The 144,179-nt window shown below is 37.6% G+C and overlaps 6 protein-coding genes across 7 annotated transcripts; 4 read left to right on the top strand and 2 right to left on the bottom strand.

Moving 5' to 3' along the window:
• Positions 1-1,112: 1,112 nt before the first annotated feature.
• Positions 1,113-4,061, top strand: LOC308698729 (heparan sulfate glucosamine 3-O-sulfotransferase 5-like; the record flags this gene model as incomplete). The annotated part of the gene is made up of 3 exons (XM_081378988.1): positions 1,113-1,148; positions 1,900-2,030; positions 3,125-4,061. 3 exons carry the CDS (start codon positions 1,113-1,115, stop codon positions 4,059-4,061), a joined length of 1,104 nt encoding a protein of 367 aa, XP_081235114.1.
• A 2,314-nt stretch (positions 4,062-6,375) lies between these two features.
• frk (fyn-related Src family tyrosine kinase) lies at positions 6,376-22,287 on the bottom strand (the record flags this gene model as incomplete). Its single annotated transcript, XM_081377905.1, has 8 exons — positions 6,376-6,584; positions 8,835-9,012; positions 9,481-9,662; positions 12,434-12,592; positions 12,688-12,856; positions 13,202-13,365; positions 17,907-18,028; positions 21,914-22,287. 8 exons carry the CDS (start codon positions 22,285-22,287, stop codon positions 6,376-6,378), a joined length of 1,557 nt encoding a protein of 518 aa, XP_081234031.1.
• A 5,772-nt stretch (positions 22,288-28,059) lies between these two features.
• Positions 28,060-88,297, top strand: nt5dc1 (5'-nucleotidase domain containing 1). The gene is made up of 12 exons (XM_081378921.1): positions 28,060-28,525; positions 28,898-28,989; positions 33,151-33,222; positions 33,388-33,497; positions 33,712-33,791; positions 33,977-34,058; positions 72,638-72,812; positions 79,013-79,110; positions 79,454-79,575; positions 80,116-80,295; positions 84,430-84,592; positions 86,373-88,297. Exons 1-12 carry the CDS (start codon positions 28,433-28,435, stop codon positions 86,483-86,485), a joined length of 1,380 nt encoding a protein of 459 aa, XP_081235047.1. The 5' UTR covers positions 28,060-28,432; the 3' UTR covers positions 86,486-88,297.
• col10a1b (collagen, type X, alpha 1b) lies at positions 34,814-38,759 on the bottom strand. The gene is made up of 3 exons (XM_081378920.1): positions 38,668-38,759; positions 38,194-38,317; positions 34,814-36,822 (listed from the first exon to the last, which is right to left on the bottom strand). Exons 2-3 carry the CDS (start codon positions 38,300-38,302, stop codon positions 34,952-34,954), a joined length of 1,980 nt encoding a protein of 659 aa, XP_081235046.1. The 5' UTR covers positions 38,303-38,317; positions 38,668-38,759; the 3' UTR covers positions 34,814-34,951.
• A 1,019-nt stretch (positions 88,298-89,316) lies between the features above and the next one.
• On the top strand, positions 89,317-115,186 carry dse (dermatan sulfate epimerase). The gene is made up of 6 exons (XM_081377864.1): positions 89,317-89,447; positions 92,299-92,766; positions 97,334-97,587; positions 106,916-107,155; positions 108,823-109,030; positions 110,840-115,186. The coding sequence occupies exons 2-6, from the start codon at positions 92,345-92,347 to the stop codon at positions 112,569-112,571; spliced, it is 2,856 nt and encodes a 951-aa protein (XP_081233990.1). The 5' UTR covers positions 89,317-89,447; positions 92,299-92,344; the 3' UTR covers positions 112,572-115,186.
• A 4,555-nt stretch (positions 115,187-119,741) lies between these two features.
• On the top strand, positions 119,742-142,634 carry ufl1 (UFM1-specific ligase 1). Of its 2 annotated transcripts, none has more exons than XR_014031079.1 (19): positions 119,742-119,962; positions 122,168-122,313; positions 122,406-122,434; positions 122,530-122,627; positions 123,998-124,112; positions 124,349-124,479; positions 125,618-125,676; positions 125,769-125,915; positions 127,900-128,075; positions 128,157-128,333; positions 131,098-131,221; positions 132,373-132,498; positions 134,857-134,977; positions 138,031-138,197; positions 138,784-138,911; positions 139,409-139,489; positions 139,766-139,851; positions 141,023-141,199; positions 142,164-142,634. XR_014031079.1 is itself a non-coding variant. In XM_081378750.1 (19 exons), exons 1-19 carry the CDS (start codon positions 119,886-119,888, stop codon positions 142,374-142,376), a joined length of 2,382 nt encoding a protein of 793 aa, XP_081234876.1. In that variant the 5' UTR covers positions 119,742-119,885; the 3' UTR covers positions 142,377-142,634. The 2 variants fall into 2 exon arrangements, 1 of the variants encoding a protein (XP_081234876.1); XM_081378750.1 differs by having other exon boundaries at positions 141,019-141,199.
• The last annotated feature ends 1,545 nt before the right edge of the window (positions 142,635-144,179 follow it).

The following is a 144,179-nucleotide window of genomic DNA, read 5'->3' as shown; positions in this document are numbered from 1 at the left end:
GTTTTTTTTTTCACCCAAAAATGAAAATGCATCATCATCGTTTACTCATCCTCATGTCATTCCAAGCCCATATGATTTTCTTTCTTTTTGAAGAAAAGCAGAAAAGTGATACAGCCTTAGATAAAACGAACTACTAAAGAAACTTCTAAAGAAGTGGGAGACTTACAATATAAAAAAATTAATAAAACCTCGTAGATATAAAACCACTGACTGGTTGGATAATGCTTAAGCTGCTCTTTGATCCAATCATACGATTGCCTATTTCAGCTTTTTTCGATTGCTAAACGAGAGTGGGCACAACTGGAGTCACATGTGCAAAACTCTAACTACAGTCTGCACAGCAGCAGTTCATGTGGACCAAACTCTAGTTCGTTTTTCATTGCTTGAACACAGTTTTCAAAACTCTACACACTTATCCCATGACTTTACTGTAACCACAACTTGCACAACATTGTGTATTTACAGCACTTTGTTCAAATGCTAACACACTGCTGATAGATAGATAGATAGATAGATAGATAGATAGATAGATAGATAGATAGATAGATAGATAGATAGATAGATAGATAGATAGATAGATAGATAGATAGATAGATAGATAGATAGATAGATAGATAGATAGATAGATAGATAGATAAATAGATAGAGCTCAGAAAGACTAATTTTGGAAATGGAACAAGGAAGACGGGTTTTGATGGGAACTGATGTTGATGAAAACCTGATGCTAGGGCGAGGCAGGATTAGCCCCTCAATTATTTGTTCGAATTACAGTATGCTATTTTAGTTTCTATCTTTTTTTTCTCATTACTGTAATTCTGTAAATTACTACAGACTATTGAAGCAAACTGCTAATTTTCATTTACCTTAAAGAATTGTTATGTTCTAAAAATGTATATAAATCATGTTGTCACTCTTTTCTTTGAAGAAAATATTACTTTGTATGATGTCACTGAAATTGTTCAAACTGTAAAGATGAAAAGTTTGTATTTTCTGTATTGGTGTTTGATGCTAGTGTTTTTCCTCTCAGTGTGTTCTGAGTGACAGTGTGTGTTATCTCAGTGAGGGTTGTGCATAGTGCTTGGCTGGATGTGTTAAGAGTTGTGTTGCTTGGAATGAGTTTTGCAGGTGATGGGAACTGTTTAGCTCAGGTGACTGTTGGTAGTGCAGACTGTAGTTAGAGTTTTGCACATGTAGCTCCAGTTGTGCTCACTGTTGTTTAGCAATCGGAAAAAACTGTAAGTCAGTAAAGAGAATCCCAATATGATGACATGATGGATTCACTGTTATAATGCAATTAGCCATCCAATTCTTTATTATTATAGATCAGTGGACAGTAGAAAACACCCATGATGGATTCACATTGTAGGAGCAATAGTGTCAGTGAACATGCTAGGCTGCATGTCATTCCTCCTTAAAATATGAAACCAAAGACTATTGTCATGATATGAGAACCTTGTAAGTGAAGCCATGGCAGGTCTTTGTGTTTAGTAGTGTGACTCATCTCTTGTGAACATCAGCTAAGTGCTCCATCAGACACAGAATACCCATTATTTATGAGGAGAGCAAGATAATTTTGTTTTTGTCTTTGTGTGCGTGTTTGCCTGTTTGCGTGTGTGTGTGTGTGTGTGTGTGTGTGTGTGTGTGTGTGTGTGTGTGTGTGTGTTGAGTGGGCATCCTCTGTAATGGCACTGCATTTTATGACTTGTAAGACATGATTTATTGTGTGTTAAAAACATTAAACTCTCTTCCAATGAAATGCTAAGTAGTGTGTGTGTGTTTGTAAGCTAATAAAGATGCAAACGTAGTTTGATGTAAGTGGGTTCTTAGTCAGTGCATAAGTGACAGGAAATGTCTACATGAATAATGTTCATGCATGTATGTGTGTGTGTCTCTGTGCAGGCTGAGGAAGGCTGTGTGATGGAGGGTGATGGTCTCTCACAGCAGCAGTGGCTGAGGCAGAGGCTTTTACTGGCTAGCCTGGCGCTCGGATGCCTACTCTTACTGGTGGCCAGAGTGGGCACTTTAGATAGGTAATGTAGCATTCATTCACAGAGAAACTCAAGTCCCATAAATGCATGTTTATTCAGTAATAGACCCCTTCCTCCTGTGTACTTTTAGAAATTAATCACTTTTCACATTTGTGGTTAATCCATTAACAACATGGCAAATTTATTTAATGTTTTTAAGTATTTAAGTATTTGGTGCTGTGATGAACACCATAGCGAATGCAAAAATTTGAATGTTTGTTTGAAACATTTTATAGTTCAGAAATTGCATTTCTGTTGTTCATTAAGTGCCATCTACTGTCAGAGTGAATGTGCATTTTTACTCAGCCCATCTCCTTGCCTCATTCATGCTTATCATCTGTCCTGGGCTTGTTTACATCAGAATTCACATTCCTCTTTGACACGTAGTGTTGTACAATTTAACTGGTTCATGGGGGAAAATCTAAATAATTCATAATAAGGAAATATCTTGTAGTGCCTACAATAGCAATACTGTACATCTTCATTATTGTGATGTATTGTATTACGTATATCGGCGCAACGGCACAACACTAAAATGATAATCAAAATTTCTATGCAAACTTGTGTTCTTCACGCCAACTTGAACACTTGCCACTGTCACCTTTGGCTTGCTTAGTTGGGGACACTTAATTTTCAACAATAATATTGATATGCTTGCATTGACACATTTATACAGTATGATAACTGAACTAAGCTGGACGATGACATCACTGTTTTCTCCAGAGCAGCTAAATTAATCACTTTTTTACAAAAAAAATGATCATTACTTAACTTTCTTAAGGTGAATTATGATGCTATTTTCTTCTAGATCTGCTGTACAGCAGAAACAAACAATTAGTATTGTAAAAAAACACTATATAAATAAAGGTGACTTGACTATTGAGCCAAATACAGGAAATACATCATGTAAATAGACAAGTGGTCGAGTGCAAAGACCACATATTGGTACAGGCCCTGTATAATGAGAGCCATTTGTAAATCAGGAAACATTAGAAGAAGTTACAGAACCAGAATTAATGTGACCTTTATGTAAAAGTAAATCTGTTTAATTGAAATTACCTCTTGGGACATAAAAATGTTTAATTCTCTCATTGCAGGCTGCAGTTGATCTGCCCCATTAAGGTCAGAATGCCTCCTGCTGGTGTGTCATGGGAGACTCCTTTACATACGTTCCAGCACAAACACACTCATCGTCTCAAGCTGCACAGGACCAGCAGCACAAGGCAGAAACTCCTCCTCATTAAACAGCTGCCCAGAGCCATCATCATTGGCGTGAGGAAAGGTGGAACACGTGCGTTGCTTGAGATGCTCAGTCTTCACCCTGATGTTGTCAAGGCCTCCCAGGAGGTCCACTTCTTCGACATTGACCAGAACTACGCTCGCGGCATTGACTGGTACCGCGAAAAGATGCCCTTCTCTTTTCCTCACCAAATAACTATTGAGAAGAGTCCTGCATATTTCATCACTGAGGAGGTGCCTGAGAGGATCTTTAAGATGAATTCCTCCATTAAACTTTTGGTGATTGTGCGTGAGCCCACCACCCGCGCTGTTTCTGACTACACACAGGTCCTGGAAGGGAAAGAGCGCAAGAACAAAATGTATGACAAGTTTGAGGAGCTTGTGATTGATACCAACACTTCTGAGGTGAACATAAAGTACAAGGCTGTACGGACAAGCATCTACACCAAGTACCTAGAACACTGGTTAAAGTTCTTCCCTGTGGAGCAATTTCATGTAGTTGATGGAGACCGCCTCATCATAGACCCACTGCCAGAACTTAAGCTTGTTGAGCATTTCTTAAACCTTCCCTCGTGGATCAGCCAGTACAATCTGTACTTTAATGCCACACGTGGGTTCTTCTGTCTGCGATATAACTTCATATTTAACAAGTGCCTTGCGGGCAGTAAGGGACGGATCCATCCGGGTGTAGACCCTTCCGTCAAGGAAAAACTGCAACGCTTTTTCCACCCATTTAACCAGAAGTTCTATCAGATCACTGGCAGGACATTCAACTGGCCCAGAGGATTCCAATAACATCTGACTTTAAGAGACTTAGCATCATTTTTTTCTAAAATATGTTTTTATTATTATTATTATGCTTTTCTTCCATGGAAATGTGACAAAATGAGACAGAAGCATTGCAGTAAAAAAATTAAAATAAGCATTATCATATCAAATATCAAATATTTCATTATTTAATGAGTTATCGCATATGGCATTTTTCTTCAATATCATGCAGCCCTGGTTATCGTCCAGCTTGTTGTTCTATGAAAGGAAATATGATACCTAGTTGAAAATAACACATTCAAGTGTTTTCACTATGAATGGGGGAGAGAGACGCCTTAAAATGTCGATAAAGGTTGAGCCAGGAAGAGACTGATGGATCTGAGCGGTGTTTTGATGGTGCCTGAGGGACTCAATGTTGTACACTTTTGGAGGAGATAAACCCATGAATGGCACACTAATAGTAGTCAATGAACAATAACTTGGGTTAAGAGAATGTATTTTACCCAAAAAATCTAACATACTTAACATTTAAACATCCTCAATACAAGTTTGCACGTCCTTCAAAAATCTTTAAATCTTTCCAAGGCATGCTTGACCTAAAACCAAAAAAATAGATTGTTTGACAATATGATCTGATGTTAAATAATAATAAAATGGCAAGCGTGTCAACTATTAACGAGAAGAAAGTGCTTGTGCAGTCAGTTGATGAAAGGTGAAAGAATAAGCAAGGCTTGATTTGAACCCAAACTGAAAATACGAGGTTATTAGTGCCCCCATGTGGTGGAGATATAAAACATAGTCCAGGAACAATATTAAGAATTAAAGTTTTATTTCACCAAGTGAATACACATTTGTAAACATTATTCATCTGTTGAATTACTAAAAATATATTAAATATATACCTTCAATTACAAATGCAGAATAAGAACTATTATGTATTTAACATACATAATAGTTGTAGGCCTACTTTTTTGGTCTGTATTTAAATAATTGTACACATACAATTCAAAGGTTTGAGGTTGGTTAGATGTTAATGTTTTTCACTCTCTTATGTCCGTCAAGGCTGTAAAACATTATTACAATTGAATTGTAAAACATTATTACAATTTAAATAACTGTTTTCTATTTTAATATCTTTTAAAATGGAATTTATTCATGATGGCAAAGCTGAATTTTCAGCATAATTTTTCCAGTCTTCAGTGTCACATGATCCTTCAGAAATCATTCTGATTTGCTGATCACCAAACATTATAAACAGTTTGTCTGATTATTATTTTTGTGGAAACTCTGAAAATGTAATAGTTACTGTCCCACACTTTTGAATGGTAGTGTATATTTTATCCTCTTACAAAAAATAAAAGATAAATAGAATCACAGTCTGTAAATTAACCTCAAAGAAACCATTTAGATCTAAACATATTTAAAAATCACTACAACTGTACAATACATCTAATAATTACAGTCATCACTAAGGCCTGAATGAGAGTCTAGACTCAATGTGCCTTTACTGTCACATAAAACGCTGTAAGCAAATGTACTGTATGTAGTGGATTCTGAGCATTCCTCCCTTTGAGCCAGTAATGCTGTAAGGCCGACAGGCAGTGACTCATTCGCTGTTCAATCCGGCTACGCTGCTACCTGATCCACATATGCGTCGCCCTGACTCTATAATGATTCCTCAATAGTTTAAACTTCACGGTGCCAGCATGAGTGCAAGTAAAGTGACACTAAACTACCATGATTTTGCTGGCATACAGTATACACACAGAAACAAATAAAGAAATGCCTACATAAACTGAATAGACACTACAACAAAAAAACACTATCAGAAGGCTCAGAGTATACATATGATTTAAAGCTGAATTGTGTTGTTGTTTGTGCAAAATTGGTTTCAATAGTTTCAAAAAACAGAACTGCATAAATTATGATTGTTTTCTAACAACATCCATCCCACTCCTTCGCCAGTTTGTCACTGGTCGACAGAGAAGATAGTACCGCCACATACTCATGCTATTGATCTGTCTGTTAAACCAACAGAACAGTTTCCAGGTAAATCAACCAATTAATGGGTTACCTACATTTGTCTCTGCACATTAATCTGGGATGGGAGAAAGTATTTAAACATCTAAATAGCTACACGAATCAGCTTAAACGAATGCCGTTTGTTTATAAAAACACTCAATGATAAGTACATTGAGCATATTAAATGTGTTTTTGCACTGAGAATGCATAAAGGCATTTTGTTCATTTTATACTACAATGGCATCTCAGGCTTGCTTGTCGAAACCCAGTATCATCTGCGGTTATATTAAGCTACTAAGTGTGGAAGTAGTAGTGTCTTTTAGTAGCGGTTTGCATCATCGTAAGAGCTGACATCAATATCAAAGAAGTCCTCGAGTTTCCACTGCAGAGTTTCAAAGGTAGGTCTGTCTGCAGGGACATCCTTCCAGCAATCGCACATGATTTCATACAAACATTTTGGGCAGTTTAGAGGGCATGACATCCTGTAGCCTTTGGGCAACTGTTGTACCACCTGATAGTTTGTCATGGCTGGAGAAAGAGAGAAAATCAACATCATTAATCTTCAATACTTTGACAAGGTCCAATATGATTATAGATTATAGTTCTCAGTGGGGTGGGGGGTGTTGATATTGTCAAGCTCAGAAGGGGAAAAGTTAGCAATGCTAAATGCAAATAATAAAATGAAACTAATCAAATAGAGAGACTTAGCAACTTTTTAAAAAGGAGGTGAAAACACTCCCCGTCTCTTGTTGTTGACGTCAACGGAAATGCAACTCCATAATCTAACTCCATAGCATATTTTGGTACAAATTCATCTGTCACATGCTACAGGGCCAGGCTAGCCAAATTAAGTACATGGACAGCATGATATGTCCTCGTTCTCAAAACACATGTACAAAATACTCTCAACATCCGATCACATTTTTTGTGATGCAAAAGTCTCAAGAGTGTTCACACCATGAGAGAGGCGGATGTGAATAGCTCAGCAGTGGCGGCGGTGTCTCAATCTTCACCGGACTAGAGTAAAATAATAATGTAATTCAAACTATTATATTAAATAACTCCCGACCAGGGCTTGACATTAACACCAAACGGCCAGGTGCGAGTGTATTTCAGCGGTGGAGTGTAACGCAGTCTCTCCTACTTGCCACTTTAGCGGGTTGAATTTTATATACATTTTTCAATTGTAATCTTTTAAAAAGGCATCTAAAATAATAAACTAAGTGCAATGTAGTGTTGTCAAAAATATAGATTTTTCTCTATATATCGATACTGAAATATCTGAAACTCTTCCACAGGATACACAATACCAGCTGCTCTTTCTCTCTCTCTCATCTCTCCGACAGTGAGTAACACGCGTCCCTTTACTCACTCGTTTCATTTGCTCCGGATTAATATTGTTGAAGTTAACTTACAGGGCTTGAATTTCAGCGAGGGATTGCACGTATTGAGCATAATTTTACTTATTCCCGCAGCTTTTGAGCTCACACCCAAAGTGTGCGCACATGAAGACAAGTTTATTGGCTATATAAAACAGTATAATGGTTCCGTGTATCAGGTATTAAAGTGACAGCAGCCTAATATACCAGCTGCCAAATTATGAGATGATTTTAAAAATATCTATATGGCAGTTTTTCCCCATGGTATCGATGTCAAAATTGTGGCCAGTGAAAATACTGAGTGGCTAGTAACTTTGGAAAACCAATGGTGAGCAAAAAAGTGAATGTCAAGCCCTGCTCCCGACCAATCGGCATTAACCTTAGCTACTCTTTAGTCTGCATGTTACTCTCATTAAAGTTCCAGGTGAACGTTATTGTGCTTTGGGCGGGAGATAGTATTCTTAAAATACGCCTTAAAAACGCAATATAATAAGCAGACATGGCACAACTGACCCAGGAGAACCAATGTAAGATATTACAATAAATAATATCACCAATATGCTACAAAAATGTTAAGCCAGGAAATGCAATTTACATGTATTATACAATAATTAATTATGAAATTTATGAAATCTAAAGAATAAAATGACATCAATTATTAGTTTATTTGGGCTTTAACTTTAATTATCCCTATGGGTTGTATAGTTTATAAATTTGATAACTGCAGGGGTGCTGGGGACCGTCCTCACGTTGATCGTACGGGCTGGTACATTGACTGCGATGCGTGCAGCTCATATTAAACATGCTCAAAACCATGGCTCCCATCCTGGACCTTCAAAAACACCTTTACTGATCAGCAGGTTCAACATGGTTAGGGTTAGGGGTCGGTGTAGGGGAGGGCTTTAGGGACAGGGACAAGTAATGTCAGAATATCACAAATCTAAGTAATGATGTTTTATAAACAAAGTTCGGGAGGAGCACGTTCAAATAAGCAATCCAATCTACTCGTCATCAAACAATTACGTCTACCCTAATCAGCATGACAAGAAGTATATATATATCCACACTGTCAACTCACCTAATATTCCTTGACAGTTTTTCAGCATCCCTCCACCACCCCGACTCCTCACTCTTGGCTTAATCTTTACAGCCAGGAATACGGGGGGAGTACTCTGGGTTCGGGCCGAATACCGAGCCCGGAGCCCTCTCCTCGGACAGCACGCCAAATACGCATTTATTCTATCTAACTTATTTGTAAGTGTGAACTAGTGAAGTCAAATAAAGATATCTACTGTAATTTCAGAGATGAATCAGACTCATGTTGTATTATTCCAACAAAACTTTGCCTCAGCATTATCAACATCCCCAAAAAGTGCAATAATATATCATAAAGACGTACTTGGGTAAGGCATATGTCCAAAAGTCATAATTTCATACAGTAGGATCCCAAAAGACCAGACGTCAGATTTGATGGTAAATTTGTTCTCGAGCATGGCCTCGGGTGCAGTCCATTTCACTGGAAACTTGGCTCCTTCTTTGGCCTCATAAACGTTCTCACCACTGTCCTCAGTGTCCATCTAAAGGGAACATGCAGTGGGGAAATTAAAAGTACAGTTTTTTGTATTCTTTATATAAAATCCGGGCATACGCTATTGCAGTGGTTCTCAACTGGTTTGCATCAGAACCCAGATTTCATATTGGACATCAATTGGTGGTTTGTTTATTATACAAAAGTAAACAAGAATGTCCTTCAAATGAATTGGATAGCGCCAACAGCATGCAAATTTATTGAAATGACAGAAGCTGAATAGGGAAATTAACCGTTTTGTAAATGAATAACAGCAGAATTGGATTAGCACTGGGCCAAATATTGAAATAAACAACATTTGATGTCACAGCAAAAGCAAAAGCTGTCCGCGACACTATCATGACAGACACTAGACTCGTGAGCCATTTTTGGGTTGCGACCCCCGTTTGAGAACCACTGCCCAACAGGCAAGCTAAGGAAGTCAAGACTTCTTATAAAAATTGAGACTATTTCTCACCTGAATAACTCGTGCCAGGCCAAAGTCGGCAACCTTGCACACATTGTTATCTCCCACCAGAACGTTTCGCGCTGCAAGATCTCTGTGAATGTAGTTCTGCAACTCTAAGTATGCCATGCCAGCAGCCACTTGTGCTGCCATTTCTATCAGATCAGACATTTGCAGAGAAGCACCTTTGTCTTCTGTATGAGAGAAAGATAGAGAGAGAATATGCAATAAATACAACTGATGTATTACCGAGGCATACAGTTAACACACATCAAATGAAGAGGTCTGCAGACCCTCCATCAACATGTTTGTCTGAAATGAATCCATGACTGTGATGTGGGTCATCATAACCTCAGCAGCACTGTCAGACAGAACAGCGTTTTGTTTTAGTCAGGTACTCTACTGAACCTGAAATATAAAAATGAAATATTTGACTGCACAAAAAATATGACATAAAAAGTAGGACATGTGGTGTGCGTTAAATTTATATCTTGTTTTATTCACAAATTAACTGCAGCTTCAAATTAAGCTAACCTCAAGAACCTACTGCTTATTAATAACCTTTATGAAATATGCTATAATTCAATATGGATAATTGATATGGATAAAGATTTTTAAAATAACAATAACAAAACACTCTGGGCCCTAAGAATCTTCTTCTTACCATACATTGCTGGGTACAAAAATATGACAAATAAACAAATCTACACAAAAACAACAAAAACATTTACACTTAACTGTAAACTCACATTATTTAACATCTTAAACGCCACTAAACATCTATTTTTTCCGCACCTTTGAATATATGCATTATTTCATGATTCATGATCATCTGTCTGATTCACAAAGGTATTGATATTAAGTTTACTTTTTATAGCTTCCTTTGATTGTATGTATTTGTAGCGAATGTTTTCTATCATATTTCATTTGTAATTGACTCATGTATGACTTCTGAACATTTTCAAAATTATCTTTTAAGTTTAATATTCCTTTCTCTTTCATTTTTGGGAAAAGAAAAGATTTTTTGTTGATAGTAAACAATGATGTTCCATAATGGTGTCAAACTGGTTAGAAGGCAAGATGAAAAAGACTGTTAGTTTTCCACCACACTAATAATGTCGTACTCATATTAAGATATTTGAAATGCTTATGTTTCTTAATGTTGATGTCAATAAAAGGGATATTATTTATTGGTATCTCTTGAATTAATGACTGTTCTATATCTTTCCAAGCTAAAACTAAATCACTAGACCCATATTTAATGTACTGTAACTGTATTGCTAAGAAATAGTAGTAAAAATGTAGTGCATTTAACTCTCCGAAAGGTTTGGGTTTTCTTTAAGGTTGTCAAGTCAAGTCGATTTTGATATTCTATTTCTAGGTATTATCAACTGGTTGGAATTTTGAGATCGCAATAAACGTGAAGGACTATAATGCATTAAGAGCTCGCTCAAGTACTGGGGAGCTAAACCATTTAGTGCTTTGTAAGTAATCAGCATTATTTTAAAATCTATATGATGTTTAATAGGGAGCCAATGCAGTGTTGAGAGAATGGGGCTAATGTGGTCATACTCCCTGGTTCTGGTAAGAACTCGTTTTGGACCAGCTGTAGTTTGTTTATTAAGCGTGCAGGGCAACCACCCATAATAGCATTACAATAATCTAGCCTTGTTGTAATGAACGCATGAACTACTTGTTCCGTATTTGTCATTGAAAGCATATGTCGTAATTTAGTTATATTTTTAAGATGGAAGAATGTGGTTTTACAGATACTAGAAACGTGGCTTTCAAATGAAAGATTGGTATCAAAGAGCACACCCAGGTTCCTAACCGACGACATAGAATTGACAGAGTAGCCATCAGTTGTTAGACAATTGTTAGACACATTACTGGACAAAAAACCTCTGTACGTAGTAACCTAGAATACGTTACTACGTACAGAGGTTTTTTGTCCAATAATTAGAAACACTGTTTTTTCAGAATTAAGTTGTAGGAAATTATTAGTCATCCAGTTTTTTATATCAGCTATGCATTGCATTAATTTTGGGAATTGGAAAGTTGCGTCAGGGCGTGAAGAAATATAGAGCTGAGTATCATCAGCGTAACAGTGAAAACTAATGCCATGTTTCCTAATGATATCTCCCAAGGGTAGCATGTACAGAGTGAACAGCAGCGGTCCTAGCACTGAGCCTTGTGGTACGCCATACTGAACTTGTGATCGATGAGACATCTCTTCATTAACTGCTACAAACTGATAACGGTCAGATATGTATGATTTAAACCATGCTAATGCAATTCCACTAATGCCAACATAATTTTTTAGTCTATTTCAAAGAATGTTGTGGTCAATGGTATCAAATGCAGGGGTCATAGAAGAAGGGTAATTCATTTTTGGTAAGATATTCATTTTAATGGAATATATTCTGATTTTTCTAGGTCTAGACTTTAACTCAAACACAACTAATACAAAAGCTGCAGACATCAACTGATGCTCAAGAAGGCAACATGATGCATTAAGAGCTGCGGCTGTAAACCAAGAATGTGTCCTTTTTCTTATTTTGCCAAGATCATATTTTTCAATTACTACAGTTACTACCCTTCAGAAGTTAAGCCATTTTATGGTCCCTCTTATTTTGATTAAAACATAAATACAATTTTGCAGATTCTGCAAGGTGACTGCAACTGTTTTATACCTGCTACTAACGCCATTCATGATTGACATTTAAAATATGGCAATAAGGAAGCATAATAGCCTGTGTAAACTGTGTTCCTCCCTCTCTCCAACACCGGATTGGATTTCATCCAAAAAACTTGTACTGTACAATAATATGGTATACAGTTACCCTACATAAAAGGTGGGGTATTTTAATCCAAAATGAATAATCATATTGAGGGAAATACCTGACAATTTTGTTTTTTGTCATTTTTGTCATGCAGACATGTAGCACATGCGAGTGTGTCTTACTTTTCAGATAATCTAGAAGGCTTCCGTGGCTCATGAGCTCTGTGATGATGTAGATGGGCTCTTCCCTAGTGCAGACGGCATATAGCTGGATTAGTTTGGGGTGACGGAGTCTCTTCATCATCTGAGCTTCTCGCAGGAAGTCTTTTGGATCCATAGTTCCTATAACACATACAGAAGCCCTATAATCAAGCCAAGTGCATGTATGTTTGGAGTTATGTCTATCATACATATGTGTATCTATCTTGTCTCTGTACCTGGTTTGAGTGTTTTGACTGCAACAGCTGTTGTGTCATTCCATCTGCCTTCAAAGACCTCCCCAAACTGTCCCGCTCCCAACTTCTTCAGGAGTTTTAAAGAGGAACGTGAGATCTCCCAATGATCCACAGTGTTATAAGACAGACCATGAGTTTCTGGAGCTATTGTCTAGTACACACAAACAAAAGTAAGGAAATATGTATTGGATTGAATATTCATTTGAAAACTGAATTGAATAGCTCCCCGACATACTATTCTAATAGGTCAGTTGCTGTATTCTGAGGTCAAATATTTTTTATATAATTTCATCATTGTATCACATTCTTCGAACAAATAATTATCTCGAATTAATATATCATGTCATTTTATTTATGTATGTATCAAGTAAGAGAAAGAACAGTATTTTACTCAATAATACACTTATTATACTCTAGATTATTTTTGCTAAAATAAAACCTTCCAACCTTTTCTTTGACAGAACAAATTATCGATGTAGTAAAGAAGGTTACACACCTTTTTGCAGGGTTCTGCCAAACGAAGACAGAGGCCATCTTCATATCTGGAGTAGTGGTCCACTAGATCTCTCAGTGTGATAAAATTCTGAGTCCTTGACACATAGTAGCCACCATTATCCAACTTTCTGATCTTATAATGCTTCACTTTTCCTTGGTGCAGCACTACAAAAGAGACAGAGAGCACATCAAGAAACCGAGTACAGAACTCATGATGAAAGATGGACTAATGAGAAAACATAAATAGCTTTTGCAAAGTAACCAGTGCAGGGAACAGCTACTCTTAAATGTAATGCACTACAATACTGCATTACTCCCTAAAAAGTAACTGATTGCATTACTTGGTTAATTTTTATGAAAAGTATTGCATTACTTTTGTATTACTTTTTCTCAGCTGGGCTGGGCTTGCTTGCTTGTTTTTTAATAACAAAAAACAAACAAATAAAAAAAAATATATATATATATACATTTTGGCAAATGTAAAGGCCCTTTCTCACCATAATGAATAAACATCAGGCTGAAGGAAATGCAACTTCATAGCCTGTACAGTAGAGGGCGTAGCTCAAACAAATAAAGTTTAGAACTCTTATTTTAGCAATACAAAATAAAACACAAATGTGATGTTTAACTAAAGTCATTCATTTTTGCTTATTAATATGGCTGAATTGGATCACATTGCTCACATACGTTCTAGTCCTGATTTTGCTGTACCACTTTAAAATGAACAAAAGTGTTCAGCCTTATATTAAAAAACACTTTTGGACTAGTAATAATTACCCTTAGTCTATAACAACAGTACTCCAATACTGAACTACACAGACTAGTATACTAGTAGGCCTAGTTCTCAAACTTTCAGATGGCAGACCACTTTAACAATAAAAATATTGTGATCTACCCAACTGATCTACTCTGGGGGAAACCAGGCATTCAATCCACTGTTAAAGCCCGTTCACACCAAGGACCATAGCTATAACGGTAACAAAAAAGAAAATAGTTTTTCTTAAGAATATTGTCTAAATTTAAAAGAATAGTCCACATCACAACTTTAATTATAATGGCACAGAGGAACAATATTGCTGGAATCAACTTCAAAACAGTTTTCTTCAGCTGATTAAAAAAATAAAAACATTGATAGCCAATCAGAACCCACCCTGCTTTAATGTGCTTACTCAATAATTTTCGCAAAATAATTTTCCTGTCAAATGTCTCTCAGTCATATAATATAATATTTAATTCAAATAATAATTTAGTTTTTATACAAACATAAAACAGATTGAAATCTCACAAAATACATACAATAAACAAACAAAGGGAAAAACATTTTGCAGCCTGCACTGTAAACTGTGCCGGAGATACACGTCAAGTCAGGAAATTTAAATAATTAAATAATTATAATTTGTCGTGATAATTATCGATATCGATTGATATGAACAATTTTAACATGAAAATATGTTTGACCATATTGCCCAGCCCTACTTTACAGTTATCTTTATAGTTATTGTTCTTGGTGTGAATGGCCCTTCAATCAATAAACATTATCTGAGAACAAAGTGCACACTGTTAAATCTAGAAATAAAGTGACACTATTTCATTGGTGGACTGAGGAATTAGGCTGTGCTCCTTGTGTAGTTTGAGATCGATCTGTGATACAGGGAGTGGCACTGAAAGCTCAGGATACATTCAAGTGTTAATAAGTTGGTGAGTAATCACTAATCAGTGACATTGGCTGTGCTATAAACAGGCACCTTGAGCAGAGTCTACATCACAAGTTTACCTCATGATCTTCAAATGTCAATTTTGTTGAAGATTATGAGCAATTAAAAAAACATGTGAAATGACGCTTAGAATCTGGAATGAGGAAACACTTGTATATATTTCTTGTCACTAATCAGGAAGCAGATATATCAGCCTTGGTTTGAAAAAAACATTTCAAATTCTTTACCTTAAGTTGTGCTTTTGATGACAGATACATCTTTTAACCCAACATCCACAGTTTAGCATGAAACAAATGCAAATTACTGACTGGAAAAATTCTCTTACTGGTAAGATGAGATGAAAATAATGATCACATCATGTTGATTGCTGCTGGTATATATATATTTAATTAAAAAACAAATGAAAATTAGTCGTTACAAGGGCAGTGTCCCGCGGTGGCTGTATAAAGCACACGATGATGGAGAATCCAAAGAAACACTTTATTATATAAGAAAACACGTAAGAAAACACGCAACCACTCTTCCGCAAACGATACTGGACAAAGAACTATAGTCCAGTCATTTTATGAAAAAAGGTTGAACAAATTGCAACAGAAGCAAACTCAACTGATTTTGTATACTCAATATGTCCTGAGTAAGGAAAACAAAGTCCCGAAGAATCCCATTAGGGGAAAGTTTCGAAAAAGACCCAAATATATCCTATTCATTCGCTTATTTATTCTTTTTCTTACGTGAATAGGGTAACCATTTTAACCTTTAGATATCACCATGAAAATTACTGAGCTGATTACTTGCATCAAGACAAAAAAAAAAAAATGTATTACAAGTTTTTTTAAATTGTTTGTTAACATGGACAAATGGTGCACTGCACAGAACACTGCACATGTAACACTGAAGCAGTGTTCTTTTTAAACGAATCTTTAATGTGACTCGTGTACAACGAGGTGTCTCAGAAAGTGAAAGTTGAGCGCTTTTTTATTTACACTGTCTGAATCGTTCCCTATTCCCTATATACTGCATCATGTGCCATTCTGGGGCGCTTTAGATTCTAGAAGACATTTGATTGAAAAATCTGAAAATCTGATGAGAAGCTGAGTGATGTCATCAAAATAATGTGTCCATATTGGCGTAAGTGAGAGACTAAACGTTTTGAATGCTTATATCTTCTAAATGTGAATTTTGTCATTGTTATGGAGCACACTAGCTTATTGATAACATTCACAAGAAAAGCCAAAAAACTTTCATTTTGATTTCATGGTGACAGTAAAGGGGTGGTTGATTATGATTTCACTTTTCTAACTTTAGTTAGTGTGTAATGTTGCTGTTTGAGCATAAACAACATCTGCAAAGTTACGACGCTCAAAGTTCAAAGCAAAGGGAGATATTTGCTTTTTAAGGACTACAACAAACGGCTGGTAAAGACTACACGAGCTTCCTCCCAGGTTAGTGACATCACTAACCCTAGAATTTACATAAACCCCGCCCCCCGGAACATGATTTATAGATTATAGACAGAATCAATGTTAATCAATGACTAGAAGATAACTACACATAAGCTACATAAATTCACCAACTAACCATTCAGAAATGTTGTCTACATGTTGTCACTTCCTCTTGAGTCTTTCCATCTTTCTGACTCTGGTTTGAACATGAAAAGGCTAAAAGTTTTAGAAATTTCCAGCGCATGTGTGTGTGAGGTAAAAGGACACAAGCTCTTGAAGCTCCGCCCCCTGTGCCAGGAGCAGCAGCTCATTTGCATTTAAAGGGACAGGCACAAAAATGGTGTGTTTTTGCTCAACCTCAAAAAGTGTCAACTTTAACATGCTATATAAAAATATCTGTGGGGTATTTTGAGCTAAAACTTCACATTCACACTCTGGGGATATCAAAGACTTATTTTACATCTTGTGAAAACTAAACATCCCTTTAAGAAAACTAGGCATTTTTATGATCTTGAAATGTTAAAGATTTTTATTTTCTTGGAATGTTACAAATCAACATTCATACAGTACAAAAGTTGAAAGAATGTTTCAAGCACTTGCATTTAGGGTTGTCACGATTCCTCAATTAAATTCAAGTACTCGTTTTCAGAAAATCTTCGATTGCAATTTGCCCCTGCTGATTAAATGGAAAAATTACCGGAAGTGGCGCATTTCATGGATGAGAATCCGTGAACCGTATTATTATTAGACCATTTTCAAAGACTGCAGCTCAGTTAACAAGCTCCATCTCTGCATATGCTGTTGCTTATAACGTTCATCTGGGAACGCGACACGACGATGTAAAACATTTATAAACCTAAGCTAACAGAACATATCAATGTTTCCTAATATGCACACTGCTGTTCATTGCGATTTACAAATTAAAGTTTAAACCCTTTCTCTGCGTTTGAATGTTTTGATGTTCAAAAAATTAGAGTGGCTATAACATTTCTATTGTAAAGAAGTGTATATATTAAAGATTAAATGGACATTTGAAAGAAATGTTGTTTGGCCAAGGATTTGATCATGCTGTGAGTATAACAACAACAATCACCAGTCTGTTGACACCCTCTGCAGGGATATAATACAAAATGTACATTAGTTGATTATGTTTATATTATGTATTTTAACAGTGTTGTTCAATAAAACCATTACTACTTGCTTTTGATACTAATATATACATATACATATATATATATATATATATTAATTGATTGAATTTACAGAAAAGGTACTATCGTGATATATTTCATTATCAGGATATGAGATGACTTATATTGTGATATAAGATTTTGGTCATATCGCCCAGCCCTAATCGTTAGTGACAGCCCTATTTGCATTGCCAAACAATAACTTTCAAAAGACATCGTATTTGAGAGCAATAGTTCTTTTTAGAGATTTTTATTTTAATTTTTGTATTTGATGTCAAAAAACAACCGCATAATAACATGTATAGTTTCACAGCTGCACGTGTGAATATTATTAAGGAATTCAAAATAGGTTAATGTACCTGAGAGTGAGAGTTCTCCTGCTTGGCTTTCACAGTTTCTTATTAGAAAAGCTCCATTGTTGTTTTCTGGAGACATCAACATCTTCTCGGCTTCCAAGCGCTTCGTTTCTGGAAAATACCATCTGCGGAGGAAGAGCAGCACAACGTTATTTGAGAGGTCACCCAATTTTAGAGGTCACAATAAAATTTACTTTTCCTTTTTCCTTTGGTGTACTGAAATCTGTGCACTAAAAACTGATGTGTTATGGCTAACACAATATTTAGTAATGCAATATTTAGCCCAGTGTTTGTTTCATATGTTAGACTGGTAATTTACACTTCTGTTGTTGTTTATGAGTTTGCAAGATTGTTGTTACTTTTCCTATTCAGCTTATGCCATGTTAAAAAATTGGCAAATTGCTAGGCCTGTGCCGTTCCTGATAATGTTAATACATTTCAATGTTTGATTTTAAGGACAATTTAGTTTACTTCTGTACGAATTATTAATGTGTTGGTTGCCACTTCATATCCAGTGTAAGGCCCTGTTCACACCTGAGGCCTGTACCATGATGATAGTTGAACAAACTCAGGGTTACAGGATTAGTTTCGAGTTGACAACCAAACCAATTCAACAAGGCTTAGTTGGTAGTGTACAATGATGCTGATCATCAACTTTCTGTCAACTCAGGCTTTGATCCTGAGTTTAGGAGTTTAGGTGTGACGTCAGCAGTAAACAGCCTATCACATGCTGAGAAGGAGTGAAACTGCGATTCCTTTCTCTCTTCTGCCGAATATTACGAGATTGAAAAATAGGCTATTAAGAATTTAAACAAATTTACACAGCAAGAAGAAAATAGCTGTCTATGAAAGAGGACAACTAAAAGAAAAAAGTCTTGCTATATCAGTGCAAGTAAAAGTTGTGAAGTTAGTTAGTTGATAAAGGTATAGAGAGAATTGAACATTTAAGCTCACATGTAGTCATTTTATAGCTTTATTTATTTTTTATAGCTTCATTATAGCGATTCTATAGTGTATTTATATTACCTTTATCTATTTATTAATTTAAACTGTGCGTAATAAAAAATAATTAACTAAAATTGTACATGTGTGATCGATTAAGGGTATACAAAATTATTATTCTAAATAAGCATTAAAAGCCAGAAGATTTTGTCTTTAAAAAATCATTTTCTATGTAGTGATCTTTAATTTGGAGCATAAACAGGTGGAGTGACTATCGCATCAGACATGTGTCACTTTGCTCACAGCTGATTGGTCCAAGTTCAGTATGCAACCTCTTACCTGGAACATAACCTGACCCGGATCAGGTTAGCCGTGGAGAGTAAGTTACTATGGCGATGAACACTGCTAAAAGCCAAACCACTTTCATGGTGCCTAAAACCCAGGGTTGGCGCAAACTACACTGAAACATACTTGGCTAGCCACCTACACCGGCTTCATGGTATAGGCCTCTGGTATTAAGATGTGTTTTGGTCGATCGGATCGCATGTGGACGACGCTAAATACAGGATTGCTTTTGCAGTGTAAAAGCTCATGTGGTGGAATGCATTTCACACAGCCTCAAAAGACCGTCTTTCTCTTCGCCTACTGATCTAATGCATTAACATTATGGGAAGAGCTCTAGACAGATGGGATTTAAACTTTGTCGGCTGAGGAACCAAGTTTGGTTTGAAGATGAAAAACGTACCAAGCACAATGTTCTCTTCTCATCATTTCTGATATCTAACACACACTCACAGTGTTCGGCTGGTCTTGTGTCTGTCAGAGCAGAAACTAAAGCTGCTACCCTTTCCCGTCATCTCTGGTCACATTCATATGAAAATTTCTCAAGCTTTTTTGTCCATCAGATTGAAAGATCTGAAAAACCCCAAACATTTACCCACCCATAAACCCTTCCCTTTAAGAAATCAGGACAGAAATGTTTGAAAGTGGACAAAGAGCCGGATTAAACACCAGATGTAAACGGGAATGTGTCTCCCTCGTCTACTTGTGATCCGAATCGACTAAAACACATCTTAATACCAGGTGTAAACAGGGTCTAATATAATGCGTTCTGAACCAGCTGAGAACCACTGCAGGTCTAGATAACAATTGGGCAAGTTCAAACAAAGACTATGAAATTCTTATTATATCATAAACTAACCTTTGGTTTCCTCAGTTTTTATGATTGTTGACATATACACATTGCAGAGACTTGTGTCCAGCAGGTTTTAGTAATGTCTGAATCTTTAGCTAAACATTTGCTGACACATGATGCTGTCACCTACCAGCAGTACAATGAGCTGTAATAAAGTCTTGTCAACAGACTACATGACTGAAAGTATGTCAAATAGCTACAAAACAAATTTACACTCAAGCACATTACGTAGTTGGTGGCAGAACTGGAAAAACTGGAAAGTACATACATACGACAGAAACTATTCAGTGTGCCAAAGTGACAAAGCATACTAGCCTTAAGTGAGAGATAACATCACACACAACAAATGTTGATCATTTTCAGAATTACTAATACTGATAAAGAAAGAACCATCTTCCATAATTCAATTACAAGTATAGCATAATAAAATAAAAATGTTAAACAATGTATTTCAATTTACTTATTTTTAGAGTGTGACTTTTTTTTTTTTTTTAATCAGTTTATGGCACTTATAGTGCACAGAGCTTAGGAATCATTAACAGGCTCAATACTTCCTGGTTATCCACTGAACATTAACCAGCTTCCCTTAAAGAATCAACAGACAATAGAAATAGAATCTGCCGCCAGGAATCCTCATACTATTGCTGAATGCAGAGTTGGTTTCAATTACTCTCAGGACGTCCAGGGTGTCTATGCATGCATTACAAATACAATACACTCTTATACATTACAAAGGCGCTTCTCAAACTTGTCCCCACTATTGCACATTTTGGATATCCCCCTTATCAGACACACCCAATTCAAGTCTTGCAGTCTGTTCTGATGTGCTGATGAGTTGAATCAGGAGTGTTAGGTGAGGGACACATTAAAAATGTGCAGTGGTCGGGGTCCCTCCCTATTATACAATGAGGACAGGTTTGAGAAGCATTGCATTACAATACCGGTTATACAATTAGGCTACTTCATATAGTGCCAGTTGTTTGTACTGCTGGTATGAATTAAAAAGAGATGACTAATTCTGTTTGTGATTTTCAGGAAGGTCATGGATTCTGGTAAATTAGCCTATAATTGTCATGCTCATGTCATGTGCGTTGAGAAAGGCAGGAGATCATTTCTGACTAGGGGTGTAACAATGCATTGTGTCACAATAAATCACAATACAAAAATGCATCAATATGTATCGTGGATAGTTCACCCAAAATGAAAATTTCTGTGTGAGAGTTTTACTGCCCGTTCTACATTAAACTATAGGCCTAGCCTATACATTGCTGAATAATGTATAATAATGCAATGGGGGGGATATTTGTGGGTCCTGATAATGCCAAATGTCTTATGTTACCAGTAAAAAGTGGCCTACATTATTTTAAATATATCTAGTCAGTGACAGAGTGCAAGCAAATTTTTCGTCTAAAATAATTCTGTATTTTCAGCTTCAGAATCATGAATATTTTTATTCTGGTGTCTCTATTGTCCTGTGCTTTGTGTCCAAGCCTATTCATTTACACTCACAATGTAAAACTAAATTTAGCATTTTAATCAACAGTAGCCTACATTTTTGTTAACCTTTAACCATAGGCTACATCTTGGAGTATCGCAATAATATCGTGTTAAATCGAATCGTCACATGTATCGTTCAACGCTATTTCTGACCATAACTCATTCAGGGAAATACTTCCTAACAAAACCACAATGTGATCCCCTGTATCCCAACTTATCTTATCTTTAAAAAAAAAAAAAAAAAAAAAAAAAACATGAATTATATAGCCTAGGCTTCAATCAGGTATTCTTCTATATTAAAACCATTTAAAGATTTTTTTTTAAGACTGACATACTGTATGTCACATACAGTTTCGGGGTTTCCACAGAAACTTACGGTTCAGCATCGAGGCTTTCCACGGGTACAACATAGTTAGCAGGAATGTATCCCTCTTTGTTCGCCGAAATCCCGGTGATTCCTCTCGCCATCCACCAGTCATCGCCTTTAGTGAGAGGCTCCAGTTTATCCCCTGCGTTAAAGCTCAGGTCATCATCCGTGCGCGCCGTGTAGTCGTACAGCGCGACGTAAACGTAGCCGGCTTTCTCCACAGGTGTCGGCGGTAACTCCCGGACAGGCGCCTTCGCAGACTCATCCTTTATCACTTCAATACGCGGTTTCACGGGGGCAGGTGAGGGGTCATCCGCAGGGTCTCTGAAACACGAGAAAGTGCTCTGACAGCACAATAAAACCCTTTCTCTTAAGTCTTCCATCGTGAAATTGTTCATCAGTCCCGTATGTTAAGCCTAGATCAAGTTAAATTGAAGCAGTATATCGCATTTCAGTGATCCATAGATAGGGTCAATCTCATTCTAGTGGATGTTGAGTGGACTTGAGACGAAGCGTTTCGTCCATTCTGTGAGCTTGAGAAACCCCTTTGACCGCTGTCACGAGATGGCACAGCCCTGTCGACAGGGAAGAAGGTGATTTATTGCTTGCAGTCAAAAAAATCTGTTCGCATTTCCTGGTCACATTATCCCTCAAACGCCGTTCAAGATCTTTCTCCGCTCCGCGATCCTGTTGAGGAAGATATCGTTTTACACAAACTTATTATTTAGCCTACTTAAAACTTGAGAAAATTTTTATGTTAGAGTTAGTAACACACATTGTCGTGCTTAGATATGATTCTGAGACAGGTTGTTCCTTCAAAACGCCCTCAGGACAGAGTCTCCAAAGGCATTACGCAATGAGTAGCCTAATACAGTGTAGGCTAGTTTACAAGCTACAGTAAATGAAAACACGACAACATTACTAAATTAAATTAAATGTCATTAAATGACATCAACTTAATTCTAAAAATCAAGTCATTTGTAGACTGCAGTTTGCATGCCTTTATTATTTAGAAACTCCTGATTCACACCAAACTATTGTTAACAAAACACATTATGATCATAATTCGACTCAAACCATAATAAAGAAAGCAAGTCTGGCTCCAACAAATAGCCTACATTGATTTGTTTGACTATTAGGTAGCCAACTTCAAGCAAAGCAAAATAAGGGGAAATCTTGGTTCTTTATAGGAAAATAAGGGACATTCAAAATATTTGTACTGTACCACATGCATTGTCTGTAGTTGAGGAAAAAAGTTTTTTTTTTTTACCTGAATTTTACCTTAATACACATTTTTTACCTTTACGTGAAAACACATTTGTTTCGCTTAATTTAATTAAAAAATAATAATAATATTAATGTCACACTAAAATGTCACACTTTATTGTCAATATAGAATTGACTTCACAATTATAAGGAACAGCTAATCTGCTTTTTTAAGTGCATGTTGTCCTTTTTTATTATTTTACCTTAACAAACTCAGCTGTAATGAAAAGTACAGGCTTTGCTATACTCAACTTATTTTTTTTCATAAACAGAGCAACTGAAGAAATGTTCCTGTATGGTAAATTTAGAAATGGTTTTTTTTTTTTTTTATATGTGACCCTGGACCACAAAACCAGTCACATCAATTTTACACATCTTCTAAAAGCTGAACAAATAAGCTTTCCATTTATGTATGGTTTGTTAGTAGGCTATGGGGCAGTATTTGGCAGAGAGAACTATTTGAAAATCTGGAATCTGAGGGTGCAAAAAAATCGAAACATTGAGAAAATAGCCTTTAAAGTTGTCCATTTATATTCACGATTGTGCTGCATTCACTCACAAAAATAAATGTTTTATATATTCATGGTAGGAAATTTACTAAATATCTTCATGTAACATGACATTGGTTATCTTTACTTAATATCCTAGTGATTTTTGGCATAAAAGAAAAAACGATAATTTTGACCCATACAATGAATTGTTGGTTATTGCCACAAATATACAAGTACAACTTATGACTGGTTTTGTGATCCAGGGTCACATATGTAGCCTATTACATTTTTTATGAACCATGCAAACAAAAGTGCAAAAATTCACCAGATTAAAGTGCATAAAAGATTTAAACTTTTGATACAAATATTTTTCACCATGAGTAGCCTATGTGTCAAAGTACAGTTTTGTAAAACTTACAGCATGGTGTGTGTGTGTGTGTGTGTGTGTGTGTGTGTGTGAGACACATACACACACACGAACAGGTTTCCATGTTACCACCAGTATTCTTCGAAATATTTTTTATGTAGGCCTAACTATTTGCTACAATCAGCTAGCAGCTGTTTCTTTATCATTTCAAGTTTATTGAACGTCTTTCCGACAATCATCTGGTTGTCATGAGAACAAATTGTCGCTTGCTGCTGCCCTCTGCTGTCTGGTTTAAACCATGCTATGATGTCACAACTCTAGAACTGCAAAGGCGGGAACTGAGTGAGTCTCACGCTGAACACTGAAGAGATGATGAGAAAGAATAGAGACAAACATGAAGGAACAAACCGAAAACTCCTTCTAAAACATTTATTAGCCTAGGATTCATAGTCAGATTATTGATGTGAATAAATGTGGAAATAGGCCTGAATCTTTCTTGCAATGATTTTCAATTTCAGGGAAGAACACGTTCCTCCCAGCTAACAAAAAGTCGTATTAGACGTTGAATAGACGTAAATCTTCAACGTCTAATTACTTTTCAACGTTGAAAACAGGTCGATCTTCAACGTCTTGATGGAGTATGTAAAACTCTTTAAATTTATTTGAGATAATAATGAACATGGTTTAGTAGTTTGTTTTTCTCTGTTATTTTAGCATGTATAACAGACTTATCCTGTCTTAGATTATCAGTTGAAAACACGTAGTCAAACAGTCCGGCCGAAACGACTTAGTTGAAATCACGTCATAAACCAGTCCAAGGCGGACCGACTTATTTTCAACCATATTTCAACATTGAAAGACGGTAATTGTTTACTGGGCTATTTTTAGGTTGTTAACGGAACTCATAATTAACATATTTTTTTCCTTCTAATGAAACAACGAACTGCAACATTTGAATGAAGGTGGAAAGTGAAAATAGGCATGACTTTTAATTTTAGGTAAGGAAAAGATCCTATTTTAGGTTGTTAATATGGAACTCATAATTAACACTATTGTTTTTATTTATTTTATGACGGTGGAAAAAGGCCTGAATCTTTCCTGGGATGATTTTCAATTTTAGGTAAGAAAACATACCTACCTATTTTAGGTTGTATAGATAGAATTCATAATTAACACTATTTTTTCCTATGGTTATTGATATATCTCAACATCAAACTGCAACACTTGGTGGAACGCAGGAGATGAATAGTTGAAGGAGGCTTGAATCCTTCTATTTCAAGTACAAGAACATCCTTGACGTTACAGGCAACAATCCCACTCCTGCCAGTATCTTGTGACCCAGATAAAAAAAATAAAAATAAAACATAAATTGATTCAGTCATCACTTCATTATTTACAATTCTATTGCCGTTTTACACTGATCAGCCACAAAACTGAATAGCATTAGCTACGTTTACACACTTTTTGTTTCAATCCGAGATGACGAGCGGATGAAGCTTTGTGCATTTATCATGCGCATATATTTATCAAGAAGTAATATTACATCATCATGTTATTGCAAAATAAAAATTAATTGTGTGCAATATACTGTAAATGTACCAGTTACACTAAATTGGATGATGTCATAACTCTGGATGAAGACAGCCTTACTCATGAGCAGGGTTACACAGGGTTCAGTCATCCTTAGAAATGCATCACCCACTATGTGTGTTATATGGCTTGTGTTGTATGGCCTGGAAAATGTCCTTCAAAGGGTATGTGGGATTACAAATTTAAGAATCTGTTTAAGATATGATTATCCTCTGTTATGACATAACCTAATATCAAATGATAAACTAAGGTGAAGTAGATTGTATTTAGCATTTATGGTTAAAGGATTCTGTTAAGCAAAGATTTTATCAAGAGGTTCCTGACAGTCCTGTTCTCTTTATTGTAAGTCAAATGAGTCAGATTACTGAGACTCTGCACCTTTTGTCTTTAATGGCTCTGTCCCATTCTTTGAATAGTTATGCTGATTGGATTAGGATTTGTAGAGTCTGGGGCGGGTTTCTATAACTTACTTCATTTGCATGCTTTGGTTGTCAAGGTGCTTTGTCTCCACTTGTAAGGACTGCCCCCTAAAATGTGCACAAAGTTTCCTAAAAGGGGTGGTTGAATATGATTTCACTTTTCTAACTTTAGTTAGTGTGTAATGTTGCTGTTTGAGCATAAACAACATCTGCAAAGTTACGACGCTCAAAGTTCAAAGCAAAGGGAGATATTTGCTTTTAAATAAATTGCTTTTTAAGGACTACAACAAACGGCTGGTAAGGACTACACGAGCTTCCTCCCGGGTTAGTGACATCACTAACCATAGAATTTACATAAACCCCGCCCCCCGGAACATGAATTATAGATTATCAAGACAGAATATGCTAATCAATGACTAGAAGATAACTACACATAAGCTACATAAATTCACCAACTAACCATTCAGAAATCAAATGTTGTCTACATGTTGTCACTTCTTCTTGAGTCTTTCCATCTTTCTGACTCTGGTTTGAACATGAAAAGGCTAAAAGTTTTAGAAATTTCCAGAGCATGTGTGTGTGAGGTAAAGGGACACAAGCTCTTGAAACTCCACCCTCTGTGCCGGGAGCAGCAGCTCATTTGCATTTAAAGGAACACACAAAAAAAAGGCACGTTTTTGCTCACCCTCAAAAAGTGACAACTTTAATATGAAATATAAAAATATCTGAGGGGTATTTTGAGCATCAAAGACTTATTTTACATCTTGTGAAAAGGGCATTATACCACCCCTTTAAGCTCTATTCAGACGGGACTAGTTTAACATGGAAAGGTTGGGTAAAGTAATTATTACCAGAGCTTCTCAGTGATTTTAGTTCTGTCCGAATGTGCATCTCAGTAATCATTACGGATAGTGTCAGTAAAGATTACGGCGACTTTTACCTTCAGTAAAAAGGAGTAGAATTATGTGGAGTCTGTAATTATAGGATAAATGGACATGGACAGAAATACAAAACATGATGGAAGTTTATAAACTATTTATAGTTTATAAACTATAGTTTCCAAAGAGAAGAGAAAAAGAATTTACACACACCTGCACTGTTGTGTTTTCGTGTTTTATGGGGACTTTTGGACATGGAAACTAAATTTTGACTTGCTTAGTTGGGGACACTTAATATTCAACAATATTATTGATCTGCCTGCATTGACACCATTATGAGAACTGAGCTGAACTGGACGATGACATCACTGTTTTCTCCAGAGCGGCTGTATGAACTAAATTAATAACTTTTCAACAACAGAAATGAACCATCTCTGAAGCTGGACTATATGATGCTATTTTCTTCTAGATCTGCTGTGCAGAAACACACTTTGTTGCATAACTTTCCTGTTATCACTAAAAAGCTGCTACAATCTGTATTGTAAAAAGCACTATATAAATAAAGGATTTGAGATGATTTATACTGTTCAGTATTCTATTCCCTTACACACAGGGGCGTAGTTTGTGGGGGGGGGGGGGGGGGGGGGGTTGGGGGGGGGAGATAACCCCCCCAAAATTTAAATCTATGCATTACAACCCCCCTAATATTTATACCATGATCACATGAAAAATATGCAGACCCAAACTTCAACCCCCCCAATGTTCAAACCAAATCTACGCCCTTGCTTACACATAACCCTACCCATCACATAAAACTTTCTACATTTTCAAAAACAATCACTTAGTATGATTTATATACGTTCATATATAAATATATTAAACATTGTTTCCTCATGGGGACCAAAAAATGTCCGCAAGGATTTCGGAAATTGCCATCTTTGTGGGGACATTTTGTCCTCATAAGGTCTATAGGCCTACAAGGGTTTCCCTGGAAAGCACTTTGCTTTTGTAATCAATGAGTGGAAAACCCACAGCATTTTATTCTCGAGAATAATGATTTATTTTTATTTTCCAGTGTACAGCTTCATCCATGCATAACTGACAAATGTTCAATAATTAGAAGTGTAGTGCGACTGTCCATTTTGTTCACGTTATTACGGTAACAACACCCGGAAATGCGCGAATATTCAGATATTAATACGTTCGTGTCTTGTGTAAGCAAGCAAGATACAAAGACCCGTTGTTCATAATGTTATAACCGGCACCGGAGTGTTTCCGCGTAAATGCCGAGACGCGTTTTGCGGGTGACTGCGCCTTCCGTGAGCCGTTTCTAAACGCGGCTTGTAGTCTTTTGTGACACTGTTGTCGCCGCTGTCCCACGTGTTGCAGAACAGACAAACACATTGCAGACTGCCGCCACCGAGCGAGCTGCTGCATCGACAGCTGGAAGTCATCGCAAGACATCACGATTCTGTAATCTTACCGTTCACATAACCATTCCTTCTAAAGGCTGTACAATGAGCGAATACTTCTCCCTGTCGGAGTGTGATGTGATCGGCTTTGATTTGGACCACACGCTCTGTCGATACTATCTGAAGGAGACCTCCAGGGTGAGTCGTGCTGGCATCATGCATATCATCACACAGCCGACCTTACACGCAGAATATGGCTGACACATGGTTATAATAAATCAGAATCGGAAATATGTGTTCTGTTTCGTTACATTACTGGAACAGTCGCGCGTTGATGCGCGGATCTAAAATATCGATCTGGTCGGCAGGCCTCGTTAAAACACATTGAGAATGTGAGAGGAGTGTCTACTTTATCTGGCATTCTAGGAGGACGTTCATACATCGCATCTGACGTGTAGTTTACCTATAATAGCTCGAGATGATGCTTCAGTTATGGTTAGGCCTGACATCTTCATGTCACTGTACCTCATGTTAGTACTTACATTTATTTCTTCTTCTGTCTGTGTGCAGCTGATCTATGAGAGTTTTGCAGGGTATCTCGTGGAACACAAGGGATATGATAAAGATCTACTTAATTTAACACCTGCCGATTGGGATTTCTGGTGAGTTGTTTCAGCAATGCGCACACACACATAAAGTCATTAACATGGCCAAGAATACCTGCATGAAACCATGTGTTTAATGCTCAGACTTAACAATGAGATATTTACTATGACACACGTCCAAATCTCTCTCTCTCTCTCTCTCTCTCTCTCTCTCTCTCTCTCTCTCTCTCTCTCTCTCTCTCTCTCTCTCTCACTCACTCACACACACACACACACACACACACACACACACACACACACACACACACACACACACACACACACACACACACACACACACACACACACACACACACACAAACACACACACACACATTAACACACACACACACACACACACACACACACACATTAACTCACACTCACACACACATTAACTCACACTCTCACACACATTAACACACACACACACACACACACACACACACACACACACACACACACATTCTCTCACACACACACACACACACACACACACACACACACACACACACACACACACACACACACACACACACACACACACACACACACACACACATTCTCTCTCTCTCTCACTTAAACACATTCTCTCTCTTACACATATTCTGTCTCTCACACACACACATTCTCTCTCTCTCTTCTGATTCACATCATGAGCTCATTAGGAGCTTTACGCTTGTTAGGAAGGTTTTTTGTGTGTGTGTGTGTGTGTGTGTGTGTGTGTGTGTGTGTGTGTGTGTGTGTGTGTGTGTGTGTGTGTGTAGAAGTTTTGCAGTTGGTGACCTAATAAAATATTAAAACTCATTAAAACGAATTATGTCATCCTGGTATGGTGGACTCGTTCTCTCGTTTCATACAAACGCAGCTGCTGCCATTTTGTAGCTATTGTTGTGTACACTGTTGGATTATTTATTTAAATAAATCTTATAAGATAAAAAACAGGTATGATTTTAAAACAGTTTAATCTCAAATCACTATCTCTTATCACCATAATTAAGTGGTGAAATACCATGTAATACGTGGTATGACTGTATTCCGCATCTCTTAAATGTCTGTCTAGTTTGAACTTGCCGCTCTGCAACTCCTCTCTCCGCGGAAGCTTTGCTTTTAAAGAGCTAATAACATATTTCGACTCAGATCAATATTTAGCGTCTAATTATTTACTTATGCGGCAAGTAGCCGTGTAATAAGTGGGATAATGTACATCCAGCCTGTTGTTATCTCAGAATAAACCCCTTCAGGCTGATGGAAGCCCTGATCCTGATCACCCTGTCGGGGTTTATTCTGAGATAACAACTGCCTGGATGTACATTATCCTTTACTTATCATGTAACAGACAACAACGTTGTCAAAACAATCCCCGTTCACATGGATCTGCGAAAACGACTAGAAATGCTGTGTTATTCATGCCAGGCCAGTAGTTGGCGATGTCACTTTGTAAAGAAACACTACGTGCCTATAGACTGAATACGTAATACGCATGCGGATGATGTGGTCACCATTTTCACAAATTTGCACGGAAATTTATACAGAAACTAAACGATAAATGGTAGTTTAAAAAATCTTGTACTTTGAAACCCGTTTTCAAAATTTTGTTTTCAGGCCCCAAAACACTGATGTCGTGTAAATGAATGGCCAAAACACATAAAAAGTGTGGATATTTTAGTTTTTAGTTGAAAATGGTGTTGTGCAAACGGCCCCTCAATCAGCTCCCTAGGTCATGAATCAGTATATCGTGTACATGAATTTCGGGCACTGGTAAGGACAGTAAAGGCTCCGATACACTCACGGCGAAGTTCTTTTTGGTTCTCTGTTTAGGGGTAAAATGAAGTTCGAAATACATTAGCAGAGATGAACTGTTATCGAACATCTGACGTCGCCCACACTGCTGAGAGCAACGGTTAGATGAATATGTAAATCTGTGCTGTGCTCTTTGAGCTCTGCCATTCAGCAGTCTAGTAAAGTCACGTCACGTTTATTTGTATAGCACTTTATACAATAGATTGCTTGAAATCAAGCAGCTTTACCATGTTAAACATGAAAAACAGTGTTAGTATCTCGTTTCATCAGAAGTACAACTTCATTTTCTACCATAAAGCAGCTCCTCCAATGTGTTCATCTTTTCACTCACAAACGTCGGATCACAACGGACTCGTGAGGAGAAATGAACTGGAAAATATTTCTATGTAAAAGAAGGCAGAGCCTCCGCACACACCTACCTATTACGTAATCGCCACGGACCAATAGAACAAGCTGTTTCGAACTCCAAAGAAGTTCGTTTTGGCCTGATTTTGTTCTAAATGACGCCACATCAGTTCGTTCTTCGATTTCGCTTGAAGTATATCGGGGCCTTAATGGACACTGGATCACTACACAATGGGACACTGATGACTCTATTTCTGGCGACATGACAACGTCCACATTGTACAACTGGCGACCTGAATACTGGTATTTATGAAACAGCAGAGCTGATATTTTCCTATATAATAAATACTTTATTACATTTACCTACCAACATTTCAGTCGTAAAATAATTATAAATATTGTCTGCATCCAAAATCTTAAAAAATATTGCATTCGGAGAATGCATTCCAAGGTAAAAAGTCATCAGGGCATTGATTCTGAAGGTATTAATTGATTCTTAAAAAATTCTGAAGGTATCTCAGATGTATCCTTCACTGCCTTTGATATCCCACAATCATGTGCTTGCCATTCCATGATTTATGTTTCAACGCTTCAGAACTTCCGTTAAGGGAATATATTGAGCATCGATGGTCCCTGGTTAATCACGGTGCATTGTGGGACTATTTAGGGAGCGAACGTTTCAGTGCACTGGAAGATATTTTGCGATTGAGACAGCCCTTCAAATTGCCGACTCCCGGATCAGTGCTCTGACTACTGAACTAGGGAGCTGATTGAGACAGGGAAGAGAGACAAAATGTGCAGAGCGGTGGGTCCCCAGCATCAGGATGGAAAACCACTGTTTTACAGTATAGTTCAGATTTATAATTATTCATTAATGGTTCAACATGGTCATAAGCTCAAACTCAGAGTAACCCAAGCATGCAAACTCTTCACCATTGGTGAAAATCACCATGTTGATAGCAGAATCGGTCGCCTAAGTTGATGCGCAAACACATTTTTGACACTTGTTCTTCTGGATGCATTTGTTAGACTACAATAGTGGCCAGTTGTGTCTTAAAAAAGGTCCAATTACATAACTATATATATCTATGCAGAAGCGCTGCAGATTTTGATTAACATTTGTTTCTTTGATAACTATTAATTATTATTTTGAAGATATGAATACAAAATACTATGTACACATTAAACAGTAGCATACAGCTGGATGTTAACTACATTTAAGACTGTTACATGAAGAAAAAAATAAATTCTTAATGTTAATGCTTTAAAAAGAATATTTGTTTATAGAAATATGTAAGTTATGTAATGTTATTGTCAATATGATTATTATAAAACAAATAAGAGCCAGTGAATTCACACTTGGCATGTTTGGTTGGATTAAAATGAACCCTGGTGCGATTGCTCTGTTAGTGCGGTTCATTTGAATTAGTGTGAACCCATCGATCTGAACCCTGGTGCACACCGTACAAGCGGACCGAGTGCACTGAAAAGATGGGTCTCGGTCCGCTTTCAGACGAACTTTGGTGCGGTTCGACTGAAAAATGAATGCAACAAGGACCAAAGACATGTGAACAAACAGAACGTGATGTCACAAGATGCAACCCTAATATAGACAGAATGCTCAAGCATACCTGTTTTTTTTTTTTTTTTTTAAGAAATTCCTAGTAAAGTATTTCCTAATGTATAATAGTCTCATCTTTTTCAAGAGTATCTAAAAAATGATCTGAAGCATGACATTTTGTTATAATGACCATTTTTCATATGGTCAGCTCCATTAAAGCTGTGTACACTGCAAATTTAAACATCTCAAGAACATGGCTTATGTTTAAAATTGAAATACGAACAAATTGATTCTTGTTTCAAGCAGGTATTCTTGTAAATTGTGAAAATTATATTAATTGGGTATTAATATATCCATAATCTTGTCGTTTATGTGAGCTGTTTGTTTCCAAACAAATAAGTTGTTACCCTTGTATGAGCTTGTTTGTCTCTCTAGTTCACAAACACAGTTGCTTGTTGTCATGTGACCAGTTTTAAAGGTCTTGTGGTGGACCTTGAGGAGGGAAACCTGGTCAAGCTGGCAGAGGATGGTACTGTCTTGCGGTGAGTCAATTTTAATATGTTGTGTTTATTTGAATGATTACTCAGCAGTACATTTTATAGCTCATTTTTTCTAAAGAAAAAAAATGTACTGTGCATGGTGAAATATCTAAACTGCTAACCTGTTAGATTAAGATGTTAATCTATTTAAAACACTCTTATTTGTAGGGCAACTCATGGCACTAAAAACCTGAGTACTGATGACATCATAAAGCATTATGGTCCAAAAAGAGAATGGAAACATTTTAATAGCCTTAATACCTCGTACACACGATCTGGTAAGGCTGCTTTTTGTCAGCTAGTTCATTTTATAATTTCTGATGACAATATAACAATCATTGGGTTATTGTATTTGAGGATTTTTTTAAATTATATATTGTACTATTATTATTTATTATATTTATTATCAATTGCAGTTTTACAGTGTTTTATCATATTTTCAAATAACTGTCTTTACCTAAATATGTGATTTAGTTCACTCATTTGTTGCAGCAAAATACTATTTTTATGACAACTATTTTGACCTCCCTGGTGCCCTTCTCTGTGCAAGAGTGGTGGATATGTTGAATAAGGTAATACTAATTTAATTAATTCAGTGCTTTTCAAAAAAGCTATATTTCTATTTCAAATTAGAAGTAGCATTTGTTAATTTAGCTGTATTGTGAATGTTAAATTGTATAACAAAAATGTATGTTGTCATTTGCTAATGTTTTCATTTAAAATGAATGCATTGATTATTTTATTTTTTTAACCCTAGCAAGGAGTCGAAATCACATCTGACTTGTGGAAAGACATTGTTGCTGCAATTGACCATAATTACAACACATCTGCATTTCGGGGTATGTAGAAAAAACCCTCTTATACCCTTTTATTATTTGTAATCAGTATTTAAAAATTTCATTTTGATATTGTATAATGTCTATAAAGGTCTTACACCATGTCTACACCAGACGCGACAAAGCAACCGTTGCATATCCACTTGTTGTGTCAGAAGTAGCGCAAGCGCTTGAAATTTAGAAATAAAAACGGGGTATCAGTTTACAGTTGGGAATTTGTCATGCCGTTCTGCGCCTCATCCAGTGTAGACAGCATCACTGATTATAATGGGTTCTATTTGCTATCAGAATAACATTTTAAAGTTAGCCTAAGATATTGTTGCTTAACTTTTACAAAGATAAGGTCAAGGTAAGCACTTACTTTGGGAAAACTTTAACCTTTTGCTGCAGTCAAACACAAACAGCAACACTGGCACTGAAACTTTATTTGTATTGATTATTATGATGCACACCTTGTGACATTACAGAGTTAAAAGAGGAAAAAACAACGACTCACAATTATAATTATTCACTTGGAAATCCATTTAATTCAAAACCTGGCTCACTTAATTTGTCTTAAAGAGCCTGTGTCTTCAAAGCATACTCAACACAGGAAACTTATGCTAAAATGTGGGCTCAGGAAAAAGTCATACACATAGCAAAATTCAATACATAACCATCAGTTCAGGTTCTAGGCAAATGCAATAGGTCTGTTGTCTAATTTCTTGGATAATTTTTATTGGCGTTCCTTAATAATTGAGATCATCAAAATATTTTCATACAAGGTCTTCTTTAGTTCAACAAGCTACAGACAATTTTTCTAAATTAGTCTTCATTTTCTACTCTGCATGACTTTATCTCAGGGAAACATGAAAATGAGTAGAGTAGAAAGATTGAGGTTTTCTTGAGTGTGTTTATCACGTTGTGGCAATCAAGAAGCCAGAGAAAGAACAGTGAACATTTTCATCAGCATAAATGCCATTGGACTGGTCATCTGGAACCTGGATGAAAACTGTGTCATGGGAATGCAGCATAAGGACAGCACTGCCAGACATCTGGTCAAGGAAACCTTTGTTGTACTCATCATAAGAGAACAGGACTGGCTCACTGTTTTTGTAAAGTGCTACCAATGCATTTGCTCCATTGACATGCATATGGAAAGAAAAGTAGTAAAGTCCTGGAACCTGACAGGTGAATATGCCAGTGTTAGGATCATAGTGGTTCTCTCCATTGTACACAATTTGGTTGAATGCAATTGGTGATCCAGCATTAGGATAAGCTGTGGTAAGAAGAGCTGTGAATGCTGACATTGGTGCTTTCATCAGCTCGTGACTAACAGGCATTACCATCTCATGGGATTTAATTGGCATGCTTTTCTCGTGGTGGTAAACAATCTCTCCTGGGGGGCCAGGGGGCCCAGGAGCTCCTGGTTTACCCGGGTGACCATCATGACCTCTGGCACCAGGGACACCAGGAGGACCCTGAGGTCCAGAAACTCCCTTGGATGTGAGCCCTGCAGGGCCAGGGGGGCCTGGAAGTCCTGGGTGACCCTTAAGCCCTGCTGGACCAACAGGTCCTGATGGACCTATTGGTCCTCTTGCTCCAGGGATACCATCTTCACCCCTTCCACCTGGTGACCCTTGAAGTCCTGGATGTCCCTTATCACCTGGTGGCCCTTTGGTACCGGGAATACCTGGAGCACCGGTAAATCCTGGTTCGCCCTTGGAACCTTGATGTCCCATATGGCCCATTGGGCCTGGAGGACCTGCTGCACCTGGAAGACCAGGTTTTCCTGAGAAGCCTTGTGCCCCTTGCTCACCCTTTGCACCTCTTGGGCCTGGTGCCCCAACCATACCAATGTCACCTTTAGCTCCCTGTGGACCTGCTTCTCCTTGGAATCCCCTGGCACCTTGAGGACCAGCTTGACCTATTGGGCCAATAGCACCTGGATGACCTGTGTGACCAATTGGCCCTGGTTCTCCCTTTTGGCCTGTTGTACCTGAGGTTCCTGGCACTCCGCGATCTCCTGGCAGTCCAGGTGATCCAGGTTTGCCAGTACCTGGCAGACCTGGAGCGCCTGGCTGTCCTGCTGGTCCTTGAGGACCTTTTTGTCCCATTGACCCAGGCATTCCTGGAGCGCCATTCTGGCCTGGTTTTCCTGGTGCTCCTATTCCAGGTGCCCCTGTATGACCCTTTGGGCCTGGTATGCCCATAGGACCTGGTGACCCATCCCTACCTGGCATTCCTGACTTTCCAGGCTCTCCAGGAAATCCACTTGGTCCTGGTTTTCCAATTCCAGGCTGACCGGGCTGACCAGAAGGACCCTGAGGTCCCATTGGGCCTGGGCTACCAGGTCCTCCTGGAATACCATGGCCAGGTTCTCCTTTCTGGCCTGGCAGTCCAGGAATTCCAGGATGACCCTTTGGGCCCGTTTCTCCACGTGGGCCCATTGATCCTGGAAGACCATGTGGTCCAGGCTTTCCAGCAGAAGAAAGGCCAGCAGGTCCAGGGCTTCCAGGTGATCCTGGCGCTCCTCTTGCACCTTGAGGTCCTGCAGGCCCTTGGTGTCCCTTCTCGCCTGGATATCCAGGTGCACCTGGTTTTCCAGGTGAACCTGGGCTTCCAGGTTTACCAGGTGAGGAGTATCCTGCTGGACCTGGTGGTCCAGGTGGACCAACTGGACCGGTGTGTCCAACACCATTCTTTCCAGGCATTCCTGGTGCGCCAGGTGGGCCGGGGGGGCCAGGTTCACCTGGGGAACCTGGAATACCAGGTTCACCAGCAACAGCTACAAATAAGACAAAAATATAAGATAATTCACACACAACATTATAAAATTTAAAAATATAATATAAATTCTAAAATTGCTTGTAAGACATTGCTTAACATACACCTTTGGCTCAGTAGCATGGCACTGACTTAAATCTGACATTTGACAAGCTAAAATTTCATTTAATTTCATTTCAAGCTACATTTACATTTTAAAGTACATTATTAATTAGAGACTGATCTGATTGATCGGTTTGCTATCTCAGCCACATTTGTAGACCAAAAATAAATATATTTTAATTAGAATAAAAAGTGTGTATTGCTTGTTTTTATTTTAAAGTTTGACTATGCTTGTCCAAAATGGCATCACTATTCAAAAATGTACTCAGTAAAATGCTGAAACCTGTTAAACACTGAATATTCAGCTTGACCTCAATAGTTAAAGTGGCTTATAAATTGGCCAAATCATGTTTTTGCATGGTTTTGCAAAAAATGTAAGGGTCAAGTTAGTCGATATAAAATAATATAATATAATATAATATAAAACATTCAGCTGATATAAAAACAATAGATATATCCTCACTAATATAGTAAAGAAAATGTGTGTGTTAATTTTTGTAATTTGCAGCCCACTTTGGTTTAAGAGTCATTGACGAGAGAACTTTAACTTTTAAATGTATGCTATGTGGTGATTTATCATGATATAAAAAACCCTGCACAAGGTGTTTTTTTTTTTGTTATAAAATAGGCTGTTTAATTAATTATATGTAGTCATAGGTGCTGCATGGTTGGATTGGATTGTTTGATAATCTCGAAAACGCAGGGAATAGCCAGTTTTTCAACAACAAAAAAATTCAATTTGAAACCGTGCTTGTCCAGAAACTAATGGTATAATTTAACACCACAGTATGGGTTATTTTGGGTATTCCTCTTGTATAAAGTGGTTACCTCTGATGATTTTACTATGTTCTAAAGTAGTGGATTATATAATCTGTGGTGTATACCATCTGAAAAGTAATTAACTAACAGTATTTGTAGTCTTTGCAAAAGAACTTTATTTGGTAAAGTTAATGTATTCTGGGCAATATATGCAGCTTATCAATTAAAGAGGGGCTAGATATATAAAGAGTTGCTTGATATATGTTGACTGAAAATAGTTTTGTGTACGCTTAAATGACCTGAGTGACTGAAGCTCATCTAATTTGTTGCAAAGAGGCTCATCCAATTTCATATTCATTTATGTACATATATTAGGCACCCTATGTACCTCAAGCTCCCTTAGTGTACTGTCTCAATGGTGCACCTTCTGCTGTTATTATACATATTCTGACTCATTCCACATTACAATTCTGAAATACATTAAGTATATATGGACCAAATGTAAACTCACTGTGAGATTTTGTAGGATAAGGCTGTTTCTTCACATGATAGTATCTGTCAGGGGTCGCCTCAGCCAGTACCACAAGGAGAAGGAGAATGCTTGTTACCCGGAGGTCCATTTTCTGAAGCTAAGCCTGTAAAGAAATGATGAAATGAGAGCAATGATGAATGAGTGACACAGAAACATCTCCTAATAGCATTTAAAAAATGGGCATTATAAAGAAGCATGTTGTCTCGGTATATCTAAACATGCTGTATAAAATTAACATAAATAACAAATGACTACAGAAAGCATCAAGTACATGTGTAATCACTCAGAAAACATCCCAGAAGACTTGATATATGTGTCCCAGGAGCTCACTGACACGCATACAAAGTAGCATCTAAAAGATCTTCTCCTCACACCCATTCCAGCAACACCACACACTCCCAAACCCGCATTATTCGGCCGCAGAGAGCTATAGAGGCAAGTGTCTGTACCCACCAGTAGGCCGGAGCTCCAGAAGTCAGAGGGGGTCAGGCTGCTGTCCCGACCAATCTGTATATTTGTACGTTTCCAACTCCTGTAAGTCCGTGGTACTCCTGTTCACAGAAGTGGATTCTTCTATTTATACCAAATTTGCTTCTCCAGCAGCACCCAAAATCTCCCTCCCTCCTCGTGTGATGTCAGTTTTAATGAAGGGTATGGTGTCCCTCGTGAGTGCATGGCAATTCGGCATAATTCGGTAGTTCACATAATTTTTTATCTGTGGTCATGCTTTCTTTTGATCCATACAGGCAAAATGGTAACACTTTACAATAAGGTTCATTAGTTAATATATTAACTAACATGAACTTACCATGAGCAATACATTTGTTACTGTATTTGTTAATCTTTGTTAATGTTGGTTAATACAAATACAGCTGTTTGTTCATGTTAGTTCACAGTTCACAATATTTGAATAAAGTATTAGTAAATGTTGAAATTAACATTAACAAAGAATATTAAATGCTGTATAAGTGCTGTAGTTCATGCTAACTTATGTAGTTAACTAATGAACCTTATTGTAAAGTGTAACTGGCAAAATAAATAATTAAAATACAAAAAAGTAAAGGATGTTGCACTATATTAAACGCTGTTTTCTAATGGCACATGTTTTTTTGTGTGTGATGCATATTTTGTAAAACTTTAACCGAGTTTGTGCATTATTTTGTGAAACTCAGACCTTGCACATTTTATGCAAGATGTGTGCCTTCTATACCTTAAAAATAGTTAGGGTGCAAAAAAGTATGGGTATTAAAAATGATTTTGCTGAACCTTTAAAAAATCAGATGACTGGTTAGAAGAATAGCCTTTGTCTGTGTATGTTTTGCCTTTTAGATTTATTCCTTTAAAAAACATTTATCAAGATCAGTGTGAAACCACAGCTTAGAATATGCGTGGAAGTGTGGTTAATTCTACTCTGAACAGCAGAGGGCAGAATTGAAGTCCTTTTTGTCCTCATGTGGGAACAGTGGGCTGCACCAGCCACGGGTCGTGATTATAGTTATTTTTAGAATTTTGATGACAGGAAAGTGTCAGAGAAACAAATCTGGTGAAGTGGAGTTCTGTGCTTGTCATTATGGTTAATACATGGCTGTCAATCACATGTTCCAATCATTTGCCTGTGCTTTTTGTCTTTGTGGAGTTTTCACACAGTTTTAAAATTAGTTAAACGGACCATAAGATTTACAGTAACACCATGCAAGTATTACTATTTTAATATGAAATGTTGTGTAATAATTTAGTGGTCTTATGATATTTAATTGGCAGATTGACAATTTTGGTTTGCACCAGTTTATTTTGAATCTTTTTTATTTTTCAAACGTGTAATTTTGAAGCAAAAAAGTTTGCCATTTGGCATGTTTTCTATGCATCCAGTATATTTTATTACAATTTTTTTCTTGAGTATCTGATTTAGAAGCCGTTCAGTTTTACGACCCACAGCTGACCACCAGCAGAACTATGTTCCTCCTGACAACCACATTTAGTAAAATAACAGATCTGAAGAGTTGGAAGTCTCTCTTTCAGTCAGTTCCTGATGCTGTCTCTTGGACCAGTAGAGAAGACCTCACAGTGGAGTTCATGTTTACTTCTTTTGATGACAATTTTGGTTGGCTTATCAATTTAAGCATTCCAGTCTAAAAATAATGTTTTTTTTGTTGTTGTTGCTTTTTTTGTGTGATTCAGTAAGAAACATTTGCTTGTGCATCTGAAAGGGGTGTGTTTGTTTTTGTTTATTTGTGTTCCTTCATTTTCAGTTCTGGAACACTTTGTAGACAATATTTTTTATTTTTTTTTTAAGTTATATTTTTGGGCTTTTGCTTTTTTTTAAAAAATAGGACAGTTTGAGAGAGACAGAAAGCAGGAGTGAAGGGAACAGGATCAGGAAAGTACCTCAAAAGCTGTTTTGTGCAATATGACTGAATGCTGGTCGCAAGTCTATAAGGGTGTCACATTATATGGTCGAAAACTAGAAAATTAAAGTACCGTAATATTATTTGGTGGTGATTATTTGGTAGTAATATTATCATGCTGATAATTTTGACCAAAATGTTGAAAAACATTTTGAAAAAACATTGTTAAAATCAAAAGTTTTAACTATTATTTATGGACCTGAGCTGACATGAGCTAACAATGATCAGTTGTATTTTTTAATGTTAACAAAGAATAATAACTTATGTAACAATGAGCAATAGCTACATTTGTTAATGCTAATGCATTAACTAACGTTAACTAATGAAACTAATGAGACCTACTTAAAGTTAAAGTTATCATGAGCATTGTAATGTTTTAAAGCAGATGTCTTAACAAATTTCAGTTGATTTTAAAATGAGCAGTTCATTCATAAATGCATAAGATCGACGTGCAAATACAAATCGGAAGTCAAAAGACAATGAGCGCAGCGCTGAAAAGGGACATAAGGTCTACAGTATGACAACACTTTTTTCGCAACTTATTTCAATATCGTGAAAAATACCATATACTGTGATAAAGGCTTCAGCAATTATCGCAACATGAACATTTTATACCGTCTTATGCCTAATTGTATGTATATACTCACACACTTTATTTGCTTTTATTTTAGAACACTTAATAATTATCTAATCAAAACGAAACATGTTACAATCAAATGCGTTTCTGATTTCTGTCAGCTGCATGAACATATCAGTTTGCTTTTTCACATCACTAACTTTAAATATGCAACTTTGCTGCATAACGAATGCATAAAAGCGACCAGCTGGATATAAACTAATACGAAGAGATGGGAACAATCGTGACATTAAACATTTGGGTTGGGCTTGTGTGTGTTTTTGTCACATTTGATGTACTATTTTTAGCATGTTTTGAGCCTCTACGGCAAACAAATTGCTGTTCTCCACTAATGAAGCATCTAGTCAACAAATGAATTACTTTATAATTATATGGAAACACGTACGGTAGTGTACTGTATACATACCGTTTCATTGTCTGTTTTAAATCTGCATCTAAGGTGTCTCACGTGTCAAAATAAACTCCACGAGCTGTCAGTGATTTCGCCTCTAGAGTCCGCTCTCGTACTGTATAATGACAGCAGACCGACCCTTCTCAGCCACATCGGTATGGTTATCGGTGCTGATTCATCGGCAAAATAAATCAGTCAGTCGACCTCTATTTTAATCACAGTCATCTACTATAAGTAATAATGTGCCATTTTCACGGTAGCACCTGGTTTCGCTTATTACTTCTTGACACGTAAATAAAATATCTAAAATGGTACATCTTTACTTGCAGCAGATGATCAGATGCTAACTAGAAACATGTTTTAACCATTGTTTTCCTATTGTAGTTATTATGCTTATGGAAGCATTTCTGATGAGCGTCTGTAAATGAGTTCAAGTATGTGTGCGCACACATAACGTGCATAAACGGTCTATCTGCCAGCCTAAATATTATACAATGTACACTACTGTTCAAAAGTTTGAAATCATTAAGATTGCATTTTCATGCTCACCAAGGGTGCATTTATTTGATCAAAAATACAGTAATGCTGTAAAAATATTACATTACATTTAAATGAACTCTATTATATATTCATCTACTTTAATAATATAATTTATTCCTGTAATGGCAAAGCTGAATTTGTATCATTAATAATCCAGTCTTCATTGTGTAACATGATCCTTTCGAAATCATTCTACAACCCCAAATCAGAAAAAGTTGGGACACTGTACAAATTGTGAATAAAAACAGAATGCAATGATGTTGAAGTTTCAAATTTCAATATTTTATTCAGAATACAACATAATGACATATCAAATGTTTAAACTGAGAAAATGTATCATTTTAAGGGAAAAAAATGAGTTGATTTTAAATTTCGTGGCATCTACACATCTCTAAAAAGTTGGGACAAGGCCATGTTTACCACTGTGTGGCATCCCCTCTTCTTTTTATAACAGTCTGCAAACGTCTGGGGACTGAGGAGACAAGTTGCTCAAGTTTAGGAATAGGAATGTTGTCCCATTCTTGTCTAATACAGGCTTCTAGTTGCTCAACTGTCTTAGGTCTTCTTTGCCGCATCTTCCTCTTTATGATGCACCAAATGTTTCTATGGGTGAAAGATCTGGACTGCAGGCTGGCCATTTCAGTACCCGGATCCTTCTTCTATGCAGCCATGATATTGTAATTGATGCAGTATGTGGTCTGGCATTGTCATGTTGGAAAATGCAAGGTCTTCCCTGAAAGAGACGACGTCTGGATGGGAGCATATGTTGTTCTAGAGCTTGGATATACCTTTCAGCATTGATGGTGCCTTTCCAGATGTGTAAGCTGCCCATGCCACACGCACTCATGCAACCCCATACTATCAGAGATGCAGGCTTCTGAACTGAGCGCTGATAACAACTTGGGTTGTCCTTGTCCTCTTTAGTCCGGATGACATGGTGACCCAGTTTTCCAAAAAGAACTTCAAATTTTGATTCGTCTGACCACAGAACAGTTTTCCATTTTGCCACAGTCCATTTTAAATGAGCCATGGCCCAGAGAAAATGCCTGCGCTTCTGGATCCTGTTTAGATATGGCTTCTATTTTGACCCATAGAGTTTTAGCCAGCAGCGGCGAATGGCACGGTGGATTGTGTTCACCGACAATGTTTTCTGGAAGTATTCCTGAGCCCATGTTGTGATTTCCATTACAGTAGCATTCCTGTATGTGATGCAGTGCCGTCTAAGGACCCGAAGGTCACAGGCATCCAGTCTGGTTTTCCGGCCTTGACCCTTACGCACAGAGATTGTTCCAGATCCTCTGAATCTTTGGATGATATTATGCACTGTAGATGATGATAACTTCAAACTCTTTGCAATTTTTCTCTGAGAAACTCCTTTCTGATATTGCTCCACTATTTTTCGCCGCAGCATTGGGGGAATTGGTGATCCTCTACCCATCTTGACTTCTGAGAGACACTGACACTCTGAGAGGCTCTTTTTATACCCAATCATGTTGCCAATTGACCTAATAAGTTGCAAATTGGTCCTCCAACTGTTCCTTATATGTACATTTAACTTTTCCGGCCTCTTGTTGCTACCTGTCCCAACTTTTTTGGAATGTGTAGCTCTCATGAAATCCAAAATGAGCCAATATTTGGCATGACATTTCAAAATGTCTCACTTTCTACATTTGATATGTTATCTATATTCTATTGTGAATAAAATATAAGTTTAGGAGATTTGTAAATTATTCCATTCCTTTTTTACTCACAATTTGTACAGTGTCCCAGCTTTTTCTGATTTGGGGTTGTAATATGCTGATTCAAAACGTGTCTTATTATTATCTTATGTTGAAAACAGTTGTGCTGTTAAGTGTTTTAGTGGAAAGTTAATACTGTTTTTACTGTATTTTTTGATCAAATAAAGCTTTTGGTGAGCATAAGAAAAAAAAAGAAAAAAATCTTGATTCCAAACTTTTCTATTGTGTGTGTGCTGTTGTTTTAAGTTCTATTCTATTCTGTTTAGTGTTTTAATGATTATAAATACTTGGAGAAATGAACATGATACAATTTATGCTAGTTTAATGTAATATATTTTCCATTTAAATCAGCATATTATCGGTAATACAGTCCCACTGAGTAGTTTTTCCATTCATTAGATAGCAGCTTCATTGTAGGGGGTTAAAAGTAAAATAGGAAATTGTCGGTATCTTTATCGACCACAATGAGCTGTGAATTATCGGAATCTGCCCTACACTCCTAATAAAAATGTACACTGAAGATTCCCTATGACACCAAAACTTTGATAATCTCTTGACTGATTCAAGCAGTCCAGACAGGATTCTCATAATGAGTTCTGCTGTGGTTCACCCAGGGCCGTCAGGAGTTTAAGTTTTGCTGTCTGGTGAGGTAATCTACCTCCTCTCTGATGTGGTCTTCCGATGAGCTTCTGTCTTTAGTGAAGAGGTGGTGCTGGAAAAACTTAATGCTCATTTACTAAGCGTCTATATATAGTAAAACACACCACTGTCACTTTCCATATGTGATACCATGTGATTTCCATATGTGTGCTTGCACTATGTTGAATCCCAACAGTTGCATAGCTACGTCTGTTTAAGCCCATTGTCTAACTTAACCATTATGGAACAAAAACAAAAATGCCTCAAACCAGTAGTCTACACATATAGGACTGTCTCGTATAAAATGATCTCATAGGCCATTTGTTACAAGCACTGACTATGTTGTACCGCCCATATTCACATAAAATAAACAGAAAGATAAGCTCATGATTTCAGCAGTCACAAAGCACAAGACATTACCAGTCAATGGAGCATGAGGATGCTTTTTCTGCATAAAATGAACAATGCAAATCAGTGTACTGGATGATTTATGAATATGTGTTGTCTCATGTTTACATGTCATCTGGTTGTTTGTCAACGTGGTTAAAATAGTAGCCAGGACTGGATAGTATCTTGTGGGTACAGTATCTAGATTAGGCAGATTATAAATGAAAGGGTTACTCACAGTTATCAGTTCCAAAAATTTGTCTGGGATCAAGTTCATTCAAGGGTAACGCATAAAGCTCTGAACCCAGGAGTCACCATGGAAATGCTTATTTTGTTTAACGGCAATTTACATTCTAAGTGCATATCGCCACCTACTGGGATAGTCTTTTCTTCCCTTTGTGACGTATATCCAAGAAAATGAAGGATGGGACTTTTGTAGATGGGGAATTGATTCGGATGGTTGGCTAGTTGTGGTTTGCTATTGGTGGATCTCTTGTGAGTGACAGGTTGTGTCGTCCTCATGCCAGTAAAAAACGTCATCAGAGAAGAGATGTTGCTGCAAGAGGAAGCCGTTGTTATTTTGATTAAAGATTACGAGGGCACATGAATTGCTTTTTTTTTCAAAAAAGAAAAAAAGATGTGTCAATTTAGATTTCATTGTGAAATCTTGAGTCATTGAGTCTATTACTGTAAACAAGACTTAAACTGTTTGGCTGATGCTAAATAAATCAATAAATAGGAAAGATTGATTGAACTAAAAAAAAGCGATAAAATGTCTGTTGTTACAGAATGAGACTCACAAGAAGGAGATGGAGTTAACAAAGTTTATTGAGACAACAAATGAGCGGATGAACTGAAAGCAGGTGAGTTAAGTGCAGTGATGGTTTGGAGAGCAGGATGCTGGCAGTGAATAGTTACACTGGAGTGTAGATATAGTGTCTTAATAGACACTAGGTAGGGTAAGTAGTCCTCTTACTACAAACAAGACTGGACAATGAACTGTGGTGGAGTGTGAGGCTAAATAGTGGCAGAGATGAGGGTGATGATGACGTGCAGGTGTGTGTGATTGGAGATGACGTGCAGGTGGGGACCAGGAGGGATGCTGGGAAGTGTAGTGCAGAGGATGGTGGCTAGGTGGAAATGAGACGGCTGTATTTAAAGGAACACTCCACCGTTTTTTTTCACATTAAACTATGTGATTCCCTTAACTAAGACGAGTTGGTATACCTCTCTTGTCTCAGTGTGTGCACTCAATCGCTCTGGCGCGCGGCGACACTTTGATAGCACTTAGCTTAGCCTAGTTCATTCATTAGGGACCAAACAGAGATTTGGTCCCTAATGAATGAACTGGGCTAAGCTATGTGCTAAGTGATTTCATCCTGTACTGGGAGCTGTGATGTTTTGTGCCACTGGTCCCTGTTACTGATGGTGTTTGGCCAGAGGATTTGTAGGATTTTTCTTAGACAGGTGTTGATGAAGGTCTGGACTTTACTGATAATGTTCACATTTATCCTCCAAGTCTCAGCTCCATACAGCAGGACTGACTTGACATTAGTTGTGAAAAAATAATAATATATTTTAGTTTCAGATGTCTTGCTTATTTGTTTGTTCATTTAAAAAGAGCTGGCTGGCTGTTTTTAGAGTGCTGGGAGGCAGATGGTGCCTAGAAAAAAGAAAGACTAATGAAAGGCTGCTGAGTGTGGGAAAGCTGAAGATAGTGGAAAAGGTAAAGATAGATTTATAAATTGATGTAAATTTAACATTCAAATACACCCAGTGTGCCACTGAGGCATTTGTAATTTTATGGATGGAGGGATTGACGGAAGAGCTTCAGGCAGAGAGTTGTTGCAATTACAGGGATCAAAAGACAAACTGTGCCAAATCACAACCGGAAGAAGCTTAACCCAGCAATCCAGACACTCAGAATAGGAGCTGGGGCTCAGATGTGCCATCCACTCATGGCTTTCAGACATCATGGCTTATTGAATTAAGACATTTTGAAAAGCTCTTGCATTTATCTTGCATATTTACTTTGCATACTTTTCAATATTCTGCATTGACAGAGACCAGAATAGGGTGGATTTATGCTAAACCAGGAACTAAACTAGACACTGTAGAGAATCATCCATCTTTCTGTAGGGTTACCCAATGGTACGTCTTCCACAGTGTCACGGTTTACTGTCTTTACTCTTCATCCAGTTCCTAAACACTGGGCTGCCACACACATGTGACCGTGCCCACCCAAGTTAAAGAGGACCCACATGTCCTCAAAACGTAAATGTTCATTTATCCTAGGCACTGCTTGTCATGGAAGCGGTTCAGACTGCAGAGGAAACGTTACTGCACAAAAGCACTGGGTCATGTCCAAATAAACACTTGAATGGACCTTATTCATGAAACACAAGCAGGATGGATTTCTGAATTATTAGTAAGGTCCACTAAAATGGATGAAAAAGTTTGTGTAAAAATGATTTTACATATATACAATTATTTGTTTTGCTCCTGTTTCATAAATAAGGCCAGTTGTGAAAAAAAGAGTACATTTTTAAGATAATGAGAGATGTGAGCACACACACACACACACACACACACACCTATATAGATATATAGATAGATGTGTGTGTGCTTGTGTGTGTATTTATATTTTCTCTGTAAACCTTGAAATCACTGACCAGATTTTTTCTTTTTTTCTTGATTTTACTCACTTAGAAATTATCTTCATTGAAGTAGTAAAAAAAATTTTTTTTTAAATCTATATTTCCATCTGTTACACAAGTAGTGGAGTTAAATTGTCTGTGTCAATGATTTATTTTTCTTTTGGCTATTACTTTGACTTACTTAGACCTACTATTTAAAGGGACACTTAAGTGATTATTTTGGAAAAGTCATCAATGTTAAAAAGGTGAAGGTAAACATTTTTTTTCCTCTCCTATTTTGGACCGACCCTCCAGCTTCTAAAGTCCAGAGACTGCATAAATGAAAACTTGTCTGAGAAAAGAATGATTGAGGGTATGTTGGGCTAGAGTCAAGAACTCTTAAAGATAGTGTTGACGCATCTTGTTTGCCAAAATGGATACTTCACATGTCCAGCAGTTGTTTCGTGTGCCAAGGTTGTTGCTGGCTGATGTGCTGCTTTTGTGTCCTGCGACAATTAACTGTGTGTGGAATACTTCTGGAATAGACGTGCAAGTTTTCAAGAAGATGCTTACTACCATTTTAGCTTCTGTGTTTGTTTACATCTGGGTTGTCAGTAAACAATTTTGCCCTATAGTGTCCGGTCACATAATGATTGTCTTGCAATGACCATTTGGTCTTTCTATATGGAGGTGTTGCAGTGACCGTCATGGAGTTGGAGAAGCTGACTTTGACCCTTAATGAGAGGCTATTCAGTTGAGTCAGGCCACCATGGAAAGACCCAGCTCACTGATGTGAGGGTCACTATGAAGGCTTGAATTATTCTTCCTTAAACCAATAGCTGGCTAGCCAAATGCCGTAATTGCCATAGACTCTAAAATGGTCCTGTAATAACCATTGGTAAAGGCGTTGGTTGTGTGGTGGATCCAACATCAGTTTTAGCAGAATTTAAAGTACAGTATCTCAAAAAAGTGAGTACACCCCTCACATTTTAGCAAACATTTTAGTATATCTACTCAAGGGACAATACTATAGAAATGAAACTTTTAGAGTAGAGAATTTTAGAGTAGTCAATGTGCTGCTTGTACAGCAGTTTATATTTACTGTTCTCTGAATATGACTCAACATACAGCCATTATTGTCAAAATAGCTGGCAACAAAAGTGAGTACTCCCTAAGTGATAATAGCTGTACGTCATTTAACCATGCAAAGCAACATGTCCTATTCATCATGTTCATATTTTTGTCTGCTTGACAGGACCATACAAATTGTTGTATCTTGCATTAGAGCAGTTCAAGTTAGTGCTTTGAGTACAATTCTCTCATACTGACCACTGGATGTTCAACATGGCACCTCATGGCAAAGAACTCTAAGGATTTGAGAATTAGAATTGTTGCTCTCCACAAAGATGACCTAGGCTATCAGAAGATTGGTAACACCCTGAAACTGAGTTACAGTACAGGCCAGGGTCATACAGAGGTTTTCCAAGACGGGTTCCACTTGGAGGGTCAGTCATCGAAGTCTGAAGACTTCAGAGGCTTTTGAATGAATGAAGTGCCATCTGAAATTTCCTTATAGAATGATCATTTTTATCAAGCTTGTATGTTTATGTTCACTTATTTCACTTTAAGGCGAGACACGGCAGGCAAAAACATCGGGGGGGTTACTGGTCAATTTTGAGATTTTGGGATATTTGTCTTCAATAACATGTCTTCTTTCAGACTTGTGGTGAAAAAAAGTCAGAAATACACATTTTGGTCTTTATTTTATTACACTTTGTCTGTTTGCGTCTGTAGATTTCTCATAAATTCAACAAAAGTTTGCGTTCTTAATCCTCCCGCTGCAATCCATCACCCTGTCATCACATGCACCGTTAGGAAGCTCTCTCTCTTCTGTACAATCCTGTCGGATCCAAATATGGTCATTTCCTTTTTATCAGCAACCAATCGTGAAAGTAAAAGGGCTGAATGCGCAATCTCATTGGCTGATGATAAATCTTTAAAGCCCATTTTCTCAGAATGACTTTTCTCTCATACTCCAAGTCCGAAATCTCCACTTCAGTAGCACCGATATACACCAAACTTTCCAGTCTTGTACCTAGTTATATTATGATGACATTTACAGAGGGATTTGTAAATATATTATTCCTAGCCTGATTTATATAACATTTTATTCCAAAAAACATGGCGAAAATCATTTTTTTAAGGCTAATGACAGTATTTTCCGATTTACATGATAACAAAAGTAAATATCCATAAATCCCTCTGTAATTTTTTCCCATCTAATATGTGAACACAATGAAAAAAAAAATTTTAACCTGGCTTTATCCAATACTCAGATTTCGTTTTTTTTTTATATATGCAAATTAGTGCATATTTAATTAGATATTGCCTAATTTGCATATTTAAACATTAAATTACAGAAAACTTGTAATACATTTTTTCCTCATCTTAATGTAGGTAATCAACTGGGAAAGTTTCATGGTGATATCTGCTAGTTAAAAAATGTACCCTATTCACCTGTAGTGTCTCGCCTTAATGGCGAAAAATGAAAATTACCTATTGTCATTAGAGTGAAATTACTGAACTTAACTATACGAGCTTGAAAAAAAATGCTCATTTTAGAAGAAATTTTCAGATGGCACTTAGAGGCTTTTGCATCTGAAGTCTTCATATGTATATACAGTATGTATGTCACTATTTGACATTTAGATATTTCCTCAAAGACAGAAATGAAATACAGCATGTAAAAGCTAAAATGTTTCTGTGAATGAACAAAGCACATGAATATTTAATGAGTTTAATGCTGTTCAGTTTAAGACTGATTGTTTGTTGCAGTATAGCACACTGACACCAAAATGTGGCATTATTCCCGCAAAAGCAGAGCTAAACCTCCTCCGGAGCATTTCATAACCCAGGGTTAAAAGCAGTGCAAACATTACTGAAAGCTTTAACAAGTTGGAGAATGAGAATGCCTTTTGTTACCTGGAGCTCAAAATAGCACCAAGTTGCTTTCAAAGGGTGATTTACTCTATTTTACTCTCTACCTTTAGGCCTAAGGGTTTAAAACATTATGTCCATTACAGATGAAATAACTTAATTTGAGTTTCTGGTGATTAAACAAATGATCCATAATTCTCAGAGGAGCCTTTTTATGTTCTCCATAGTGTGTTTGTTAGACCTTGTAGATTTAACCTCAAACACATATTGGAGAAATGGGCTAAACCTAGATTTTATCATGACATTCATAGTATTTACTACATCATAATGACAGGTAAAAAAAAAAAAAAACGGTTAAGATACACATGCATGCTTTTCATTTGTCAGGTGAATTTCTAGAGAACAATATTTCTTTATATGTATATTTTGAGGGCCACGGTCCACTTGTGTAGATTTGCTGAAGGTTTTCATCTAAATGATATTGTGTGTGGCGGTCTGAGTTGTTGGGCCAGTCGTGGTTCTGTTCTAGAGCTCTGCACAGTTGTCACCCTGTTTTCCTCTCTATTTAAAGGCAAATGTTCCACCCCAAATCACATGTGGGCAGAACACATATAATTATGGCATGCTTTGTTTACATCCTTATTTTCTACTTCTGTTTACATTGAAGGATTTTCTGCAAGAGGATGATGAGTCATGAATGTCAGCCTGTTGTCTCTCAGGAGGACTTTGATGTTGTTGAAAATGAAGACAATTATGTTTGCTTCTGTGTAAAAGCATTACCCACAATGCCTGTTTCTACTTCTATTTGGCCACACCAGTTATTTCTAAAAAGACCTTTGCATTTGATTGTCTACAGAGGTATCGCTGGGTTACTGCATCCACACATACATTAATAGTACCCATTTCTCACGCACATACATAATTTGATTTCTGAGTTTGAAAATCTGTTTGAGGTCAGTAAGATTTTTTCTGAACACTGAAGTCTCTTCTGCTCACCAGGCTGCATTTATTTGATCTAGAAATACAGTAAAAGCAGTAATATTGTGAAATATTATTACAATTTTCTGTGTGAATATATTTTATAATGTTATTTATTCTTGTGATCAAAGCTGTATTTTCAGCATCATTCCTCTAGTCTTCAGTGTCACATGATCCTTCAGAAATCACTCTAATATGCTGATTTGCTGCTCAAGATTTTTTTTTTATATTATCAATGTTGAATATTATTAAAATGATCACTGCTGTGCTGCGTAATATTTTTGTGGGAACAGTGATGCATATTTTTTAAGATTCTTAGATGAAATGAAAATCTGAAATAGATAACTTTTTTTAAGAATCTCTGTAAAGTAAATGTATTTACTATGACTTGATCAACTTAATGTGTTCTTGCTGAATAAGTTTTTATTTCTTTCAACAACAAAAAAATAAAAATAATATAAATATATATATATATATTACAGACCCCAGACTTTTGAACCTTTGTGTATCTTCTATCCATCTCCAGCTGTAGATGTGAAAAGTGATCATGTGACCAAAACACGTTGACATGGCAACTTTCCCACTGTTTATGTTTTGCCGCGTGAAGCAATGGAACCGTTATGAAATTATTTTTTATGACCCTAGTAATCTAACAGTGGAAAGTTGTTAGTCTCCACTTTGTCTGGATTCATTAAAGAAAGAAAAAGAATACAAACCATGTCTAAATACAACGTGGCTTTAGTGCTGTTAAATGAACTGTACTGTTACACTAATCACTAGGGTTGCCAACCGTCCCATATTGAAATATAAAATGCTGTGTCACTACAAAAAAACAAAACAAATACAGTAGTGGCCAAAAGTGATGTCAAGCCTAGGAAAATTGGCATCTTCACCCTTTATTTAAATATTACAAAAAATTTGGGTCATACTTTATATTAAGTGTCCTTAACTACTATGCACTTAAAAATAAAGTATGATGCACTTATTGTGTTGATGTTATATTGCAAAACACTTTTGCAGCTATTGAGGTGGGATACGTCAAAGTCCCTTTCAAGGAAAGGCGGCCATATTTGCAATGCCTCCGGGCAGCTATGTATGTCAGGCATCCAAGACCAAGTCCTATCTATTTGAATTCTCATTTCTCACATTCATAGTAATTGGAGTGAACCGTCTTTCTATATCTGTAGTCTTTGGATACGGGTATGTTTTTTTAAATCGGCAATAGACTTTAGTAGACCTGCAAGAACGAATACATACAACTGAAAATATTTGATGATAATCGATAAAGTCACTTCACCATAGTGAATGATGCATGTGGACAGCATGAGTAGAGGACACAGATTGAGCTGCTGCAGAAAACTGCATGATTTGATTTGATTTTTTTTGTGTGCACAACATCTTATAGTTGTATCGTTATCAATAAATGATAGAAAGTCATGTGAGCATAAAGGTTTATCCTGATTGCAAGCAAGCCTTCATTAAACTTCACAGACTTTAGAGAACTTTAGAGTGCCAGAGTGTATGAATGTCAGACAGAGTGCAATGATTGTCTGACATATTTTTTTGTTAGATATTAAATGTACATTTGCAGTTTTACCTACAAGTAATTGTATTTTTATGTAAAGGATAGCCTACATAGATACATTCACTATATTTGTTTTCAATATCCTCGTATTGCACATTGTTTGGAGGACAACATTGGATAAGGTGTGGAATAACAATTTGAGAATACTTGTATAAAATGATTCTTTTAACCATTAATAATTTTTTTTTGATTAATGATTTTTCAATCAACAGATTAATCAATTATCAAAATAATTGTTTGTTGCAGCCCTAGGCTTTACTGATTTCACAGTCACAAACCATTAATTGTTACTTGCTAGTCAATTACAGGATGCATTAGAGGGAGGGACGTTTCACATTCTAGAGAAAACAAATATGTCATCAATTAATTTAGTAATTCTTTCTGGAGAAAGACTGCAAAGTTTAAATGCATATACTGTATCTGCTAAAAGTTCTACATGAGTGCATGAGCTTACATGACCTTGCACCAATTTATAGGGTTGTGCATATAAATGCACTCAATGTTAGTGAAGTGAACTAATGTCAAGGTCCCTCAGTTCAACATGGCAGTAATTGGCTCTGGGTGGGAACGTACACAGCATTACAGTTAATGTAAATACTGGTTGATGTTGTTTGGGCTTTAGTCTCTTTAGCACTGGCTATGAGATAAGTGTGCCCGCTTTGTTATTGTTCGATCAAACGCAGGCTGAGGACATAATGTTTAAAGTCAAAGTAAAACAGGAACAGAGTTCATTTTTGCAAACATATTTGGCAATATTTGTTTGTGGGGAGGGTGAAGCGATTATTTATTTTATCAAATTGGGCTGTGTTTGCATGTGTTTATATATTGAAATAAGCTAATGATTCTGTGTCATGCAATATCTGGACCTTGACCCTGGGCACGAATTTCAAAGCAGATCATTTCGTGACCGCAGTATAGGGCCGGGTGATATGGCCCAAAAAAAATATACCACGTTAAAAATGTTCAAATCAGTTGATATCGATAATTATCACGATAAGTGTCAAATCTTTATTTCAGTCAGGCTGATTGTTAATTGTGGTTTTAAACTGCTCTTTGTTGTCAGAACATGACAAACACTTCATGGTTTTAATTATTTTTTACATTTTTCTTTACAAAATAAATATCTTAATTGAAAAATGTATTTCTTAGTTTCTGCATGTGACAGGTGATATTGTTAAAGTCACCTTATTTTGGCACGAAGCCCTCGTCACACACTTGGCACAGCCCTTGCAATGATTCTGTTCTTGTCCCAAGTTGGCAACTTTATCTCTCAACAGTTATTCAACACAAGCTAGACCTTTGGAGTTTTCCCGCAGGTGGTCCTTGACCTTTTCATGAGGTGTACATACCCTTAAGGTGCATGTGTGGAATTTTCTAGTAATCCTAAAGACCTTGATTATTTGGTTTAGGTGTGTTTGATTAGGATTGGAGCTGAACTCTGCAGGACAGTGGCTCTCCAGGAACTGATTTGACATCTCTGCTCTAAGGAAAGTCTTTTGCCTCATTGGAAATCATGGATCCATGGTTTCAACAATGACTCAATTGGAAATTGAAGTTAATTTTTGTTTCGGGGACAGGGCAGACTGATGATGTCTTTCTTTGAAAGTGGGCTGAAAAAATTTGAAATTACATACAAGGTTGGTTTTCATGTCGAAACTGTATATCATGTTCTTCTATATCACAGTGTAAAAACTTTACATGCTTTTCTACACAAAAACGTGCTCTACAAAAAATGCCCGTGCCCACAGATATATGTCGGAAAAACGTCAAGGTCACTGAAGATGAGAATTAGTTAACATACTGTAAATCAGCCATTGGAAGACACAATGTCCCTTCTCCGGTTGCCAGACATGTTATTGATCATAATCACAACATTGAACAACTCAAATGCATAGGTATTGAGAAAGTGATGAATTTTGCGGCACCAGGCGCAAGTGTTTTTTGCTAGTTTCAGCCCGATGCAGTTATCATTTTCACGTCCTGCGCCACGTTGTTTAAATAGCAAATGCATTTGCGCCCATCTGTGCGCCCATGGGCATGCTGATCTGAAAAGGAGGTGTGTTCTGGCGAATTGTTGGCATGTTGCTATTTTTAGGCAACTGAAATAGACTGCGCCATTGACCAACAAAAACCTGGTCTAAAGTCAATGGTGCAATTTATTTTTTGTTATTTAAAGAGCACGTTAGTAATGTGCGCCTATAGGCGGGTCCACAACGCACGTACACTTTGTCCCGTAGATGGTCCACGCACTTTAACCTCATGCACGAGCAGATGCGTTTCCTCGCTAGAGAAGCGTTCAGTTTTTCCTGTTGCAAATTCCGGCATGTAAAAATCTGCCATGGCGCAAGCACCATAATTCCCATCGTTAAACTAGCAAAAGTGGATTCGGACATGCCCTAAGTGCACTTGCGCCATGCGCTTTAGACCATGTGCTTAGATCGTTAAAATTGGATCCATCATGTTTCTTGTAGGTTTTTTCCCCTCTCTCTTTGGGCGCAAAATGTATGAACATTGTATTGCTGTATTACCTGATTGTTCCCATTGCATTTACAGTATCTGAAGTCTGTGAATCAATCAATTAAGCTACTTGATTATTATCACCCCATGATCTTGAATGTTCTTAATATAATCACTGAGTAAAATGTGAATTGTTATATTGACAAAGGCAGAACAGCCAAAACTTTTGTCTTTGTATCTCCTGTTTTAAGTCAATACATTTATTTTAGTGCAAACCTTTTGTGCAAACTGTTCAGTTGCCCATGTTACGCTTTACTTGACAGTGACTGCTGACAAAATATTAAAGGGAAAAACCCAACTTAGATCTAAATGTATCATCAGCATTATTTCAAATCCTATGTCAAATCTAGATGTTTCTGTATAGAAGGTAATCCTTTCCATTTGGATGGATTTTCCTTTGCCTGTCATCAACCTAAGTACGGCCTTTCCCATCTTCATTTTAATGACCATGAGAGAGTGAAAGTGTTTGATTTAAGTGGAATTACTGACTTCTGCATCGTACTGACTCATACAGTAGTTAAACTCATCACTGGCTAGGTTTGAGGGAGGGTTACCCACTTTGGGAGAATATATGGTTTAATTGCAGAGTAATTTTTCAGAAGGATTGCCACAATCCATGGTGATGGTGTGGCAGATCTGAATAGGCTCCAGTATACCAGTTGATTTTTCCTAAATCTAATTGTTTTATTTTTGTCAGCATTTTCTCTCTGACTGCTGATCACTGTTTACAGGCATGATTGTCTGGATGGCACAGTGGGGTTTGTTAGACGTCCAAGCACAAGACATAAAGAGCTTTTTTTTCTGGCTAGAAAAGTCAAAGGGCCCTATTTTAACAATCTGAAACGCAAGTGTCAAAGCGCAAAGCGCAAGTAACTTTGTGGGCGGGTCTTGGCGCTGTTGCTATTTTCCCGGCGGGATAAATGACTCTTGCGCCAGGCGCAAATCTAAAATGGGTTGGTCTGAAGTAGCTTCATTATTCATAGGTGTGGTTTGGGCGTAACGTGAAATAAACCAATCAGAGCGTCATCTCACATTCCCTTTAAGAGCAGGCGCGCTTGTTCTAAAGTGGATTCCTATTATAACGGCAGATTTGCCAGGCGCGCGCCAGGAGCGGTTCACAGCCGAGGAGAGCAACGCATTACGTCAGGGACGTTGGGGATGGAGAACCCCACCCAAATTAACTTCGGTTAAAAAGGCGTATGATAATTTGGGTAAATGTGTAAGCTAGATGTATGCTTTTATAATAAATTGTCTATCTATCTATCTATCTATCTATCTATCTATCTATCTATCTATCTATCTATCTATCTATCTATCTATCTATCTATCGTAATAATGTATGATTTGCAAAAATGAAAACTGCTGCTTCTGTGTAGATGAGAGAATCAAAGTGTATGCGCGTTGTGCACACACTACATTGATTATGGCCAAGCATGCGCCCTTAAAATAGCATATGAATAACATGCGCAACGCGCCACTGACTTTAAACTATTTTTTCCTGGTTAGTGGCGCAATTGTTTTCTAAACCTGCAAAATAGCATGAAGGAACGTTTGCGCTGGAACACGCCTCCTTTTTTTGCGCTGAACCGCCCAGGGAGCGCAAGTTCATTCCCTAGTTTAGCGACGTGCTTCTGTGGAGGGAAAAGCGCGCTTTGCGCGGGTGCAAAATAGGAATGATACATGCGTCGGTGTACAAAGTCAATTGCGCTGGGTGCAAGATAGGGCCCAGAATCTGATTTGTCCAATCAACTTGAAATGTTGCATGCAGTGTCTTTCTCCGAGTTTCAATCATTCAATATGGGTACATTCCCATATCAAAAAAAAAAAAGGCAATTTATAAATTCTCTGCAAATCACAACAGTGCTGATATTCTGAACAATATCACTGTGATATAGCTTATTTAGATACCTACTTTTCTGAACTTACTGAACAATACCTGTATAGGAAGTTGGATTCCCAATATAAACAGTTGTCCAAAACCTTTAAACTTTAAGTTTTACATCACAGCCACTCACCGAAATTGTAGTTACTTAATATTTTATAATACTGACATTTAACTTCACTGACACTATTTTATGATGACAAAAACTTGTTTCATAATTTTTTTGTGGAAACCGTGATACTCTTATTCAGGATTCTTTGATGCATTAAAATCTCAAAATAACAACATTTATTTATTTATATTAATGCATGTCTTTACTGTCACTCTTGATCAGTTTAATGCACTCATGGTGAATAAATATTTCTCTCTCTCAAAAAAAAAAAAAAAAAAAAACTGAGTTCAGGCATGAAGAGCTTTTTTCTAACTTGAATTAGAATGTAGAGACTAAAAAAGGCAATTTATAAATTATCTGCAAAAAAGATGATTTGACCCCAAACTTTTGTTGGTAGCACAGTAAAATGTCATTACAAAAAAGGTGGGATTAGATGTGATGCATGTGTGAAACACTTTCCAAAATGCCTCTTTTTCTCACAACTCTATATGTGACCCTGGATCACAAAACCAGTCACAAGTCGCACGGGTATATTTGTGGCAATAACCAACAGTACATGGGTATGGGTCAAAATTTTTTATTTTTCTTTTATGGCAAAAATCATTAGTATATTAAGTAAAGATCATGTTCCATGAAGATATTTTGTAAATTTCCTTCCATAAATATATAAAACATTTATTTTTGTGAGTGAATGCAGCACAATCGCGAATATAAATGGAAAACTTTAAAGGCCATTTTCTCAAATGTTTAGATTTTTTTGCACCCTCAGATTCCAGATTTTCAAATAGTTGTATCTCTGCCAAATACTTCCCTATACTAACAAACCATACATCAATGGAAAGCTTATATATTCAGCTTTCAGAAGATGTGTAAAAAATACTGGGGGGAAAAATTTGACCCATGAGACTGGTTTTGTGGTCCAGGGTCACATATATCCTTTAAAAAGTTAAACTTTTAAAGTAGCACCTCTCGAGAGCCCTTCCATTGTTGTCTAAATGCTTCCTAAGTAACATGTCCAATCAAAAGGAGGTAAACCAGTCTAATTATACAGACTTTCTTAAGAGTGGTTTGTTAACTAGCCTAGTTTGCATGATTCAGTGCATGTGTAGATATGTGTACGTGTTATTTTATAGTATTCTCCACATCTGAAAGTCTTTGAGCTAAGCACAGAATCTGAAGACCTTTTCCTTCACTCCCAGAGATTTGGAAGCTTGGTTGGGGTTTCTGTAATGACAGATTGTTACGTCTACAGTTTTCCGCAGCCTCCGGGGACGAGTTAAGGGAAGACTTACTTTGGGACTGGCGTCTGAGACTCTTAAATCTTAACCAAATCCCCCCCTTTAGCCCAACGCCCTGTTTAACTCTTTTGCCATTCATTCTTCTATTATGATATTTCCCATCCATTCAGTTTTTAATTGTACTTCTCGTACAATGTGTAGTTCTGCTTGGCGTAAGATCTTTTTTTTCTTTTTTATCTGAGGAGAATAGCACATGCACACATACGAAACACAATCCACGATGAAGGTGTGCCAGATCTGAATAGGCTCCAGTATACCAGTTCATTTTTTCTAAATCTAATTGTTTTATTTTTTTCAGCATTTTTTCTCTGACTGAGTTTTCCAGAGAAAAAAACGTATGGTTGAGCACTTGTGTCACCAAGCATGACCTTTATTTTAACTTTATCTACTCCTTTACATTGACCATGGATCTCTGGTCTGTCTCTTGATTGTGTTTCATTTGCTGGAAAAAGGGGAGAATTAACAAATGTGTGGAGTAAATTGTGTCAATGATTTAGTGGTATCATCCTTTTAATCTAAGTAAAAAAAAGTGTTTGCTTTTTTAATTTCAAAGAAAATTATATATGACTGGCCAAATGATTTTATGTAAATATATTCAGAAACTTATTAAGCTCACTATCCTTCTCATCATCTTCTCAGAGCATTAGACATGTTTTTCTGCTGCTGCCGATGTCTATCTTGTCAGTTGTGTTGCATTATGTACGAGTGCACTGTGTAGATATGGCATTATATGGTCAGCTTCTTTAATTCTAATTGCAAGCAAAAGTTTTGTTGAGTTGTAAGGCGCAGCTGGCTTGAATTTACTTTATTCTTTATACTTTATTAATTTTAAATGATCATGTTTAACCCTTAAACGCATACCTCGGGTCTTTAGTGACCCGTGACATCATTCACTACCCTCCTCATCATTCATTTCAAGTTAGACATCAACCTTCTTAGTATTCCTCAATCAATTCATTAGAAACAACAAACAAGTACAAAATAATACAATTATTAAAGAATGCCTGTTTTGCCATTAATGTTTTGTAAAAATTGTATTGGGTCACTAACGACCCATGGTGTGTAACACTGTAAGTATATTTTTTCTGCACAACAATAATTGAATCTTTGATGACTAAGTAAGTGCAATTCATTTTTATTCCACAAGCTGAAACACAATAAGTGACAATTTACTCATAGTTACTGCAGGCAGAAAACAAAAGAATAAGCAAAACCTGAAATGCCTCAGCGATTTACTGCAGAGCAAATACTGAACGCAATCAAATATTAATGTCATTGTCACTTGATTGTGGATCTGGTAAAGAAGCTGTCAGCGATCCAAATACTGATTTTGAAGATGTTGAAAATGCTAGTTTTGAGATTGCGAATATGAGCCAGATGCTGAATGTACTGGGAGATCTGATGCTCTGACGAGGACAGTGATGATGGTATAAAACATCTGCTCAAACTCTTCCAAGCTCCAAAGGGTAACATAATTGTTACTCTAATAAGGAGAGTTTTATATCAGGTGGAGATCCAGGTAGAGGTAGACCGGTAGAGATCCATCCGTGTTAGATATAGATTCTGGTCGCTAAAGACCTAAATATGTAATAATGATTGCCAAAACTTTCATGCATTTAAGGGTTCATTAACACACAAACATGGACGAGGCACTGTGGACCGATACACACAGCTCACTGTGCATGTCCGAGAGATAAACAGAGAGAAAGAGACGCGGTAACGCTGATTCACTTGCGCTGTTTGTGAAATTACAGTCTGAAACAAATATTTAAGATGATTATTATTTCCTGCATTATAAGCATGGCACCTGAGGTAAAATGATGCACAATACTCGTGATTGCGAGCCGAAATTCAGGCCCTGGAAATATTGATACTTGGCATCTGTGTATCTATACAATATCATGCAAAATATTGCAATACTATGCTGTATTGATTCAGCCCCCCCCCCCCCCTCCTCACTGAACAAGCCAACATTGCAGTTTTATATAAAAAAAATTTTTTTTTAATTAGAATAATGCACAGCCAAATGGCACTTAAGATGTGCATGAATTGTTTTCAGGGGAAGATTTATAGAGGCACTACAGAGTAAACGTGTTTGATTTATTTGTCTGTGGTCAAGCTGCCTGTTTGTTTATGTGCGCAGTCTGCGAAGACAACTCAACACAAAGTCTTCTTGCCTTTAATTTGAAGTTGCATATGTCTTTAACCCTGTGTTATTGGCACGTCTAATTTCAGCTGTTAACATCAGTTGACATAATAGAATATAGTTTGGAGAATTAGCTTTACCTCAGTCTCATTTATCCTTTCATGGAGGATAAAAAAGAGGACAAAGAAAGCACTCTCCAATATAGTGTTACAGGACTTTATTTGTTCAGAAAGAGTTTCACATCCAGAGTTTAGTAGTTTCAGCTGTTTTTTGATGACCCTTTGGGACTGCACATTTAATTCCCCTCTTGTCTTTTAGCAACCACTGAAAAAAATGCCACATGGGACACATGCACTCATTAGTGGCCTTGCTGCTAAAAATGGTGAGGGTTGGTTTCTTTAAGCTGTTTTTCCAGGGTTCAAACAGGTGTACAGTAATGCAGAGTCAAATAAGGTCACTGCATCCTCGTGCAAATATTACACAATAAGCTGTGCATCGTGCAGATAACACTGACTGCGCAGAAAATAATAGGTATGGCTTTTTCCCACTTGTCATAAATAGAGGCTGGTTGCTGTAAAAATAAAAATAGCTTTTTGTTAGCGATGAATAGCATGTCTCTCTGGGCGTGTGTGCTTTTCGGTCTTAAATGGTCAGTATCTCTTTGAATCATTTCTTTATGAGGAGGTAACTGAGCTCTCTCTTCCCATAAACTGTGGCGTGAGTGCTTCTAAATGGAGTGGCACAGCTTATTTTATCATCTTGCATTTAGTCTTTGAAGTATTTGAGGATCTAATTCAAGCTTCTCACAGATGCTCGGCACTTCCACTGCCAGTAAAGCCACTAAGACACAGTAAAGGAAGTTGACACATAATAAAGCATAGAATGACGTGAGTTTTTAACACATTTTGATACAGGGTACAACATGGCTAAAGGTGCATTTAATTCGATTTTCTTCTAAACCTCTACATTGCAAAATTTCTGCACTTTCCTGAACATCTTCAGTCCACTGTGCACCTGGGAATTTGGCTGATTCTTGATGTGGTTGCAAGCGGCGATGCAAAGTCAATTGATCTAATATTTATTGTTGTTGTTTTTAAATGTGCTGTATTTATGAAGCAAATGAGAATTGTTCAAATTATTTGCGACAAAGGTCTTGTATATGATTTTCTGGTTTGTTCAAGGATATGTAAAAGTAAAAAATGCCCCTAGCCACCTTATATTTTTTTTTTTTCAAATATGATTTTTGAACAAATCAAATTACTTCATTTCTTATCCCACAAAATATGTTGCTTGATCAATTTTGTTAACAGCAAACCAACAAAAAAAATTGATAAAACAGGCTCACAACTTGAAAATGAAGAACTTCTCAGAGTTGCGTTGTGGTGAAAGTAGAGCCACTTTAAAGGTGGGGTAAGCGATATAAAAAAAAGCTGTTTGAAAGTTGGTCGGACTGACACAACCAAACACAACAACAAATGTGTGGCCAATCAGCATTAGGGGGCATATGATGGTGGAGGAGAGAGAATGAGTTTTGAAGAAAATACTGTAGAAAGAGAGATGGGTGAAAGACATTACAAAAGAAAAAAGCTCAGTCGAATATCACTGGAAAATAAAGGGTTATGATCAGGAAAGAGCTTTAGGACCCGTTGTTAATATTAGAAAAGCTTTCTAGCGCTGGAGAGAGAAAAGCGGGACGGCCTGAAAACAGACGCGGCTGTTGCGTTGATTCGCTCCATACGTGAGTAACACTGGGTTTGAGTGTCATTGCTTGTCTTGGAGCTGCTGTGCTGTTGGCAACTAGCAACCAACTCTTAAGGTCCTTGCACACTGAGTACGAAATTTTTGCCTCACGTTGTGTCAATCGCGTTTACACACTGCCTCCGAAACTTTCTTCCGTCATAAAAAAATTCGGATCGGGTTTGATTTTCTGCATTTTTTGCACCCGTAGCAAGCATTTTGAGAGGTGTTTTGACAATGCAGAACCACCGAATGACAAATACAAAAAAACGCACACGAAAATTTCGGACTCAGTGTGGAAGGACCCTTTACTCTTGTGCATGTATGTTAATGTATGTACTTTATTTTTTGTGAAGCATTATTTTGTTGTGCTTCTGCTTCGATAAATAGACATCCACTCTTGCATTGCGTTTGTAATGGCGGCCAGCTAGTGAGAGTTGTGCAGGCTGACGACTGCTAGAGAACGCAGTGTTTACAGTTTAGTGTCCTTGTTAGTGCAGTCGCCTCGCATGCCAGCGATCGGGGTTCGAGACCGACTCGGAGCAGGGCGGTTAGGATTGGAGGCGGAGCAATGAAGAGAGGGGCGTGTTTGTTTGGGTTAAATCATTTCATTATTAATGCAGTGTCCTGTTGTGGTATACAAAGGACGCAATAAACGACTGGATGCCATGAACTGGATGTTTTGAAGAAAAGGGTGTGTAGTTGAAGTTGAAGGAAAACATCTGAAAACACTTATAGCACCTTTAAGGGATTCTAAAGTGTTTTTAAAATAGCATAAGAGCAGGAAAATTGTATTTATATAACTTTTTATTAAGCACATACCTGTAAAGCACAATGCAGTCCATTTAAAGGGTCATGAAACCTGCTATTTCAGCAGCAGTTAGTTCTCACCGCAGTATTGAAAAATGCTACAAAAGTGGATGTGGTGAGCTGTGGAGTGGAAGCAGAAGAGGCAGACAGAGCAACAGATTCTGGTGCAGTCCTGGGTTAAAGCGTCAAATATTTCTATAATTCAGAAGCGTAGCCATCATATTAATAGTGAGGGGTACAGAAATGTCAAGTGTAATACCATTTTATCTGGCCTTTGTCTAATTGACAGGTTTTATTTTTATTTTTACTGCTTTTAATTTTTTCCACCACCACCACCATCATTTTTGATCATTTTCACAAAAATGTCATGGCCAATGTACATGAAAATATGAAATATAATGAACATGAAATATAGAAAAAACAGAGCCTGAAAACCCACATCCTGTGACATTGACACAATGAAGATTTTAAACTCGAAAATATGGAAATAGCACAAAAAACGTAATCAGTTCAACTTAAAAAATAATCAGTTTCTTCTTCATGCTAACCTTTGTAATCTGTGCTGTGCAACTCTGTTAAAATCTCAGAAAATGTTGCATGACCCATTAAAGCCCTGAATGCGAGCTCTGATCGTAATCGGCGTGCATGCGGGTGGTCACTGACTGCGTTCAGTCGTCAAAACTACAAAGCATTGTTGTTTTGTTTGTTAGACATTCCCTGTTTCAGGGAACGCGTGCTCTTCCACCAGTTGGATAAGATCACCGCTCCACCCGGAGTGCGTCACGCTGGACCTCTGCGTTTGTCTGTGTGTATGGAGGAAAAGCAGAAGAATCCTGTCCCTTCTCCGCTATAGGCGTATTGTTATATTATTGCTGCGGGTGGTCTTTAGCTATGCCATGTGTGCACTGCAGATGAGCAGATAATAACCCATGTGTGTATGTGCATCAATGCCCATGTCTCTTGAATACAGTGGTGTGTGTTTGAGCTGGTAGATTGCAGGAGTGAGTGTGTTTCCAATCAAACAATAGCGCTCTCTTCCGTCCATTGCTTAAAACAGTGATTCTCAACCCTTTTGATTCAAAGGCCCCCATGGAATCATTTTGTGCTTCCAGAAATTTCAAGTGTCTGTATGTTATTTGATTAAAACTACTGGTATTTGATGGAGAAAAAAACAAATCTTGTTTTTGAATGTGTTTTTTTTTTTTTAGGTTAGACGATTTAAATGTCAATATACACCTTTAAGTCATCCTGCAGCTTTCCGAGGACCTCTAGTGGGCTCCAGTATAATGTTTTTGTATTTGGCAGAGGTCTTTTTTTTGTGTGCTAATTTGTCATTTATTTACATTATGACAAAGACAGCCCCTTCGCAGAAACCTGAGTTTAATAGTCTTGCTTTAAAGACACAGTGGTGATTCATGGATTGTGCTTTGCGATATTTAAACCTAGAACCTTTGGTTACCAGCCCGTTTTTTAACACAAACCCAATTGGGCTCATTTGAACGCTTCTCTGTGGAGATCTAGAGGTGTTTTCTCTGAGATGGCAAGGGGAACTAATTCAGAAGAACAAATAATTGCTCGGTATCTCAATATTGTTGCAGTGTTTATCTTATTGCTAGGCTGAATGTTTTATTAGAGGTAGCTTAAATATCAGATGATAATTCTTATTTCCTGTCGGTAGCCTAGTTTTTGTTTTGTTTTGTTTTGTTTTTTTAATGATAATAACTGGTTGTCTACATTATTAATTAATGCATTATTACATTAATTATTATTTATTACACATAATTACTTGAATTAATAATTATAAATGTGCGTTTTATTTGTTATATTCACAAGGCACAACAACTATTTATAACACCTGGTCACTTCATGTGTTTTTTTCTGATCAGAAAGCTATCCGATTTGTTAAAACTGTTTGGTCACATAAATGTGTCCCCGCAAAACAAATATAAATCTGATCAAAGACTGTAATAGGAGAGAAAATGGCACCAGCACAGGTGAGATCATTTAGTCTCACTACTTTTAGTGAAGATGATTGTGTGTTGAGCTTTAGGATGTGACGCCGAACTTTGTTTCATTTGTGGCAGTGTGCGCATCTGCTTGCTGAAGAGATGCTCATCTGCGCTGGTCATATCTGTGGCAACGTGTGTTACATAGTGCTGTCATATCTGGCTACTGGGAGCTGTTATAACACGCTCTCGCATGTTTATTTTTTTACCATTTGGGGAAGAATGTGTGTGTATGTGGCTTCAACCAGATGCATTTACACCTAAATTGGTTTGTGTGATTGTATTTAAATCCGCCTCAAGCGTTTCAGAGTGCATTTACACCTGGGGCCTCACATGTAAATCTTTCCGTAGATTTAATCCTAAAAGTGTGCATACTCAAAGTTTTCAGATTTATAAAACCAGAGCCTATGCAAAATTCTCTTTATAAAACCCAACATACATTACCTTATCTGCATATAATTTCCATGCACATTCCCATGTCAAGTCACCTTCATTTATATAGCGCTTTTAACAATGTGGATTGTTTCAAAGCAGCTTTACAGAGATAATTGGAAATTACCGTAACAGATCGTTTAGGCTTTACAACAGCTCTATGATAAAGTTATTGTCCAGCCAAAGTTAGTTTTAATTGATTGATTCACTTCCGTTGCGAAGATCATTAGTTATTAACTTAGGGGCCGCTAACACAACACCGTTCTAATAGAAAACCTTTAATGCGCTCCGGCCTGCTCATCCGCACAACAACAGTGCCTGGTGGCTCGAGAACGCAAACCTTAAAAGAGGTTCCAAGGTGCAAGCATTGAACATTTTTGAAAAACTTTATCATCTCCGCGTAAACTTCAAAAACTCAAATCTGTGAAAACGCTGACGGTATGCGAATGCGTATTACGTGTTTAGTCGTGTAGTCTTTCTTTACAAATTGACCTCAACAAATTACTTGTCTGGTCCTTAAAAATGTATAATACAGAATTGTTTTATCGCTTCCGTGTATCCATGTGAACTGGAATTTTGACACTTATTTTTATTAGTGGTGTATGTTTAAAGATGTTAATTATAATGCTTTCTGACTGTTCAAATGACTGTGCATCCAATAAAACCTTATTTTTCAATCTTCAGTATCTATTTTAGGTCTTTGGCAACTAGTTTAATCATAGACAAACGATTGTTTTTTGCCAATTTATTTAACCAAACTTTTATTTAAAAAAAGAAAGAAAGAAATTTGGTCTATAATGGGGGTCTGAAGACACCTTTCCATATACTTGCACTAAAAATATCATGTTTAAGCTAAATCAGTGGGACTAATACGTGACGTTTCCCACATGGGGGCAGCACAGCAATATAAATACAGTGAGAAAACTCCATTATCATGCTGTTGTTTGTTTAGATTTTACTGTGTGAACCTTTTGTTTTATACATATTTTAAGTCTAACAAAAGTCAGTTTAAAGGGTAATGTCTATAAAACTCTTATAATGTAATATAAGTACTCTGATAAGATTGTGTGTTATTCAAAATGCACAATATATGCATGTGTGCTCTTACGGACCTGCACATATAAGCAAACAAACATTCCATTTAAATAAAAACAAGTTGTGCAAAAAAATTTGCTTTCGGAAGAGGCCACTGGTGTAAAAGCTTGTATTTATGCAGAGCCCAGTGTTGATCTGTGTTGTAGGCTAAGACGTCTCTGCGTGTGAATGTGTGAGATGATTCGAGGGCTCGGAGACGTGGCTGTGTGTACGTGGTGCGGCGGTATTTGCCAATATAAACTGAAGACTAGTGAATATGCCTGTTTTCCTAAGTCTCCTTTTCTGCTGTTCATGAAATGAAGACATGGTACGTCTCACATATGGAGCGCATTCCTTCACTCCAGGCAAACACAGTCCACTTCCTGTTTTAGTAAGCTGGCCACCCTGCGTATACTGATACTTTTACTCTTTCACTAACAACTCGCCAATCTACACACTCCAGTGGCTCTGGTTTTCCATTCGTCCTGGTTTTAGTTCTCAAGAAACTTGGGTTTGTTTGGATTGTGGATTCTGATAGGATCAGACTGCCTCATGCTGCAGTTTTCAGTGTCGTAGTAAAGCATTTGACAGGTTAAATCTGAATCTTCGTTATGAGCGTTTCAGGGGTATTTGTGTGTATGGCTTACGTTGAGGGCTGAACGTGATCTTGTGTGATGCTCGAGTCTGTGGAAAAGTTTTGGAATCGTGAGGGGTGTGTGTCTGTTTGATGTAAACCATATGGGCTACGTTGGTCAGATAGAAAGCCAGGATAAGAAATGAAAATAAGATATAAATAACAAAAAAAGATGTGCTGGCAGTGGGGGTCTAAATTCAACACGGCGAATGGCAAGTGCATGTGGAAATTAGATTGGCAAGTAAATAAAAAACAGTTGGAGCGTAATTAAGAACTGCAACATAATGCATAATTTAAATGAAATTGCTATAATGACAATCTGATGCTCTCTGATGACATTTCTATTTCAAATCAATGCTGTTCTTTTGAACTCTCTATTCATCAAAGAATCCTGGGGAAAAAGTGTCCACAAAAATATGGAGCAGCACAACTGTTTTCACCATTAGAAATGTTTCTTGAGCTGCAAATCATATCAGAATGATTTCTGAAGGATCATGTGACACTGAAGACTGCAGTAGTGATGCTGAAAATACAGCTTTACTCTCACAGGAATAAATTACATTTTACAATATATTATAATAGAGAAGTAGTTATTCAATATGTGTGTGTGTGTGCGTGAGAGAGAGAGAATATTTAGTTGTGGTCAGAATTATTGGCGTCCCTGGTGAATATGATCATAGATGGCAGTAAAAATAAATCTGCATTGTTTATCCTTTTGATCTGTTATTCAAAATATTTGCAAAAATCTAACCTTTTATTGAAGTAAAAGAATTGAAAGGAAATCACATTATGGATTAAATGCTTTTCTACAAAACATATTGGCCATAAAATTATTGGCAACCTTTTATTAAACAATTTTTGAAACCTCCTTCTGCCAAGATAACAGCTCTGAGTTTTCTCCTATAATGCCTGATGAGTTCGATGAGTTTGAGTTATGGAGACCATTCCTCCATACAGAATCTGTCCAGATCCTTCAGATTCCCAGATCCATGTTGGCGCTTCTTCTCTTCAGTTCACTCATCAGGTCAGGGAACTGGGACGGTCATGCAGGGCTCCAGACTAACTTTTTTTATTAGGAGCGCTGTAGCCCCTGACTTAAAATTTTAGGAGCGCAAGCAGAAAATTTAGGGGCACACCTTAAATCACCTTGCAATGCAATTATTCACATTTTCCCCCAAAATAACTGTATTACTGACAAATGCTTTGATAATAAATAGCCTTAACGTACAGAAATTACAATGTGCAGTTTTATTTTAAGTTCACAGGGCTCCAGACTAACATTTGAGGGCAGCGGCACTAAGTTCTACAGAAAGTATTTGGTAGCACTGTGGGATGACCAAGCACTGAGCTTAATTTGAGGTGTATAGATAAAGTTAACTTTAATTATTATCATTCATAATGTCTTAATATTAATTCAAAAGCAAAATGAGTGACAAAATATATATTAGGGAGTGAAAATAGCCAGTAAGCGTCCTCTGCAGCTATGTTTACAATAGTAATTTAATCTTTATCTTCTTTTTTTTTTAAATAAGTGTGAGTTTCCCTACTTCTTGAAACTTTTAGTTTTATAAATAGGTCTTTAAAGGATGAACAAAAAATGTTTGGTCAACACATTATTAAAAATAACATTTAAATATGATAATATAGTTTTGAAGTGCTGGAAAAATATGTGTAGGCTACTGTTATAACCACAGTATACCATAGTTACAGTTAGTGTTACTACAGTAAATCCAAGGTGATTGTTGCTAATCTGTGGACCTAAAGCCTTCAATAACTTGTTCGCTCATTGCACATGTTTCTCCTGGTTTCCACGTCAGCGCTGTTTGATCTTATATGGTTTATAACAGAGAATTCTGCGTCAAATCTGAATGTTTCTCACTGGATCTCGCAGCAATGTTATTAATTCTGTCGCGAACTCAATGGATTTCTTCACTGGATCTCCACGATGTAACTGTTTCGCGTGATCGCGATTGGCCCGCGACTGGCGAGGAGCTCTGCGCTGTCTATTATTGGTTCGAACTATTAAACGGTCTGTGAAGCAGAATGAGTGCTGAGTAGCGCAGTTTTTTCCACTTTCATTTTGTTTTTATTTATTAACATGTCACGGCATACTCTATGCTTGAGGCTGAGATTGAGTGTTTAAACTGCGAAGTGCCTGCACTGTCTGCAAACTTCGTTTTCCCCGCAGTTCTGGGGTAGCCACTGCAACATTCGCAGCTCATGGAGTTCATCTCCTTACAGTACCTCAACCAGCTGAATTCTCGTAGCCAGTCTTCCCGAAAATAGTGGGTTCAGGCCTTTATCACCTTACAAACCTCTGACTCTGAATCATCATCATCCGATTGTGTCTGTCCGTGACATTGATATTTGTCTCCGTCTCCTTCCCACGGACGTTTACGCGCGCTCGATTATCTCTAGGACCCTCCCCCTCCACACATTAGCCAGTTACAGTGGCCATTCCCTATTCTTCTCACACTCATTGGCCTGCCACACATTCCAGATTCATTGACGCGCCCCTTCCACGTTTAACGTGAAAAAATAAAAAAATAAATTACTGGTCGCACATGTGCGACTGGGTGTAAAATTCAGTCGCACACTCTCAAATTTTGGTCGCAAAATGCGACCATTTGGTCGCAGTCTGGAGCCCTGTCATGGCAGAAGCTTCATTTTGTGCTCAGTGACCCATTATTGTGTTGATTTTGACGTTTGCTTTGGATTGTTGTCCTGATGGAAGATCTAACCATTATAGGATTTCTAGCAGAGGCCGTCAGGTTTTGATTTTTTATCTGTTGGTATTTTCTAGAATCCATGATACCATGTATCCTAACAAGATGTCCAGGACCTCCAGCTAAAAATAGGCCCACAAACATTAAAGATCCAGCAGTGTACTGAACCGTGGGCATGGGGTACTTTTATCCCTGTTTGCACCAAACACATCTGGTGTGTTTGCTGCCAAAAAAGCTGTCGCGCGGCCTCCCTCGACTCACTCAAACATCAAAATCACAGCTCTTACGGGTGCTTGTGAAGGCAGAGATAAATGGATAGATTAAAGGATGGATAAATGTAATCTACTTTCAATAAAAGGTCTAACATATTAGGAATACTTTTATCTATGTTGCTATGTGTCATGAGAGTAAGCAACTGAGAAGCTGACACCAAAGACTTTAGATATAACATAGTAACATATAAAGAAGTCACCGCTCGCCACTGATATATATGTATATATCCTGGAATATGGTCATGGAATGTGTCTTCCGACATGCTTGTTTAAGAAATAAATACTACACACTGCATCATTTAGGGTTAAATGAATTGTTGCCAAACATATAACATGCCAGAAACATTAATCACTGCAATAATGATCCAATCATAGACTATTAGGGGCAAGATATATGTGAAAAATGAGCGCTGAAAAGATGTGGACAGTTATTTTTGCGGCTGACCTTAATGCATATGCATTTGTAGGACTTTCCCTTTCAGATGCTAAATTTATGGTAGGGAGAATATTTAAATTAATCATGCAAGGTGATTTACTAAGGTTTGCGCTCGTCAATGTTCTGGTGTTTGCGCCATTATTTACCATCCAAAAAAGCACGTCTTACGGCGCTCACGACGCTCCCTGGTAGATTGCTTTGGTCATTACCGAAATGATCCGGCTGCGTCTGTTCTCTTTAATATGCGTGTCGTCAGTAGATCACATGCAGAACTCTCCACTCCCATCGGCACTCTTATGGAATTGCACTCTGACGTTAATTTGCCCTGTTCAGTAAATCTGGCCCTAAGTTTGAACTTTTTTGGGGCCAGTCAGTGTATATTTAGCCCTTTGTTTTGTATATTTATTTATTTGTCTTTATTATGGCTAATATTACATTAATGTTTAAAATTTTATTTAAATTTATAAGTATGATTTTTTTTTTTCTAGTAACTATTACCCTTTTTGTTTTTTTGTGTTTTTTTGTTGCTGTTTGTGTTTACTGTTATTTAAAGGGGTGATTCGGGATTTTTGACATCGGACCTCATTTTTAAGTCAGCCTGGTTGTTATTCATCAGTGGAGACATTTTTTTTTTAAATAATCCAGTCCTTATATTTGGATAGTTAGCCGATGCTAGGCTAGCGCGAGTCAATAGGTATATGTTAGCCAGCCATTAAAAAACGTTTTACCCACTCCACAGTGCACCAAACGCAAATCAATTATAACACTAGACTATCGATGTATATGTCCGTTGAGAGAATAATGTTAGAAATCAAACATTACCTTTCATGTCAATGATCCCAAAGGAACTAGTTTCTCAGCAGCTGCGGAATTTTACTATGCTCCGGTTAGTAATGCGGCAAAAAGTAAACACACAGTGTGCCTGCGGCAGGTAAATGCCGGTACTCTTGCATCATGTGTGTACCGGCTCACTCGGTTGCCTAGGTAATCAATATCACTCCGCTGCTGCTGTAGACAAGGCTTATGATTACAGGGAACAAATTATAACTAATGCAATGTGATGAAAGGTAAGTTTGATTTCTAACATTATTCTCTCAACGGACATATACATCGATAGTCTTGTGTTATAATTGATTTGCGTTTGGTGCACTGTGTAGTGGTTAAACGGTTTTTAATGGCTGGCTAACATCTACCCTTGACTCGCGCTAGCCTAGCATCGGCTAACTATCCAAATATAAGGACTGGATAATTTTTTTTTTAAAATGTCTCCACTGATGAATAACAACCAGGCTGACTTAAAAATGAGGTCCGATGTCAAAAATCCCGAACCACCCCTTTAATCCAATAAAATACTACTAAATATTTTAAATGACCCCATATTTGAAACCTTAAACGTTATCTATATAGAATGTTTTACCTTAATAAGAAATGACAATTATTGACGCTTTTTTGTTGTTGCATGTTTAGAGGACACTGGGACGTATTTCCCCAGTGTGAAGCGTTGTCCTGGTCGTTACCTGCAGCCCTGCTCGGATGCGGTCAAGAGATGGTTGAGGAGCATGAAAAACAGCGGGAAAATCCTGCTGCTCATCACCAGCTCGCACTCGGACTACTGTCGACTAGTGTGTGAGCACATACTGGGGTGAGTTTTACAGACATACGCAAAAGAAATAACCTAACACTCCAAGTCAAGTCAAGTCATCTTCATTTATATAGCGCTTTTAACAATGTAGATTGTCTCAAAGCAGCTTTACAGAGATAAGCGTATAATTTAAGGTAACAGAGATTGTTTCGGCTTTACAGCAGAGTTAAGTTATTTCCATCTAAAGTTAGTTTTAATTGATTTGGTTCCGTCGCAATGATCATTTGTTATTAAATTAGGGGCCGCTAAGACGACACCATTCTCTCTACACAGACTTTAAACGCGAACCTGTGAGAAACGCTGATGGCGTTCACATGCGCATTTAGAATGGGTTCTATAGTTATGTGCGTTAGAATATACGCAGGTTTGGAATTCCCTACAAGCCAAGCCTAAACAAAATACTTGTCTTTCCTTATAAATTTTGATAAGGAATTTTATTTTATTTGTTGCTTTGGGGTAGGACCGCAAGACGAATTTTCCCGACAACGCCTTATCTGTAGAGTGGTAGTGGGATCCTCCATAGGGAGAGACTAGTTGGCACTTCAGCACTGCGTTGTCATCGGTCCAGGTGAAGGTCCTTCGTCAGATCTGGATACGGCCTGGATCCGGCAGGCTGTAGGAAAAACCTTGGGATAAACACAGACACTAAAATTAGCGTAGATGCCATTCTTCTCGTGATGTAACGAGTACATCAGGATTTTTGGGAAGTGTTCCCGGTTCCGGCTGACCTAATCTATGCAGCATAACATTAAATTATAGAAGTCTATAATGTATTATGTGAAAGCTAGGTCAAAGAGATGTGTCTTTAATCTGGCTTTGAACTGACAGAGTGTGTCTGCTTCCCGGACAATGGTAGGAAGACTGTTCCAGAGTTTTGGTGCTAAATAGGAAAAGGATCTACCGCCAGCAGTCGATTTTGATATTCTAGGTATAATCAACTGGCCGGAATTTTGAGATCGTAATAGACGTGACGGACTATAATGCGTTAAGAGCTCGCTCAAGTACTGCGGAGCTAAACCATTCAGTGCTTTGTAAGTAATCAGCAATATTTTAAAATTTATGCGATGTTTAATAGGGAGCCAGTGCAGTTTTGACAGAACCGGGCTAATATGGTCATACTTCCTGGTTCTGGTAAGAACTCGAGCTGCTGCGTTTTGGACCAGCTGTAGTTTGTTTATTAAGCGTGCAGGGCAACCACCCAGTAGAGCATTACAATAATCTAGCCTTGAGGTCATGAACGCATGAACTAATTGTTCCGCATTTGTCAATGAGAGCATATGACGTAATTTAGATATATTTTTAAGATGGAAAAATGCAGTTTTACAGATACTAGACACGTGACTTTCAAATGAAAGATTGGTATCAAAGAGCACACCCAGGTTCCTAACCGACGACGAAGACTTAACAGAGCAGCCATCAAGTGTTAGACAGTATTCTAGGTTATTACGTGAGGAAGTTTTTTGTCCAATAATTAGAAACTCTGTTTTTTCAGAATTTAGAAGTAGGAAATTACAAGTCATCCAATTTTTTATATCCGCTATGCATTCCGTTAATTTTGTGAATTGATAAGTTTCGTTAGGTTTTGAAGAAATATAGAGCTGAGTATCGTCAGCATAACAGTGAAAGCTAATTCCATGTTTCCTAATGATATCTCCTAAGGGTAGCATGTACAGAGTGAACAGCAGCGGTCCTAATACTGAGCCTTGTGGTACGCCATACTTAACCTGTGATCGATGAGACATCTCATCATTTACTGCTACAAACTGATAACGGTCAGATAAGTATGATTTAAACCATGCTAGTGCATTTCCTGTAATGCCAACATAATGTTCTAATCTATTTAAAAGAACGTTGTGGTCGATGGTGTCAAATGCAGCGCTAAGATCGAGTAACACTAATAGAGAGATACAACCACGATCGGATGATAAGAGCAAATCATTTGTGACTCTAACGAGAGCTGTTTCGGTACTATGGTACGGTCTAAATCCGGACTGGAAATCCTCGCAGATATCATTTCTTTCAAGAAAGGAACACAGTTGTGAGGATACTGCCTTTTCTAATATCTTTGACAGAAAAGGTAGATTCGAGATCGGCCTGTAATTGACTAATTCTGAAGGATCAAGTTGCGTTTTTTTAACAAGCGGTTTAATCAAAGCCAGCTTAAAGTTTTTTGGTACGTATCCTAGAGACAAAGACGAATTAATGATATTAAGAAGAGGATCTATGACCTCTGGAAGTATTTCTTTCAGTAGCTTAGTCTGTATAGGGTCTAACATACATGTTGTAGATTTAGATGATTTAATGAGTTTAGTAAATTCTTCCTCTCCTATAGCAACGAATGAATCAAATTTTTCCTCAGGGAGACTACAATGCACTGCCTGATGCGATACTGTAGTAGACGGTTGCATAGTTATAATTTTGTCCCTGATATTATCAATCTTATAAGTGAAGAAGTTCATAAAGTCATTACTGCTGTGTTGCTTGGAAACTTCGGTGCTTGAAGCTTTATTTTTCGTTAGTTTAGCCACCGTTTCAAATAAATACCTAGGATTATGTTTATTTTCTTCTAATAGGGTTGAAAAATAAGCAGATCTAGCAGCTTTTAAAGCCTCTCTGTAAGTAATTGAGCTCTCTTTCCATGAAATGCGAAATACCTCTAGTTTTGTTTTCTTCCAGTTGCGCTCCATTTTTCTGGCTGCTCTCTTAAGGGCCCGAGTGTGCTCGTTGTACCACGGCGTTGGACTATTTTCTTTAATCTTCTTTAAGCGCAACGGAGCAACTGTGTCTAAAGTGCTGGAAAAGAGAGAGTTAAACGTTTCTGTTGTAATATCTAGTTCTTCTAAGCTATCTGAGATGCTGAGATGATGAAACTGATTAGGAAGATTATTAATAAAGCAATCTTTAATGGCAGAAGTGATAGGTCTCACATATTTGAAACACGGAGTCGGCTTTGCAGCCTTGGCTAAATGCAAATTACACGAGACTAGATAATGATCTGAGATGTCATCGCTCTGCTGCAGAATTTCAACGGCATCCACATCTATTCCGTGTGATAATATTAGATCTAGAGTATGATTACGACGATGAGTAGGTCCTGACACGTGTTGTCTAACTCCAATTGAATTTACAATGTCTTTAAATGCCAATCCCAATGCATCTTTTTCATTATCGATGTGTATATTAAAATCACCAACAATTAGTACTTTATCTGCAGTCAATATTAATTCTGATAGAAAGTCCGCAAATTCTTTGATAAAGTCTGTATGGTGCCCTGGTGGCCTGTATACAGTAGCCAGCACAAATCTCAAACGTGATTTATCGTTTACACTATATATTTTTACATTAAGCACCAATGCTTCAAAAGAATTATATTTAAAACTTGATTTCTTAGTGGTTTTGAAACTATTACTATAGATTACAGCAACACCACCCCCTTTGCGTTTCAGACGAGGCTCATGTTTATAACAGTAATCTTGCGGGGTTGATTCATTTAAAGTAATGTAATCGTTTGGTTTTAGCCAGGTTTCTGTCAAACACAGCACATCTAGGTTATTATCTGAAATCATATCATTAACAATGAGTGCTTTTGAAGTAAGCGATCGAATATTCAGCAACCCAAGCTTTAGCATTTGCTCATCTGTATTATAGCTGTTTTTTTATTTGTTGAACATCAATTAAATTTTTAACCTTAGTTGGGTTTAAACGTTTTTTGGATTTCCAAATTCGGGGAACAGACACAGTCTCTATATGATGATATCTAGGTGAAAGAGGCTCTATGTGATGGGATTTATCTGAGGGTTAATAATCTTTAGCTGTACTTTATCTTTAGCTGTACTCCCTCTGAATACAGCTACCTGGCCAAACCTCGTTTGACATCAAGGGCTGGTTGCTGTTCAAAACTACTGACTTTCATGTGAATTTAACCTTTGAATATTTAGTTCTCAAAGTTTCTGGTACATCTCCAATGCTCTTGATTCTCCTGTATCGTCCACCTAAATCTATCTCAAATTTCTTCAGTGAACTGCATGAACTGTTAACCCTTTCCTCTGCCTTATCCCCTTGTGTTATATTACTTGGTGATTTCAACATACATGTTGAGACTGTTTGTGCAGAATCGCGTGAACTCTTGTCATTGTTTGAATGTTTCAATCTTGTACAACATGTCGATTTTGCTACACACTCAAAAGGTCACACACTGCATCTTGTCTGCACTGCTGGTCCACACAATGTTTCCATGCTTGGTTCTCAAATTGGACTGTCGGATCACCTCCTCATGGAACTAAACTGTGAAATGCCTCTTCCCCGCCTCAGGGTGAAATCCACTATAACCTACCGTAAACTCAATTCTGTTAATTCTCTACTGTTTTCTGAATCTGTACAAACTTATCTCTCTGATATTACTGAACACACTAGCTCTCTCGATATCCTTACCAAATATAATGCCTGTATTTCCCCTATTTTCCCATGCCCCTCTTAAAAGTAGAGTTGTACCTTCTACACACACGTCTCCCTGGTTTACCCCTGCACTTCGCAATCTAAAACCAGCTGGTCGTCGTCTTGAACGCCTTTACAAGAAAACTGGTGTGACTGTTCACCTTTCTGCTTACACTGACCTTATCCAGTTGTACAAATCTGCTTTATTAATAATTATTAATTATTAATTATAATTATTAATAATGCATCCTCTCGACCTAAAGCACTGTTTTCTGTAGTCAATAAACTCACCAACCCTCCCGCACCTGTCATAAGTAACTCAGCAGACCATTTCTTTCTAAATAAAATTGATAGCATTCATAATCATTTCCCATCCATGATCTCTCCTGTGTCCACACATGACTTCCCCACTGCTTTTACACCTGGTATTCTCACTGATTTTGCCACCACTGTCAAAAACCTTGGTATAATCTTTGATTGCTCTGTTTCCTTCCTTCCATACATCTCCTCGCTCCCTAAGTCTGCCTTCTTTCATCAACGTAATATCACACGCTTACGTCCATTTCTGAATATCTGCGATGCTGAAACCCTGGTTCACGCTTTCATCACTTCAATGCTTGACTACTGCAATTCTCTCTTCTATGGCTTACCCAATTCATCTATAAATAAGATCCAACATATTCAGAACTCCTCAGCTTGGGTCCTCACATACACAAAGAAATCTTCTCACATTTCTTCATTGGCTACCGGTACACTTTTGTATTCAATACAAGATACTCCTTATCACATTCAAAGCACTCCATGGTCTTGTTTCTGAACTCATTCATACCTCCCCAGTTCGCACACTTAGATCCTCCGCTATCGGTCTGTTGACGATCCGTAGACACAAGCTTTTATCTTTTGGTGCAAGGCCTTTTTGTATCGCTTCCCCAACTCTCTAGAATTCTATTCCCCAACACATCCATGACCTTTCATCATTACACGATTTCAAAACCCACCTTAAAACACATCTTTCCCTGACCCCTGACTTTATGATCTGATTTCTATGTTTATGTACCACTATCTATTATGTTATCCATCTCAATTTATTTGTATTGTTTCATGTCATGTTTCTATGTCATGTTTATTTGTACTTCCTGAAAGGCGCTATATAAAATAAACGTATTATTATTATTATTATTAACAATAAAATATTGATAAGAGACATAAGAACTAGTTTAATCAACGTAACATTGAGTTATTTACAATATAAAATAATCAAACCTTTTGAATTAAAAGTGTTATTTAGATTTAGTTCATACTGTCAGTCCAAATCCGGACTGTTTTTATTAGTAATTGAGATCCAGTGTTTTGTTTTGAGTTGTGTATTACTGGTGCAACAAGGCACACAAAAAAAAAAATAATTTATAGCAATAAACTCATATGTATATTGAGGAGAACACGGCGAGAAACATTTCTCTATCTCTGCTTGCTTAGTTTCTCCGATGTACAGCACTAAGCATTCCTCATCACGCTGTACTTTATATATGATTTTGCATTTAGTGTAGGATTCTGGGCAATATGGAGAATTACGGCATTCAAAAATCTACAAAAAAAATAAAAATAATTGTGTGCCGAGGAGATGCTGGCTTGTTTTATATTTTGATAAAGTTGACTATATTTCATTTGTGTTTCCCTATTGCTGTTCCTGTTTCTACAGTGGAGCCGGCCAGCATATACACAAAAATATCACCCTACAAATTATTTATACACTCTCATTTTTGCAGAACGGACTTTGAGGAGCTGTTTGACATCATTATCACTAATGCTCTGAAGCCTGGCTTCTTCTCTCTGGTTCCACAGCAAAGACCTTTCAGAGCGTTGGGTGAGTAACAGACGTTCCCCATGACTCTGAAATCAGTGCAGCAAAAAGATGTTCTTTGCAGAAAACACTAATGCTATGCATTAGCTTGAGTTTAGAATAGGCATATTATTTCTCTAATAAAGGTTTAGTATTCCCATTTATTTAAGTAATTAAATTCATATAAACGTGTGATTAGTCGACTAATGGCTTAAATGAAAGACTACCAGTTACTGTAAGATGCTTTTACTGCTGACCCCGGCTCCGTCACAGATGAAAGGTTAAGTGTATTAACTAATACTGTATAGAAGTATTGTTTGTTATCCTCAGTGTGTATCTTAACATTTGCTCCCCTTTCTCTCAATAGTGGATGATGTTGAAGATAGTGAAGGCTTGCCGTCTCTGGAAAAGCCTGGCTGGTATTCTCAGGGCAACTGGCCTCATCTACACGAACTACTGAAGAACATGACCAACAAACCTGAGCCCAAGGTACAGTAGGACAGTCTGAACCCTGAATCATTCTGATAATGGCAAAGCTTATCAGCATATTAAAATAATTTCTGAAGGATCATGTGACACTGAAGACTGGAGTAATATTTGTGGAAACAGTGAAACATATATATATATACACATTCTCTCACACACATACACACACACACACACTGTATATATATCTTTGATTAGTCTTTTACATTATGGAATGCTTAACAGATAATGTACATGCCATTATGACCATATACTGTATGAAAACAATCTGAATCAAAGTTTTGTGAAATTCTGTTTGATTGTTAATTTCCCAATATTTAAATTTCCCAATATTTTGAATAATTTATTAATGTTTATAATTTATTTGTTATAAAAAAATATAAATACATTTTGCAAATGTTGAAAGATGTTGTATGCTGCCTGTATTGAATGTGTGTGTGTGTGTGTGTGTGTGTGTGTGTGTGTGTGTGTGTGTGTGTGTGTGTGTGTGTGTGTGTGTGTGTGCATTGATTTGCGTCCACGTGTGTGTTTTTTCTGATGAAGGTGGTGTATTTCGGAGACAGCATGCGCTCGGACATGTTCCCCGCCTGCAGCTTTGGAAAGTGGGAGACGGTGATGATTGTGGAGGAGATGGAGGGGGAGGGCGTCCCACGTGCGAACGCGACCCCCTGTAACAGCCCCGCCCCCACTGAAGGCCCTGCAGAGAAAAAGGGCAAGTTTGAGGTGGGACTGAAAGGCTGTTTCTGTTTAGTCAAGCTCAGGATCTTTTCCACACTCCATTTCATGGGCAAAAGAGTTGGAATGTTACATGTGCTTGTCTATTGGACATCTTGGATTATTGGAATCTCATTTGATATCTTAAACAAAATCTTACTTTGATGTTTTGGAATAATGTCTTTAGCAATATATATATATATATATATATATATATATATATATATATATATATATATATATATATATATAACCTTTCATAAAAGTTAGGAATTTTGAACAATACCCACTCTTGTGTCTTAGGACAACTTTGATGAACTTTTTTGATCCACTTCAAATGTTGACTACTGTATATATATGCACGGAAATGAGAATTCTGGTCCGAAACCGAATATTCTGAATGCACTTAGCCAAAAAATTGAAACCCCGGGTTGCCAGTTGTCGGAAAACACAGCGTATTGTAGCCATGGAAGCCAGCAAACAAACTGAGTCAGAGATCGCAGATTCTACCCGACCTAAAAAGCCTCGGCATCCATCTAAAATAAATCAACTCGTCAACCCACAGTGTGTAAGTCTCCTCGACTTTCCCGTGTGAGTATCGAGTGTGAGGAGGGGGAAACAACTCTCTCTAATATTTTTTATAGTTCCTATTTCAACCACTAGCTGTCAATATTACATACTGCACCTTTAAAGTAACACCAAAATTGGACTAAAAATATATTAAAATAATATTAAATATCAGTATGTTATTCTTCGTAGGAGTATCACGATTCCTCGATTAAATTTGAGTACTCGATTAAAAAAAATATTTGATTGTAATTGATCCGTGTCGAGTAACCGTCAAAATACTGGAAGCGAAGCATTCCACAGACGAGAATCCATGAACCCCATTATTACTCCGTTTTCTAAGGTTGCACGATGTATGATATAACCAGGGCTTTACATTAACACCCGGCAGCCTGCCAAATGCAAAAAACTCTTACTAGCCACTTTGGCGTGTTGTCAAATATTGTCAATAAATATAGATTTTTGGATACGGAAATATCTGAAATGCTTCCAATACTCATTTTCAGCAGAATAGATGCACGTTACTAGCTGTGCTTTCTCACTTTCTCAAGATCTCTCCGACAGCGAGTGACACACAAACCCGCCTCCCCTCACTCATTTCATTTTCTGCAGATGAATATTGTTGGTGTCACAGAGCTTGAATTCTGACATGGGATTGCACATCATTTTACTCGTTCCCGCGCGCACATAAAGCCGCCTCTCAGTACTAAATTGAGTTCTTTTTCGCTGCTTTTGCGCTTAAACAGCCAAAAACACACAAAATAATGTCAAAATGGCTGAGTATTCATGCAAACACAGTCAGTTATGTTTTAAGTGGATGTAAACAGTTGAGAAAGAAAATGCATGTGTAACAGTTTAATGGATCTGTGCTTCAGGTCTTATATATACCTGACAAAGGAAGATATTTTGAAGAATATTTGTAACCAGACAGTTGTGAGGCACCATTGACTTGCATAGTATGGAAAAAAAATATTATGGAAATCAATGGTTCCCCACAACAGTTACCCACATTCTTCCAAATATCTTCCTCTGTGTTCAGCAGAACAAAGAAATTTATAGAGAGAGTTGAGCATCTTCAGAAGCGGAGCCGCTCGCAAAGTTGCTGCGCGAGAGTGAAACCTGAGCACTGAACACTGAGGGGCGGCGCGGCATATATTTTCGGTTCATATTTCAGCCTTTTTTCTCTTTCGGCCAAAAACCCAAAATTGATGGATGGATAGATGGATAGCAGTGTTTCATCAGAGATTTGAAAAACAGCTGCATGCATTTTTTTACAATCACTTGTTGTTACAAAGACACCAGTGGGAGGAAAGGCAGTCAGCAGGAAGGAGGAAGTGGAGAATTACAGGAAAGATAGTGGATGTTTAAAAAAAATATGTCTATACAGCAGAAATATGATTTTTAAGGGAGCAAAATTTCTTAGAAAACTGTAACATCACTCAACCCCCTCATTGTCATTTAAGGTTTATGACAAACTGTATATTAATTTCACAGAAAACTTTCTCTAATATTTGTAACTGTTCTTTGCAAAGGCAGGAAAGATGTTCCACTTAAGTTGTACTCTAAAGAAATTAGAAATACTTCAAAACTAATACAACTAGTTATGTTTCAGGATGTCTGTAACTGAAATTAGGAGAATGTATGTATTTGTAGAATTTTTTTTTTTTTTTTTTTGTAAATTGGCACCTACTTAAAAAAAAACTTGACCAAATTAATATTTTCTCTATATGAGTGCATTAATGTCTTAGATTAAAACAACTATAGATTTTACCCACTGACACATCTTAGCCTTCATTTATTTATTTTTTCATTTATTTATTCTTTTTTTTTTTTATGTTTCAGTGACCCCAATGATATTTAGCTACTGCTTATATGTGTATCATGTTCCAGTTTATTGAACACTATGCTTAGTTGTACTATTCTGGTATTTTTGAAAACCCCTGTTTAAAAAGTAGAGCTGATGTGAGGTTAATCAGCTTTTGTTGGGAAATTAACTGTTCTCAGTCTGGAATCCCTTTGTATTTTGCGATTCAATTTTTTCTTTTCTTCAGAAATCACAAAGCCAGTATTATGCAAAATGTTGTGTGTGTACGTGCGTCAAACTATGGGAACTTCTGATCAAACGCTTCCTCTTTTACCAGATCAGAGAGTTTCATTCTATTGAAGTCCTTCAGTTCAGATACATCATGAAAACATGCTGAGAGAGATTGTTTGCTTCCGGTCTCAGATTTTATATTGGACATCACATTTGTGACCCAACACAAAAGCATGTCCTTTAAATCCAACTTTTAATTTCATTATTAGATTTTTTATTAAAGGTATAGTTCACCCAAAAAATAAAAATTCTACCATCATTTACACACCTGCAAGTTGTTCCAAACCTGAATGATTTTTTTCTGCTGAACACAAAGGAAGATATTTTAAATGGAATGGAATGGGGGGGGGGGGACTCATTTCAATGGAACTCATTTCTCAGTTTCCCACATTCTTCAAAATATCTTCTTTTGTGTTCAGCAGAAAAAATAAATTCATTCAGGTTTGGAACAACTTGAAGGTGAGTAAATAAACTATCCCTTTAAGTCAATCATTCATGGCACAAAACACTGGTTGACAAACTTTATGTTTAACCTTATTGCAGGATAAGTCATAAAGTCATATTTTCTGTTGCTTTGTGTATTTTTGTGGGACAAGTCGGACAGGTTACATGACTTGTGCTCATCCTCAAAACCCAAACACTGGCGTCTCCCTGATTTGGGCTGAAATTATCAAAGGGCTCAATTGGACTTTGTCAGAAAAACAGAAATATATGTAAAGCATTTCCTACTTGTTTAGTAGTCAGACCTTAGCCTTGTGGGCAGCACTCAACCGAGTTCGAGTTCCTGACCCTGTTCCTCAATTCAGACTGTCCAATCAAATAAAGCAAGAAAGGCCACAAATATAACTTAACAGTAAGGGATGATGTACAGTCAGCAGAAGTTTTCATAAAATAAAATTGCAACAGTGATTTTTATGTGAAGTACATACACCAAACTGTTCATTGGTGGTTAATTTTGAAAAAGGTTTGACCATAGAATGCCACTATTGACCAATTAAAATGTAGTATTCCTGATGCCTGTGTATTTCCCTTTCCAATTACACACTATTCAATGGTTAGTTGCATTTTATTTTTAGAGAGAGAGAGAAGCTCTGTTTCCACCTGGGATTGGGATTAAGATTTTCGATGATCACAAGTGGACGTGAACACATCCAGGACACATTACTGTTTACTGCTGGTATCATCATGGGTTTTAAATGCGTCCCGTGACCACTTGCTTTTGGATTTCGTTGAGACCCTCCCCTTTTATTTCGCTGCACTCTTTATCACTCATTACTTTCACTTTTGGCGTACAAATACTATTGAATAAACAAACCTGTTTTACGCAGTTTACGCGTAAATATGAATATAATGTAATATAACAATATAATGTAATATTATGCAATGTCCTGTATTCATTGGTGGTGGTGGTGGTTTGTCAAGGTTGATTGACTTTGTGCTCTTTCTCTTTCTGTGTCTTCCTTGTATAATCTTTCTCTTAGGATCAGGGAATGAAATCTCCTTCTGATGTATCAAACCAGTGGGGCTCATATTTTGTAGACGTGCAAAAGAATGAAGGAGAGGAGACACAGAGACTCACCTGGTGTTGTCGCAGTATCCACACATACAGCACTATGGCTATACCCAGCATCGAGGCTATAGCAGGTATTTGTGATTTAATGAGTCTGAAAGTCTGAGATTAGGACTGAACATGCTCCCATTTTGTGTTATTTTCTTATTTCATGTTTTCTTATGGTTTTGATTAAGTTATATTATCAAAAATTTGAGTAAAAAGTTTACTGGTTTGGCCCTGTCCTAAATGACACACTTCATACTTCTGGTCTTGTGGACTTACAGTGGCCACTGTACGCATGTGATCGTGGAGTCCACGAGACCATAGGGCGTCCCATTTGTCATTTTAGGTTTCAGAAGGGTTCTTTGCGGTCGATATGCACCCATCGCACTGAAGCGAGCTCAGTAGGAGACTGCTACTAGACTGTCAAAACACTGCTTTGAAAGTGTGGACTTGTGAGTGTTTAGGGTGACATTTAGGTCTGGGCCAATCCTTTATTGAACCGTTTCAGACTCTTTGAGAAAAGAGCTGATTCTGCAATGTATATTATGAGAGCATTGGGGGTTTTGACCTTGGGTTTATGGAAATCTATTGTAGGAGAATCCAAAACAAAATGAGGAACCTTTAAAATAGCATAATAGGGGTACTTTGAGTATCCGTAACCCTACAGTTCCTAAAAACTATTCTTGTTCTCTACTTCTGCTTTTCGGCTTTTGCTCTAGTTTACTGACATTATTCAGATTTGCATACTGCAAATATTGGGTCTCATTCACTAAGAGTTTAAGAGTTTCTTTTTAATTTACGAAAAAATATAGGAACAACTGAAACCACACATACGCAAAAAGCACTTACTCTTTACGGCCTTATAATCATATTAAGAAGTTATATTTCATCCTAACATGACTATAATTATATTGAAGTATGTTATAAATAATACAATTTCGGTCTCTCTGAATAACGCAGATATATGCGTATAATGAGAGGTCTGTAATCTGGGTCTGTATGAAAGGTGTTTATTGTGAGAACTGGTGAGGATGGCACACTTGGCATTGCTCGAGGATCGGGCGAGAGCGCATATGAAAACATCTGCAAGTTTGACGAGAGTGGCGAAAGGCTGTAAGGAAAGTGTGTGTGGAAAGCCCTTATATGATGTTTGGGTGTGTTTAATGTAATTGACTAACTCGTGCTCACGGCCACTCATTTAGAATAATCCAAATTCACTATCATCAGAACTATGTTAAGAACAAATTCATGTGTGTACGAACGAGTTGTGAATTAGGCAGAGATTTTCATGAGAAGTTCTCCTAAGCGTACAAATATAAAATAATCCACGCAATTATTAGTGAATGAGACTCATGTTCTTGACTTTTGTACAGTTAATTTCTTGTGATGCTCCCTATGTGTAAATCAATTTTTTGTTTTGTTTTTGTGTGTATTAAATGATTGCATGCAATGTTAAATTCTCTTTTTACTGATCGGATTATCAGATTATCATCTGATCATATATAATTTAGCCAATTTCAAAGAATTTAGCTTTAAGCACATATTTCTGAAAGCTAAAATAATTACTATTCAATAATATTAATAGTTATTAGTGATATTTCTTCTTTGATGTATGCTCCTATGTGGCATAAAAGGGGATTCTTTTCAGTTGGTACAATTGTCCCCAACCATCTGTAATGGGGAAGTTGTAGCACTGTGACTTTAATGGAGTAATTCACTTTAAAATAAAAATGACCCCATGATTTACTCACCATCAAGTCATCCTAGGTGTATATGACTTTCTTCTTTCAGACGAATACAATCGGAGTTATATTAAGTGTTAATGGTGTCCCCTCTTTAAAACTTCCCCCTGTTCAATATCTCTTCCAGATCTTCCTCTAGACTTTAAGTTCCAGCGATTCTCTTCAGATAAGCCCATCACGACAGGTTATTACCCCAGACCTCCAGACTCGCTGCTGAAATGGGAAGAGAACTTGTCCTGAACCCTCACGCTTGTCAGCATAGACCGGGAGATTGTTTCACCGTTACGTTCTCAAGCTTCACCACAGAGCTAGACCATCCATTCGTCCAATCAGTGATAAAGCTGTGTGAATGTTATACCCAGAGCACTGTCTGTGTATCTTCTCACCCCTTCCTGAATCAGTCTGCACAGTTGTGTCGGTATAGATGCTGAATATCCATACGTTGGTCATTGGATGTCTCATGCAGCGTTGTGCGTTCACTACCATTAAACTAATTTTAATGGTGTACAGAAAAAAAAACATAGCTTTCTCATGAGCTCTGTGTGGTTTTCTGTTTTGTTTTGTTTTGTTTTATTTTTTATGAAGGGAATGTTACCTCAGAGGATTTGTTCCTGCAGGTGATGTGTATGCCTTCTGCTGGAAGGCAAGCACAAATTATATTGAATATTCATGCAATCAAGAAACAGCCATGAGTTATTTGCTCCTTTTGTGATTGGTTGATGTTTTGATTGTTGTAAACTACAAGTTCTGTAATTGGTTCAGATCTAAGCCAGTTTATTGTATTCTGCAAAAGTTTCAAATGAGCAAATGATCATCATAATTCCAAACCCCAAAATAATACTAAAGGAATAGTTCCACAAAAAGGTTATTTACTCGCCATCATGTGGTTCCACACCATAGTGCCGTTGTTGGAACATAAAGGGAATGCTGAAGCATCTTCACACAGCTCTTTCCATACGGTTCATAGTGACCAAATACGTCAAGCTCAATTTAAAAAGCACAGTAGAACTAGTCCATATGTCTCATGGGCTTCTGATGCCTCAAGAAGAACATTTCAGTCGTCATTCACTGATCATTTTTCCTCCGCTAAGTTGTTAACTATGCATTGCAATCAGTTCATTGATTTAGTGAGCTGAACTCAAGATCCGGATCCGTGAATGAATTGTTGCTTCTTTTCAACTCAAGGATTCCAGTTAACATCACTGAGGGGGGGAAGTTAATCAGTGAATACCGACTTGCGTTTCGGTCTGTTCCTCGCACTAAGCGATCAGAAGATTTGAAATATAGCAAGCAAGTCCTATGTACATTTTGGATTTTTCAGGAATATTTTGTTCCAATGAAGAAAGTACCGTTTTGGAACAAGTTGAGTAAAGATAGTGGTGAACTATTCCTTGTAATTTCCTTTTGTTTTAGGTCTTCTTTGTTATTGAATGAAGAAGGGTGAATATTTTTTCTGTGTATGTAATGTTGTCGCAACATTGTGTAAGAAATATTGTGCTGTTGGGTGTCAGTGTAAACAGTCGATTTCTGTCTTGCGCAGGACCAATGTTGAATGGTGCCAAGCTTTACCCACCCATTTAGTGATTTTACGTGTCAGGGCGCATCTCTCACCTAAAACCTGTTATTTGTTTCATGTGTGTGCTGGCCCTGAGCTTTAATAATGATTTGTTTAACGCAATGTAAGTGGAATTGATGTATTTGTTTTTATTTTGTATTTATTTTTTAATATTGAGTGCCCTGATGAGGTTTCTGCAGTGTTAGGCTGTAATGGATTTTGCGTACAAATGGTACAATGTTAAAACATGTTGCATGTCAAAAGTTTGACAGAGATGCCCAAAACTGAGTATTGAGTGACATTTTGTCATGGGTACAGAAGTGTGGAAATCCTCATCATAAGCATGACCTACTTTTCTCAAATGAAAAAAAAAAAAAAAAAAAAAGTATTTTCTGCTGTATGTGGTGAGTAGCACTAGTGCCTGTTTATCGAGTGCAGGGAAAGTGTTCATATGTGCAGATAAAATAAAATAATAAAAATGTTACTATGTTTAAGAGATTTTGTGTGCTGTTGCCCCCTTTGAATGCCATCGCATATTTAATGCAATATCTAATTTCACAGCATTTTAAATGCTTTATTCTATTTAGAGGAGGTGGATAGACTGGATGGATATATCAATTGACAATCAACATCAAGATTCTGGGTTCACATTTACAAAAACTATTTAAAAGAAGAGGGTTTATGTCTTTTATTATTATTTTGCCCACACTCATTAATTTTAAATGGCCTACAACTATATTCCATGCAGTATTTCAAATATTATTAAACCAAGATGCCTAAGGCTAACTGTAAAAGAATCAAAATGAACTTTACAATAAGGTTCGTTAGTTAACATTAGTTAATGTATTAACTAACATGAAATAGCAATGAGCAATAGCCTACATTTGTTACAGTATTTATTATTATTTGTTAACGTTAGTTAATAAAAATACAGCTGTTCATTTTTTGTGCATGTTTGTTCACAGTGCATTAACTAATGTTAACAAATACAACCTTTGATTTTAATAACGTATTAGTAACTGTTGAAATTAATAAGATAAATGCTGAAGAAGTATTGTTTTTCTTTCATAGTTCATGTTAACTAAGATTGTTAACTAATGAACCTTACTGTAAAGTGTTACCAATGATTGGTCTATAGAACGTCATTCCACAAGAAGAATTAAAAATTCATATTCTCAGTATTTCATGTCGACTAGCCCATAGACCTGCTTCATTATAAATGTATCCATATTTTATAATAGGCTACACATTGTAATGTATTTTGTATTCAACGATGTGGTTACAGTGATTGCTGACCAAATACAATTGTTCAAGGTTGTATTAGCCTACTTTGTGATAGAAGCGCGTGCATAGGTATAGTGCGTTCTAGGCTAGCCTACAGGCTGCAATGAAAGTGTAAGTGTTACTGAAGAGGGAGAGAGTGAAAACCACGGGGGGAAATGAATATGTATCTCCCCTCCCTCTCTCTCTCTCTCCTCCTCCGGCAGATGTGACGCTGGTTTGCTGACTTTCTTCTGCGCAGATGATTGCGGTTCAGCGAGGCTGTTGACGACAAACAATAGGCCAGCGGATGCTTTCCATCAGGCATGAGACCCATGACTTCGGCGTTTTTTGGGAAGGTTAAGATAACGCAAGTGGATCTGAGAGGTAACGGAGCTCAATGCGACTTTCCTTCCGATTTGAAAGAAGTTTTGATGTGCAGTAGCCAACTTTAAAGAGCGCTAGAATCAACAGAAAAAGTTAAACAGCCTATAGGCTATTTATTTTTCTTGTTATTAGTAGGCTATTATACGTTTGTTAAATTGCTTTATTTAAATCTAGTTTCGATTTTAAGCGCCTTATTCATAGAAGTGCTTTGTTTTCATAGATCGTTCAGTTTAGGACTATTGTGTGGTCTGTCAGTGTAACTTGCAGTCATTGGAAATGTCATTCTTTTTTATAAAAAAGGGTTATAATTAACAATATAGAAGGCAATACAGCATTTCGATTATCTGTAGAACATAATTAGATATCTCCATATCTCATAGCATGTGTATTTCTATATATCGTAGATTTATAGAAGTCTATTACAAATGTGCTTCTCTTTAAGAGTCAAACTTGATTGAAACAAGCCTGTTCTCCGCATCTTTGAATGTGTGTGTGCTCAGATCCTTCACACACAGCTTATGTAAGCATTAGTTGTTTGACCATGTGTTTAGCAGGAATGCAGAGGTTGAGGGGTCAAGGGCCACTGCTGTGACTTGCCCTATGCGGTTTCACCTTGCTTTCTAAAGAGTAATCAGAAATGCAATAAACGCAGTGCTAACTGGAAGGAAGTGATACATTCTTCATACCATAGAAGTTGTGATTAGATCACAGTGTTGAGCAACAGATGTGAGGATAATATTTGTAGTAAAGGCTGGTTTATTTTGTCTGGTGTGTGTGTGTGTGTGTGTGTGTGTGTGTGTGTGTGTGTGTGTGTGTGTGTGTGTGTGTGTGTGTGTGTGTGTGTCTGTGTGTGTGTGTGTTTTAAGACAAGAGTAATAGATACCGGCTGCGCTGGACACATGTCTAGACACCCCATAAAACTGGACCAGCTAATTTTCCATTTGACCAGCGGCGTGTTAGTCAGTCAGGAGGAGAAGCAGAGAGCTCACATTTCGGCTGTTGGAAAGACGCGGTTATGGTGAACTTGCTAAATATTAGTGAGCTCTAAGTGTTTTCAGGCTTAATAGCAGCTAATCAAAACAAATAAATAGTAAGTATTCTCTGGGACTGAACGTCTGTCTGTTGAAGGTCCTGCTAATCATTCAGTTTAATGAACTTTAATTTACTTTCCCCTTTCTCATCTGGTATGCCAAGTCAGCTATAAGTAAGCCATTCGTAGGTTGACTTCCTCAAAAGTGTAAACACTGTGGCTTTGTTTGTCCAAGCCAAAGAGGTCTGTGATTCCTGGAGAAAGCTATTGGTTTGCATTCCCATACATTTAAATAGCAATTGCTAGGCAAAAAATATGACACCATCAGATATTTTTATTTTATGGAGCCAATAACTTACAGTATAAAATGTGCACAGGCCAACAGGATTTTTCCTTTGGGTTTTGGATTATTGCAGAAAATAAGCTCTGTGACCGACAAAAGTTTTATGAATCTTTCACGTCGTGTTCTACAAAATAATCTTCACACATGAACACAACATTTATGAATTTTGAAGTCGAAATACAATCACCAGAAGTAAAAGCTAAAGTTAGTCTACAAATGAACTAGACCATGGTTGCATGACTTCAGCATCAACACCACTAACCTTCCGATAAATCTTCTATTCTTTATTTAAAATCTTCAAGTTGGAAATCTTTAGTTGGAATGGTTTGCAAGAGCACAAGAATAAACACAACAAGGCAAGTTTACCTGTTCTGCGTGATTATGTATAATGTCCCAGACAACCTCTGTAGTCCAATTTAGACATTTGTTAGCAAGCACCTTTTCCAAGACGCATAAAAGCTTAAAAAATTCATGAGTGCTAACTCGTTTCCGGGTTTTAGGACTTGATCCTCCAGGACTCTATGGAGAAAGATGGAGAAGATTCTTAGAACTAGATGGTGCAGTCATAGATATGTATACATAGATGTCACGTCTGTGCGCACGCCATTTTGGAACAGTTAGCGTTTCATCACTCAATGTAAGAATCAATGATGCCACAACATTGCGCAGTTTCTGGTTGTGAACCGCCGAGATTTAAATTCCCGAAGAAATGGGATAACCTTTCACAGGTGAGTAATATTAATGTACTTAATATTACAGGTTTTTAAACTATGGTAATGTTTTAATGTTGACTCCTTCGTCTATATTGTGTTAGTTTAGCAAAATCATCTGCTGAAGTCTATTGCAGATATAGCTAATTATACACGAGTTTAACTTTGGTTGCAGATTTGCTCTCAAGTGTTTACGGACAAGCTTTGACTGTTCCAATATGGCGGATGACTTTCGCATTGCGGCCCATAGAAACAGGCACTAATGAGGCTTCTATGTATATATATATATATCAATGGGTGCAGCATCTACCAGCAAGGCTTATACTTGGATCATGATACCCAGCCAATCCTCGAGCCCTTCGTTTGAGCATTTCAACCAACATCATTGATTCAATTCGATGGTGTGAGTTTTGTCTGGCCAATGTACGTAATGTTGTGGAGGAGTGTTCAGGAAAGCAGTTCAAGAACAGCAGTGGTTTACATTTCCTCAGACTCTACTCAGTTATCATACAGACATGTTGACCTTTAAAGTTCTGACTAATTGTGTTTCTAAGTGCTGAATGTTGGAAGCTTTCAGGCATGCCGGGTTTCCTTGAGCCTGTCGGAAAAAAAAACAGTATAGTGAACTTTCATCTCTCTTTAAAAAAAAAAGTGCACAAACCCAGTGAGAGATCAGCCCTACAGCTGGGTCTAATTACTGCAGGCATTCAGACCCTGTAGTGTAACTCAGAGAAAATAACGTCTCTCTCTCTCTTTCTGTCTCCTCAGCTGAGAGGGAGCAAAGGGATGAGGTCTCTCTCTCTCTGATGCCAGAATGAGAACTTACACCCGTGGTGCACCAACAGTGTTCTTTATAAGTGCACTGTGGATTCTGGCATCCCCGGCTCTGGCTCAAGTGGACCCCAGCGGAGGCATTGCGTTCCTTGGAGGGAACTACGAGGGAACTCACCCCATGCTGTACTTCGGCCAGGCGGAGGTTGAGGAGCTGCAGCGGGCGGCACTGGGGACGCACAAGGCTTTGGCCCGACAGATCCGGGAGGCTGGGGAGGCCATACTGGAGCGACCAGAGGAGTACCTGCCCCCCTGGAGCCCTGCTGAGTTTAGTGCCCGCTGGAATGAAGTGTATGGGAACAACTTAGGCCTGCTCTCTATGTTCTGCATGCTGTATCCGCACCGTGCCGGTGCGCTGGATGTAGCCAAGGAATACATGGAGCGCATGGCTGTGCAGCCCAACTGGTAAAATAATGTGTGTCTGAGCTTGTGTGTTTGGTGTGCTTCTTAAAGGCCTTGGAACGTGCAGCTTTGTATGATGCGTTGACGTAATTTCCACTGAAATAGGAAGCTAAGGCAGGACATATTGAATATTTTCAAATAGCCAATAGCATTTAGTTTACCCACAGACTGCAAGTCGTACTTTCAGCACCATGGAAGCGAATCCGAGTGCTGATGATACGTTGGATTCAATACATAAATGTGAAAGTAATATAAAGTATTCAGACCCCTTTTTTTGCATTTCGTTTGGTTTCATTTTGTCTTATGCTAAAATGCTTAAAGGCCCACTGAAGTGCCTTGGTAAGCGCAGCTTTGTATGATGCGTTGACATAATTTCCACTGAAACAGGAAACTAAGACAGGACATATTGAATGGCTCCTCCCCCTTTTCAAATAGCCAATAGCGTTTAGTTTACCTCACAGACTGCAATTCGTAGTTGACAGCACCATGGAAGCGAATCTGAGCACTGATGATACGTTGGATTCAATTGTAGAGGTGTGAATAAATTCTAGCTATTGCATTCTTAACCAACGTACAGTTGGAAAATTGAATAAAACTCGAGCGTTTGAGCAACCGAATACACATCTGCAACCCATATTGCTCTGTGACGTGTCAACGGTTGCTATGGCCAGGTGGTATTTATAGCATAGGGGGCGGAGCTTTAGATTCTAGAGAGCATTTGATTGGACAGAAGATGTGATGAGAAGCTGAAGTCCGCTGTGATGTCATAAATATCCGTGATCCATTTTAGCGGAAGTGAGGGACTGTAAGTTTTGAATGCTAATATCTCCTAAATGCACATTTTGTCATTGTTTTGGAACACACCAGCTTATTCATTACCTTAGGGCTAACAAATTCATATTAAAAGCTAAATAACTTAAATTTTGATTCCAGGGGGCCTTTACGCTCCCAATATACTCATGGGAAAGGTTCGATATACTTTTTTGTTCTTTGCGTGGGGATAAAAAGAAGTTTAAAATTCCTGAGCAGCTGAATACGGTTAGCAAACATCCCAACGCCACCCACGCGGCTGTGAGTGGCATTTAGTAGAATATGTAAATATGTCCTGCATGCTTTCCTCTCAATAACAAAATAAACACTTAATAAATAAGCAGTTAAGAATGCATTGATTATGACGATGTTTGCATCAGCTCTGAAATTTGGCACTACAGCCAAGTCACGTCAAGTTTGTTTATGTAGCACTTCATAAAATAGAGTAGGTTTGAATCCCGCTCAGAGCGGTGCAAGTAGAACTGGTTACATTGGTGCCGTGACCCGGATGGGAGTGAGGCTTATGTGAGCTATGCTCTACCTCACTGCCCCGGCCTAAAGGGGTTCACTAGTGATTGACGCTAGTGGTTGCGGTCTTTATCGTCCTTGTTAGCGAGCCCACCTTCCATGCCAGTTGACGCTGGTTCGAATCCCGCTTGGAGCAATGCCAGTTAATGACCAGTTACACCTGCAAGGTGCTTTAATATAAAACATTCATTAGATCTTTTTAGTAAAGGCTGAGCACTAATATGATCCTAAGCAACAACTGATGGGGTTTTGTGAGGTATTTGTGCACAGTATTATGAGCCTTGTCCCTTCATCTGCATTCGCAACACAACCCAGAACACACTTTTTCCATTAGAATTTCCCTAGATTTAACCTGGAAAACTCAAATATTCAAGTTGTCAGTTAAGACAGCACTTACTTTTTAAGTGAAAAAGCCACAAAACACCAATTTTGTTTTCATAAGCATAAACATAAAAAGCATATTAAATCTCTTAGAACTTAAGACAATATGTTCCAGGCTGGAACTTGTATACTTATGTTCTTAGAAAACCAGATTCAAACAGATGCATATACACAAATTTGTTTTTATCTTCACTTTAATGTTGATGAATCCAGATTGTTCTAAATGAGAGAGTGGTTATGAATTGCTAGAATACACACCAAACTCTCCAAGTCTGTATTTAAGGATTTGCTGCAAAACCTCTCCTATACAGCCATTTGTCACTTTCTGCAGATATATCTTTACATTTAGATTTATACATTTGGCAGATGCTTCCGACTTGCATTGCATTCAAGGTACACATTTTTCCTTATGCTTGATAAAGATGTACTCTCACCTAGATGTGTTGCAGGATCTTCAAGTAAAGCCAAGTGTGCTATTCTTAAAACCAGATGAAACACAATAAACACCTTTTATATTGGCCTACACTTGATTGCATCATGTGTTATTGTTCAGAAACTATTTCAGATCCAGCGTAAGCACAAATCATGTTTGTCACTCTTCAATAGGTAAGGTCACTTAGGGCCACAATATACAAGCAAAAACCATTATTATTATTATTATTAATATACCATGCTATTTTAACACATTCCATGTTTCTAAGGCCACAAGGATTCTCTTTTTCGAAACGTGGTTTGAGTTTACATGAACCAGGATTGCTGATTGCTTTGTTCATTGTCACTGTACCTTAAGTACTCTATCTTGACTGTACTTGCTTCTTTTTCAACCGTATTCCTTCCTGTACAATATCTCCAAAATGTTGACTCAGCCAAACCTGCCTCTGACACTAACACAAAAGCCTCTAATGCAGTGAGTGACAGTTAGACCTGCCTCTGATGTGTCTAAACATGTATCTGATGCTTCTTATACGCTCATCTTGCCTCTTATATCGCTTGCCCTCTGTCACTGATTTATTAAGATCAGTCTGTTCCTATTTGATGGCCAAAAAATAACTACAGATTTATATAAAGAAGCTAAAAAAAACTTTCTGTAAAGAGTAAACTTAGTTTTTAGTTGTTTAAGCCCTTGTCATAATCCTCTGAAAGCTAAGACATGTAGCCCATCAAATTTATCAAAGGTTTAATTATTGCTGTCCCCACGATATCTAATTTCAGTGTATTCCATAATAGCAACAAAAAATAAAAAAACTATGGATTAACTTGAACTATGAATCACATTGACCCAGATTCCACTGTCATCATTTAATTCCAACACATTCGTTCTTTTTTTGGAAAGTGTGCTGCCTCCACATTACATAACAAGAATTGCAAAATGGCTCTAACTACAAGGTTAGGATACATCTCCAGCTGTCTTAAATCATTTAGCTAATACAAAATCTTCACACTAGTGAATGTTCATGGCTGACATTTATTCTTAATTATGAGTTAGCTCCAGTCATTGGGCAAATCTTGAGTGAGTCATTAAATCGTTCATCAGTCTTTATGTCTAAAACGTGGGATGATTCTGTGGAAAGATTCACTCTTTAACGAAGCTCCCATTGTGGCTACTGAAGCATCACGTTCCTTCATTCAGGGGACCAAGGTTATATGCACAACCCATACATTTAAGTTGCTTGAATATATGGAGTTATATTTTGGTTTTCAAAAATGTGGGTTTATTCATACGTGTGCACATTTGTGAGTCCAAATATTCAAAGTGCCCGTTTTCCCTCACCTCCTCCAGTGTGTTCTCAGAGTGAGTGCTGATGTTTCTGTTTAAGTTGCTGTGGATGGTTGGTTGGTTGGGGTTAACGGCTGCGGTTCTGCACTCTCATTTACACTGCCGCCAGCATGTAGTGGCCAACCAGCACCAGCCCAACACAAACCTCCAGCTTCTGGAACTCATAACTTTGTCGGTGTTATTATGCACACTCCAGATTGTAGGTATAGCTAGCACTGATTCAGATCTACAGCCTCCACTGCTCTTTCATTGTTTTGTCAAAGCGAAAATCTGTTATATATTTGCTACTAGCAGACGGTTTCTTACCAAAGTAACTTATAAATAGTGGTTCTCAAATTGCATTACTGTAAACACATGAAACTTGCAGTCCATGCAAGTTTTTAACTATATTTTTTCTGCCATTTCTCTCCTTGTAATGCTGTCCAGTGAATAGCAATTGAAATGCAGCTCACTTGTCTCCTAAACATTCAGTTGAATGAAGAAATGTTCTGTAGTGTTGACAATATATGTGGACATTGTTTATCTACTGTGTGTATTAATCTAAATCAGCTATTTTTAAAGTGGGTAGTGCCTATTAAAAGTTATTGCAATGGTATCAAAGATATCACAGTGATATTTGCATTATGAGACGAATTTCATGTCTGTTGTCATGTTCGGTAAAATGCTAAATATATTTTATATATTACACTTAAATACTTAATTATCTCACCATTTTGTTTATTTTTCATGAATTAGTTGTATGTTTATTGTTTTGTTTTTTCGTATTTTGTCCACTTTACATGGGGAAAAAAATCATATCGGATAAAAATAAACTGGAAAAAAGTAGGGCTGTCACTTTTTAATGTGTTACCATTCATTCTTAGAAATAATGTGATAAGAACCCACCTACCTACAGTATTTTTCTTGACAAAAACTTAAATTCAGTTAACAGTCAGTCAACTGTTTAGTTAGCATATATGAGCTGCTATCCTCTTTGCAGTTGCTGTTCTTTTAAGCTCTCTAAACAGATTTTTTTCTGGCTAATGTTGTGTGAGAGTATGTTTCGAAGTCTCAAAGACGGCTCTTTTGTTTCAGGATGGTGAAAGATGCTCCGTGGGATGAGGTTCCTATAGCCCACTCTCTGGTTGGCTTCGCTACGGCATACGACTTCCTGTATGAGTACCTTAGTAAAGTTCAGCAGGAGCGTTTCCTGCAGGTGATCGGGAACGCTTCTCGCTACATGTATGAGAAATCTTACCACCGCGGCTGGGGATTTCAGTACCTCCACAACCACCAACCCACCAATTGTGTTGCTCTTTTGACTGGCAGTCTTGTGGTCATGAACCAAGGTGAGTCTAACATTTCTTTAGCGTTGTATGTCCAGACAGTGTGAATGCATTTGCATGGGAATATGTGTGACACTTTTTCACATTGATCATCAAGTCATGTTGAAAACTATTTTTTTTGACTGGTCCAGTTCTAAAGTAAACAGCCTCTATGATAGTTTTATTAACTGAAAGATGGGACTAACGTTCCTGCAACTGCTAAATTGAGCGTTACCATTTCTTCTCTGATTTTTTCTATCACCTTTATGTTGTTTCTGGCTTTATGGTCTGAAAGCTTAAACATGCTGCCTTCGAAGAATGCTTTCCAATGTAGGAAGGCATCAAGGCACGTCTGAATCCAATGTTAGCTTCACTTCCATGTCTTCTGAGATACCTTCAACGGATCGGTTTTTGAAGGCAGCATAGATGTGGGCGCATCCTTAGAATAAGGATGGCGTCTGAAAGTTGTGGTTAGTGGTCAGCTGCCTAAACTTTCGGATGCAGCCATTAGTGTTTAAATAATGAACATGGAATTTGAGTTCTATTTGGAAATGCACTGCAGAAACATTAAAGTTTGAAGTAACGATCAGCTACAATATTGTATTGATTTTATCCATTGGTTGTGGATTGGATTGTGAAAAAGTGAGCATTGTATACTTGATTGAATAAAGATCTGAGTGTAAATGGCTTTTCTGCAGCGTGGGCTTGCATACATCAAAAACAAGTTATGGCATTTTAATGAAAGACTCCAAAGTTGCAGTCAAAAAAACTGCATAAACGAATTGTCAAGAACTATGACCTTTTCTGTGCACGGTTCCAACAAAATTATAAACTCATGACATGATTGTAAAACTTTTATACACAAGGATTCTTGAAAAGGGACAAAACGGAAATATCTGTAAAGTACATATGGAGTAGACTTCACCCACAGGAGTTCAGTCGGTGAAACACATATCCAAAAGTTCACAACAACTTAAAAGCTCAAATAACACATTTTAAATTGAACAAAAATATTATTCCTCTAGTCTAGAATTGTAATGCTTAGATTCACAGAAGATGAAGATGATTCTAAAGTTTTATTATGAACTCAGAATAACAAGCCAACAAACGAAACGGTGTGCTAGTGCACAGACATCAACCAACAAATGAACAGGACAAAGGGATGGTGCTGATACACGCTCCCGAAAGCTTCTCTTCCGTTCAATGACACATGAAACAAATGCTTATACACAGTGATGATTAGCTAAAACAATGAACAGCTGTGAAGAATGGTGTTAGTGTCCATGGTGAAATGCATATCCATGACGGGAAACTAAAACAAAGGGAACACATGCCATGAATGGAAACAAAACAAACGGAACGTGACGGTGATTACGTTTACACGACAACGATATGCTTAAAACTGAGAGTTTTCCGCGTACAGATGACACCATTGTCAAAACGATCCCCATTCACACGGATCCGTGAAAACAACTAAAAGCGCTGTATTCTGCTGCCAGGCCATTAGATGGCGATGAAACCCTAGACTGAACACGTAATCTGCATGTGCATGACGTCATTGTCTTCAAAGATTCACGTTTTTGTTGTTTACACAGTGACCGCTTTCAAAAACTTGCACTTTGAAACCCGTTTCCAACATTTTGCGTTTTCAGGAGCCCAAAACGCTGTTGTCGTGTAAACGAACGGTCAAAACGCATAAAAAGTTTTACGGTTTTAGTCGAAAACGGTGCCGTGACAAGAACGTCTTGCCCATTATATAGTTTCATCACTGTAAGCCTGTTTGATTTATAAACTCAAGGCTAGTCAAAATGACGTTCTATAGGCTAATAATTGGCAACATACCTCACATACTTGTTGATAGACCTTTTTTTGAACCCCAAATAAAATCCTGTAACAGCACTTCTTAAATTAGAATATTTCATTTTAATACAAAGTGAAAATGAAATTATGTGCTCTTAATCTGTGGACAATCTGTTACTCCCAAGTAAACTGACATATGTTTTTTGGAGAAAGTTCAGTCTTCTGAACACACACGTTTTGAAGAAGGAAGGGTCTGCCCGCTCGCTCAGCATTCCTGCCTGGAATTTAAGGCTGCTCAGGGTCATTCTGCAGAGCTGAACTTAAGCCTTCCTAATTATTTCTCCAGCGAAGCAGTTCACCACATGACTCCAGTATTTCAGAACTGATATTTTCCCCTCACTCTCTTGCTCTTTTGTGTTTCTCTCTGTCTTTATTCCTCCCCTGCAGCTATTCATAACATAATCTGTAGTTTCTGGCCCTGAAAGTATGTCCTTTTGACTTTTGAAACAGCTTCTCTCATATCTGTCCAAATATCTGGAGGTTCTTTTTGCCCCGCTCTTCCCAGCATTCCCATCCCAAGCTGCTCCGTTTCATAGCAGAAGATTCTGTATAAAATAACATCATTAATACAGAGTAAATGATGTGGGTTTGTGGAGATGGGCCTGGATGAAGGAACGGTGCCATCCAAAAATGATAATAATCACTCACCCTCATGTTGTTCCAAACCCATTAGACTTCCTTTTGTCCATGCAACTAAGAATTTGATGCATCAGAAAGTACAAATAGACATGTATACTATAGATTACTTTTACCAAAGTCTTTTTGTACCTTATATGTGTCAAAGACAAAGTTTTAGTTGTGTGGGCTTTCAATGGATAGATAAAAATACAAAAATATCTTCATTTGTGTTCTGAAGATGAATGGAGGACTTATCGCTTTGGGACGATATATTGGTAAGTAAATGATGACGGATTTTGGTGAACTATATCTTAAAATTAACTTTATGTATACAGAGCTCCTTGTAATCCCAACCAACCCATCAGTTATACATTGCACTAGTCGGAACAGTCATGAATTTGGCGGTAGTGTTTTATTTTTATTATTAATTTGCCATTTAAACTTCACTTGGCACTTTTTGATGGCTGCCTGGTTTTGTAGTTTCACAATTTAGACCATGTCTGATCTTCAGTCAAGCAAAAACGTCCCACATCACACTTTTTTGGTCTCACTTCATCTGTAGCTATTCATATAAAATACAAGGCTATGATTTTGGCCATGGGGGGTTCCACTTGAACGGCATTCTCCAACCTCATCACACTCCTAAGCGTCTGTTTTCTACCACCGTCTGGTGGTTCCGTCACAACAAGGTATAAAGTCGCTCTCTCTCTCATTTCTACTGTAGTGAAACGAGCTTCAACTGATCTACTGAGACCATTACAGCTTTCAAGAAGACGCCTTTGAGATTTGACTTCTGAGAATGATATTACTTGAGCTTGGGTTTTCTTTGGGTCATTAAATGGGTTATATGAATAGGGTGGATGAGTCACCTTTGTGAAAAATTAGTGTGCTTAATTGTATGTGCATTTGTTGTGAACTTCAATTCTTAAAAGTATATAAAAATAAAAGAAACGTATGCAGATAGTAAAGTATTAATGAAATAAAAGTCCACTTAAGAGAGCACTCTTTCATGACTGTTTCTTAAAGGGGTGGTTCGGGATTTTTGACATCGGACCTCATTTTTAAGTCAGCCTGGTTGTTATTCATCAGTGGAGACATTTTTTAAAAAAAATTATCCAGTCCTTATATTTGGATAGTTAGCCGATGCTAGGCTAGCGCGAGTCAAGGGTAGATGTTAGCCAGCCATTAAAAACCGTTTTACTCACTCCACAGTGCACCAAACGCAAATCAATTATAACACTAGACTATCGATGCAAATGTACCTTGAGAGAATAATGTTAGAAATCAAACTTACCTTTCATCACATTGCATTAGTTATAATTTGTTCCCTGTAATCATAAGCCTTGTCTACAGCAGCAGTGGAGTGATATTGATTACCTAGGCAACCGAGTGAGCCGGTACACACATGTACTGCACACACAGTAGTGCGCTTCTTTTCTGTGTTTACTTTTTGCCGCATTACTAACCGGAGCAAAGTAAAATTCCACAGCTGCTGAGAAACTAGTTCCTTTGGGATCATTGAGATGAAAGGTAATGTTTGATTTCTAACATTATTCTCTCAACGGACATATACATCGATAGTCTAGTGTTATAATTGATTTGCGTTTGGTGCACTGTGGAGTGGGTAAAACGTTTTTTAATGGCTGGCTAACATCTACCCTTGACTCGCGCTAGCCTAGCATTGGCTAACTATCCAAATATAAGGACTGGATCATTTTTTTTAAAAAATGTCTCCACTGATGAATCACAACCAGGCTGACTTAAAAATGAGGTCCGATGTCAAAAATCCCGAACCACCCCTTTAACCCACGTAAAGACACATTTAAAAAGTGCACTTTGTAATAATGTCAAATTAAAAGTTTTTAAATATTTTTTTAAGATCTTTTTGTCACGCTTTAAAGAAGTACACTTATTCTGATGTTGACTAACATAGAACACATGGAAAAGTACTTGATTAAAATTTTACAGTAACTAGTGTTTTATTCAATATTACATTTAAAGTTAAAGTTATTAGCGACACTGGTGGCCGTTAATGGAACTGCAGCCAGCAACTTATTGCTCGTGCTCGCACTCGTGCATACGTAACACACAAGAGACTGAGCGTGATTCAAGGCCCAGATATACTCACAGCAAAGGTTTTTTTTTTTTTTGTCCTTTGCTTAAGTAAAAATAAGTCGGAAATACCTTTGTTACACTACATCCTTATGCATCGCTTTCTGCCAGGACTTTTAGGTTCTTCTGACACTGTGACACTGTTTTGATAGTTTGATTATAAAGAAAATTTGAGACTATAGACTATCAGGCTATGTGAGACGATAGCATAAAATAATTTGACCTTTTCTTTGCATGACACATTGCAGTACAGAATGGCTCTTTTGGCATTTTTCCTGAACATTGTATAAGCATTTGTTTCATGTGTCATTGAACGGAAGAGAAGCTTTCGGGAGCGTGTGTAAACGTCACAAAACGTCCCGAGTCCTTCACATAAAATCAGTCCACGGGCTTTCATAGAAAACCTAGGAAGTCAGGGAAAGTCTTGTTTTTTAAGTTTAATTACAAACTGCTCATTGGCAATAAAAAGCAACTCTCGATTAATACATGCAAATTCTTACATATAGCCCCATTGATATCAATTTCAATAGAAATGACAATAAAGTATATTTAACTTTACCATAAATGCTTGTCAGTACATTCAATTATATACAAAGTAGAAATAAATTTAACTTTATATTCAGAAGCATACTTTGACCATATTTCAAAGACAACAGAATTATGAAATTACATATAAAGATGTACTTAAGTTCTACTAATATGTGGATGAAAAAGCACTTTAAGTGTATTTAATTGAAATTTAAACTATAATACATTTTCATTTAATTATAAACAACATCCATTGTTAGTGTCGAAAACATGACATTCAGTTCACACTTTAGTCTATCTTTTTAAAGTATATTATTTCTGTTAAAAGTTTGCTAAAGTGTATTTCTTTTTCACAAGAGAGGAAAATGTCAACAACACTCGGAATCAGTCTAAATCCAGCCTGTAACACATATGTAGTTTTGTGTAGACAATGCTAAAAGTGGTAACAGAACTTTGAAAAGATGGGTTATTACAGAAATAGTTTACCCAAAATTAAAAATCAAGATTAAGTGCATATTGCGTTGTGGCACAGCTGTGTACTCTGGTTGTATGCTGCATATTTGTCAAATGTGCACAGTAAACAAACAGCAAAAATAGCACCAGTAGTGTGATGTCTGACTCTCCAAACACACCCGTTCTCAACCATACCTTGATTGAGCTAAAAATCGCAGCACCAAAATTGGAACATTAGAGCATACTATGTGCTTCATAGACTGTTTGTATTAGAAAAAGTCTGCCAATCATGGCAAAGACTGTCAATTAAAAAAATGCCAAAAGCAACTGAAGAAGTTATTTAGACAAACAGATAAAGGGCTTTGTGGAATGAAGTGTGTTTTCTACCGTGAATGTTTGCTTTATATGGTGCAGTCGGATCTGATAACTCCAGCTTGTGTGCTGTTGGGTTTCTGAAGTAGGTGATATCATGTTTGTGTAAATGTTGTTGTTCACTGAGGGTAATTCCTGTTTGATTGCAAACCGGTGTGTGTGGCCGTGTGTGTGTGTGTGTGTAAGAGTAACTTAGAGACAGTAGCTGTTTGTCGGTGGACCTACTGTGTTCCAGGAAACCTGTGGTGTGGCACTATTACTCAAACTGATGAGATGTGGTCTAAATATTTATGTGGTTCTTCTCAGACTCACCCAGGCATGCAGGCAGAGGAGCTGGGGGTACATTTGAAACATTTTCATGAAATTAAGAGAGCTATTTGAGAGTTTAGCTCATATTAGTACAGGAAGGTTTGCTTTTTGCCTTCTGCTTCTCAGAGTTATAAATATAAACTGTACAATTCATCATTTATACCATCAAACACAACTCAGTGTGGTTTCCGTATGATCTCTACATGCTGAAATGAGCTGGCTATAACAGCAAAGAGCTGCTTTCTGCTGACACAAGCTCATTTACGTGCACATCAGAAAACGGGTTATTCCAGGGTTATTGCAGAGCAACACTCTCTAAACATGAGCGCTGTTTTCCCTTACACCATCTAAGGAATGAAATTGTTTAGTCCTGTTTTGACTGATGTTGTTGTCCTTGATAAACAATATATATTACGGACGGTTTTGTGTCTGTTTTATGGTGTATTACTAATTATGGTGTATTACTAAAATATTTGCTTCTTTACAATGTTCCATTGCAACATGTGCTGTATATTCAAACTTTAAAAGCTAAATCACTGTTAAAATATCTTTTTTATTATTATTATTATTATTTTTTGGGTTGCCTGAGGTGCAGCTGCTTATATAACAGAGCACTGCCCACAAAGCTATGATTTTGACTTGTTACTAAAATTTGTAAATACATTTTAAAACTTTATTTTTTACCAATAAACAAAAATGTATTAGACAGAATTTATAATATAATAATAATGAATTAAAATATGCCAGAATGGGTAGGTAGTAAAGGGTTGCAAAACTGAGTTCACTAGGGAACAGCTAGGTTGGGACAAAATACGGAATTAAGATCAAGCAATGTAAGGGAAAATCATGCAATAACATGGCTGCAAATAAAAGGTGAGACAGGCCAAAGATTATGCTTTTTGGAAATAAAATTATTTCATAATAAAAACTACCATTCTACTATTACAGTTTTTCTCGATTGCTTAAACACTATAACCAGGCTTTTGAACTAAAATTTCAAAACCATAATGCCATTTATCAAAAAGCACACCCATTTCCCTAAACTATAAACACTATTCCCTGTTTTGACACATGAGTCAGATTTGTTGAACTGTCACTGCAAAACTCTACACACAAATCCCTTCATTTCTCATTGCCTAGACCATGTTGTCATATAGAAAGCACTAGCATTCAATATTGTTCACTCGAGTCAGCACAGCTTAGCTCAGTTAGCACACAATTACCCAGGTGGAAACACTAAGAGTCAAAATTTAACACACATCAATCAGATCCTTCAATAGATAGATAATAGGGCCCAAATCAGTTTATTGAGTTTTGGAACAATGGATCCAGAAAGACATGAAGGAAGAGATCGAGGATGGATAAGAACGAGGAGGAGGAAGGGCAAGGGCAAGAAGACAAGCAGTCTCAGATGAAATTCAAGCCACTCTAGTTGCCCATGTCTTTATCAATGGTGTGACTGAGGGAGGCTGGGCTACGAGTAAGGCCAAATTTTAGTCGCTTTACCGTCGCCTCGAGAACCTTCAGGGAGGTGTGGTGGCAAACAAAATTCTATCACTGAATAAGAGACAAACATTTCCAATAGTCTTTGATGAGGTTTATTTTCTTGCAAGAAAAGGCCAGCAGTCGTACAGTCACACAGAGCGGCTGCAGAGTGTGACAGTGAAGCATCCTTTCTCCTTTATAGTCTTGACTCCCAGAATGTTATCTTTCCAGGCCAATGATGGTATTTCAACCATATTTGGAACATTCTTAGACTTGTTCATCATATTGTATCCTTGAGTGGAGGCTCTTTACCATTCCAATACAATTCCATAGAATAAGGTTTGTGTGAGCTCTTTTACTGTCATATGATGGTCACACACATCTTTCGTAAATATGAAAAAAAAAAAAAATAATTAGAGGAGAGAAAAAAAAGATGTTCATCATGTGAAAAGGTTTGTGAGGGGGGGAACCACAAGCAACATAATTTACCAGTTTTGGAAATGTTGTTTTGAATTTATTGCACCAGTGTGTTAGACTATGTTGTAGTGTGTGTGATTTTGAGGGCTTGTGTGTCCTGTCTGCGGGCAAAGTTTGGTTTTTCAGCAAGAGTGAATGGTTTTGAGTGTAGAGCTTCATTTTGACCTGAAAATAGGATGTTTGGAGAATTGGGTGAGACGTTATGGATTTGTGTTTACAGTTTTGATAATACGAGGCATAGTTTCAAGAAATGTGTTTAAGCAATCGAGAAAAACTGTAAAAACTAAGTACACTACCATTCAAAAGTTGTTGTCAAATAATCCTGAACAAAAATGCATGATGGTTTCCGCAAAAATATTTACTATCTAATACTAAGGGCCAGATTTACTAAACAGGGCAAACTAGCTTGAAAGCGCAATTCCAAAAAAGCGCAGATGGGAGTGGGAAGTTCTGCACGTGATCTAATTAAAGTACACAGATGCAACCGGATCATTTCCATAATGACCAACACAATATATTGCGCACATATATTCAAACGCACATAACTATAGAACCAATTCTTAAACCAATTCTTAATGCGCATGTGAACGCCATCAGCGTTTCTCACAGGTTCGCGTTTAAAGTCTGTGTAGAGAGAATGGTGTCGTCTTAGCGGCCCCTAATTTAATAACAAATGATCGTTGCGACGGAAGCGAATAAATCTAAACTAACTTTAGCTGGAAAATAACTTTATTAAAGAACCGCTATAAAACCAAAACAATCTCTGTTACCATAAATTATACGTTTATCTCTGTAAAGCTGCTTTGAAACAATCTACATTGTTAACAGCGCTATATAAATGAAGATGACTTGACTTGACTTGACTTGACAATCTACCAAGAGCAGCGCAAATTAGCGTCTGGTTTAGGACATGCCTTTTTGGGTGGTAAATAATGGCTAGCGCAACGGCTAACTAGCGCAAACCTTAGTAAATTACCTTGCATGATTCATTTAAATACTCTCCTCCCATAAATTTTGCGTCTGAAAGAGAAACTCCTACAAATGCATTTGCAATAAGGTCAGCCGCTTCAGGAAACAAACTTCTAATCACAACAAATTCTTCTCTATGTAATACTTGCTATGTTTCTGTATATTTCAGGATACCTCCAGGAGGCATACCTCTGGACAAAACAGGCTCTTTCCATCATGGAAAAGTCCATGGTGCTTCTCCAAGATGTGACGGATGGATCTCTGTACGAGGGTGTGGCCTATGGGACGTACACCACTCGTTCACTCTTTCAGTACATGTATTTGGTGCAGAGGCACTTTGACATCGGCCACTTCAGTCATCCCTGGCTGCACAAACACTTCGCCTTTCTCTACAGGACATTGTTGCCTGGTAAGGCCTTGCTCTGCCTGGTTCTGTGCAGTATCTTACAAGCACAACATTTAAAGGGTCATATCGGAAGCGTTTTATTTGATTTGGTCATCATTTTTCACCCTCTCTCTGACCCTTAGGATGTTTTTTTTTTTTTTTTTGCTGCTGCCTGTTGTACCTTCCTACAGCATCTACAGTATATAAACGCCCTTTTTGAGTAACAATGCTTACTTTATGTGGGCTGCGGGTTTGCTGTTGGGTCCAGTTTATTTTGTGCTGCCCCATTTCTCAATAACAACCTCTTTGCAAAGTCTGAGTTACATTTGAACAAATTCGCAGCTTGGTTTCAATAAATGCATCTTCAGTTTTGAAAGTCACAGTATGTTTCCATAGTACATTTAAAAAGTTTTCAGGATATGACCCCCTTTAAAAATGTTAATAGCTGACAATTGTGGTAATAAAGTGCTTTGCCCATGCCAGCCAAAGCAATGAACTCCTTTTACACATGAGTTGTTTGGTCTCTCACCTTAAAGGGTTAGTTCACCCAAAAATGCCCAAAATATACCCACCCTCAAGTCATTCTAGGTGTATATGACTTACTTCTTTCAGCCGAACACAATCAGAGTTATATTTAAAAATGTCCTGGCTCTTCCAAGCTTTGTATTGGGAGTGAATAGTAATTGAGATTTTGAAGCCCATAAAAGTGCATCCATCCATTATAAAAGTAATCCATACAGGGTTAATAAAGGCCTTCTGAAGTGAAGCGATGGGTTTGTGTAAGAAAAATATCCATATTCATAACTTTATAAACTATAGACGGATGGATGCACTTTTTTTACTATTCACTCCAATTATTAAGCTTGGAAGAGCCAGGATATTTTTTAATATAACTCCGATTGAGTTTGATGAAAGAAGAAAGTCATATACACCTAGGATGGCTTGAGAGTAAGATAATTATGCGATAATTTTCATTTATGCGTGAACTAACCCTTTAAAGCCATGACCAGGTAACCTGGCCAAAACCAAAGCAAAGCTCAGGCCATGAACTGTACCAACAATAGCTCTCTGTGCACATCAAAGAGCTACCAGCCGTCGAGCTGTTTGTGTGTGTCTACAGACAAGTCAGGTTTGGATAGTTTGCAACCTCCTGCCAAAAGCCATTTTATTGTAGCGGAAAACCAAATCCGTAAGCAAAAAATTAGGAGACGGAGAAGGTTAGCAGCCACAATACACCCTCTCAGTCGTCCGTTCTGAGAATCCACACAGATGCAGTCTGTCAAGACCACATGGCCTCTTCTTAGTCGTTTCTGTGTTTATATCAATGTAACAAGGGTTTTGGTTTTCTGTGGAAACCAAAACAAACTGGTGAAAATACTAACATCAAACTCTCATTAGTTAAAGGCTGCCCTATAAAGACAGTGCTCACTTCTGTCGTTCCTTTACACACAAGTGATTCCTTCTGGCTAAATATTTTCTAGTGGTTGCTAGGTTTAATTTTCCATTTCACAGTAAACTGCTGCTCTTTCTTTAATCTTCACCCAACCTCGTTAATTAAAAAGTGTTTACTTGCTGTCAGAGAGGCTTCTACTTATTATGTGGTTTGTATGTATCAGTATGAACAACTACTTGAGATTTTAGTTGACCTTTATGCTTTAAATGATTCAGTGTATTATTTTCTGCTCCTGCAGGTTTTCAGAGAACTGTTGCAATCGCAGATTCCAACTATAACTGGTTTTATGGGCCAGAGAGTCAGCTGGTGTTCTTGGATCGGTACGTCATGCGAAATGGCAGTGGCAATTGGCTGGCTGAGGTGATCAGACAGAATCGTGTTCTGGAGGGCCCGGGACAGGCGGGGAAGGGTCAGCGCTGGTGCACTCTGCACACTGAGTTCCTCTGGTAAGACTTCTTGTGTTCCTGAGCTATTTAGCTAGATTTTAGTTTTGAATACTGTGTATGTAATCCTCAAAGAGGATTAAAGCTTTGATTTTGATGATATTATTTTTCCCAGTTAAACATGGTTGTGGGAAGCCATTAGTTATGAAACTCACAATGTTTCAGCATATTTAGTTGTTTTTTTTTATTTTGTAAAATGTCAAACATCAATGTTGCAAAATTTCACAAATGTTATACTTCCGTTTTCAAGTACTTTGACTTTCTTCAGAAGCCTTCCTACCCATAAAATGTTTGTTACATTACACTATTATATACTGTAGTAACTATAATTTATGCAAAATATATTTAAAAAAAAATCAAAATCTAATTTCTCCTACTTTTAAATATACAGGAAAAGCTGATTTAATGCAAAGTGTTAAATTCGTAATCAATATATGCATCTTGAAAAAAAAAATTATAAAATGATTTGCAAACCTAATATTACATAATTTGATTAAGCTAAGTTAAAAAAAATCAATAAAATCTTTCCATCGTGAACAGATTTTTTCTTCAAAAACTTTGAACTAGAATTAAAATAATATTTTCCAAATTATATTTATATATGTCAGCTTTAATGTACTTATCAAAATAAAAAAAGGTTTTGGAATTAATTACCAAAAAAGTATTCAAAATGTATAATTTTACTTACTGTAAAGTCTGCAAATGGGTGTTCAAATACTTTATTTAGTGTCAAAAAACTTAACATGTAAACAGAAGTTTAGAAAAAAAATGTTTTCGCAAAATCTGTCATTTTCTGTCACTAGCATGTTTACATGGACACTTTTTGTTCTGAACCCACTGTTTACATGAGCTCTAAATAAAGTGATCTGATTAATGTGTGCATTTATGTCACAAGCTTAACATCGGAATAACTGATGCAAGGTGCACATGAAGATTTGTGCCGTTCTGCTTATGTTTATCAAGCAGTAAAAACGCCTCCTCCCGCACAACAAATCCGTCTAAGGGTGAAAGTCCGAAGTGGCAGATGATGAATGGAATATGAATTTTAGATTGACACGACAGTCATTTATTGTACTATATTACACTGTATTCAACAACAATTCATTTCGCCATTTCAACGTCATTGCACATACGCAGAACTTTCCAGTTTCACTTTTCAATTCGATCTCATTTTAGAAATTTTACTTAACAATTAAATCTGATAGACGTGGTTACATGTGACTTTTTTTATTCCGACTGTGTTTCTAGTCCGATTACAAACAGATTATTAGGCTCCATGTAAACGCAGCTAATGTTTGGATGTAGCAGAAAACATCTGGGTCATGTTTGCATTTTCTTTTGTCAGGTATAAAATTATGTCATACATGTGAAAATCATCTGAGAATTGAACAAATAGTTGTAAGCCGGCTCAGAGGAAGAGAGGAATTATGTTGTTGTGGCAGTTTCTCTGGTGATTGAGGGATAATAAGACTTCTACACCTTAAAAATTGTCATCTGAAGCAAAAATGGTACAAATTGCACTTCATATTTTGCGAGAAAGCATGACACGCTAGAGCAAAATAGGCACTATTTTTGGAACCAGCACCACAAAATTAGTAAGAAACAAATATTGGATAATTTCACTCTGCAAATATTATGCAGGGCGGTGTAATGCATCTCTTGAAAAATAGTTCTTGAGTTATTTGGGATTGAAATCCCACTTGTTGAGAAAAGGTCGAGCTGAAACCAAACTGAAAGGTTTTCTGATTATCCAAGAACTAGAACTTTGTGTATTGTGGTTTAACTACAAAATGTGCCTCTCTCACTGTATAGGTATGACGCCAGTCTGCAACCCACCCCTCCTCCTGATTATGGTACATCCCGTCTGCATTATTTCGAAGACTGGGGAGTGGTGACCTATGGAAGTGCCCTTCCTGCTGGGAGAAACCACACATTTCTGTCCTTTAAGTCGGGTAAGCTTGGCGGACGTGCTATTTTCGACATTGTTCACCAAAACAAATACAAAGACTGGATCAAAGGGTGGCGAAACTTTAATGCGGGCCATGAGCACCCGGACCAGAACTCCTTTACCTTTGCTCCGAATGGAGTCCCGTTTGTCACAGAGGCTTTGTATGGCCCCAAATACACCTCTCTCAACAATGCCGTCATGTTCGGGCCTGCCGTGTCTGAGAGCTGCTTTGCTCCATGGGAAGGCCAAGTCACTGAGGTTTGCAACTCAAAATGGCTGAAGTATAAGCATGGTCTGGCAGCAGACTGCCAAGGTCAGGTGGAGGCGGCTCTGGAGCGGCAGGGCATGGTGTTTATTCGCGGGGAGGGTCATGCAGCTTACAACCCTGAGCTGAAGATCAAGAACTTTCAGAGGAACTTACTCCTGCTTCATCCTGAGCTTCTGCTGGTGGTGGACCACATTCAGCTGCATTTAGGCAGCTCGACACACAGCATGAGCGCCTTCTTCCACAACACAGACCTGCCCTTCCAGAAAACCCAAGTCGATGGAGTTCACGGTGCTCTGATCAGACACGGAAATGAAACGTCCAAGATGTTCTGGTTGGACGATACGGGTGGCAGTGAGCAGGCAATAGTGGGATATAGGAGCTACCCCCGGGGATACCCGTATAATGGTTCCAACTATGTGAATGTGACTTTGCCACTGAGGTACCCGATCAGCAGAGTGGCCTACATCTTCTTCGGGTCCGGAGTGGATGTGCAGAGTTTCAGCGTGCATGGAGACTCAGAGAGACTAGACATCTATCTGGCCACCAGGGATCACACCTACAACATCTATCTGCTCACAGATGAGGTTCCCACCAAACCCCTGGCCACGGTGTTGATGGACCAAAAGAAAGTGGAGTTTGAAAGGACAACAGGGGTAAACGTGCATCCCTTGGAGGAAGTAGAGGAGTACGTTAATGTTGTGGAGGACAATCTTCAGCATGTCAAACCAGTCTTCCAACAGCTGGAAAGGCACATTCTTTCACGGGTTCTTAACACGGACCGTTTCCACAAAACTGCTGAGCGCCTCCTAAAGTCCTCAGACAAGAGGAAGACACCAGGGACTATTGAGAAGATGTTTTCCCTTTCTAAGAAGCAGGGGAAGGGGAAGGGAGGCAAGAAGGCAAGCCTTTCTGACAGCCTTCCAGACATCTTTGCTCAGATTGAGGCGAGTGAGAAGAAGGAGAGGCAGCGGACGATGAAGCGCGTCTATGAGGAGGTTCCAGAGGAGGCGGACGGGGACTCGAGGGCTTTCATTGATTACAGTGATTTACGGAAGGGCAGAAAAGTGGGCTTTGTAAAGGGCCGGAAATTTAAAGAAGTACGCGTGGGGGCCACGGCAGAGAGTGATGATGTGTTTAGCACCACGTCGTACATTCGCCTTTTCCTCATTTTGAATATAGCCACTTTCTTTGTCCTGCTGGCCGTGCTGTTGACACGCTTCCAGAGGGCGCAGAGTTTGCACACGCAGCGATGCCTTTACTGCATCCTCCTCATAGACAGCTTCATCCTGCTCTGGCTGTACTCCTCCTGCTCTCAAACACAGTGCTGACCGACCATTCCTGTGGTGCAATACGCCACAAGTGTTGACGCCAATACTTTGGAGGAATATCCCTGTTTGCAGCAGCAGTGCATCTAAATGAGGCGTCGTCAGTGTGGACGGTACATGGCTCCTTCTCACAGTCACGGTCACATTATCACTAGGGCTGGGACAAAATATCGACAGGGCGATATATCGTTGTCCTTCTCCGTGCGATACGAGAATCAAGACGCTGGCGCCAAATATCGAAATTTTAATGAATAAAATAAGGGGTTTTAAATCTCTAAATAGATTTTCCTGCTCGCAGCGTTGCTACTTCATGGCTCCTCGAGGTGGCGCTCTACACATAAATGACCATAAGTTAACTAGCCTAAGATAAAGAGATTTTTTAATGGCGGACAGCAGTGTGATTAAAATAATAAATGCCCAAACCACGTTTAAGTCGAAAGTCTGGACGCTCTTTGGTTTTTATACCATTGATGGGACAAACATGTTGTAAATAGACATCTCTGACGCTCTTCACCAAGCACTCACCAAGCACTCACACAGATACACACGGGAGCATTTGAAAGCAGGCGTCTATGAGTGGATCCGTCTATCAGTGGATATATTTGGGATCCACTCATAGACGCCTGCTTTCAAACGCTCCCGTGTGTATCTGTGTGAGTGCTCGGTGAAGAGCGTCAAAGATGTCTATTTACAACATGTTTTGGAAGTGTTGATAAACGTAGCCAATCAGAGACATATGTGACCCTGGACCATAAAACCAGTCACATGGGTCAATTTTTGGAAATTGAGATTTATGCATCATCTGAAAGCTTTCCATTGATGTATGGTTTGTTAGGATAGGACAATATTTGGCAGAGATACAACTTTTTGAAAATCTGGAATCTGAGGGTGCAAAAAATTCAAAACATTGAGAAAAAAAAGCCTTTAAAGTTTTCCATTTATGTTGGCGATTGTGCTGCATTCACTCACAAAAATAAATGTTTTATATATTTACAGTAGGAAATTTAAGAAATATCTTCATGGAACATGATCTTTACTTAATGATTTTTGGCATAAAAGAAAATAATTTTGACCCATACAATGTATTGTTGGCTATTGCCACAAATATACCCGTGCGACTTGTGACTGGTTTTGTGATCCAGGGACACATATATGTTGAGCGCATGAACACAATGGCCAATCAGAGGTGCTTAAGAATCTGCTCAACAGTGCTAGGAGGAAATGCTGATATTGTCACATTTTTAAAATGTTAAAATAATTTAAAAGTCGATACCTTTGACAACACTATTCCCAGGTTCATTTTAAGGAAGCTGGTAAACACTGAGATGTTCCCGGGTTGAAATAAAAGAGGTGGGAAGTTTTAAAATGTATCCATATAAAACAAGTTGAGTCAGTTTACACACAAAGAAAAGTTTAAGCTTTTAAAAAGTACAAGCATAAAATGTTTAATTTACTTAAAATTTTCAATTTAATTTACTGATTTTTTACCAATTTGTACTTGAATAAAGAGAAACAACCTGCTCTCAACCTTTTCACAGGCATTTTGTTTTTATAGACAGAGATCGTGATGCATCATTTAAGGATCGTCTAGCAATATATTGATTATCGCAGAATTGCTGTATCATGATATTATCGGTATCGTGTATCATATCGTGAGCTACCCAGTGATTCCCACCCCTGATCACCACTGTGAGACAGAAGTGAGACGTTTGTCTACTCCACCATGCAGTGCTGCACAACTCTCAATACTGAGCCAGTATTAGCAAACAGATGTTGCCAAGTTTGCCATCCCAAAAGCTTTTGTGGAGCTTTAAAATAGTTTACAGGAACTTTGTCTTGAAAGATGGAGCCCTGCACATGAAATAAGGGGGGAAAACTGTATATTGTGGCCACGAATTAAGAATTCCTTCCCATGACTTAATTCATTTCCTCATTTTAGTTAAATCGTGGTCACATTGTAGTAATTCATTCTGTTGTCTTTGTTAAATCATGGTCAGTATTTAACAAAACTGAGGGAATTTATTGGGACAACATTACCACAATTTAACTAAAATGAGGGAATAAATTAGTGGAAACAGGGAATAACTGAACAAAACATGGCCACAAAGTCATGGGTACTAATTCTTAAAGGGATATTTCACCCAAACCTATATAATTGTCTTTCTTCTGTTGAACACAAAAGAAGATATTTTGAAGAATGTTGGTAACCGGTAGCCATTGACATCCATAGTAGGAAAAAAAACCACTATGGAAGTCAATGGGGTCCATCAACTGTCTAGTTACCAACATTCTTCAAAATATCTTCTTTTGTGTTCAACAGATGAAAGAAACTCATACAGGTTTGGAACAAATAAGTAAGTTTGGGTGAGTTATGACAACTTTTCGGGGTGAACTGTACCTTTAATTCATGGCCATATTTATTTTTTCATATTTGTCATGTGGGGGGCTCAATATTGAAATTGGACTGGCTATACCCACTTTTACTCAGATTTGCTACAAGCTATGCACATTTGGTAACAACATGGACAATCATAAAATGTGTAAAATGTATATATGTTAAAGCAAAGTATATTTTTGAGTGTTGTTTTATACTCTTCCTAATTAAAAGGCAACTACAGAAATGTGTGTATTTTGGTTTCTGGTGCTTTCATGATATTTTAAATCTTAAAAGTATATACGGTGTTCGTTCGAGTAGACCTTATATCAGAGAATTATAAAATCATGATTTTGATACTTAAAGGAACCGTATGTAGGATTGTGGCCAAAACTGGTACTGCAATCACTTTAAAAATACTGTAGAACGGTGTATCTCCTCCCCCTACACCCTGACTTGAGGTTGCCAGATAAGCTGCAGGATTCAGCAGAAACGGCTGATTCAATATAGAGCTTCCAATGGCAAGTGACGACGAGATGTACACAGAAAGTTTTTTTCTGTTAATTATGTTTATGCTATAGATATTTTGATAAGTAATTATGTATTTAAAAAATGTACTAATTGTCATTAGTTAAATATAATCGTAAAGATTTATGCTGCTCGTAGCCTATATAATCGTAAAGATGTATGCTCGTATGTGACAGTATAATCGTAAAGATGTAACTTATGCTCGTATGTGACAGACAGAACGGTAGCTGTTAGTCTAACTTGTAACGTTAATCTGTCATTAATGTAAGTACAAGCACAAGCCTATGTCACTATGTGTAACCATAGATATCATATATGATATCTATGTGTGTAACCAATATCAAAGATACAGCTATTCATGAAGTGAAAGTGGCCAGCTGTATTTTTTAATACCCTGCAGCAGTAGCGTAGCCAGGAATCACAATGTGGGTGGGCCCAGAGAAAATCAGGTGGGCACAGCCTAAAATGCATCTGTTATCAAAATAGGCCAACACAACTACACCTGCTTGAATACACCACAGTTTAATCAGAGCACAAGCATGTAAGTCATCATAAGCAGTGTTAATAAAGAACAGAACGATAAGAACAGCATTTCCACTGCGCGCGGCCAGGCCACACCACACACACACACGCGCATCTGACAGATGCGAAACAACATCATCAAATCAGCAGCAGGACAGTAGTGGACAGTGTGTAAAAACCAAAAACAATGCTTGGTCATAGTCTGGCTCAGCGGCCACATAAACCACGTTATATAAACAACATTGACTAGGCAACTACATAAACGTAGATTGGCTTACTTTTGATGACTAGCTTATAACAGGAGACGACGGGGCTGGGGGTCGCACACAGTTTTAAATTCGAACACATTATTCTCTGAGTGTACACACACCGGCGGCGTCTGTCCGCTGCGCCCAGCAACGGCTCAGGACCTTGTTCAAAATCTTGCCGCGTCACAGAGCGCTATTTACATAGTTTTATATTAAATTTACATTTATTTGTCTCAAATCGTAGTTAATGAATCTGACTTCACCCTGGGCTGCAATATACGTTTAGTTTTATATTCATGTACAGAAATCAGCTGCTTGAATTAAATTTGCTGACATTATCGGATTTTCAGGTGAGAGTTGTCCTAGACGCGGCGCTGCGCGTCCAGTGTGCGACCCCCTTAAGAGTTGAACACTGCAATGATTTTTCGTTATAGTCCAACGATTCAGTCAATTCTCCTGAACATCTGCATTATCTTCCTCCTGTGGTGGCTGGTGGCCGTGGTCTTTTTGACACAAACTTGTTGCTCTGTTTCATTTTAGTTCCTTAGCTAAACTTCAGTGTCCCTCTGTGAAATGTGCTCGTCGTTGTGAAGGGGGGATGGGCTGTTCGCAATCATCCGAGTCTGCGCGCTACGCGGGCATTTCGTCATCACCATGACAACCAAACAAGAATCAAGAAACATTAAGATTTATTTTTATAGGTCAAAATTGTTATAATCGCAACATAATTTCCTAGGCTACCTTGTGAGGCCACTCACTGAGTGACTAGATGGGCCTGACTGACAGGTGGGTGGGCCCAGGCCCACCCAGGCCCACCCGTAGCTACGCGAGTGCCCTGCAGCACACGTCCATAACGCTAAAATATGTGATGTGAAATACAGGTCAACTTGCAGCATGTGTAACTTAGTCCACGATATACGTGAAGAACGAATGACGAATCATTTTTTCTGAGGTAAAGTTAGGCTTCTGTCTCAATTACGTTTCAAATTGCCATAATGGGCGTGCTAATGTTGTTTTCCTCAGCGTCTCAACATAATGACAGAGAAACGGGCTCCTATAATGCATTGCTAATGTTAGCATACGTCCACGTGAGCTAACGCTACATTACTTTGCACGAACATGCATAACTGTTCGACTGTCATGAATATATGAAATGTCCATTGACATCAAGTACAAGTTAGCCAAGCATAGAAGAATCTTACCTGTTCAGGAGAAAATAAGCAACGTTGGCATCTGTGTTCAAAGTCGTCTCCATCTTTCAAAAGCATCTCCAATACAAATTCTGGTTTTATTTCGGACTTTGTCACGGCGAATTTCTGAATTATAACGAGGTCTTTTTGATTTAGTAACGTTAGACATTTTTATCCGACTAGTTAGGGTAGGTTAGAGCAAAGCTGGCAACCCGGATCCCGAAACACTACTGACTTCGTGATTGGTCGATAGGTGGAGGGAGGCGCGTCAGGCCAAAACACAAAATGACAACATCAACATCAGTTGAGGGCTGCAAGTCCACTTTTTAAATGACAATATCCTAGCCATACTACTGTTGTCAGTGATATAAGTATTTGAAATTAACATGATTTCTTAATGTCTAGTGACACATCAGGGCCATTTTATGATTAATTGAAATAGATTTCTTACATACAGCTCCTTTAAAAGTAGAAATTATTCAAATTTAGAAATACATTAGCATTTATGTAAAAATGTGTTTGGAGTGAAAAGACATAGAAATTCATGGTCAGAACAAAAGGTGTAGTAACCCTGTCATGTATCTCTGTTGATGATCTATGTAATATCATACAAAGCAAAGTTTGTCAAAAACATTTTGACCCAAAAAATTATAGAAACATATTTGGGAGGAAAATCAGACTTTTCTGCTGTTATGCCATCTAATAAATATCAGCCAGCGCTGCAATATAATACAAATAATAAAAGCAGACCCTTATTATTAGTAAGGGTGATTGACTTGACTATTAGATGGAAATCAGACACCAATGTTCATAATGTTAAGCATGAATAAAGACATTAATCCATCAAGACTTAAGATTTATCCTACTCAATCAACAACAACAACAAAAAATCTTCAAATTGAATGATGTTCATTTTAAATTCAAGAATATGGTTTCAGTGAAGCAAATGATACTGGCAGGGAAATAATGTTATGTTAATAGTGTTATGCAACACAAAGTAAAAGGAGATCATTACTTTAGATTATCAAAGTAAAACACATTTTACTGTCTTTGGTCATATAATTAATGCATTAACTAACATCATAACAATGATGTTACAGTATTTATTAATCTTTGTTAACACAAGTTCATTAAAACACAACTGTTCATTGTTAGTTCATGTTAGCTCAGGTCCATTAAATAATATTAGCTGATACAACTTTTGATTGTATTAGTAAATGATGGAATTAATATTAATAAATGCTTTAGAAGTGTTTTCACTGTTAGTTAATGTTAATGTAGTTAACTAATATCAACATATTGAACATTATTTCCCTGCCAGTATCATTTGCTTCACTGAAACCATATTCTTGAATTTAAAATGAACATCGTTCAATTTGAAGATTTTTTGTTGTTGTTGTTGATTGAGTAGGATAAATCTTAAGTCTTGATGGATTAATGTCTTTATTCATGCTTAACATTATGAACATCCAAAACATGCAGAAATTATTTTAAGAAAGTGTATTATGCTATCAATTTGCAATAATGATTTGACCACTAGAGAAACGAATGCCCGGTCATTGACAGTGATCTGGCGACCCCTGGGGTCCTCAGCGGTACTGCAGGCTTTCGCCGATGTGTGATGATGCCCAACTCGTTTTTTGGGAACATTTAAACCATTTGAAACATATGGAAGTATGCCTATATGACTCTGTTCATCAGTAATTATTGTTTAAATGCCTTTCAAATTTTACAGAATCATAACAAAGTACATAACATGCCCTTGTCCTGAAAAGAGCTGAAGACCCCAGAGCAAATATGCCTTTATGTAGAAGTTATTTTGTGTAAGTGCATTGTGAATGTAGGTAAAATATCTCCCAAAGCTCATAATAGTATGAAGCTTTAAAGGCCTTAATTATTATTATTATTTTTATATAATTTGTCATTTTTTTAGTAATTTGATATAAAACGTTCTTATTTGAGGAGTGATTTGTTTGATAGCTATAATAAATTAAATATATAAGATGAATCATGCCAACTTAAAGTATATGCCTGTTATTTCGATAAATCTTTTAAAGATGCGTTATAATTCTTTTTGAGATTCCACTAAAATACACGTATAAAATAAATATTTGGAACGGGAATAATATTAATAGGAATTATATTTGTAACTTTTAAGTAAAAATAACTAAAAAATAAAAATTATTTTATTTTATTTTAATTGTGGGTGTCGCGCGCTCTGAAAACCTTTTTTATTTTATTTTTTATTATTAAATCTTTACGATACAAGGAGTAAGAAACGCTCTGAAAACCTTTTGTCCCTTGTGCGTTTCCGTCTGACGTTTACAGTGGAGACTGACGTGTCTCTTCCTTCAGTGCGAGTGTACAGCTGCTGTTTGAGCGTGAGAAGAGTTGGAACTATTTCTTTAATGCTTTAATAAAAATAAGAACAACATTTGTGCACATAAGTGAAGTGATGGCGGCAGACTGGGAGGAAATCAGGCGTCTGGCCGCGGACTTTCAGAGAGCTCAGTTTGCAGATTCTGTTCAAAGGTAAAGTCACTGTTCCTGCTTCTGCAAGCTAAACAAATCAAACAAACACAAGAATATGCAGACTGAGAAGATTCTTGAGCCATTAAATATTGAAAACTGATGACTCAAGTTCCTGCGACACGATCACCTGTCGCGCATTATAACGTCATTGGTGTTTATAAAGAGCGTGACTGTATAACGCGTCATAATAACTGATCATCTGCGCTGTAACATGTTACAGTGTCAAATGGGAATCATCATTTAGTATCATGTTATGTATCAAAGCACTATTGTATTACATTTTAACTCTGTACAGCCTGACAAATGAAATAATAGTCAGAACATCTATTAAATGGAGCAGTTTATTGAACCTTATAGATAAATCATTTAAAAAAATATATATCTAAAAATAAAATTGCCTATATGTTTTATGTTTTGTATTAGGCCTATATTTGATACGTTATGCATTTTTGGTTCATATAATATAATATAGTGAGACGGACAGGGAAGAAAAAAATCATAGGCTTTTTAATCATGGGCTGGAAACTAAACAAAAATATGTAATTAGGTGTAAATATTATTTGTATGACCAAAAAGTAAGATGAAATTAAATATAGATGACTTACAGATAACTTAAATAAAAGCTATAGTAAGATAATACACATTGAAGTGCTTTGTTTTGTGATCAAAGCTCAAGACACATAATTCCATGTCAAATCAACCACATTTCAGAAACTTCCTTGGCTCAAATTTTTTATTTTGTAAAAAAAAAAAAAAAAAAATGAAGAAAGACAAACATAAATAAAGAAGAAAGACAAAATATTTCAATGTCATGATGATTGAGTAATCCACTATTTTATCGAGGGGGTCAAAATGACAATTTTCACCTGAGATTTGGAGCCAATTTACCGGGGGGTAAAAATGACTTTAGAAAGATGGCAGCATAATTATTATATTTTTACACAGAGATTGGTAGGTATATTAGTAAAATCTGTTTACTTTAGCAATCTTTGCTGCGTTATATGCCAGCGATGACAGTCCAAAAATGGGGGGAAAGCACTTCTTGTGTTTTTTTGCCCCAAGTTTACACGTCTGTAACTCAAGAAGTATTAAAGGTTTTTTAACAAACTTTTCTTTTGGTATCTTCATTTTAAAGGCCAAAAAGGGTTCAATTATCCTAGAGATGGAGATCTTAATGCAGCTCCATGAGTAAACTGGTCAGTTGTCAACAGATTTACACCTTTCAATCTCTGTGTACAAATATAATAATGATGCTGCTATCTTTCTAAAGTCATTTTTATGACTTTAAAAAATGAAAAATGTTACCCTCTACAAAATAGTGGATTACTCAGTAAATATACATTCATTACACATGTAACATTTTGGCTTTCTTCATTTATGCATTTCTTTCACCAAAAAAAAATAAAAAAAAATAAAGATCAATATACATTTTTAGCCAGAGACCTAATACAATGATGATTGATAATATTTGATCCTCACATTTTAACATGATTTTTCTAAAAGATGATGTATAGATAATCCAGTAAACCTAAGCTGCTTCAGTCCAGTGTTCATTTTGAAATATTAATAACAATAAAAGTTATTCTTATGTTTACTTTATAAAAATCATTAAAGATTTCAGTAACACTTTAATTTTAGGGTTCAGTTCTCACTATTAACCAGTTGATTTGCTTATTAGCATGCATATTACCTGCTCATTAGTTCTTATAAAGCACATTAATGCCTTATTCTGCATGACCTTATTCTACATCCTTAAATCCTACCCAATACCTAAACTTAACAACTACCTTACTAACTTTTAATGAGCAGTAAATTAGGAGTTTATTAAGGCAAAAGTTGTCGTTAATAGTGAATATGTGTTCCCCATACTGAAGTGTTACCATCATTTCATAGCAAAAAGAAAAAGTGCACCACAAACTAAAGTTGGAGGACATTTTTAAAATGATACTAAAAGGCCTTTTAGCTGCTAATAAAGGATGAACTAAAACACATTTTTTCAGCAAAGTTTTGATCATGTTTAGAAATGCATGTATCACAAATGATACTGTTGGCATTATAGGGTTAATAAAAGGAAGTTCTATCGCACAGAGTTTTGAGTAAGATAAGAAATAAAGTTATATGTCATGTCTGATTTGACTTGAGGACTGATTGTGTTACCTGCAGATTGAGCCTCAGTGATTGTGTGTGTGTGTGTGTTGAATCCAGGTTGTCTGAAAGGAACTGCATTGAGATCGTGGCTAAGCTGGTGCTGGAGAAGAAGTTAGATGTGGTTCACACGCTGGATGGGAAAGAGTATGTGACTCCAGCACAGATCAACCGAGAAGTGCGCGATGAGCTCTATATGCAAAGAGGTTAGTGACCTAGATCCCACAGTCGACTCCTGTAATACGCCACTTTGAATAACAAGACTACCTGAATCTAACAGTTTGCTTTGTATCTTAAGGGAGGATTAATGTTGTGGACCTTCAAAAGGTTGGTTTCTAGTCTTCATATTCATCTTGCACAGAAGGTGGGATATTATATTATACATGAATACATTTCCAAGCGTTCTTTAATATTCCTCACAGATCATCAATGTTGATTTGGTCCATGTGGAGAGCAGAGCAAGTGAAATCGCCAAATCAGACAAAAGCACACAGCTCATACTGGGTCAGCTGATCGACAAGTGAGTGGCCAGCTAATGTTTCTGGGGGAAACTATTGAAGATGCTCATCAGTAGTGTTTTAGTCTTGGTCTCAGACTAAGAGGACTCAGGAATTTATCTCAAAATCACAAAATGGCCTGTGCATTGACTGATTCATTTGTTAACATCATTACTGTGATTGGATGTAAATCTTGCATCTAATGCCATTAATAACTAATTTCTAATTTGATTTATTTTGTTACTGTTGTGCCTGGTCTGAAACGAACAGGGGATTGTGTCGGAAATGTCACCACAATTAAAACAAATGCCCACAAAACTCAAGAAATGATCGCAAAATAGTACTTGTATGATGTCTTGTTTTTATATTATAATATACGATATGATTAAGCAATATCATAAGAGCAAGAGAGCTGTTTTCACAAATATGAGCATGATTGCAAATGTGATTTTTATTTTAATGCATTAATCTGAGCATTATGTATGCAGTTGGTAACAGCTCTATATGTTGTCTTATTACTCTGTTGGTTAAATATAAGACATTTCTGAGACAGTAAATGTGGATCTTTGAGGAGTTCTGGGGCCAGTTGCATAAACATAGCTGTTATGTTAAAGGGATACTCCACTTTTTTTGGAAATAGGCTCATTTTACATCTCCCCCAGAGTTAAACAGTTGAGTTTTACCGTTTTCTAATCCATTAAGCTGATCTCCGGGTCTGACGGCACCACTTTTAGCATAGCTTAGCATAGATCATTGAATCGGACAGGACCATTAGCATCTCTCTCAAAAAAAAATGATCAAAGTGTTTCGATATTTTTCCTATTTAAAACTTGACTCTTCAACTTTTAATTTTCCGTATGTCTTAGTACACGATGTAACTACAGAAGAGTCAAGTTTTAAATAGGAAAAATATGAAACACTTTGGTCATTTTTTTGAGAGAGATGCTAATGGTCCTGTCCGATTCAATGATCTATGCTAAGCTATGCTAAAAGTGGTGCCGCCAGACCCGGAGATCGGCTGAATGGATTCGAAAACGGTAAAACTCAACTGTTTAACTCTGGGGGAGTTGTAAAATGAGCTTATTTCCAAAAAAAAAGTGGAGTATCCCTTTAAGACTGTTTTGTAAGAACTAGTATGAAAAACTAGCAGTTGGAGTAATCAGATCTTACTTTTAAGTATCAAATTAGACCGATCTAGGTTTTTATGTAACTGACTTGAAAAGATAGGATGTCTAATTTGTAAGACTAGTCTTAGCAGTTATGCAACCGGCGTTGGGTCTGGTTTTGGTCTTGACTTGGGTTTCAACACTTCTCTTCAGTTCTGTCAACGTGTTAGTTGACTTTGTAGGTGGCAGATTGTCATGCAAACCTAAACGCTTGTTCTGCTATTAAGAACATACTTGGATCGTCTTGCTGAGGAGGTGAACGATAAACTACAGGAGGCGGGACAGGTGAACATTGCAGAGCTGAGCAAGACGTACGATCTACCTGGAGATTTCCTGACTGAGGTTAGTCCAGTCTGTGATTCTCACAATGCATAATTAGGAGAAAGTCATTTTCATATTGTGGCATTTTGGCCTCTGCTGTTTTCAGTGGAGATATTTCAACATGGATGAGCTGCCACAAACATATGAGCTCACTTTATGTTAGCTTTTCCAGTTAATAATTGTATCGTTACACATGTGTCATGAAATGGTCTTTGTTTTTGCCCTCTCTAACTGTTTTAACATGTTGATTCTACTAGGAGCTGAACGCGAGGCTGGGCAGAGTGATCATGGGGCAGATTGATCCGTGCAACAGGGGAGTGATCTTCACACAAGCTTTCGTCTCTAGACACAAAGCTTGCATATGTGGTCTTTTCAGTGCTATCACAAGGTAAGCAGTTCCAGATCATCATGGTCATTGTGTCAGCTATTTTTTTTAATTTAGTCAGTCTTAGTCCTGGGTCAAATGTACTTTTTAGTTTTTATCGTATTAATCAACCTAGTCAGTTTTATGTCTGAACTTTTTAGTCTAGTTTTAGTCAATGAAAACTTGCTGCAAAATGGTTAAATTAATAATCCCAATTATTTAGCTCAAAATGATAATCAATTATAAAAAATACAAATGCATTTTTATATTTCAGTAGAATTATTGCACTTTCACCTATAAGCACAAATTTATTATAGGCTATTTATCATATAGGCCTACTGGTAAAACAAGAAGCATCTCTCTAAAATGAAAATGTTGAAATTCTTAATAGTAATCCAATAAATCCAAATTACATTAATGTTTTTCTTTGTGTGCTGAAACTTTACTGTGAGATCTCCTATGCTGTTAACGGGTTATTTCAAGCAGAAATAAACATTCTTTTATTTATTCGTTCCAAACCAATAATACTTTATTTTATCTTCTAAATGCAAATCTATTGAATCCTGAGAGATTTCTGCCCCTCAATTGAAATTCCACTCACCCAAAACATTGACATTTCAAAAAATCTCATTACAGAAGCTCAGATGTGTTTCAACACGCGAGAACAAACCTCAGTGGAGCTTCTGTTTTCTGTTTGAGCTTCTGTTTGCCAGCTCTGAATTGATCTATGCAATCTATGTACTTTAATCAATGTTTATATTGCGAATAAAAGCCTGTATGAAATCTGTTTATCATATAAAGCAATCGTGTCTGTTCATAAGGCTTGGGTTAAACTGCTCGATTTATACGGCTTACTACTGTCACAATCTCTTTATGAAGTTTTAGGTGGACATACTTTGTAGGGACTCTCAGGTTTGTGTTTGGAAGATGAGCAAAAGTCTTATGGGTTTTGAACAACGTGATGGTGATTAAATGATGGCAGAATTTAAATAAGTGTGTTCAACCTATGCACATGACATTGCTTTTCAAATCTCTTAAGAATTTTTGCTATCGTGAATTTGTCAATGGAATACAGACTTTTTTTTTTTTTCATTTTTATCGGACTTTAAAGATTGATTTCTCTGGAGTTTATTAACAGCCGTGATTTGATTTCCATCCACAGGCCTACGCAGATCAACAACTTGCTAAATCTCTACGGTTTCCAGGAGAATCTGTTATACTGTAAGTATTGAAGTTGGCCTTTTTACACAATCATTTCTTATTTGTGCGTCCTGCATATAGACCTTTTGTGTGTGTTTCTCTTTGTTTATCAGCGGTGCTTGAAGAGCTGGTTAGCAGTGGCCGTTTGAAGGGATCCGTGACCGGAGGAAGGCAGGATAAAGCCATCTACATCCCTGACATCTACTCCAAAGCCCAGAGCACTTGGGTGGAGTCCTTTCTCAAACAGAATGGATACTTAGGTGTGTTAATCTTAAATGACAAAGCCAACGTTCGAAATATAGCTTATGCATTTACAATTTTTAGTCTCTCTGTTCTAGAAATAGGGACTCAGGAAAATGAATGACTCCCTATGCACTGCAGTCGCCCAATCAAATGCTTTCTAGAACGATAATGTCCCCTACACCCTACATAATAAATGCCTCCAACTTAAGCTGCGTCCAACATCGGTCACTTATTCACTCATTCAATGTTCCTATTTAGTGAATGGGGAGCGATTTCAAACACAGTGTAATATGGTTTCCATTGGCGCAAAAGAAGCCTGGTTTGGAGTCAGTGTTTCATCCCAGCATGCACCAATGTGCTCCAGAGACAACATATGATGATCAAATGCCATGAACCAACATAAATTAAATGGAGTACTTTCCATAAGATCATCTCTCAATGCAAATCAAACCAGCTATTAGGCTAACTGAAATAAAACCATGCCAATCTCTAGGTATGGTGAAGGCTATGTGATGATGTGGGGCTATTTTAATTCCAAAGGCCAAGGGAACTTTATCAGGATGCATAGTATCCGGGATCCATGAAGTAACTGGCCTTTAAAAATAAAAATCTGCCTGCCTCTATGGGAATTTAACATAGGGGTGTCCAAACTTATGCACCCTGTATTTTAAGGAAGAACATTTATTTATTTACGATACATTATTCATTCACAAAGAAAATTTGTGTCCTTAAAGGTTGGATTTTTCCTAATTTTTTTTAATTAAGGCATTAAGTTCAATTTCCAAAAGATGATTTTTTATTCCTCTTTTTAGTCAACTTTAGCATGGGTGTCTAAACTTATGCATAGCACTGTAGATTGTCTTCCACGTCAGTTGTAAATTGCACTAAAAGTGAAAAGGACTTCACTGTTATTATTGTAATATTTTTGCTTCGTTCCTAGACCAATTGATTTGTACATTATGAACTATTTTTCCTGTTTGAAAGTTTTGGTTACACTTTATTTCAACGGTCCACTTTAGATATCCTGCTAACTAGTACCTACTAAGCACCTTTGCAACTACATATCAACTAACTCTCATTAGAGTATTAGTAAAGGGTTCGTGTTAGTAGAATAAGTTGACATGTAGTTGCGAAGTTACTTATAATCACTAGAATTTCTGTTTCAGGAGCATCAAAATACAGAGTTAGCAGATAATAAGCAGACAGTCTACATTTAATCATTTTAGCAGACGCTTTAATCCATCTACTAATACTCTAATGAATGCTAGTTGACATGCAGTTTAACTATTGAAAATAGTGGTAGCAAAGCTTTAACATTATATAGCCTACATGTAAAATTATAAAATTAATTTAACTCTGATTAATATTTTATGTCTGTGTTGTATTGTTACTGTGTTATTTGCTGAGTATGCTGTATAAGCTGTATAAAATAGTCAAAAATTCAGTCAGAAATTGTCAAAAATTACACAAATATGCATAAGTACAATAAATCATGATTAATACCGTCACCAACTACACACGCACATTTATTTATCGTGTGTCCGTTCCTGTAGAAGCCTACTACTGTACTAATATTTTCAATTAATTCAAAATATAAACATTGAACCTTACCTAACCTCAATTTGGACTGTTTTTCAGTTTATAATGAACACATTTGAGACAATATCAATGTCTCATATTGACCACTTGTGATCCGTTTATCTGAATTAAGTTAAGCATTGCCAAAAGAGTTTGTGGCATAATGAATTACCTAAAAAAATAAAATAAAATAGCAGATAAAGTACTAACATTGAAAGTAAACTGTTCTGAAGGGTTTAAAAGGCAAATTGCTATACCATTTATAATAATTGTTCAGGAAAAACTCTTTTGTATTTCATTTGCAGTTTTTGTTTAAATCAGGGACTGGTCAAAATAATTTTCTGTGGTAAAGCTTAATTTATGTTGACCTGAGATCAATCCTTTACAGCTCTTCTCAGTCCAGTTGTGTCTTTTCTCCTGCAGAGTTTGAGCCACTGACCCGTTTGGGAATACCTGATCCAGTCAACTACATAAAGAAGAAGTTTAAGTCCAGCAAACTGCTTTTTCTCAAAACCGCGTGTGTTGGCCGAACTATTGTAGATCAGCTTGAGGCCTCAGTGGAGGAGGCCATCAACTCGGCCTCTTGGGTTGACCTGCAGGTGCAGTCATGCAACTTAATAAAAAAATATATATATCCACAAATGTTCCGAGGTAACTTCTTCTTGTTTCTTCTTGTTTAGCCAATGCTCCCAAGCAGTCTGTCTGAGGAGGATGTAGGAATCCTGTTGAATGAAGTGCTGAGGGCCATGAACGTGCAGTCCAGTGCCAGGCTTCTCTCCACTTCTGTAGTCAGCGAGAAGTTCATCAGCGGATGCCTTGCTTTATTTGATGACATCATGCAACAGAAAGCACAGAAGGTGTGTGAGTTCGTCCTGTTACTGTACACCATACACCTCGACAGGGTCAGATATGAACTTGTCCATTAAGTGCCAGAAAGTGATTTCCTGGGGCATTTTTTTTTCCTTTGTTAGGGCAATCTTTATAATTGGTTACCTTATTAAATATCTGTTGTTTTTATGTAAAATACTTAAATGGAATTATTTATAATTAAATAATTCAGAATACTAGAGTCTATTACCAATAAAATTTGATAAGCATCAACAAAAGCCACCTTTACATTGCCAAGAGGCTGCATATGGCATGGCATGTTGATTTACACTTACTCAGACTCAAAATCGGCATACATGTATTTACACAACTGCATGATAGATGCAATTTTCAAGTTGTTTCAAACCTGTATGATTTTTCTTCTTCTGCTGAACACAAATGAAGATATTTTGAACAATGTCCAGATAGTTGATGGACACCATTGACTTCCATAGTAGGAAAAAAATACAATGGAAGTCAATGGGGTCCAACAACTGTCACCTGCAAGTCATTCCAAACAGGCCAGTTATTATTAAATGAAACAAACTATGAAAAGTATTTTTAGTTTATTGGAATAAAGCTAAAATAAAATATAAATATTGAATTAAAAGTTTGTAATGTTGCCTTGGCAGTTGGCAGCTAATTGAAATAGGTTTAAGCTATTTCTGGAAAACTGAATTCAAATTCAAACGGAAATAAAAATAAATCACACCTAAATAGTAATATTAAAAAAAACTCAAAATTACAAAAATTTTAACAAATTTTACATGAAAACTGAAAATGTCAAAATAAAATGTAATTTAAAATATTAATACATAATGTAATAGTATATAAATAATAGTAAAGTAACACTGGTTCCAAACCTGTATGTCTTTTTTTTTCTGCACCAAACACAAAAAATATAAACATGTATATTTTGAAGAAACATGCTTTGGTTGACAAATGGATTCAAGGAGTTGCATGATATCTTATGCATCAACACATTAACAGGAAATCAGTAAAAAAAAAATTGTGAATACACTGGCTTGAAAGGGAGCGTTGTTTCCGGCTGGCAAGAAATAGCGAGCATCTAGACCACATGTGTCAAACTCAAGGCCCGCGGGCCAAATCCGGCCCGCCACGTTATTTTATATGGCCCGCGAGAGCATATGGAAATTTAGGCTGCCGAAAAATTTCGGCCGAAAATAACATTTTCGTTTTTTGGCCGAAAGATACTAAAAAGCCGCCGCGCCCCTCCGTGTTCGGCGATGGTTTGACTCTGGCTCAACGTGTTTTATGACTTTGCGTGCGAGTGCGCTTCCGAAGATGCATAACTTCTAGGCGCGTTCCGCTGTGTGTGTGCGCTGTGCTCTCCGCTCCGTGTTCACAGCGCGTTCTGCTCAATGTTCCGCAAGCAACCTCCGTGTGTGTGTGTGTGTGTGTGTGTGTGTGTGTGTGTGTGTGTTGCGAGCTCTGCTCACGCTCACCGGAAAGGCAAAGTCCGCTAAAAAAACGTGCCGACATGAAATTTCTCTGGACTTGTTTCTTTTTGCAATAGCACTACTGTGCTGTAACATGTGTATAGTCATGGTGTGTATAGCCGTGCAGGGCAACACTGGTAAAATTACTCTCGTTCACTGGTCCTCTCCCTGCTCTGCTCATGGTTTGATTAAAAATAGCTTTGTAGGGCTATACTTTATTTTGACAATTGGTCAAAAAATAAATCTGTTAAATCTGATTCTGCTGCATAGAACTGATTGAAGAATAATATATTGATATTTTATATTATTTTAATATATTTTAATATACTGTATACTTAACCTTTGCACCATTTGGATCACTCGGCTTATCTGTGTTTGCGCCACTTGCATCATTAAGCCAGTAGGTGGCGACAAGTGACTGTCTTTATGAGTGAACAATTGAACTTAAAACTGATTAGTGCCAAAAACAATGATTAACTCAGGAAAGAAACAAGTTGCTGAAACCAATCTTTAATGCTAATATAAATTGCTCATTTGCCTCTGGACACAAAAAGATTGCACTGGTGTTCGATTGAAATGTAACATCTATGCAAAATAATCCTTGAAAGATTTCTCATTTAAGGCCATTCCTGTTTGGAATATGTGATTGTGTATTGTCAACAATAAGCAGAAACATTCTGCATTTCCATTTTGTAGTGTGGATCATTCATTGCAATATTTATCCTCATTCTCATTTTTAAGAATCTGTTATCTTGACAAATAATTTATGCTACTGCCCACTGACATGCTTTTAAAGCTATTGTTATCAAAATTTTTTGGCCTTTAAACACCTTAAAATGCACATGTAGGTCCGAGTAATCCAAATTTTCTCGGGGGAGCATGTCCCCGAACCCCCCTAACTACCTCACATTTGAATAAGCATGACTGTGTGGTAATGTGTGCTGGTGTGGCTACAGTGCCAGGGCTGAATTTTTGAGCCAGTTTACCCTTGCATATATACAATAATACATTATTCTCTGTATCAAATCATTATTACCCAGCCCCTGATGTTTTTAAAACCTAGAAACACCCCTCCAAATGCATATACAATATTTGTAACTTAAATAAGTAATAATCAAATAAAGAGACACTATATTAACATTTTAAAAGTCTTACAGTTACAACCGGCCCTTTGAGGGCAGCCATAATGCTGAAGTGGCCCTCAGTGAAAATGAGTTTGACACCCCTGATCTAGACTGACAGGTTTGCAGCCGATTGTCACTGGATGTGTGTATCTTCTCTGCTCTATCAATAGGAAGTGAAGAATAACCCAGTGTTTCTGATAACCGAGGAGGATGTCAAACAAGCGTCTTTTTTATTGGAGACTTCAGCCTCTTCAAGGAAAGACAAAAGAGATGACCGGCGCAAGAAGGGTACAGGTAAAGAAAGTATTTTTCAGATAACTGCAAAACAGGACAGGAAACACTGATGATATAGATTGATTTTTAAGACCTCTATGAAATCAGAATTGGGAGGTTTTTTTATGCTTTTAGTCCATGCTTTAGTTTCATATTTTAAGGACCCTTGTTTAAATATTAAATAATAATTAAAAATCTCATAGCTTTATTTATGTAAATGTAAATGGAGTGTAAATATATTAATGCCAGTTCTGATGCCGCTTCTGTGCCAGCTCTGCACTGCAAAGATGGATTTTGATTTAATGATTTTATTTGACTGGTAACAGTGGTACTGTGTTATTATTCTAATAGAATTTAATTTGAATATTAGAATTTGACATAAAAAAGGTGATGCATACGGTAAACGACAGGCCTAAACCAGCCATGGTACCTGTACAAAAACACAATCAGTAAAATATCATCTAATTATTATCAACAAAACTTTGAAAATATCAAGATATATTTTTGTCAATATTGCGCACCCCTAATGTACGCCATTAATTCAGTATAAAATCTTCAGGTCTTAAAAAGGTCTTAAAAAGCCTTAAATCTGACTTTAAAAAGTGTGCAGCAACCCTGAATTAAAGTAAAATATCCTAATTTAAATAAAATGCAGAAACGTTTGCAGAAATATTTTAAGAAAAAATGGTATTTTCTGAATTATTATGATCAAACAATTTCTCTGTAAAATGCGAATCTCTTGCAGTTAACTGTTAGCTAGCAATAAAGCGCAGGATCTACTTTCACCCACAAAATAAGACAATACAGAAACCCTTGAAATCCCAACAGAACAGTCCATATACAATTGATTATTCTCCGCCAATTCATCCTTCCTCAGCTTATCAATCGGTTAATGGCTGTGTTGTACACTAGAGGCTAGTGTCTAGACCAGTGTGTAATGTGTTCTTCCTGTTTCAATAGTAAAAACACAAGAAAGAAATGTATGGCTAGAAGAGCTCATCAGGCCATACGTAATTATTATAACCACTCAGGCTGTTTATTATTTTTATTATTTCCCAGTGATTTTCATACCTAAACTTTCAAACTCAGCAGTAGTTATTCTTGTAATAAAAATGACTGTTGATCAGAAAAGAATAATAAAACGACTCTGCTGTCGGTGTTGTTCTTCTCAGAGGGCAGCGGAAGCGTGAAAGGAGGTGGAGGCGGAAATGCCCGAGAGATCCGAATCCGCAAAACAAAAAAGAAGAGCAGGAGGGAGGAAGACAGCGATGAGGAGACATCACACACCTCCTCTCAGGGTATGAACACACATTCACAGATTCATATGTGATTGTGTTACAAAAGAATCACATGCATTTATGAATGCTGTTGTTTCACTTAAAGGTGAAGTGTGTAGTTTCTGCGACACTAGTGGCATCTAGCAGAATTACAAACATACAACATGTTTTTAAACAACATTGCAAACGCCCCAAACACAGAGATCACAAACACAGCTCTCACGGGTGCTTATGAAGGCATGTCTCAACAGGTAAAACTATGCTACTTTAAAATAAAAGGTCTGATTTATTAGGAATACTTTAGCTGTGTTGCTATGTGTGTCCTGAGTAAGCAACTGAGAAGGTTCTAGCAGTCTGTCTAGAGCAAACACGAGCGTCTCACTTATAATAAACCCATCCAACTTATCTGCACCAACATGACGTGCCACAAATGTTAAAGGCACAAAGTAAACATTATAAACTAGGACATTTGTTTCTCTGAACAGGTGCATGATGATGCTGTTTGGTAATGAAGCATCCATTGTAGCACATAGTATCGCAAGGCTGTGTTCACTTTGTCGTGTTCAGGACGTGTTTACCCCTTATATAAACATATACGTTATGTAATAAAAGTGGTTTCACTGCACATGTCTGCGGCGCGTTACAGGTCCCACATGTTTATATCACGTTCCAGAAGAGCTCTCCACACTGCTTCGCTAATGATAGTCGTCACCTTTATTTACATAGCGCTTTTTACAATACAGATTGTTTCAAAGCAGCTTTACAGAGATAACAGGAAAATAATGCAACAAAGTGTGTTTCTGCTGTACAGCAGATCTAGAAGAAAACAGTGTCATAGTCCAGCTTAAGTTCAGTGATGGTTCATTTCTGTTGTAAAAAAGGTATTAATTTAGTTCATTTATCTATCCAGCCGCTCTGGAGAAAACAGTGATGTCATCGTCCAGCTCAGCTCAGTTCTCATATAATGGTGTCAATGCAGGCAGATCAATAATATTGTTGAATATTAAGTGTCCCCAACTAAGCAAGCCAAAAGCCAAAGGTGACAGTGCTCAAGCATTCCTGGTTCCTCTCGTCATAAATCACGATGTTGCCTGTTACAGTTCAGAACAGTCGTCCCCTTGCAGAAGATCTTCATTTGAGTGTAAAAGATGAATTCCTGTGCCCGGTTGCATAAAGCACCTTAAGTGTAATTTTCCCTTAAGTTTGCCCTTATGTTTCCCTTAAACTTAAGGGTGTTGCAGAAAAAAACCCTTAAGTGTTACTTAAGGCTTTCTTTAAGTGAAACGTCATAAACACTTAGAATTTCCCTTAAATGCTGTTTTTTCACTTAAATAATCCCTTAAAAAGTGTTTAGTGTTGCATAAAACCCCTTAACGGTCATTTCCCTAAGTATAACTTAAGGTTTGGAAATCGTAACCTTAAGAGTAACGCGGACAAAAATAAGACGACATGGATGAATGTATGGAACCAGGTGAAGATCATTATATGCCAAGAATAATTTTTAGGGATAGGGAGAACCCTTTGGACCATTTTAGCGATGAAAAATTGTTGCAAGAATACCGATTTGATCGACCTTGAGAGCGTTAGAGAACGTTAGAGAGCGACCTTGACCATGTCACACATCGCAACCACTCTTTACCTGCGGTGTTACAACTGCTTATAGCACTGCGTTTTTTTTTTTTTTTTGCAACTGGGAGTTTTCAGTAGTGGGATATGTTTTACATGTGCATAAATCGGCTACCATTCAATAAATGTAGGCTACAATTAGTGTGTATCGGATTTTCAGGTGATATTCTCAATTCATTCAGTTAACGGACGCTCTGAGGTAAAGTGTTCAGACTGCAGACTTATAGCAACGATTAGCTATATTTAATTGAACAGTACAGTCATAACATAACGTACAGACATTATCTTAATTCCATAATGTCCTTAAACATAACAATATTGCTGGCCATAAACTGAGAAAGTGCGCGTCCTTTGTGTGATACAGTTGTCCAAGACGCGACGCGGCGTGTTAGTGTTTTGCGTATCTATGGCAACAACAGACTTTTATAACGTGAATCCAGGATCGCTGTCGTGAAACACTTAAATGTTTCCCTTACCTAAGAGAACCGTTTAAGAGATTATATGCAACACCCTTAAGTTATTCTCTTAGGTAAGGGGAAATCGCCCCTTAAGGATCACACTTAAGGGAAAAACTTAAGGTGCTTTATGCAACCGGGCACAGGACTTAATGTAGTATTTACTTTTTTGGTCCGAATCAAAAGAACCAAGAGAACCGATGTACAAGAGTGAACACACCCTTAGTGTAATTTGTAATGGTAGTAGGAAGTGAGCAGTTGTAAATCCTGTTTTTGTGTGTGTGTGCATGTGTTACAGGTCGAAATAAGCTGGGAGACATGCCCTTCCTCTCAGTGGATGAGATCATGGAGGTTCTGGAGAAGAAAGTGTGTGACAGCTCTGAGGAGATGCTGCAGGAACTAGCAGAACAGATACTAAGGTTCAAACCATGAGATTCAAGCTAATTGACACTAAAAGTACAGCACTGGCAAGTTCATAATGTGGAAAACAGCTTGAAGACCTATTCACACCAACACACAGGTTCAGACCGAAAATGCGCTCAGATTATACAGCTGTATATATAATGTTGTATATCTATTCTATCATACACTCACATAAGGTGATTTACACCAAAAAGCATATCTCAAACACCTAATTCTCTTTAAATAAAGTTGGAGATATGAGTATGTTCAACTTTATCCGCATACATACAGCATACTTCCATAGGGTGTACATACTGAATAGCAAATCTGCTTGATTACTTGTTTTATTACCATTATCATTGCAAAAATACAACCTAGATTGTTACATACACCTTGTGATGCATTCTTGGACACATCATCAGTGATAGTACCTGGGGTCATAGGGGGTTTCGGGTCTTTCAACTTCAGACCCCCTCACCCAGGCGACCCGACCGGGAGTGATCAGTTCCCGGCCTGTGTCCAAGAAGCGTTCGCCCACTCTTTGTCCCTCCTGATCCACAGCCATCGTGAGGCTTTTTCTGCAGCCTCTGACGCTGCACTGATGGCTCTTCTCTTGCGCACTCCTGTGATTCCCAGGAGGCTGTAGGCCCTGCAGAGTGACCTTCCTGCAAAGCCCCTTCCCCCAACCTCGATGGGCAAGCACTGTGCACGCCACCCCCGTCTCTGACACTCCTCCACCAGCTCCGCGTATTTCTCCCTTTTCCTTTCACTCGCTTCCTCCATTCTCTCCTCCCAGGGCACTGTTAGCTCCAACAAGATAACTTGTTTCGATGTTACTGAGAGAAGAACCATATCGGGTCTGAGGCTGGTCTCCACTATGTCTCGGGGGAACTTGAGTTGCTTTCCCAGGTCCACCCTTAGCTGCCAGTCATTCGCTGCTCCCAGCAGACCTTACTGAACTGTTGGTCGGGAAGGAGGGGGTTCTCCTGCTCTTAAGAATGAGATTTTGCGCTTTGGTGGTTGTAAACGCTTACTCTGATAGATGGCAGTAGTGATGGACTCAGCAACCACCTTCAGCACTTGGTCATGGCGCCAGCGATAGCGGCCTTCCCCAAGTGCTTTAGGACAGCTGCTGAGGATGTGTTCCAGCGATCCTCTTCCCCGGCACAAGGTACATGCCGGAGTCTCCACCTTGCCCCAACAAAAGAGGTTGGCTGGACTGGGCAGGGTGTCATAGACAGACTGAATGAGAAATTTTATGCGATGGGGCTCAGCTCTCCACAGCTCTGCCCATGAAATCTTTCTCTCCATGGCATCTTCCCATCTGGTCCATGCGCCCTGTTGCCTCAATCCCACCATCTGGCTTGCACGCTGCTCCTCGATCCCAGCCCTCACTTCTTTTTGGACCAGGTCCCGCCTTTCCTTACCCTTCAGTTTGTTATAATGGGTTATTGGGGTGCTTCCCAGTCCTGCACGGCCAATCGCCACGGGACCCACCAATTCCTTATGACGGAGCCGTGATTCTGCCTGGTCCACCGCCTCATGTGCCCTCCACTTTCTGCCAGTCCTGACCTCAATGCCAGCTTGAGATACTCTTGGGTCATTGGAATCCCTGTACTGAAGCACCTCCCTTGCTCTGGTAACCATGAACTCCTCGCTGAGGCTGTTGATTGGAAGCGTTAGCTTATTTTTCTTGCCGTAGAGGGCGATGCTGCTCAGACTTCTTGGCAAGCCCAACCACCGCCGAAGGTAATTGCTCACCCTCCTCTCAAATCCTTCCACTGTGGAAATGGGAAATTCATACACCAACAATGGCCACAATATCCTAGGTAGGATTCCATGTTGGTATAACCAGGCTTTGAATTTCCCTGGTAGGCCTGACTTGTCAACTGTCATCAGCCAGCTCTCCAGTTTTTCATTTGTTGCCCTGATAGAAGCGGCATCTTTAAGAGAGCAGTCAAAGGTTTTCCCAAGGCTCTTCACAGGCTTCTCTGTGACTGATGGGATTTGGGTACTTCCTAGGGAGAAGTGGAACGCGTCTGTTACCTTCCCTCTCTTCAGTACCATGGACCTGGATTTTTCCGGCTTGAAACGCATCCTCGCCCATGTGGTTAACCTCTCTAAGCCCTGGAGAATCCATCTACATCCTGGGACTGCTACAGTTGTTACTGTCAGGTCGTCCATGAATGCCCTGATGGGGGGCTGACGGATTCCGGCCCAGCTATTATTGCCCAGCTTGAATCTACCCAATGTAAGCTTAAGGCATGAAGATATCAACATATTATGAACATTAACATCATGATTTTATGTAGAGCTACTTTAAAATAATGTGTTTTGTGAAAAATACTATATGAATACATTTTAGTTGACTTAACAACAGTGGCTCCAGGCTTGTCAGCAAAAGCACAAGTCTTATTGGTTACAAATTATAAAAACAGTTCCTAACAAAGCTTTGGGAGAAACATGTACATTTAATCCAAACAGTCAGCATTAGAATAAGCGTATGTAAGCAAAATAGGCATATAGGGCACATGACTGCCAAAACTTTTAGAGGGAATAAATGGAGACATTAAAAATAATCAAATATAATAAATATAAAATGTATAATCTATTACTTATTTATCGATAAACAAGAATTAATTGTTTATGATAGTTTAAAAACGAATCTCATGCACACTGATTTGATTGGAATACATCATATTACAAATGTTTTAGCACATCCAAAACTCAAATCTGTAAATTCTGCATCTCACACAGCTCCTGTTTGACTTCTGATCTATCAGACGCTGTGTGAAGTGAAAATTTAAATTCTCCTTAAAATTACCTCTCGCATTAACAGCATGTGATGTTCTTGTTGGTCTGAACAAAATCTGAACAGCTGTTCATTCAAATTAAAATGTTTATCTCACAGCATTTTTGCACCGAACATTCTTCTTGCTGTGAACAGGCTTTGAGGTTATTGGTTATTTTTTAAGGGATTTGCTTTAGATAAAATCAACAACATTTGGAAAATGAAGTTGCAGAACCTCAACTTCTTTTTCTTCTTCTTTTTTTTCTTTTTTATTGACAGGCCATTGAGTAAAATGTACCAGGAAGTGGTCAGTACAGCTTTCATGTCCACAAGTTCAACCGGAGCAGGAGGAAGTCGGAAGAAAAACATGAAGGATCTTCAGGAGGAGATCAACAACTTGTACAACAACATCCGCCTCTTTGAGAAAGGAACCAAACTCTTCTCAGGTTTGCCTGTTCGAGTCTTAAATTAGTACACTGTAACAAATTGCTGTAAAATTAACAGCAACTAACTGGCTATTTTGGTTGCCAGTAAGCCTGTAAACTTTACAAGAGTTCTATAAATCATAAACTACAATTATACTGAAAAATTATTTAGCAGCCGGAAACATTTTTTTTCCATTTTCCACTGTGGATCTGATAACGAAGCTCTTTAGAATGTAATAGACGTGACGTAAATAAGATGTAAAAAGTGACCGCGTTATGGAGGATGATCAGATATTTCTTTTAATTTTATTTTTAATTTGTGTTCACGTCGCTCAAATAGTGCTCTTAGCCAGTTACAGAGAAAGTGGCAGCCAGGCAACAGACAGGTGACCAATCCTGAGTTGTGACATCACCAAACGCATTTCACCTATCTTTCCAGTAAGAACTGGAACCATTCCTTACTGTTCTCAGAACCGTTCGGCCCGACGGTGGAAAAGCAGTTTAAGTTTTCAGCAAATGACTGCATAAAGATTGGTTGTAAAGTATCTGTGTGATGCTCTTCTCTCTCTGTCTTAACGTTTCTGCTTTTTTTTTCTGCACACACCAGATGAGACGCAGGCTACCATTGCCAGGCATGTTTTGAAGACCGTATGTACGGATGTAACCAATGTGCTGCTGAGCTTTGTGGCAGCTGAACACATGACCTCGGAAAGCTCGACTGCCATCACCAGCGAGGTACAACCAACTGATATTCCAACATTAAACACCATTCACAGCACATTTAACTTCTCTACTCTGAAGCGAAATATTCATCATGTTGTACTAGGTTTTCATTTATTCATCAGGATTTGATGGGATTGAGAAGTAGACTTTGGCTTTTCTGATTCCCTGAATTTAGATCAGGAGCAGTGCATGAACAAAAACATTCATAATAGAAACAATTAACAAACCACTCTGCTGAACTGAACCCTATGAAAAACACTCAATCACCATGGGTAGCAATCAGGAGCTGCAATATGTATCTTTATAAGTATGAGAAGAAGCTTATCGTCACTGTGGCTGTTAAAACACACACACACACACACACACACTGATTGACATGGCCATGCGCACCAGCTCTCTTTGATTCTCCAGTAGATGAAGTTTACTACTGGAAATTTAGATAGGAAAATCCTCTAAATATCTATCATGTTTACATTTATGTTGTGTCTGTGTTTGTTACCATCTTGCAGATACGGCTGAAGATTCTGGCTAAGCTCTCAGATGAAGTTAAATCTCCTCTGATGAAGCTACACAACAGTCTCAATGGAAAGGTGCGTCATTTTCAAGCCCTCACAGATTCTGTGCTCACAGAACGTCTCAAATTTCAGCAGTCCTTCATCTGTAATAATGATGTTTATGAAATATGAATAGGAGTGTAGAATGAGTTTAAATCCATTTCTGCGAATTCCACAAATTTTCCCCAAAATCAGTTGGAAAAATGTGAAAAATTCTATATATTACATTATATTTGTCAAAATATTGGATCAGCTGAGCTATCAGTTGTCATGGGTTGGAAGAATCAAGCTTTTATTTCTTGACACTTGCAGGCCATTGAAGAGTTTCTGTCATGTTTGGAGACGAGTGCAGAAGAGTGCGGGTTACTTCTGAAGAAAGGTGACAAGAAAAGAGAAAGGTAAAGCCTCTTCCATTCTCCAACAATGCATCAGTATTGATCAGAGATCTGTGTTCCAGATTGAGTTCTCTTTCACGTCTTTGTGAATTCAGATGCTTTAAAATCGCTTGAATGCTTAAACTGACAGGACCTAAAACATGTTTAAATGATAAACGTTAAACTTTACAGTTAATCTGAGAATCACGTGTGTTTCGAACAGTGGTGCCTGGTCCGAATTTTACAGATAACCGATAGTTTGCCAACAAGGTTAAAGGAAAACGATACATTGCAAAGTCGAGGATGGAAACATACCTTTTATCTTAAAGTGTTCGTTCACTTAAAAATTCAAATTCTGTCATCATTAGGGTTGGGAATCGAAAATCAATTCCAGTTATGGAAATTATTCCGCTTATCGACTCCTGTGTATGCATTTTAATGTGATTTCAAACCATTTTTCAGCACAAGAAGATGTGAAATAAATACTCGTGCGCTGTTTTCTGTGCTGGGTACATCCAGCGCGTGTGCACAGAGAGCCACCACTCATATAGCTCACAAATAGGGAGTTCTTGTGCTTGAATGGACAGATACACACAAAATTATGTCAAAATATCCTTGTAAACAGTTGATTGTCTTAAGTGAACGTAAACCGTTGAGAAAGAAAATGCATGTGTAACAGTATATTAGATCTGTGCATTCGGTTTTAAAGTGACATCAGCCTAATAAACCTGCTGCCGTCTGTCTCATTACTGTTAATCAAAGAACAAAAGACATAAAAATCACTCACTGATCTTGCCAGAATAATGTTTGTAACTTTATTACCCAACCCTATTCATTAATTACTCTTAATTACTTTCATTCATCTTCGGAATACAAATAAATATATTTTTAATGAAAACTGAGCGATTTTTGTCCCACCATTGACAGACACACAACTACCACTTTGCGGCTTCAAAAAATTCAGAGATCGTAAAACTAATCCATATAAATTGAGCGTTTTCTGAAGAGACACGATTGCTTTATATGATGAACCGATTGAATTTAGGCTCTTATTCACATTAAAAAAAAATATTACAAGGTTTACATATGGTTGACGTGTGTGTGTGTGTGTGTGTGTGTGTGTGTGTGTGTGTGTGTGTGTGTGTGTGTGTGTGTGTGTGTGTGTGTGTGTGTGTGTGTGCGCGTGCGCAGGCAGGCTCTCTTTGTGCACCGTCAGGCTCTGTTGGAGCAGTTGAGAGATGCAGAAGACCCCGCGCTTGTGCTGCATCTGACCAGCATCTTGCTCTTCCAGAACGTCACACACTGCATGCTTCATGCACCGGGACGCTGTGTGCCACATATCATCGGCTTCCTGCAAAGCAAGATTCCCGAGGTAACTGAAACAAGTCGAAATAACTGTATATTATTGCCAACAATTATACTGAAGTTTGCCCATTCAGAATAATCTCACACTGCATAAATTTGTAGTTCTGTTGGGTCACAGTCTAAAAATGGACTGTCTTTTTGTGATAAAGCAGGGAAAAATAATGCAAATTATAAATACTAAAAGGCAGCGAATCATTTGCTTGTGAATAGTTAGTCGCCCTGTAGTCAATAATTGTATCCCTAAAACTCATCTTTGATCACCATGATCACTTTGATGTTTTTTTCTTGAAAAACAATGTGTTCATGTCTTGAAATAGCTTGAATGTAACCCGACACCCTTGCCTCTTTTAGTATATGTGGTTCTATGAATATGCAAATTAGCCCCGCCTCCACTCACTCAGCTCAGAGGTCCACTCGTTGACGATCACACGTTGATCTGATTGGTTACAAGGTAGTTTGTGACGTCAGAAACACCAGCGATTTCAAAGCGTGTTTTTGAGACTGTCTTTGGTTCACTGCAGTTTTAAGGAAAAAATACTCAGCAATGGTGTCGACTTATGAATTTACACATGGTTTGTCTTAAAGCACATTAAAAACACCACATAGAAATATAAACAATATTAAAAGCTGGATTTTCACCACAGGGGGACTTTAAAGCAGTAGTTTGAGAACCACTGAGTTAAAGCCTTGATATACTTCAAGCAAAATCGAAGAACGATCTGCTGTGATGTAATTTCGTATAAAAGTTGGTTTGGGAGTTTGAAACAGCTCTGGCTGGTAAACACCTTTGAGCTACGATTTATCTGTGGCCATGATGTAATAGGTGGGTGTGGCTCTGGAGCTCCGCCTTCTTTGACGTGGAAATCTTCTCTGGTTTATTTCTTCTGTTTAGTCCTTCGAGGTCAGACATCACAACATAGTGAATGTACAGAAACACATAAGCCAAATGTTTGTCCCTGTGTGTGTTTTAGGACCAGCTGAAGCTGCTGTCTCAGTACCAGGGTCTGGTGGTCAAGCAGCTGGTAGTTCAGGGTCATGGCCTGGAGAAGAACAGCAGTCTGGGAGAGGAGGACAGCTCTGTTGTTCCTGATGACGTGGAGAGCCTTCAGAAAGAGCTTCACAGTCTCACCAGAGACGTCAAAGACATCATCCTTACTCAGGGAAAACCCTCTGGCACAGAGTAACCCAGCTGTTAGTGTGTCCCGCTACATGATGTATTAGAGCTCGGTTTTAAACGTGTAAAATAAACTGACTGAATATACATTTGGAGAGGGTGGACATCTGTATTGTTCTGACAATTACTGACAAAAGTGCTTAACCCTCAAAGCCCTTCAGCCCAGGCTGAGAAGGATAATTATCATGAAGTATTACCAAAATGATTTAGCTCACATTTGAAATGTTGCTTGTCTATGACCCATTAAATAAAGTTGATTTAAATATTTTACCATTGTGCCTGTAAAATCATACATGACTGCTGAGATGTACAAATATAAAGGATTTACAGGACCAAAATTGTAGATCTTTGTAGCAGCTAAATGTGGGGGGAAATATGAAAGTTTGAGGTCAAGAACCCTGAAGTTACATACTTGACTCATTCAATCAAAAGTGTTTCGATCATCTAAGGTTTTCTTTTTCCTACAAATAAATAGCTATATCAAATCAAACCTTTAAAAAAGGGTATATTTTGCATCCTATTCAAATTACTATAAACGAGCTCTCTAAAATAATATTAATCTAATATGCAAATTGACTGTCAAACAGGCAAAATTCAGTATAGTGTGAGTGCGGTTACTGCATTTTTTTATAAACATCAAATTTAACTCAAGTAAAAAAAAACATATTCAAGGGTTCATATCGAGAAAGGAGTTTCAGTGCATTCCCATCACTAGCGGGTTATCCACCTTTTTCCTACACCTCATGACGCTTAGCACAAATTATGGAAACAATCAGCCAAAGTGAACGCAATAAGCATTCTCAAAAACAGGTTACAATAAGATGACATTATTTTACTCACCCTTCAACCATAGAACATTAAAAGGACAATTAAAAGTGTAAAAGCATTAACAAATGACTACAACAAACCATCATAACCCCCAAATTAATTTTCCGCAGCAATATTACTGACATGATGTGCATTGTAGTAATATCTGTATATTATGAAACGCGTTGATTAATCGAAAATGTTCATCACCTGGAACATTGAGTGATTTCAAAGTGCTTTCCGTCATTTTGACAGACAATAAATATAGTAGACCTTTATACCTGCTTTAGAAACATTCAAGTAGCCTAAACACTCTGCTTATAAAGATTAGATGTGAAAAGGGAAACAATTACAGTATCTGTGTGAAAAACCTGGAAAGTGAGGATTTGGGGAGAAAAACGAGAGACTCAGTGAATTCCAGTAAATAATTACTGGGATATATTGTAAATTAAGTCAGGAGAGCAGACCTGGATCATTAAGCTTAACACTCATTGTTTTCATATGAGCATTCTCTCAAAGATTCTCTCAAAATGATGAGAAAATAATCCACTTCACAACTATAAATGTAATGAAAAATAGCGTATTAAACAGTGGAATTTATTTAATTTTTTTCTAAAGTGACAGCAGCTGTTAAAGTTACAGCATCTCTTGCCTCTTCTGATTCTGATAGACCACGGCTGCGTCTGAAATAAGTAGTTACTTAACGCCCGCTTAAAAAGTATGTTCTATATAGTATGAATTTATTCCGGACGTACTTCATTTGCCATGTTATCAGTATCACGTGACCTTCCAGAGTCAGTTGCGCTGTCGCTTCAGTTAGGGTGACCATATTTTAGTTTTCAGAAAAGAGGATGGGGGTGTGGTTGATGGGCGGGGGCGTGGTTTGGGGAGGCGTGGTTAAAGGGTGGGGGCGTGGTTGGGGATGAATGCATCAAAAAAAATACTTGACAAATGCATTCACAACCTTGCAACTATGTTATTGTACTTTAATACATAAAGTAATACA

Source organism: Scardinius erythrophthalmus (assembly GCF_964197995.2).
Source record: "Scardinius erythrophthalmus genome assembly, chromosome: 11".
NCBI classification, from domain to species: Eukaryota; Metazoa; Chordata; class Actinopteri; order Cypriniformes; family Leuciscidae; genus Scardinius; species Scardinius erythrophthalmus.
This window is presented reverse-complemented; position numbering and strand designations above follow the sequence as displayed.

Excerpts from the sequence above, each read along its gene's own strand:
- col10a1b (XM_081378920.1), bottom strand. The coding sequence starts at position 38,302 with ATGGACCTCCGGGTAACAAGCATTCTCCTTCTCCTTGTGGTACTGGCT. Across the intron at positions 36,823-38,193 it reads TTATCCTACAAAATCTCACA|CTGTTGCTGGTGAACCTGGT; the intron begins GTGAGTTTACAT and ends TCTTATTTGTAG.
- nt5dc1 (XM_081378921.1), top strand. The coding sequence starts at position 28,433 with ATGAGCGAATACTTCTCCCTGTCGGAGTGTGATGTGATCGGCTTTGAT. Across the intron at positions 33,223-33,387 it reads GAGGATGGTACTGTCTTGCG|GGCAACTCATGGCACTAAAA; the intron begins GTGAGTCAATTT and ends TCTTATTTGTAG. Across the intron at positions 33,792-33,976 it reads TGGTGGATATGTTGAATAAG|CAAGGAGTCGAAATCACATC; the intron begins GTAATACTAATT and ends TTTTAACCCTAG.
- ufl1 (XM_081378750.1), top strand. The coding sequence starts at position 119,886 with ATGGCGGCAGACTGGGAGGAAATCAGGCGTCTGGCCGCGGACTTTCAG. Across the intron at positions 122,435-122,529 it reads ATGTTGTGGACCTTCAAAAG|ATCATCAATGTTGATTTGGT; the intron begins GTTGGTTTCTAG and ends TATTCCTCACAG. Across the intron at positions 125,677-125,768 it reads CCAGGAGAATCTGTTATACT|CGGTGCTTGAAGAGCTGGTT; the intron begins GTAAGTATTGAA and ends TTTGTTTATCAG.
- dse (XM_081377864.1), top strand. The coding sequence starts at position 92,345 with ATGAGAACTTACACCCGTGGTGCACCAACAGTGTTCTTTATAAGTGCA. Across the intron at positions 92,767-97,333 it reads ATGGCTGTGCAGCCCAACTG|GATGGTGAAAGATGCTCCGT; the intron begins GTAAAATAATGT and ends CTTTTGTTTCAG. Across the intron at positions 97,588-106,915 it reads TCTTGTGGTCATGAACCAAG|GATACCTCCAGGAGGCATAC; the intron begins GTGAGTCTAACA and ends TGTATATTTCAG.